This window comes from Coptis chinensis, chromosome 2 (genome assembly GCF_015680905.1).
Source record: "Coptis chinensis isolate HL-2020 chromosome 2, ASM1568090v1, whole genome shotgun sequence".
NCBI lineage: Eukaryota > Viridiplantae > Streptophyta > Magnoliopsida > Ranunculales > Ranunculaceae > Coptis > Coptis chinensis.
Genome location: NC_141457.1, coordinates 46,504,542 through 46,615,909, shown reverse-complemented (window position 1 = coordinate 46,615,909; position 111,368 = coordinate 46,504,542). Strand labels below are relative to the sequence as shown.

At 37.7% G+C, this 111,368-nt stretch overlaps 5 protein-coding genes and 2 long non-coding RNA genes across 8 annotated transcripts; 1 reads left to right on the top strand and 6 right to left on the bottom strand.

Annotated features, from left to right (window-relative positions):
• Nucleotides 1-24,669: 24,669 nt before the first annotated feature.
• Nucleotides 24,670-25,977, bottom strand: LOC147516273 (uncharacterized). The gene is made up of 4 exons (XM_086594566.1): nucleotides 25,686-25,977; nucleotides 25,093-25,468; nucleotides 24,820-24,869; nucleotides 24,670-24,696 (listed from the first exon to the last, which is right to left on the bottom strand). The coding sequence occupies exons 1-2, from the start codon at nucleotides 25,968-25,970 to the stop codon at nucleotides 25,415-25,417; spliced, it is 339 nt and encodes a 112-aa protein (XP_086450692.1). The 5' UTR covers nucleotides 25,971-25,977; the 3' UTR covers nucleotides 24,670-24,696; nucleotides 24,820-24,869; nucleotides 25,093-25,414.
• Nucleotides 24,824-25,333, bottom strand: LOC147516274 (uncharacterized). Its single transcript, XM_086593202.1, has one exon. The coding sequence runs from the start codon at nucleotides 25,331-25,333 to the stop codon at nucleotides 24,824-24,826; it is 510 nt and encodes a 169-aa protein (XP_086449328.1).
• A 25,147-nt stretch (nucleotides 25,978-51,124) lies between the features above and the next one.
• Nucleotides 51,125-59,449, bottom strand: LOC147516272 (uncharacterized). The gene is made up of 11 exons (XM_086588938.1): nucleotides 59,327-59,449; nucleotides 59,077-59,229; nucleotides 58,735-58,818; nucleotides 58,427-58,621; nucleotides 57,485-57,574; nucleotides 56,729-56,791; nucleotides 56,031-56,105; nucleotides 55,856-55,906; nucleotides 54,452-54,559; nucleotides 53,624-53,689; nucleotides 51,125-52,182 (listed from the first exon to the last, which is right to left on the bottom strand). The coding sequence occupies exons 2-11, from the start codon at nucleotides 59,155-59,157 to the stop codon at nucleotides 52,078-52,080; spliced, it is 918 nt and encodes a 305-aa protein (XP_086445064.1). The 5' UTR covers nucleotides 59,158-59,229; nucleotides 59,327-59,449; the 3' UTR covers nucleotides 51,125-52,077.
• A 6-nt stretch (nucleotides 59,450-59,455) lies between these two features.
• On the bottom strand, nucleotides 59,456-62,545 carry LOC147516271 (uncharacterized). 2 transcript variants are annotated; one of them, XR_015210990.1, is made up of 6 exons: nucleotides 62,167-62,545; nucleotides 61,835-62,035; nucleotides 60,743-60,773; nucleotides 60,583-60,644; nucleotides 60,179-60,300; nucleotides 59,456-59,748 (listed from the first exon to the last, which is right to left on the bottom strand). It is a non-coding gene; the product is annotated as an uncharacterized LOC147516271 (long non-coding RNA). The 2 variants fall into 2 exon arrangements; XR_015210991.1 differs by lacking the exon at nucleotides 60,583-60,644 and having other exon boundaries at nucleotides 60,179-60,272; nucleotides 60,743-61,048.
• A 5,356-nt stretch (nucleotides 62,546-67,901) lies between these two features.
• On the top strand, nucleotides 67,902-69,328 carry LOC147516270 (uncharacterized). The gene is made up of 2 exons (XR_015210992.1): nucleotides 67,902-68,042; nucleotides 68,884-69,328. It is a non-coding gene; the product is annotated as an uncharacterized LOC147516270 (long non-coding RNA).
• Nucleotides 69,329-71,848: 2,520 nt separating this feature from the next.
• Nucleotides 71,849-90,212, bottom strand: LOC147516269 (Chaperone DnaJ-domain superfamily protein). The gene is made up of 10 exons (XM_086588937.1): nucleotides 90,088-90,212; nucleotides 87,950-88,895; nucleotides 86,608-86,737; nucleotides 86,070-86,515; nucleotides 84,893-84,973; nucleotides 84,701-84,799; nucleotides 82,311-82,460; nucleotides 82,146-82,232; nucleotides 75,106-75,177; nucleotides 71,849-72,494 (listed from the first exon to the last, which is right to left on the bottom strand). Exons 2-10 carry the CDS (start codon nucleotides 88,784-88,786, stop codon nucleotides 72,192-72,194), a joined length of 2,205 nt encoding a protein of 734 aa, XP_086445063.1. The 5' UTR covers nucleotides 88,787-88,895; nucleotides 90,088-90,212; the 3' UTR covers nucleotides 71,849-72,191.
• Nucleotides 90,213-96,786: 6,574 nt separating this feature from the next.
• Nucleotides 96,787-97,443, bottom strand: LOC147516268 (protein MAINTENANCE OF MERISTEMS-like). The gene has a single exon (XM_086593201.1). It carries the CDS (start codon nucleotides 97,441-97,443, stop codon nucleotides 96,787-96,789), a length of 657 nt encoding a protein of 218 aa, XP_086449327.1.
• Between the last annotated feature and the right edge of the window lie 13,925 nt (nucleotides 97,444-111,368).

The window sequence follows — 111,368 nt, the reverse complement described above, 5'->3', positions numbered from 1 at the left end:
CGGAAAAAATTTGGTACAGAATAATTCAAGAATTATTTGGTGATTCAAAAAAATGGTACGGTCAAATATTCGGTAAAAAATTTGCAATATGGCAATTATGTGGTGTTTAATTAATACACGTTTTAAATGTTTGGTTGTAAAAATTCGGAAGTAAAAAATTTATGATATTATGTTAATAAATATTAATAATAGTTGTCATTCTTTACAACATAACAAACATATCTAAACAATTTAGCTATAAAAATATTGAAACCAATTGAATGGTCTACATAGGTACCTTCATTTATTTGTTCTTGGATTGAAATTACCGTTCAAATTTCAAAATACACACACTTTGACATGACAATTTAAATAATGTCCAAAAAGTATAAAAGCAAAGTTTTTGGATTAATTTATCACTAAAAATGTAAGAGTGAGAGATTTGAAGTAAGAGTGAGGACATAAAGTATATAAAAAATAATTAAAGTGCAACCGAATTTGTATTCATTTTTTTTTAGCCGAATTTTTGAGCGGGCAAAATCCGTATTATTCATTTCAAGGCAAAAAATCGCGGATTATTACGAATCTTTTAAAAACATTCGGAAGTACTATACGTTTTGTCATTCAAAAATTTGATTCGCAAATTATTCGCGAATTGCTAATAAGTCACCCAAGTACCCAACATGTCATAAAGTAAAAAAGTTACAAAGGAAAGAAGGGGTAAACTTCAAAGTTACTGGCTGAATATTGACCAGACGTACTTAAATCAGTAAATCTATCTAACAAAACAAAGCTGTTTCCTGACTCGCGGCTAGGATTGAGTTTCAGGGGGTATAAATCGAGGGTCCACAATGCGCCATGTGGATTAGGAATTAATTAGAGTTTTAATTCTAAAATTGAATAAATAAATAAATAAAAACCCTTCGGTTAAGTTCTCCAAAGCTTGAACCCTTCATTCTCCAAAGCTCACAAAAACCCTTCGTTCTCCGTTCTCCAAATCCCTCGAAGTTCTCAACGAAGGCAAAAAAAAAAAAAAAAAAAGAGCACGTTTTTTTCTAAACACCAATCTCCAGCAAAAGTCTCTTCACTTCTTATGCTATGCGAACTTCTATCTCCTATCTCTAAAGTTCTTGATGGTAAGCATAAGATATGGTTTTAAGATTTCTACCAGGTACCTCACTTACTTATACTTCTTCTTTCCAATAATTGCTTCCTTCGGTATTTCTCTAATTTGATTCTGTCATTTTCTCCTTTCTCAAGCTAAGAAGGAAAGGTCACGGTTTTGAATGCTCTATTTCGCCCCCTCCATCTCAGGTATATCGCAAATCATCTCAGGTATCTCCGGTAATTCTCGACTTTTCTCTGTTAATTTTGAAAAGTGAAAACAGTATTTAGTTTATTTGTTTTCTATGCAAATAAAACCATCCTACGTAAGCTATATATATCTATCTAATTTCCTTTTCTTCTCCAATAGATTGATGTTTAAATACTCTTATAAGCTTTTGTGATTATGATGGAAGTTAATGAAGGTTGAGGGAATGGATCCCAGAGCAATAGTCCTTGAAAACTGAAGTGAAGTAGCAAGTAGCAGGGTAGTTGGCCATAGGCATCATTTAGTGGAACCAGTTATACTATTTCCACATTACCGTTCAAATATTTGCCGGGATGCTTTAGCTATGTGTTGGGTCAAATTTTATCATTAAACCCTTCACTGAAGAGCAATATAATATCAAGAAATCCTTCTAGGCACCCTCCAAGCCCATGCAAATCATGTATCTTTCTACGTGTTTTATGGACTGCTTTAGGATATACTTTGTAAATGTCACATGCAAACGTTTATGTCAATGCTTTACTCAGAGAAAAACAAACTGGCATTAGCAAAAACAACCTTACTTTGTTGTTGTTAGTGAGAAGTAGAACTGTTTAAAAGTCCTTTACTTTGCATTCAAGTCTAGGCACCCTCCAAGCCCATGCAAATCGTGTATCTTTCTGCGTGTTTTATGAACTGCTTTAGGATATACTTTGTAAATGTCACATGCAAAGGTTTATGTTAAATATTTTTACTTTGAATTGCAATGCTTTACTCAGAGAAAAACAAACTGACATTAGCAAAAACAAACTGAGAAGTAGAAATGTTTAAAAACCCTTTACTTTGCATTCAAGTCCAAATTATATCAAAATTGTCGCTTGCTTACTATATGCGGGGATCGATCAGTATGGACCTTGGCCAATTATGAATAGCTGCTAGCTTATTTTCATTCCTACAACTCTTTAATGACCCATGAGTCCTTTACTTTGCATTCAAGTTCAGCCATATCAAAATTGTCGCTTGCTTACTATATGCGGGGATCGATCATTATGGACCTTGGCCAATTATGAATAGCTGCTAGCTTATTTTCTTTCCTACAACTCTTTAATGACCCATGAGTCGTGAAAATATATGTGTGTGTGTGTGTGTGTGCTAGATTTCTCTTATATTTTTTTTTATGCATGAGGTTACAAATTATATCTAAATTATTTACGTATTGAAATTTGATTTCTCTGTAGTATTTTGGTTCACACAATTGTGCATAGGACGTATCAAAGTTAGTGTCAAGTTCATCATATTTAAACCATCGTACTTTTCATTAGTTGAATTACATTAATGTGATGTGAATTAATTGTGTGGTGTTTTATTTTTCTATTTTTTCTCCCCTATACAAGTCGCTAGATCGTAATTTATAATCGAATGATTGAGGATAGTGGTTATTTAATTCACGTTAATAAACACTCAAATCAGATTATAATGTCCTAGGTCGCATTGCCAAATTCACTTGAATTTCATTGAGTTCGGTCTACTTATCAGGTCAAAGTTTAATTGAGGTGGATTCTATGCTCATGATCTCTAAATTTTCCTTTCCAATAGGTCTACAACATCGCCAACTACAAAGGAATGGCATTTGCAACGACGCCACCTAATTAAGAATGTCTCAAGAACTAGAGCAAATTGTGAGGTTGGATAACAAGGTAGAAGAATCAAATATACTATAACCTTCTTAAAAGTAGCATAGTGATGAAAGAGTATATGATTTAGGGGGCTATATAGTCTTTTATACACGTGTTTAGGGTGTCATTTATTTCAATCATTTTTTAGCCATAAATTTAAAAGAGTGCGTGCCTAAGGCTTATATGTCTCCTGCATGCAATCTAAAAGGGGTGGCTTTAGGATTTATTTCATCTACTTAACAAAACAGCTCGATTTCTGACTCGTGGCTGGGTTTCAATTTGAGGGGGTATAAATCGAGGGTCAAAACCCAAGGCACGTGTAAAATTAGAAAAGAATTAATGAGTAATTAATTAGCACAAATAATTCGGCTCCAATAAACCTACATTTCTTTATTCCAATAAACCCTTCGGGTTCTCCAAGTTACTTTTTATCTCTATACGTGTTTACCTTCTTCAACAAAATATCAATGCGCCACAATGTGAGCCGAAAATTAGCCCTGACAATTAATTAATTAAATTCTGAAATGTGAAATAAACGGCAAACCCAATCGATTACGCCTCTCCCCTCACATTATATTAACAGCAGTAAAAAGTAAACCTTACGCTTCAAACTCTTTACAAAGACAATGGTTGTCTCCCCGATCGGTTCTCCTTTAGCTCAAAAAATTATGTACCTTGCTTGGTGATTCATTTCTATTACAGCCAATTACCAAACGCCTATAGCTCAATCAAATATTAGGCGCTTACAATCGGCTCCTCTTCTCCCATATTTTGGTTTCCTTCCATTACTTCTATTTGGTACGTCAAGTATCTCTTTCAGTTATTTATTTTTAAACTCGGATGTGCTTAGTTGTGAAAACCTCCGACGTTTTGGTTATTTACTTAAGTTAGTCCCTGCTATTTTGCTTACTTGATTGTCGTTATGGAAGATCAGTTGATATCTCGCTCAATTGATCAATTATCAGTTGATTGTTGAAAGGGATATCGGTTGTTATCTTCTAACTTCTAACAAAGGAATGTGAACCCTCCAACATTTTTCCTCTGATTTTGCAATTATATTACTAAAATAATTTTGGATAGTGAAATTCGTTTATCATAATTGTTACACAAGTTCGTTCCTACTATGTCACTTACTTGATTGTCGGAAAGGAAGGTCGATTGATGTCTTGGTCTTTTGTTTTTGAAAAATAAAGAAATGAAAGTAAAATTTACGAATTTGGATTCTCAATTATTTCAAGCATTGATAGCTTGCGGCAACTTAAGCTGTTCAGTGTGCTTATGTTATTGTGTGTGTGGTGATAACACCAGATTGGGTCAACTGTTAAAGACTCATTTATTTCGGGTTTGATTTCTCTTTTAACTTATTTGTCAGCCCCTCCTACATTTTTTTTAGAAGGAATGTGAAAGCTTCTCAGACAAGTATGCCGAAGCAAGTTCGAGCAAACAAGGTGACTCGCAAATGAGGTAATCATATAATTTTTTTTTTTTATCAAAGTATGTATATTTCTGGACAAATGTTAACTGAGGTTCAAGTATGCATCATCCCTACTAATTCACTTCTTCTTCCTTGAATTCATGTTTAAAAGAAAAAGACCCAAACTTATAAAAGGAACATGTAGCACCTATAACGGTGTTGGTATGCTTCCAACACCCAATGCGCTGAATGAGATTAGGAGTTATTTGTGTCTAAATTATTGAAACCGAACAGACACTCTAATTGTAATTTCGTCACAATACTCTCGAGCTTCATAGTCAAAGTAATTCTGATTTTGACGAAACATTGACTCTGGAAAAGAGACGTCCCCTAAATTCTCAAGGGTTATTATCCTCATTCCGTTTTTTTTTTTGGATTTCTCTCATAACTCAATTTCTTCCTATTTCATTTTTATATTTTTCTCAATTTATTTTGTGAAATGGAACTCCTTTCAAGTACACATAGTAGGTAATACAACTGTCATCTTCACCGAGTTATTTTGAACTTGCTCACCCAATTTAATCAATTATTTTCAACTTGGGGCTTCCCCAGTTTAAGTTTTTGTTTTTTTCCTTTTTTATGCAATTTTTATTATTTTCATTCCAAAAGTTCGCATAAGCTCATTGAGTTTGAATTGTTACCTGATACTAAATATTCATCAGATAATCATTGATTATTCATACGAAAAAATATGCAGTTCCTCACTAATATTTGTTTTTTGTCGTTTCCAGTGAATTAGGTTCAAAAGCACATTACAGATCTTTCCCAAATTGTTTTCATCTCTTGAAGTAAAAATTTATCTCTTTCCAATTTGGGATTGTCGGTGAGTCGGCTTCGCTTTTTCACTTGCTATTATCTTGCTTGAATTTTATATTATATGGATGAATTTGGTCGATTAGAATGTCAATTAAAATGACTCGAATGTAATCTATTCAAATAAAAATTAAAACTATCTGAAGGAGTGCATGTGTTTGCTTACTAATCCTAAGAAGCCACTAACTTTGTGAGTGCCCAAACACGGAGGGGATTTAAAAGGTTTGGCCTGTGTGGGGATTATTATTTTATAGCCAACGGTTGGGATTTGATCTAACGGTGGATAAATCAAGGGTTACAATGCAACCAAATAGGATTAGAAATTAATTTGAGTTTTAATTGTGAAAATGAATAGTTCTCCAAAGCTCACAAAAGCCCTTCAGTGCTCAAAGTTCTCAACGAAGAAAAAAAGCGATCTTACTTCTCCACGTTAAAATGGCGCATGATACAATGATCGATTTTGCAAGTCAATTTCTAATTTCTCTAAAAGGTTTCATCAATTGAGGTCCTTTTTATTTTCAATTTCCAATCAATTGTTTATATCTTCGTTCTTATTTTTCTCTGAAGTTTATGTAATGGTCGTGTGAATAGTACGTTTTGGCCAGCAATTCCAATTGTTTTTTCTTTATAGAAGTGTGATGATATTCTACCTTTAGTAACAATATGATGGCGTTGAGATTTGGTATTTGCGAGTTTGGCCTAATGATTTCTTAGCTTCAATACTACCTGTTTATTTTCTTATCGTGCAACTGATTTACAGTCTATAATCTTGGGGAGCAGCTTCTTAACATGGGTATAAACGCATTTACGCCAATTTAAGGGGATCATAGTGTTTCAATTAAGATTCTGCATTTAGTTCAGAAAGTCCATAGCCTTCTACAAGTATGAGTTTGTGGATTGAGATATGGCTTTATAGTTGAATCTTAACATTATTCCTTTTGCCATTTTCCTGTAGGCTACTTTAATGTTTTCCTTCTCTTTCTTTTTGGAAGAATTGTTAGATAAGCAGCCCCCACCACCTCATTTTCGTGTAGGACTATATGACGTGATTTATTCAAATTGCTCAAAGTTTTACTACCCACCCTATCATGAACTCTCTATTATATTTGAAATAATAAGTTTTTGATAGGTTGTTTTTGGTCTGTTTACTCTAAATGGAATTATAAATTTACTCATACTAAAAATGGCCTTTTATTTAAGCATTATGCATCTTCTACTACTAATGATCACAAGGGGCAAAGACTGAACTAGCTTAGATCATGTACTCCTTACTTGAAAAGGGGTTGGGCATAAAATTGAGGATACATGAGATTACGTATCAAATAATCATGATACTTAAAGGACCTCATATTATGTCGTAATGTATATACCATTCTCATTATTCTTAGATGCCTTGGGATTTAGTTATGAGAAAAAATCCAAACAAGAAAAGTATTCACAAGTTTAGAGTAAATTTTAACTTCATAACATATGTCAAATGATGAATACTTTAAAGATAATCCAGGGGTAGCATGCTGGGGGTGTATTACTCAGAAGTCAGAACAGTTTCTTTTACTGAGGGACTTGGTGTAGACAGTAGCTATGTAACTCAATATGCGGCCCTTATCGAAGGGACTGGTGAAGCCAAATGAATTGGAATGGAATTTTATTGTGTTGAGTCTAATTCTGCCGAAGCAGAAAAAAGGCATTCCAAGCAAACAAGGTGAACTAGAAGGTTAGATCATAATGGATGTATGTAAAGCCAAAGCTAAAGGAACATCCATCGCTAAAGGAACTGCACATTGGTGGGAAGGTAAGCCTGGATTCCTACATAGGTGGACTCACTTATTCTAGATTTTTTAATATTATAAAAGAGTTAAAACTAACAAAGCTTTCTTTTAAAAGTCCTTGGAACTTAGTATAGATTAACACTATGTAACTTGCTACCTTTTGGCTACTAATACAAGCTTCCTTTTTTTTAGTTCGGGCAGGGCTGATAATGTAGAGTAGCATTAAGCTTCGAGCTTCCTAACAGGTGGAGAACTCAAAAATGAAGGCATTAGATGGAGTTTTAAAACCAGTTAATAAAAGACCACCCAGACAAGACCAGAGATAAGGTGACTGTTGAAATATCTTTTATTATTGAGTTATTTGCTTTAGGATGAATCTCACACGTATCTAGGTCTCATTTCTTAATTTATCTTCCTAGGCAATTTATGGATTCCAGTTATAACCGTGAGGCCTGATCTTATACTGTCGCTGACTTTTATCAAGTAAAACTATCATTCGATATCAATTTCAGTTTTATGGTCGAATTGATTCGAAATTGAGTCGTTTTGTCGTATAAACAGTTAACATAACATATATGGGCCATATTCTGTAAAACTTCGTTTAGTTGAAATTATCCGTGATACAACTTTTTTATCAATAGAACCCTATCCTATTTCGCATATGTGTACATCACCATGCTACAACAGAACGCAACAGAAATGCATTGGGGAAGGATGCTAGAGCAGATTTGCACATGGGTGGCTTAGGAATGTACCTGATGTATGTTAATACTCGATCCTTAATTTTTTTTTCTCTAGATATAGATTTTTCTTTAGCTCAATTCATCAGTTAAGTATTTTATGGTTTTTGATGGATGAGTGTGGGAATGCCAACTTTAATTAATTATCAATGCCTCGGCATTGGAATTTCGTTATGACCTTAGGATATACTGCTAATCTACACCGTTTACATTCTAAGTGTGTGAAAGGCACAACATCTTGTTGCCAAATGTACATTCAATGTAAACAATTTATGAGGCTCTGGGTGCAAGCCAAACGGTGTGCATACCTGATACCTAGACCAATATGTAGTTTTAACTATTTTTTGACAGATATCTTACTTTTATACAAAAAAAAGATTGATGAAAATGTACACACGCAAAATGTCAACTAGGGGTCATTAAGTGGTTAAGGTAATACATTATTACTTTTTTGACATTATGTCAGAAAAATTGATAACTCAGTTCAGGTTTTTTTTTTTTTGCTTCAAAATCATGGAGAGTTGTACTAAAGCCTGTCCACCTTGCTGTTGTAATGAAGTCTGCAATCTTATGGATACCTTTTAAAACGTGCATAGAGAGTCTACAAGTGACCCTTATACTCACCAGTGACCATATGGATTAGGTGTTCTAAGACCTAATTGGAGTTCTCTTATGTTGAAACGTGTTTCCGCCTCACTTTCCCATATAATTAGTTGCCCCTGACTTTAACATGTCTTCTATGACAATATCTCCCGCAATTTTCTACTTTCTTTGGTGAGCTGATGGACATCGCAATGGCTTGGTTGTTGGCGCTAAAGAAAAAATCAAGTTGATGCAATATTAGTATTTCATAATTATAATTCTCTATAAACAATTTTTTTTTTTGGGTGACCCACTTTGTGGTTTCATTAATTTAAACACTGGCTTTTACCAGTTACGGATCAGCCTTCAATAGATGATATATCTCTCATATAACTTTACACACTAATTGACTTTAGCAGCAAGCAACTGTGTTCAATGCATTGGTCTGTTTATTTGGTGGAAACTCCTCTCAATATCAGTTATCACAGATAGTTTAGACGGTCATTAGACTTCACGAATACATTAATTTATCAAATTTTCTTTTCCATTATTACAATAAATGCATGTGAAATTTTAAATCACACTCGGTAAAATATTTCTTTATAAAATCCGTGCCGAAAGCACGGGCATTAACTAGTCCATATATAACAAATTAGTAAATCTACAATGCGCATACCTTTAAATGCATCCCAATGAGCACAGATCTAGACCACACATCTGTCATCTTCTAGCATAAAGATGAGAAAATGTACTAAGGGTGAAACCGGCATAAAACTGGATGAAATTTTGTTTAGGTTTCCCATTATTCTGTAACAAGAAACTCGTGCCCAGACTCCTCTCCCCAGTCTCTATTTTCGATAACTCTCTCCTCCGTCTCTCTTTACTCATTGACAAATAGGTTTTGCTTGCATTTTCCTTTTCTTGGTACTATCCAATCTAACGAAGATAATATTGAACTTATAACCTAAATACAAATACACACAAAGACACAAAGCTTATCTTTGAGGCCTTCAGCACGCTAGCTTTAGATTTCTGTGGATGGAAGGATTATGACATCCTATGGCAAAAAATGTACGAACTGCTCTTCCTCATGATGCAAGGAGGTATATCATTTACTTGAACCCTGGTTGAAATAATAGTTGAGACTTATATTATCAAGTGTTGCAAGTTATTATTTTTCTCTTGTATGATGTTAATTAATATCAGAAAATTATTACTTGCCCTTTGTAAGAGGTTTAACAATATGTTTGCCATGTTACAGAAAATTATCACGATTCATGGATACTAAGTGACACAATGTGTTTAACTTTTTGATGTTTTTAATTTACAGATGTATGTAGGAAAATTATTCACCTCTTTAGCATTGATTCTAATTGTTTTTTAAGGATGGATTGACGTCGCTATTGCCAAAAGTAGTTGATCTCATTGCTGGTCAAGATATACCCATCATTGCTGCAGGTGGTATTGTGGATGGGCGTGGTTATGTTGCTGCTTTGGCCCTTGGGGCTTAGGGCATCGAACTTGTCACTAGGTGAGCGGTATAATGGTTCTTTTCACGAAGCTAAGGTAACAAACATCAGAATGAAAGTTGTTCTATCTGTGAAGGAGATGTTTATAGTAAAAGTTAGAGTGAAAAGTCCTCGTTCGAAACTATGTATAGAACGCCACTTAGGTTTCATAGCCGTGTTCTGATTTCATTTTTTATTTACACACTTATCATTTAAACTACTTCAGTTTTTTGCTTTTAAAAGCTATCGTCGCGACCGGTGTCGAGGTTTCAACATAGACATGCAGTTTTAAATTGGTGTGCCGAAAAAGATATGATCTTACCTTAGAATTTGTTCCGTTATTTACAGATTTGTGAATGGCGAGGAAAGCTATGCCCATCCAACATCCAAGAGGAAGTTGGTTGAACTAGATAAAAATGAATATACCAATATATTTGGCCGTGTAAGGTGGCCTGATGTTCCACAGAGGGTCCTTCAGACCCCTTTCTTAACTAACTTGAGGCTTCTTCCAGATCATGAAAATGAGGCAAACCAACCAATCATTGGCCATACTATGATACATAGAAGGGTTGGCTTCTCCTAACCTTGTGTACCGTTCTAATGAAATATTTAATATTTTCAACAAGTTGTTATATTTTGGCTTGCATATGTTTTTTTTTTATGTAACGTCACTTTATTACACAGAGATGCAACACATATGATTGCAAGTACTATTCTATTATGTTATATATGCAGCAAGCCAGTAGTCATGATGAAAAATTGATGTTTGATATGCTTGATTCAATTATTCCATCCCCTTTCTGCATAATAGTTTAATAGCATCTCAGCTTGCATATTTTGACCTGCCGTGTGCTGAATAACCCCAAATTCTCTACTATCTCTGAACGAAAATGCTTTAAGGCAGGGTAGTCCTGTTCAAAAGTTCAAGGAAGCGATGCCTCTTTCTACATTTTAGCATGTTATTTTCCCACATTCAGTTTTTTAGAGCACAATACAAAGAACTGCCTGTGTGTCAAGTTATTTCATACTGATTTGGTGGGAACATAACAGTGTTCCTTCAGGACTTTGAATTGCATTACTTACTTCGAAATAAAGCTCGGATAAACTAAACCTCTTGGAATACATGAGCAATCTAATTACCTGAGCAGTGAGCGCATACAAGCATACCTTGATGAAGTCTATTTTCACTTGCTGCAATGTTATAACTTATATCTATCTTGAACCTTTTTAAAGTGAATCTCCTACCTTTTCCCTCATCAAATCACCCTTAAATTGATTTTCTTGTACCCTTTGTATGTATCACAGGTGTGGTGATTTGGAGATGGCTTGGAGAACTCACTTCTTGATTTTTATCACAGGTGTGGTGATTTGGAGATGGCTTGGAGAACTTTCGACAAGATGCCTAAGAAAAGTGTGGTATCATGGAATACCATGATCTCAGGTCTGGCTTATAATGGACAGGGCAAGCTTGGGTTAGAAATGTTTGAGAGGATGAGTGTGGATCCTAATGATGCAACATTTGCAGGTGCTCTTGCGTGTTGTGCCCACACAGGAATGGTGCCAAAGGTCCTAGAATTGTTATTTTTTATGACAGAGAAGTACAAAATCAAACCCAGACTCGAGTACTATGGATGCATGGTTGATCTTCTTGGTCGCCTTGGGTGTGTAAAAAGGAGGCTGGAGTTAATTAAAGGAATGCCAATGATGCAAAATGCTGCTATATGGGGTGCACCGCTTTCGGTGCTTGCCGAAAGTACATGGACATCTAGAACTTGCGAACAACACGCAAAAAACTAATACATCTCGAGCCGTGGAATTCTGGCAACTATGTATTACTATCCAATATTTATGCAGAACAAGGTAAATGGGATCAAGTGGAAAAGGCAAGAGTGATAATGAGGAAAAAATGTATCTTAAAAGTGCCTGGACAGAGCACAATCCAATGAGTAGTGCTACAATGGAGCTCTTAAAGTTGGAGTGTTTCATTTTAGTATGGTACTTGAACAAAGAAGTGTAGGCTTGAACACTGTAATTGAAAGAGAGATCTTTCTACTCGAACTTCATAAAAATTCCTACATGAGCTGTTCACAATTCTTTTTCTCCAGATATCTTTTCAAGGATCGGTAAAGAATTCCTGCGAGAAGTTTTCAGCAGGATCATAGATGGTGTGCTTATATTCAACAATTTGTTCCAAAGCAAGCATAAAAAATTTCAGAGGCTCAATTTGGAGAGAAACTTGTTCAATGTTAAAAAACAAGTCTGGGTAAAAATACACAGAAGCAATTACACTTGTACATCTGTCTAGATATTCTTAATTACAATGCTGAAAATAAGAAGTATCAACATATGAGTCAGCACATAACAGAGCTCCAAGAGTAGGAATCGAATCTAAATTTCCAATCTCAATCTGCTGTAGTAGTTAGCTTCTCTTCATCTAATTCAAAAGCCTTCCTTGCTTGCTTTAGCTCCTCGAGGAAATTACCAAAAGCCACTCCTACAGCAATTAACACTTGTGCTCATCCTAGGAAAGTAAAAGACATAGTTGGTTATGAACTTGTTTCTATATTCGGTCAAAAAGGAAACCATATTCTTCTTAAAAATAAGAATAACTACCAACAATGATAATAGGACATACCTTGCTTTCGTTTGCAATGGATCAAAAGCAGGGTGATTTCGACATCCTAAGATACCAAAAGACAAGTAAGGGAGTTAGATAAATGGAAATAATGAAAAACGAGATAAAATTTGCTCACGTGGCAACTTGTTTTAACAAGTCGATTACCAAGTAAGACTTTCGAGCCTCCAAGATAGTGTCCTTGGGGACAGTAACAAAAGGCTCATGCACATGGAAATAGTTGCAACAAATTGGTATCATTACTTAAGACCGGATCCTATCGCAATTCTTATCGGCCTCAATAAAGCATACAATCTTGGACAACGTAATATAGAAAAACATTATCCAAGTTCGTTTGTATTCCCTCCCATGAATAATCTATTTACCTACATTTTTAACTTAAAAAATCAAGCAAGTTCCAAAACAAAAAGTGAAAAAACGAGTTCATCAAACTCATTCCAAAAGTGCAAACACATGAGCAACACCCTCAACCTCAATTACATGGAAGTTAACACATGAGCAACACACTCAATTATATGGAAGTTGTATTTGTATAAACCACCTAGTACAAATCCAACGATGAAACCAATGAAAATTGAAAGCTCAACATAACTCAACAACCCCAACACAATGCGCCACTTAGTCTGGGCTTGTTTTTTGAGACAGGAGTCGTTAAGTAACAAACACCTATCCTATTCATTATAGCTGTTACAGAGGTAGGCACCTGATATTCAATTTTCCTACTTTTGTTGTTGATAAGAGCCCAAAACTGTAGTTTTAACCCTGTAACAGTCATACTTTTAGACCAATTATGTGAGTAATAATTAAGAGTTAATACTGATTACGTGTTTTTATGCATTTCAGGCTTCAAGTCCATTATGTGCAGAAATGTGCCACTTTAGCGAGATAAAGGAGCAAAGGTTGGTTGCTAAGGAGTTCTGTGATTAAAGGCCAAGATTCAAGAAGACAAAGCCTTTCTAAAGCCCGGTCAAAAGCTGAAAAGTCGGCGCTGGGCGTAAAACAAACACAAAGTCGTGAGAACTTCGAAGGCGTATCTTTGGACTCAGACCTCAGAATTGAGCCTACCTTATGTCAAAACGACCGGCTCGGAAAAAGCTTTCCAATGGTCTAAGCCTTGACCCAATTAGAGGAGCAAAAGTTGACGAAAAGTCTGTTGAAGCCAACTGCAGCTGAAGAGGCCTTTTTGGACTGAAAGAATTGGGTTTTGGGCCTGATTCTCTGGCCCAAAACATGGCTCCAAGCCCATGCACGATTTTTGGATCTGAACATATAAAAACCAAAGCTTAGCTCTTTGTTAATGGTAGATAGTTAGACCTAGATTAGTTAGCCTCCATTAATTAGTTTGAGAATTTCAATTAGTTAGTTAATTAGTTTTTCATATCTTGTTTTAGATCTAGTTCATATTTAATTACTTTAGAACAAGTAGATTATTAATTTAGTATTTGAATAATTGTTTTATTATTCATTAGATTAATAAAGTAGTATTCTTGGTAATCTAGTTCATTGTCCATTTACTTATTTAGTTCAATTCTTAGATTCAACTGTTTGTCATTATTAGTTAAATTCAATTATTGCATGAGTAGTTTTGAATTTAGTTTAAACAAGCAAAGTTTTAATCTTTATATCATGTCTTGTTTGAATTCCATTGGGAATGATTGCGTAATGATTCTCGGCTAAACCTCCATTAGAGGGGGTTGAGAAGCCTTGATGAAAGCTTGATTCCGATTATCGTAGAAGTCGCCGTTATTAATTTCCTTTCCACTCTAGAAATGATTAGTTCACCATGAGAATGGGTGTAATCGTTCACATGCTAGTTATGAATTGGTAGAAATGCCATGTGTAATTAGGGATTAGGAGTAACTAGATTGTTCTACGAAGCAGTTCAATTCGGATTATGACGATTCGTCGTTAGTAGGATTTAGTCGAGTTAAGGTGGAATCAAACCACCCCTCTAACTCCTTATCATAGAATCGACGTAGCATTCTCATAGTTGTTCTAATAGTCGACTAGTTGCATCTTGTGGGTAGTTGCATCGTAGTCTAGTTGTCATTTCGTAAATCTCTCATTAGACTTTAGTTAAGATTACTTATACGTAGAGAACCACGAAGACTTGGAAGGACTAGGAGTGGAACGAATCATCTACTCCACTATATCTCATAGGATTGAGAGTAGAAAACTTTGATAAATATAGGTACGTAAATAAGTTTAGTTTACTTGCGTTTTGAGTTTCATCGTTCATTTCGTAGGTAAACTTTATCTTTTTACGATTTAATCAAATGGCGCCGCTGCCATCTTAGTTTCACTTTCGCATTGTTTTCGTAGTATAAGTACTCTTCTTAAAGTCTCATTTCACCCACCCACCCTTGTTCGATTCTAACTGTGGTTGTCTTTTTCAGCATTAAACTTCCTCAAACAAAATAAAAAAAAAATTTTTGCCGCGGGCCTTTTGCACCCCCAAAGAAGGACCACGACTCTCAAATTCTTTACGAAAGTTTGAGCGACCCAACCCGAAGCGCGACCAGCTAAAACAACTGTAACTTGAATTTACACCGGCGCCCCAAGCCCAAAGTGGCGACCAGCCACATACGAGCTAAATTTTGCCCGATTTCCACAGGTTTGATTCGAACCTCGATTTTTCAAGTTTTTCAGTGTTCTAACTTGTTATTTACAACAACACGCGTAAACAAGACGCTATTCATAAGCAAAGCAAGGGCGTATCGGTATTCCTTTCTTCCACACCTCGCATCTCCTCGTTAAAGGTTTATACTAGTATATCGAATTGTTTGGAGTGTTGATGTGTTTAGCTATGGTCTTAGCCTTGTATGAGATTAAAGGTCCAGTCGAACAAAACACCAAACGTAATTACACAACAACGTCAACAAACAATTCTATCTAGTATACCACCCACTACACCTCTAGCTACTATTTCACACACACCACCGATATAATGCACGAAGAAGGAGAGACTCCTCTCTCTCGACTTCTACAAAGCCTTGGCGATAGCCCCAAATCTTGCATCGTTCTAGCGGACCCGATTGGGGATTTCGAATCCCCAAATATTTTAATTTGTTACCCGTTTTTCATGGTTTAGACCATGAAAAACCTTATCGGCTACATACGTAGGATTGAACAAGTCATAACAACATTCCACCATCCTACGGTTGGTGCGAACAAATTAAACCGAGGGGTATTCCCTTTCACCTTAGCCGATAAAGGCGTCTTGATTAAACTGCCCAAAACGCCTAATTACGTGGACTCGTGGGCTAAACTTGTTCAGCTGTTTATGGAACATTTTTACCCACCCCTAAAGACGGATGAGATGCTTTCCAAGATTCATTTCTTTCGACAAAATCCTCATGAATCATTTTCAGAGGCTTGGAATCGTTTCACCGATCTCCTTATAGAGTGTCCACATCATAACTTAGCAAAAGACACGTTAGTTCGTGCCTTTTTCAAAGGACTTCTACACCACCATAAAGAAGTCCTTGACATAATGAATGGGGTAGTTTCTTAAGTAAAGGAGCCTCGGAGGCTTATAAATTTATAGAGGATCAAACTAAGCGAAATAACAACTGGGGGTAGTGACGATATCCACCGCTCCGCTAGTTCTTCTAATACAGTTAAGGCCGCCGGTATGTTTGAAATTAAACACGATCCGGAGCTTAAAACTCTAATCGAATCACTCACTAAAAAGGTAGAGGCCATTTCTGTTCAACAAAAGCCTATCCCCATCATGAATGTAAATTCAAATCCATGTAGTTTCTGTTGGAGCCCTGAGCATCCCGACTTCCACTGTCCTATAGCCTATGAACAGGCTTGTTCCATTAATAGTGAACCTAACGCCCCTTGGAGACAAAATCCCAACTTCGGTTGGAGAAATAACCAACACGTCACATCTCCATGGTACAATAATTAATATGTTAGGCCAACGCACAGTTTTATCCAAGCTCCACCACGACAAGGACGGGGACAGGGTAATTTTAATAATTATAACAACCAAGTGCAACCTCGACAAGGTCAAGCACAAGGTCAAGGTAGTTATAATAATTATAATGCTAATAGAGGTATCGTTCCGGTAAATAATAACTATCAAAATCCGCCCATAGTTAATTCACGCGAGATAGTTCCAGTCACACCACCCGTGACTACTACACCCACACAACCGGATCGTCTTGACACCTTCATACAAGTGAGCCAAAAACTTTTCCAAACCATGGCTCAATCTAACCAACAGCTTCTACAATCCGTTAATAATTTAAGCCAACAGTTGGCCCAAGATAAAGCCCAACCCAAAGGTGTGTTTCCAGGTCACGCACTACCTAATCTTAATACAACAAACACAGCCTTTGAGGTAACCGATAATACTAGTAATGAATATGCAAAGGTAGGTGAGCTAAATGCCATCACCACTCTCCGTTCTGGCAGAGTGGTTGATAACAAAGTAACTATGCCTATAGTTACCCCACCAGTAGCCCCTACACCTGCTATTTTACTAGATACCGAAATAGAAACTGAAAAGCCTACCACTGTAGAGGTACCAGTTACAACACAACCTAAGAAACAGAAAGCCAAGGTTAAACATCCAGGTGATACCATTGCTAAATATAAAGAGAAACCACCATTTCCACAAAAATTAGCGATGTTAACTAGGGATACAAATTATGAGGAGATTAGGGACATTTTCAAGAATCTAACTATAAACCTTCCCTTCCTCGAAGCTATTAAAAAGCTACCACACCATGCTAAGTTTCTTAAGGAGTTGTGTACTACTAAGCGTAAGACCAATATACCACCAAAAGACGCTTTTTAACAAAACAATTCCCAACTCTATCGAACATAATGGAATTGTTAAGTACAAGGACCACGGTCGATCCATCTTGCATAATGCACCTTAAGAGATTCCTATCTGACGACCGGCGTTATTAGACACGGGGGCTAGTGTTAACTTACTCCCATTTTATTTGTATAGACAAATAGGTCTAGACGAGATGCAACCCACTAAAATGGCGTTGCAATTAGGCGATCGGTCTATTAAGTATCCTAAGGGTGTGGTCGAAAATGTCTTTGGTAAAAATTCAGGATTTCTACTATCCGCTGATTTTGTCATCCTCGATCACAGAAGTCGCTAATGACTCTGTCCCGATCATCTTAGAGGCGTCCTTTCCTAGCAACCGCCAATCGCTCATTAATTGCTTTGCGATGGTTTGATGTCCATGTCTTTTTGGCCATCTTCTTTGTTGAAGTCAATGTTTTTAAAACAAAGACACATTTACCCGATTATTGCCTCTATGGATGGAGAGGTTAGCATGATCGAGAGCTTAAACCGAGATTATTTCAACAACACGTTCCCTCGATAATCATATGCCCAAATTTCTTTCCTTTGGAAGTTCAGACTCCAACATTTTCATCCCTACACTAGTCGATACACATATTATGGATGAGGGCCGAGATAGATGACTTTCTCAAAGATATAAATGACTACCATAGTAATGTGTATATGACCAATCTAGATGAGGAATTCGATGAGTTTCTTAGAAGCGGTGATGATTCACCCTATCAAAACTACTTTGCACAACATCTACCTCGACTCCCCTCCTTCCACCCTTCCAAAGGAATCTCGAGTTTTGCACTCGATCCTTTTTTGTTTCTCCCCAGCTTCATAATTTTTAAATCCACCTAGTAAACAAATACTTGGAAGGACAAACCATTTGACACCTTCATTTTCGGACTTGAGGCAGTCCCTACCTACACCATGAATGAGTTTTGTGCTAAACCCACATCCTCATTGTTTACATGCTTTCCTTCTACAACTTATCCATATCCACCATATCTTCCACAACCATTCACTTTTCCACACTTATTCACTAGGACACCCTCTCGTTCAAAGATGAAAAAGAAGGTGCATGCTAGGTTACGTTATAGGTCTATCCGACTTCGCTTTCAGTTCATTAGGTTACGTCATAGGAAATCTTGGTGCTTGATTGTGTTTGGATATGTTTTATGTGATATTTATTTATGGAATGATCCCCAACTATTTCGGTTGTTGATATATGATAAACTGCATGTTCATACATATGTTTAGATAAAGTCTCGAGTATCTGACTATAAATGACTCATTTTTTTTGTGTTTGGTGCATTTCCTTTTATTTCCATATATTGGTGAGTGCACCATTAAGGTAACCGGGCCCTCCCTATGGAGTGTGTGGCTGTAGGTATCGGATCCTAAGTCCACATTTAACATAATTCACGTTTTCCACTCTTGCATGTTTTCTCTGATTTTTTAGTCATGTTTCTCTATGGGGTGAATTATGTCCTTATTCATTATTGTTTTTCCTTATAAAAGTAAATATATATATATATATATATATATATATATATATATATATATATTAAAGAATAAACATAGTAATCTAGGAAGTCTTGGAAATCTGACTTTAAAAGACCCACTTATAAAACAAATTTTCTAAACTTTGTTGTAAAAAATTTGTTTGGGGGTGGGGTGTTCGTGTTTCCATCCTAGAATGTTTTATGTCCCATTAGAGTTGCTTAGGCCGTTTAATTGTATTTCGATTCGGGTTGACATATTCTATGAATTTAGAGTTCATTCGTTCGCATAACGTATAGCATGCACGCACTTTGAGGCGTTTTCCACTATCTTATATGTCATCCACGGTCGGAATAGAGTGTTTTATGGATCATTGGATTGGAAATTCTCTCTTGATCATTTCCATATCTCATTCGCAAAAATCGGATCGGTAACGAAGCGGCAATATTAGTTTGAAGTGGCGCGAAAAATCGAAAAATTAGAAAATTTCGAATTGGGCTTGGGCCCAACTCGCGCGCACCTGCAGCGCACCCGCGCCCTTGCTCCACACCAACAGTCGTGCCTTCATCTTCTCAAACCGCCATTATCAAACAAAAACCAAAAATTCAAAACCTAAAACCAAAAATTAAAAAAGAAACTTAGGTTAATATGTAGGTAATAATCTTTACATCTATCTATAAATATATTACATGAGTATCTATGATTGTTTGGCAGTGAGTTTCTGAACTCTAGGCTAGAGTACTTATTCTACAAATCCTGTGAGAATATAGCCTAAAAAGCCTTATATGAGTGAAACATTTGAGAAATGACACAAGGGAGAAGTAAAATCCGGATAGAAAATCACACGTCCCACTTGCTTGATCACTAAACCATATCCTAAGCGAAATTTAGGCCCTCTTTGGATCGATATAGCCGGAAATTCAAACCTATGAATTATTTTCCGCTAGTCGCCCCTCTGAGCCTTTCTTTAGCCTTTTATAAACCACAAATCCTTTACCCTGTTACAAAAACAAAACATAATAAAAAAATAAAAAAATCAACCTACCCAATCTAGAATAAGTCTGAGAATAGAATGAGGAAGAAAGAAGAAGAGAAAAACCTGTGTAAACAAAAGTTAGTTAATTGCTTCAGAAAATAAAGAAAAGAAGTTTCCATCCAAAGAAAATAGAAATAAAATAAAAACTCCAAAAAAAAAAAAAGAATAAAAGGAGTCAAAAGCCAAAGAAAAAGAAATATATATGGCTAAGGATGGCAACAAAGTGTAGAAGCAAAAGTAAATAACAAGGTTTTCTCTAGTTACATAATATGAAGACTCTATTATCTCAGACTTGTCCCTTTTGAATATCCATTTCCTTCCTTCTTAAACCATCTCCAAATCCCCGCAACACCTAATAAAGACCTCTAGCTCAATTAGGAATAGGTTAGTGTGATAGTAAGTGGCAGATGTGTTTGATCGACTCGACTTCCTTGTTGTCATTGAGATTGTAAGGTAAAGTGTGCCCACTTACTTAATCGGAGTAAATAAACTTGAGTGGAAAATTCAGAGTGTTGTATCTTGACTATTATTGTGAGAACCTACTTAGGGGACGCTATTCGAGTTTTAAAAACTTAACCTGCTAGGCATTTCATAGTATTACTCATTGTATATATATTTATTGTAGATGATTGATTATTATGCATATATTAGCTTAGGTTTCGACTTGATTACTCTATATGCATTGCTAGTGAGAGGTATAGTTAATTTAAAAGCATGAATAAAGGAAACAATAGTTTTATTTCTTAGTCGTTGTAGTATAGATGAAGTTTGTGAGTACCTTCACTGGAAAACTCTCATGAGGCTATAACTTCGTCCCACTAGGGAATTCCTAGTGGTTTAAGGCCTTGTTGCATATGGTCAATGCAATCGCACTCAAATAAACGCGAGTAGATAGAACTCCATTTTGGTCATTTATTCTAATTTCTCATCTTTGCTTGAGGACAAGCAAAATGTTGTTTGGGGGTGGTTTGATAAGAGCCCAAAACTGTAGTTTTAACCCCGTAAATAGTCATACTTTTAGACCAATTATGTGAGTAATAATTAAGAGTTAATCTTCGATTCACGTGTTTTATGCATTTCAGGCTTCAAGTCCATTATGTGCAGAAATGTGCCACTTTAGCGAGATAAAGGAGCAAAGGTCGGTTGCTAAGGAGTTCTGTGATTAAAGGCCAAGATTCAAGAAGACAAAGCCTTTCTAAAGCCCGGTCAAAAGCTGAAAAGTCGACGCGGGCAGAAACAGCACACAAAGTCAGTAGAACTTCCGAAGGCCGTATCTTTGGACTCAAACCTCAGAATTGGGCCTACCTTATGTCAAAACGACCAGCTCGAAAAGAGCTTTCCAATGGTCTAAGCCATGACCCAATCAGAGGAGCAAAAGTTGACAAAAAGTCTGTTGAAGCCAACTGCAGCTGAAGAGGCCTTTTTAGACTGAAAGAATTGGGTTTTGGGCCTGATTCTCTGGCCCAAAACATGGCTCCAAGCCCATGCACAATTTTTGGATTTGAACATATAAAAACCAAAGCTTAGCTCTTTGTTAATGGTAGATAGTTAGACCTAGATTAGTTAGCCTCCATTAATTAGTTTGAGAATTTCAATTAGTTAGTTAATTAGTTTTTCATATCTTGTTTTAGATCTAGTTCATATTTAATTACTTTAGAACAAGTAGATTATTAATTTAGTATTTGAATAATTGTTTTATTATTCATTAGATTAATAAAGTAGTGTTCTTGGTAATCTAGTTCATTGTCCATTTACTTATTTAGTTCAATTCTTAGATTCAATTGTTTGTCATTATTAGTTAAATTCAATTATTGCATGAGTAGTTTTGAATTGAGTTTAAACAAGCAAAGTTTCAATCTTTATATCATGTCTTGTTTGAATTCCATTGGGAATAATTGCGTAATGATTCTCGGCTAAACCTCCATTAGAGGGGGTTGAGAAGCCTTGATGAAAGCTTGATTCCGATTATCATAGAGTCGTCGTAATTTCCTTTCCACTCTAGAAACGATTAGTTCACCATGAGAATGGGTGTAATCGTTCACATGCTAGTTATGAATTGGTAGAAATGCCATGTGTAATTAGGGATTAGGAGTAACCAGATTGTTCTGCGAAGCAGTTCAATTCGGATTACAACGATTCGTCATTAGTAGGATTTAGTCGAGTTAAGGTGGAATCAAACCACCCCTCTAACTCCTTATCATAGAATCGACGTAGCATTCCCATAGTTGTTCTAATAGTCGACTAGTTGCATCTTGTGGGTAGTTGCATCGTAGTCTAGTTGCCATTTCGTAAATCTCTCATTAGACTTTAGTTAAGATTACTTATACGTAGAGAACACAGCATGCGAAAGGACTAGGAGTGGAACGAATCATCTACTCCACTATATCTCATAGGATTGAGAGTAGAAAACTTTGATAAATATAGGCACGTAAATAAGTTTAGTTTACTTGCGTTTTGAGTTTCATCGTTCATTTCGTAGGTAAACTTTATCTTTTTACGATTTAATCAGTTGTACTCGTAGGTTTTCTCGAATCTCGACCTACTTTTGTTGTAACAACCACCTATCCTATTCGTTTTAAATCATATAAGGTTTTTTTTTACTGGAATTATTCACTTTACGGATTGAAAAAAAAAAAAAAACAAAACAAACAAACAAACAAACAAACAAACAAACAAACAAACAAACAAACAAACAAAAGGTTCAACCTAGGGCGAGTCATAACCATCTTATGGAAACTTATTTGTTTCCAAAAAGGAGCAATAAGTTTTTTGTTAAGGGAAGGGGTCAATCCCTTCCAAAAACATAAAAGTATGCAATGATCTCCGTACCAAACAGACAATGTTGAACAACTCAGCCATTGTACTCAATTATCAGCTCCAGTTCACTTTCTATAATGTGTCTAAAATTCCCCTGAAAGTAGCGAGTGAACGAGGTTAGGAGATATTTAACAGTTCAAGAAGTAAGATATTTGTGGATTGTGAACAAGGAAGGTAATAATGGCAATACACATTCCCCCTCTAGTTTACGGTCTTGTGAATGAAATATGTTCAGGTTGAGGTAGCTGAAAATTGAAAAGCATGTATTCAATTCTGTTATATAAGCATTCTAGGGGTGGCCAAATTCATTGCAGCACTGATCATAGTCGGGATTTTTTATTCAGATCAAGCTCCAGATGAATATTATTTCAAGCAGTGATAAATGTGATAAAATAGAGTCATAGATGTAGTGATGTACCAATATTAGACTTCTTGCTGTCAATGTCAACACCAATGATACGTGAAGCACCAGCTGCTTTTGCACCTTCTGCAACCTATTGGATTAAAAACAAACAAAGAAATAAAGAATAAATAACACTAACTATGATTAGAAGGTAATATGAAACAGTGTTTTGACTTACTGCAAGACCAACGGTGCCAAGACCAAATACAGCCACAATGGAACCTGCTTCAACCTTTGCTTTGTTCCATATAGCCCCAAGACCTAAATATAAAAACGCCAAATTTGAATATTGATTTTGATTCCATGAATAGGAAGAGAAAGACATGTGATCTGAGCAAATCGAGTTCGAGACATTAACATTGAAATACGAGGGGCATAAAACAAAATAAAGAAAAATAAAATTTATTACTCGGTATTCTCGAGAAAACACCGGTTTCACACTTGGCAACATTTTAAGAAAGTGTGTGCGGGTAGAAAGTCTCGCCAATGGGAACACCATAACCAAGTTCTTTGCTAGCACTCCAAGTGCTCACGCATAGCTATTCACAGAAATAGTTGCACACCATTTTTGTTTTGTTAATGACCGGGGAGAGATTCATAAAAGAGAAAAGAAACCTTGATGCAACGGTGATAAACTACATCCCCTAACATCATTATTGGAAAGAAGCGACTAACCTTGTGCTTGAGGATTCAACGATGTACACCAACGCTTAGTATGACCTGGTTGACTGCAGATTCCACACTTGAACCTAATTCACACAAATAACATTTTCCTTACTAAGAAACAAAATTTATACCAGTGCAACACATTTACAAATATTAACTCTTCAACAATATGGTTACTTGTATCGGAAAAATTTATGCGATAGTAAATGTAACCACTTACCCCCAGCTTCTGGATGTAAATCTGGGTATGTGGGCTTTGTATGCTCTGGCTGATTGCAGATTCCACACTTGTCGTCACCATATCACTAATAGGAACGTGATGAGCAAGATAGTAATATCAATGATGTTCTTTTTTGAAACAGCTCAGAGCCCAATGTAACATCACTACAAGATTACAAGACTACAAAGTAACATCAGCATAACCATATACAAAGACCAGACTAAATCAACAGCATATGCAACAAGAGATCATTTAAATGACCAAATTGAGTTGAAGGAAAACACTTGCCGCAGAATAGCAATGGAAACACAAAAATGAATAAAGAAAGAAACTTATCTCGCACCCAATGTAAAACACACGTTATGACAAACTTGGAGCACTAGCACCGTCGTCCGCATTACCATATCCTTCCCTCATTATCAAATACCATTATTTGACCACCATCAATTTAGAACTTGATAGGATATCAACTTAGGCATAAGAAATAATAAAATTTTAACTTAAGTACATCACAATAACAACCGGATAGAAAATTCAATGTTGTTGCACTAACTGACAACATCAACAAGAGAATGTTTGTCAATAGTCTAATCCGTAAAACAAAAGCATACACTTCTACTCAATAACGAAAAATATTTTCTTAATACTAACTGAAAATATCAATAAGAGAATGCTTGTCACGTCATTTGGGATGACGAACCATCCTTTCTACGAGATGGCCTAAATAATATATGAAATGTCTTCCTGCAGGTTTACACAAAACCATATTAGTTCAAAATAAGTGTAAAGAAGTCATAAAGTTAGATCTTAAAAAAGTAGAATGAAAAAAGAAAATTTTAAATATCGCACAATGTAGGAGCCTCCTACCAAGTCAGTCTGAATCACTCAGAATCACATGGTCGCCCAAATGATCATCTCTGCAAGAGACAAGTGGAAATGCATCAAAGCGAGACATGAAATATGATTTCCACTCATTTGCGATTTCACGATGATGTTTTTCCCAAAACGTCGCGATCTTTGGCATTGGACAATTTGCTTCCAAATTCAACTTTAAAAAGTGGTTTGGAACACGCCCAATACCAATGACTTTATAGTCATTCTCATTGAATGCTGACTTTAACGGCATAAAAGTGTGACAACCTGCCATTGAGAAATACACAATCGCAACGCTATACTTTGATGCTGCAAGATACCCATGTTCAGGTAGCAACATCCATTTCTCTTCAGGAGCATCACCCTTAAAGTGTAATAGACTTCCCTCACAACGAGTCACATTTTCATGATCGAACATTCGTATGTACTCTTCCTTACTTGCGCGCAACTCTGAAATCAGATTAACTCGTACTTGGACCCAACCCTCCTCGTCATACCCCAATGCCATGGCCAAGGCCCTAAATCCACAGTTGTCGTCACCCTTTGGATCTTCAATATCCAAAATTAAAGGTTGTAGAATGTCTGGGAACTAATCCAGATAGCGATAGAAGGAGCAATCACCAATATCCTTACCAAACTCAACCTAAAACAATAACAAATGATTATCTTCGTACTTGTAACAAGTAAAATGAGTATTATGTGAATGCACCTTTTTCGTTGTTACAATGGGGGTATTGTCTAAAGAATCTCTAGCACACACCATTTCAAGGGTACAACAACATCTCACTATGCAACTATTTTTCTTTTCATTAATATAGTTTCTACTTAATCATAAAATCCTTAGCATAACATGATTTTACCTTCCGTTTTGCTTTCATTGTCTCCTTCATCAGCTCAGGAGTGATAGGTAAAGCATCTTTATATCTAATAATTGGCGCAAGAGTATTCTCTAGTTCCACTAAAGTTGCTTCGAAACGTCTCATCTCAGGATCATTCTCCCATTTCTTTGCTGATATTTCCAACTTAACTCTATCCTCAATTTGGTTGGCATGAGACTCTAAACCTTTAAAACTCTCATCAAGATACGATTTCATTGCACTTAAATCTAGCTTCACGCCAACCACCTCCTTATGCAGTTTTTCCATTGGTATCTGAAAATCAAAACTAAATAAATAAGCATTAATATTTGAGGCTTCAACGACATGTTGATAACTCTATTCGAGCATAACAATTGACCTTTAAACGTTCATTTTGACTCGCAAACGAGACGGTGCAGTATATGAATATATGAGAACTAACATAGAAAAATTTAGAAAACAATCGAACTTCTATTACTTCTCAGGAAGAAGGTACGAGTATTATCTGAACAAAAACAATAATTACTACCTGGGAGACATAATGAAACTAAGTAACAAAACCAAGGAACAAAATGAAAAATAAAATGACAAACTAAAAACTTCTAAGCAACGGGAAATGGGTCTATACCTCGGAAATGTGAAGTCCACTGATATCCTTTAATGAACCAATGCTAATAAAAGTGTCACATCTAAGGGTAATGAGCGTTGTAGAGGAAACAATTTAAGAAAACTACTAGAGACGTGGGGTTTGAACGAACCTTGTTGTTGGGGTGGTTTGGGAGTTCCAAAATAACCTCAGCAGTTTCTTTTTTTTTTAAGATTGATTACCTTGTCAACCCTGTTTAGATTCGGTTTACCTTGTCAACCGCCGAATCTAATGCTAACTGATTAGATTCGGTTTAGCTCATCAGTTACCTTGTTTACCTCTTAGAGTCCATTTGAGTATTCCTGATTTCTCAAAACAAAAATAACAAAATCACTCTTCATTCTCATCCTCAATCGCAGGCACGAGTTCTTTGATAGGTACTCTTTCTCTCTCAGCATTCACTTCGATTTCTTCCGGTTTTTCATCGTTTAACTAAGATTTGATTCTATTTACAATTCAAGGTTTTCGATTTAAATGAGATTGATCATCATAGAAAGATATATTTGTTTTGATAAGATAGATTAGCTTGTGATTTTTTTCGTTAAGTTTGGTTGTGTTTGAGGTGGTTCATGTGTCTGCATGTTTATAGTTAATATACAAACTCTGACTATTATAGTTTATAGTTTGCATGTTCATATATATGAGTTATATAGTTACCAAATATCATTGAGGATAATTATGGCCTATTAATGCAAAGACATAATCTGATTAGGTTTTAAACTCACTTATTACATTACATCTGACAATGAGTATCATAGATTAAATCTGCGGAATGGTTTTTTGTCTGACAATGAGTATCAGAGATTAAATCTGAGGAATGGTTTTTTGCTTTTTCCCTTCGGACTTAAAATTTTATTTTTGCACTTTTTAACTCAATGCAAAAAAGTTGTTGACATGGATTTTATTTTTTTGTCTAATTGGGAACACCCCGTGGTCTAATTGAAGTCATGATGCATAAGAACCGATTGCAAGAGTATGCTCAGAAATCCAAACTGCCACTTCCAACCTATACTACTGAATGCTTTGGAACTGTGCCACAATTTAGATCTTCTGTTTCTGTTGATGGGGGAAATTATATGTCAGTTGAGACATTTCTACATAAGAAAGAGGCAGAACATAATGCTGCTAAAGTTGCTCTGGAATCTATATTGAAGAAGGTCAAAGACAAAGGATGTCCAATAATAGATGAGGTGTGTTGCATGTATGCGTGTGTTTGTGTGTGTTATTTTACTATTATGTTAAACTTTGTTCTACTTTTTCCTCTTAGGTTATATATTTTTATTTGTTTTTGTCACTCTTGTAGGATATGACCTATTGCAAATCCATCCTTAATGAATTTGCTGTGAAGATTGGTTTGAAAATGCCTATTTATACAACTACCCAGTCAAATTGTCTTATTCCAGTATTCATCTCAACTTTGGATTTTCATGGTAAAACATATACCGGTACTCCCGCTAGAAGCAAAAAGGCAGCAGAACAAATGGGTGCACGTTCTCTTATCAAATTAATTTTAGGTAGTTCTTTATGTTTTGATTCATGTTAATTAGATTTGTGGTTATGGATTTTACTTTAACTACCTCTTAGATTATATTATCATGCAATTAGACCTGTTTGTTAGAGTGCTTTGAGTTAAACTTATTGAAGTAATTTGTAGGTACCTTGGTAGGGATCACTTCTATCTCAAATCATCAAATCCAAAAGGAATGGTTTTGATGCATTGCCCAAAGTCGATGAAGAACGCAATGTTGCCAATGGTTCTGTGTTCAAAAAATCTGCACAAATTAGAGATGCCCTGTAAATGCATTTGGATGTCCAACCATCAAAAAGAGTAAAGTTGGAACATTTGTGTGGATGTAGTACGGGTGGTTATCGGTGTATTGGCAAAGCAAGCTAAAGATCAATTTATGTAAGCCTTTATGCGAGGTATCTCCGATCATGGAATTAAATTGTAGTTTGTCGAAATTTTTTGATTATCCACACTTGTTTGAATAAAATAGGGCAATCTAGTCTAGTTGTATTCCTCGACAAGATAAAGCTTTTCTAGTAACCTGTGTTTATCTATGTTAGTTGTTGCAATGGTATGAGGCTCATCAAGTTTTGTGCCAAATCAGCACTTTAGCACCTACTTTTAGCATTGTTAAATAGCAGATTTTGGCCCTGTTTAATGTAACTGAAAAATGAATTGAAAATTCTGAAATTCAATCGCCCTCATGGAAGAAAAAGCAACTCTTAAGGACAGAAATCAGATTACGATATATTCTTCTCCTCAATCAATATACTTGATTTACTTGTTGAACTCAACATTCAAGAATACAATCACTATTTTTGCTTTCAATTTCTATACATGAACATCAAATAGGCCAATATTTCTAAACCTCAATGGTGGAACTGCTATTACATGAGACGTCGGCAATCTCAAGGACCTTCCTTGCGGTTGCTGCGAATCTTCACTCCCCCAAACTTTCTAGGCTTGGTTAAATCTGAGGTGGGGGTGGGAGGGGCGAGATCGCTTCTCCAAATCGAAGTTTCTTCATTTGCGGTCTTGGGCTTACGATCCCGAGCTTCTTCCTAAGCTTACCATGTTTTCTCTTGGCAACCGTGGAAGACCTTCTTTGGACTGTTTGTTGATCTTAGGTTCCCGGTACTTTCGCTTTTCCTATCGATGGAATTAAGAGGGAGCTTGGCGTGCTCTTTGGGATTTAGCTTATAAGGCAAGTCCTTAGCCATTCGATTGTTAACCGAGCTCTTCTTGTTTTCAATCATATTTCCTCTGAAGTTTTTCGAAGATCTGATATACCTTCAATAGGTATAACAGAGGAAGCGAGGATGCCGGACTTTTAACGAAGTCCGGCTGGTTTCATTATCACAATTGGAGACTTCGAATGTCCTTGGTGAACTATTTCTCTTGGCGGTGGTAGAAACAGGATATCTACTTACCGGACTTTGTCGTGCCGATCTTTCATTCCGATCAAGGATATTCTGCTTTAGATTGTCATAGTTTCGTCATAAACAAAACGTTGATCTTCTTGCTTTTGGTTTCCAAATGACCCTTTGGCATGCATTGCGTCCAAGATCCGCTTAAGAGCTCTAAGATCTTTGTCCGATTGCTTGAACTCAAGCTCCTTCAACCTTTTCTCAATCTCGGCATACCACGTAAAGATGAGCCACTAGTTCCCTAGGAGGGCTATCATGACTCCTGAAGACAGGTTTCTAGATAGTATGACTACTATCCATCTGCCTCGACAGGGAACCGTGAATTTGGCAATGGTTTCGTGATAGCATCGGGATTTCTTAATCATGGTGAAACAGACTCCTTAAGGTAATTTCTGGGGGAGATTGAATTTTTCTTGCAATCACTTGTTGTTCTTGATGACTTTGACAAAGAATCATGATTACCACCTGGGTAGATAGAGGTCCTAGTCGGCCTCGTTGAGCCTTCATTGGATGCTAACGATTTGGGGATAGCTTCCAAGCCCATCAATTTCGCCACAACACTGTGATTGTGCTTGTGACTTTCCAACCCTTGATGTGTATTTGAGGTTCTATTCGAATTGCCACCACCGCTTTGGAAATCCCCAAAATGAGTTTGATTTGGAGTCCGATTGAACCTCTCATATAACTTTGCCTCGCTATCCAAAGAAAGCCTTGGCAGCTCTCGAGTTTTGTGTTGGATTTGAAGGTGTCTCGAGAATCAAAAAGAAGAGCGAGGTATTTCACGTCCCATCATAAGAGAGCCGAGGGGTGTCCTTTGGTAATCTGAAAAGGAAGTTCTCATGCGGAACTTCATACGGTGATGATCTTGGCGGTTCTCTTGTATCATGAAAATACCGAGGCCTCTTGAAGTTTAGTGAGGCCATTCAGAGGATCAACAGACACCTTATACTTCCCATTGATTCCCCTCTCAATAGATTCATCTACAGATCTGTTACACTCAACCGAGGAGAATGAAGATGAACAAGAGGAAGATGAGAAAGAGGCCCTTGTCACTCCATAGAAACTCTATGATTCTCAATCACGTTCTTGCTTTCGAATTTTTTGTCCTACAATTGCAAGTCGAACTATATTATATATCCCTCACATAATATTATACAGATTCCAAATACACCAAAGTGAAGCCGCTTAATAGCCGAGTTAAGTTTTTACTTTAGCTGTATGCAGGTCACTATGATACTCATCTCCATGGTTGCTATTCTTTGAAGTGAGAATGGACTGTTAAGAGAGAGATGCATGGCTTAGAATATGAGAAAAAAAATTAAAATGTTAACATACTTGAACTTGGTAATACAACAAACGAAATGGGAAATAAAAAGAAATCACAAGTCCATTAACCCTTCTTGAACAAGCAATTTGGCCTACTGATCCAGAAATGTATATAGGATAGCTTACCAGTAAAGAGGACATCACCGATTAAAAATAAAATTATGTATCCATAAAGTGATTTTGTAGCAAATCAAACATTTCTGGACTGTAGGAACAAAAAGCGTTGCAACATGAAAAGCTAAAAACTTCTAAGCAACGGGAAATGGACGAAAAGCTAAAAACTTCTAAGCAACGGGAAATGGATACGTGTATACCTCGGAAATGTTAAGTCGCGAAACAAATGAAGAAACGACTAGAGACGTGGGGGGTTTGAACCTTGAACGTGGGGGTTGGGAGTTCCGAAAAACCTCCAAAATAACCTCAGGAGTTTCTTTTCAGCTAGCGTCTGTTTACATTGAGTTCGTTTAACTCGTCAACGTTTTCAATATATGGATTCGCAGGCTTTTCTCTTTCGGGCTTTTTTTTTTTTTTTTTTTTATCTTTTGGGCTTTTTTGTGGACTTAAATTTGAGTACTGCTACATGGACCTACTTTTTAGATCTACTATTGAACTCACTATTTGTATGAAGTTGGTTTGCATTGCAATACACACACATACATATCTCTATGTAAATCAATGATTAGGACTTTTGACACATCAGTAGGTTCAAATAGTAGGTCAAATAAGTGGGTCGATGTAGCATTACTGTTTAATTTTTTTTTTTTTTTTTTAACAAACAAACAAAACCTGCAGACCTTGAGTATTACCAAACAGCAGTTAACTTTATTACACAATGATTTTTTTTATTTATCAGATACACATTGAAATTACTTTAGTCAAATCAAGCCAAGCCAAGGCAATATATTCTAAAAACAATAAATTAGCCGCAGGCCACAAGTTCGTTTCAAAACAACTCTAGAGGATATGATTTTTTTTATAATCACTCACAAACAATGAGCTATGAGTACGAACAATGAGCTATACATCAACATGAGCAATGAGTACGAACAATGATTATTCATATCTATAATGATTGTTCATACCTATTTGGGGGGGTTCATACCTCAACCTGAGCTATGAACAATTATTGTTTATATGAATACTCATTGTTCATAGCTATTTAGGTCATTGTTCATACTCATTCATACCTCAATATGAGTATAAACAATCACTGTTTATACCTTAACATGAGTTATAAGTAATCACTATTCATAATGTATAAGTTCATATCTTAACATAATGTATACTCAGTAAGAACACATATTGAAGTATAAATAATCATTGTTCATAAGTTCATATCTTAACATAAAGTATAATCAGTAAGAACACATATTGGAGTATGAACAATCATTGTTCGTACGTATTTGGGGAATGAATATACATCAACATAGTGTATGAAGCATAGTACAAAATATCGCGATATATCGTGATATATGGCGATATATATTGAGATTTCAGCAAAGGATAAGTAAATATCGCGATATGCTTATAGATATTTACAACTACAAAAAATCAGCGATATTTTTTTGATATTTTGAGATATATTATGATATTTAAGGATATTTGGCGATATTTTGTGTATGTAATAATTTTATTTAATATTTACCATTATATTTCAAATAAATATAAATTATATATCATGATATATCAAGAAATTTCCATAATATAATAGATACTTGTCAATATTTTAGATATATCCACGATATTTGCATATGAAACAATGTCAAATATCTATTAAGAAGGGGATATATCCACGATATATATACATAAATCGAGAATCGATATTTGCCTCATCCTGATATTTTGTACTATGGTATGAAGTATGTTAACCTATTTGGGTATGAACAATCACTATTCATATATCACATAAGGTATGAGCAATGACCAAAACGACATAAAATGCAAAATCGGAAAAAATTAATTTCAAATCCGGGATATTTGTCATTACACGTCTTAAAGTAGGTATTTTTTCTAGGACTATTTAATGAGTTCATTCTTTTTCTTTATTCTAATGCATGTAATGACATACGGTCTTTTGATTAATATCGGTTTGAGATCATTCTACAAGTATTGCTAACAAGCAATTAGATGCTTCAATTAGATTTGTGGGCCTTTCGGTCTCATTCCCTAAGTTCATGTTCATATTCATTGATCTTATGTTTGTATCCTTTCAAATTGAATGTTGTGTATCATATAACATTCAATTAATAGGTTTACATCACTTTTCTATCCTTTGTTGTTTTTTTTCATTATATTTGAGTTATCTATATTACCCAAAAAAATAAAACCAAGTTATTCATATAGTGCCTTTGAGATGGTTTTTTTTTTTTTCTTTGGGTAAACAAATTATTCAACATTTCAACATAAAAAGTAAGAAGACTGTAGTTCAACTATTCAAGGCCTTCAAGGTATCAAGGTAATGGGCCTGAGCTCACTGCACGTACTATCTCAAGTTAATTCATATTATACATTGAAGATATGGTCGAATAAATTGTGGGATTATAAGATGAGATTTCCATCGATGACCATGGTTAGAGAAGTTCACTATAGGTTGGGCAATGAAGCTATATACGTATATTGACAAAGGCCACACTAATAAAGCAAGTTTTCTTTTTCATTTTTCTTTTCTTTTATGAAAGATGACTAAATATGGTATACATTAGCTTATGCAATTTCAGTTTGAAACTTGATTAAGGTATATTTGATTTTCATTTCAAAAACAAAATCGTTTATAATTAAGGTATATATGTTTTCCTTTTGACTGAATTTGCCTAATTAGATCAAGGATTTCAACTCACCTTTTCTCCATCACTGGTGTTCAACGTCCAAAGTACATATCAAGGAATATAATCATGGATTCATGGTATTTCTAAAGTTGCTCCTAGAAGCATGCTCATATATAAGGAATCGTGTAACTTGCATATTCTCTATTAAGTGGTTTCTCAGTGCCAATGCATGAACGCCAATATCAAAACACATTGAAGTAGTACCACAATTGAACTTATTAGAAGATCAATGTTTTCAAAGTGGCATCCACGCTATGAATGAGGAATTGGAACAAGTCTATGTACACTCCGCTTCTGGATGAACAAATTGTTCTCAATACATATTCTCGGGCAGGAAGATTTTCTAAGGCATATTCAATTAAGGGTATCACAATGACACTAACAAGTTCAATTTAAATGTCAAAGAAAAAAAAAAGGGTAATTCTGTTCTAAAAATTAAATTTACATGTATTCATTTAATTATGACTCGAGTGGCGTAGCCACGAGTTAAATTTTAGTTTAAGGACGAAATGAGCTGTGAACACTCATTGTTCATACTATACATTAACATAAGCTATGAGTATGAACAATGACTCTTCCTACCTATAATGATTGTTAATACCTATTTGGGGGAGGGGGGGGGGAGGGTCATACCTCAACCTGAGCTATGAACAGTCATTATTTATATGAAGACTCATTGTTTATACCTATTTTAGGTATGAATAATGAGTGTTCATACCTCAATATGAGTATGAACAATCACTGCTCATACCTTAACATAAGTTATGAGCAATCACTATTCATATTCACAATCATTATTTATATCTATTTGGGGTTATTGAGCAAACACATAAGCTGATTTTACTTTCCTCCTAAACCAAAAATTGTCAAATAAAAATGTTATTGAACCCCTAACTTAGTTATTTTTCTCTTCAACCAAGGTCGAAAATATCGTCCGATATATCAATATATCGAAATATGGGTACATGATATGGAAATAATGTATATCGATTGACTTGGATCGATATATATTAGCAATATATATGATATATTTGATATATATCGATTGACTTGTTGACTGTTTGACCGATTATATTTACTGTTGATAGATAATTCTGACATATGTCGTTATATATCAGCGATATATCAGATATATAATGATATATATTAAAATTTTAACTATTTCAAAAAAGCTAGAATCTCTGAAATATCGATATAGACCGTTATATTTCGGTTTTGGGTGTGTGTGGAGCTATGTTGCACCGACGCGGACGCGGACATTGACGCGAACGCGGACACAGACGCGGCGACTCGGTTATATCTCAAAAATGTAGGACGCGGATGCAACAAAGGACGCGGAAATTAATTAATATTAATAATTTTATTTTATATAAATTGAACATTAAAAACTAAATTAAATGTATCAACATTTATAAATTCAAAACTATTAAAGATAAATAGCCACAAAATTAAGTTTAATATTTCCTAATCAAACTTTAAAAACATGTCAGAAGTCTTAATAAAACAAGAAATGAAAAATTTTAGTTTTTTAATATTATTTTGATTTATTTTTTATTTGTTTGGGTCAAAATCCGCGTCTTGACCATGTTGACTCGCGTCTAGACTGCGTTTTGACCCGCGTCCAGTTTAGTTGACCGCGTCCGACGGGCGTCCATGTCCGCGTCCGCGTCCATCGCGTGTCCGACTTGGACACAGCCCATGGGTTAGTGCGTCCGTGCTTTAGAGATCGACAGATATGGAAAAATTGGGCCATGTGGATTTGCCCCGTTACCCACATTTCGGATGAAGTGCAATTTTCAATTTTGTTTCAGTTTATCGGAATTTTCAAAATTTCAAAACTTCAAAAAAATTAGATAATTTATTTTCGCGGCTTCCCCCACACACACCACGTCCAAACCCACGATCCGCACACACCACGTCCAAACCCCACGATCACCATGTTCCCCCTCCACTTTTGAATGGATCTCTACTGCACATTCTCTATTTCCGCTCCATTTATTACCTCCCCTCCCAATTAGAGACATCAACCATCAACAGTCAACAGTTGTTCTCTATTTCTTTTTCAGCTCGCGTGTCAACACTAAAAGGTAATATTTTATATGTTCTATATGTTTTATGCTTTAGTTCTTCATGTTTAGTTAATGAACACCTGTTATAAATTATTCTCTGCAATTATTCTGATATTCATGCATGTAAGACCATAGCATATTACCCAAAAATGTAATCTAGTTCTGTAAGTGGTTTTTTTAGTTTGTTGTCTATGTTATAGTGACCAATTTGACAAGAGACGTTGACCATGGTAATTGGTTCATATGCTTTTGAGTTGAGTTTTATATGTTGTAGTCTCTAGTCCGAACCCGATCTTATGTCAATGAACCCTTGGGAATTCACTGCCCTGTACAGTAATGATGTTATGCTGAATCTTGTTCCTTTCAGTTATTGATTTGAGAGAATGTGAGTAGGACTCTTGTAATTTGTTTAAAGAGAGCCTTTATTTATGTTTACATACTGTCTCACTTTTAAACGTTATTGAATTTATATTTGGATGGAAGGTTGTTTTCAGTAAGCATGATTTGAGACTAGAAAACCTGACCAGAAATCAAGCAACTCAGTGCGGTGTATGTTCGTCCCTGACATAACTAATATATTCTAAGAGTGAAAGATAGACTATACTTAGCTCACTATTCCCGTGAAAATTTCAATAAGTTATGAAAATAGAGTAACTAGTTAACTATTTTACAGTGCTAAAAATTCGCTAGATAGTATATGCAATGTTGATATTGTCCTAGGTCTAAATGCTTCTTTATTTATTTTTTCTCTTAGATTTCCAAGTTCCAATGGATCGACTAGAGGAGGAGGTGGCTGGTCTGAAGATGAATTTGTATGCAATAAAAGAGTACCTTGATGAGGCTTTTATTGGCATAGTGTCTCATATCAACAATATTGAGAAAAGAATTCAATTGATTAAAGAAAAACAGAAATTTGCAAATGATGCAAATATTACAGATCAAGGTGCTAGCGATGCTTCACCCGTCACTCTTGGACTAATGAAGGAGGCAATGAAAAGAAAAGAGAAGGTAAATTCGTGTAAAGGTTTTTATGATTAAGTAGGAATTAATAAAATAAAAAATTGTTGAATAGTGAGATGTTTTTTGTAGGTAGAGTATCTCGGGGATGTTGAAATACCTTCCTATACTCATTGCTACTTTCACTATATGGATAAAGTTCCAGAAGTTGTGAGGCCATTCACTTTGGATATTAAAGAATCAATGGGAGATGGAACTGGTGGTTTTATAGCCTTGGCTTTAGCATTGGGTTATTGTAAAGAGAATTGGATAAAAATACAAGCAGATCTGTTGGTAGAGTTGAGTTGCTTTAAGCAAGAGTATGTAAAGATGTTCAGTGTTCATGGGTTTAAAAATTGTGTGGAGAACCTTTCAAAATCTGGTACGGATGAATTTGTGAAGATGCCTGAAGCTGGTTATCTTGCAGCTTCGAAGTATCATATTGCTGTTGTCTTTTTTTCAAAGGCAAAGTCCGTCACATTTCTCCCACTGAGATTAGCTATCCCTAAAAATGGCCCTAATGTTATAAGTATTGGGCTTGTCGAGAACAAAATGTTAAAGCTCAAGCTCAAAACAAACTACCCGATGCCAGAAATTGCAAAGCTCTGGTTTGACTATCATTATCCTACTAACGGTGATTGGGAAACGTATTTTCAACCACACTTTGATGCATACAAGAAGGTTGTTGGTACAATTCCTGAATCCCGAGGGAAAAAGCGTGGTAGTGGTGGAGTTTGATGGACTGGATAGGAGTAGTTTTACTTCCTTGTTTTGGTTTCTTAAGACTTATTTCGTTGGTGTAGAGAAGTTTCTAGTTTATGTTGTCTTTATTTCAGTTAGGTGTTTGGACAGATAGTCCTCTTTAGTGGTCTTTCATTAGTGTCAATAAGTACAATATTATAATTTTTGAATTTGAGTTATTTTGTTTGTTTCTAGTCTTTCTTTAGTGTTGATGTATTAGAACATTGTTTTCCTTGTTACTATATTTTCTACAGGTTGTTGCCTGCTATCATTCCTCCTGTTTCTACAGGTCCATTGTAATAGAGCCACCATTACTCGCTAGCACTGCAGCATAGGAGTCTACCTCCAATCAAATCCTAATCCAATTGCATTCCACAGCTTTCTCAACGCATGTATAAGGCTAAGACCTGACTGGCCGGAGGCGTACTATAGGAAAGGAGTTGCATGGGCTACACTAAAAGTGAGTGAATTTTCTTAATCTTTCCATCATCCTTGAAAATATGTGCTCATATCTCAACTGGGGATTTGCTAATCTATACTGCGGAAGTGCAGAAATTCAACTTGGCACCAAATGCATTCTCTGAGGGTTTGAGGCGGGATCCTGAAGACAAAGAACTCCAAATTGCTTTGAGGTTTAAGTTATATCTGTACTAACACTTACACCCCTCATTCTTGATATTGCTAGCAGGGATTTGACCTAGGAGTGCCCTGTACTTCACTGGACCTTTAGAAAAACGTGAGATGTACCATTTGTGTTAAAAAAAAAATCTATGCAATACTTATATTTATTAAATTAATAATAATATTCTTAAAATTTATTGATTAAGCTAAAGGACTTCAGCAACTAAGCAGCTATGCTAGTAGTTGTTGGACAGTTCCACTGCAGGTTTCCAGGTTAAATAAACTCTAATGTTATAATTTCCTTGAGAAATATTTTGTTTGTTAATATGTTATTTTGACAAACCTACAGTATGCGATTAGCAGACAACACAGTACAACTAACACCTACAACTAACACAGTACAAATTTCTTCTTTCCAAATTTTGAGGGTAAGTACCTTAGTGTGGATTTAATTTTTAAAGGAATAATGGTCTTCAAGCAGCTGCTGTAACCCTTTCAGAATTAGGAGAATATGGCCAAGCTGCTTCTCTACTTGAGAAATTGTCCAAGGTTTGCTCCGCTCTTGTTCTCAATTATCAGTGCGTAGAACCAAAGTAGAATTTGCTATATATATCCAGTTGTTTGGACAGTTCTGGAGGTTACTTTCCAAAAAAATTACTTTTGTATTTTAGGAAAAGCCAAGTGATCCTGATGTTTATCGTTTACTTGGCGAAGTTAAATATGAGCTCAAGGATTATGAAGGGAGTGCTGCTGCCTATAGGAGTTCTGCATCTGTCAGTGGTTTATGAAATTTGAGATTAAGTTTACAAATCTTGCTTTCGCTTAAATCAAAAGTATTGGCTTACTTCTGAATTCTGACCAGATCCCACAAATGTATTCTCACTTGTGCTAGGTGTGTGAATCTATTAACTTTGAAGTACTGCATGGTCTCACAAATGTGCTTCTTGCAGCTAACAAACCAGATAAGGTTTGTTACTAGATTGCTACGTTTTTTTGTTTTTTTTTTTTTTTACCTAGTTTTTGCAGTGGCATATCCACTTCTTTGCTTCCGCCTCCTCATGTATGAAATAAGCTAGTGTCTTAAAACAAATATGAAATAAGCTAGAACATCTCTTGGAAGCTGACTCCATTGATCTTGGTTCTCACCTTCTTCATTGACTAATACTAAAATGTAGATGGTTCTTGTTTTCTAAACCAATCAGTACGTCAGGAAGAACGTTAACATAACTCGATCTAGGTCTTACACACAGAACATTTTCTTTCAATCTACTTTATTGTATGTGACCCTTTTGCATACATCACTTGGAATCCTTACTAACTAATTATATAAGTCTAGGATCACAGTATGGATTCTGTTCCTTCTTTCCAATCTGTACATATTATGCCCATCCAGGCAGTACTTATGTCAGAAAACACAGATTACGGACCTCGTCATTCATGTTGAATTTTTTAACCTTCTGGTTAACCTTGATTCAGGGAACCAGAAATACGATTTCCTGGATGTGCGGCAGAAGTTCAGAGAAGGGGCTTCTGTAAAAGAAGATTTAAAAGTTGGTGAAAGTATACCAGACGACAGCCAGGCCGATTCCAAAGGTGGGGTCAAAGTGGACGAAAGTGTACCAGATAACAATCAGCCGTCCTCAAAAGAGGAAGTCAAAGTGGTAGAAAGTGTGCCAGAGGACAGCAGCCACAAGGATAGCAAAGAAGAGGCAGAACATAAGGATAATGAGGTAGAGCGTCAACCTAAATCTCCAATTTACAGTTTTACATAGTGGTCATGTTGAATGGACAATGTCCTACTCTGTACATACTTTCTTCTTGAATTTTACAATATATCCGAGATGATTTAGTTGCAAGTTGTGACCCACTGTTGGCTGTTTACTTCCTGTTTCTAATTCTTCATTCTGTACTAGAGAAATTGAGAAAGTATGTTGTTGACCTTATTTTGTGTTGTTGTTTATAGTTTTTCTTTAGTGTTGATGCATTAGAACCCTGTTTTCCTTGTTACTATATTTTCTACAGGTTGTTGCCTGCTATCAGAACATGAGTCAGGTATCATGGACGAGTTCCAAAGTGACAACTCCTTCACAGTGGAGGTACTAAATTTATGGCTTCAGTTACATACATTATTTTCTTTAAAGTAGAAACAAACTTTAGAGTATTGCGGATTTGGTGTAGATTTCAGTTTTTTGAATTTTTAGTGAACTGCAAGAACTTACAAATCTTGGTCGGAATGCATAAGATAAACAAGCCCTCTAGAGATGAACACATTAGCAGCTACTGGTTTAAAGGTTTTGTTCCTTTGAGTTGGGCCATTATTACCACTTAAAGAATGTGTTTGAGATTTTAACTGTGCATTTGCTATGTATTTTTGTACAGTAGGATTAGAATTCACAGATTTTATTTCTCGGAACATTTTATCTTTTGTATTGTCGCGAGTAGTATACTTACAGGCATTAAGTCTCTGAGTTAAGATTACCAAAAGAAAAAAGTGTCTGAGCTTAGGAGTAGGAGGAATGTTCACCTTCATGCCCAAAAATTTAGGGAGATGAGGATGAAGACAAAAGCGGCCTCGTCGATGCTCATAGTAAATCAAAGCGTGGTCGAAAGCGTTGCAGAGGAGAAACTATTGTAGGGCTGACTGTAAATAAAGATGTGTCTCATGAGGATGTTGGATTGAAAGTAGCCACGTTAGCTCCAAAAGAGATGCCGATGATAAAAAAAAATAGCCCTGTTCTGCAGGTAGCTTCTCATCCTCGGAAGAGTTAATTAAGATTCTTTAGTTAAACAATATATATCAGTAATTTAATTTTTGTTTTTTTTTTTTTGGATGCAGATCAAACTCGCTGCTAAACCAATACATAATGAAGATAAATATGATGCGGACAACATGAATGAATCAGGGGAGCCAGAATAAGAGGGCATGGAGCTAAAACCATTTGCAACAACTGAAGATATAGAGAGAGGAAAGTTGCCTCCCGAAGAAATCTTATCACTACCAATGTTTAAGGTATCGAAAACTGAAAGAATATGATTTGAACGTGCTAAAAATTAATCAGTGTATAATCGAAGAAAATAACGGAGTTCTGTGTAACTCCAATTTTGGGATGGCGGTGGGCACCCTTAAAAATATCTATGCCTGCATATCAGTCATAGTAGAGACCCATGTCAATTTCATGCTAAGGCATCATTAGTATAATCCTTAAAGATTAAGGAGAAATTCAGAACATTTCAAAATGCAGTGGAGTCTAGATCTAAGTACCATTTGCATGAAAAATATTTACTGAGTTGCGCATTCTTCCTTGCATTTATGCAGAACTATTCAGCCGGGAGTTCTGCTACAGTTTTATACATCAAGAATTTAGCGAAAAGACGTGATTACTGATGACTTCTACTTCATATTTGGTATGCTGTTACAACTTTAAAAGCAAGTTCAATTTGTCTCACACGGATCTGATGTTGTAACCTTTTGTCATACAAATTTCGGTAGTTTATCATGTACATGATTTATGATCATAGTTAGAGGGATAGAACTAATGGAAATAGTGCTCGTTTTCTATGCTTTTTTTTTGCTTCAGGGGAAGGGGTGAGGGTGTGTTTCTGCTTCGTTTTCTGACACATCATATGCCGCAGGTTCACTCTTTGGAACTCTTGAGGCAGCTAAATCGGGTCTGAGTATTAAGTTGATGCAGGTGAGATCACTATATGATGCATTTTGATTTCTCTTGAATGTTATCCGCTTTAAGATCCAAAATCTTTCTTTGCTAGTTTTAATAGAATTTCATTATTGTACTTCTGTTCTCAAGTGAGAAAATCATGTTCTCCATTGAATGGTTTTCAATTTGTATGGTTAAAACTTTCAATTTCTTGTAATCTATTTGAAGAAACTTATTGCATATCTACTAGAAAAGACTGTATTTTCGTTTGATCTTTGGTCTCAGGTTGTTGGGTTACATGTAGTTGCTGAGGGAAGAAATACATATCTTTGTAGACTAATGTGATTTGTGCTGTTATATCAGAACTATCTGTATGGTGAAGCGGCTTCATAAATACTTTTATTAGCCAAATATCAAGTTCTGTATTTAACGTGTTGAGTAGTGACTTCGACTTTTGAATGGCTGCGTTCATATCACAAGACTTCAGCTTGATGGTTTAAACAAAATTTACCATATAACAGTTGTTTCATTACAGAACTGAGTTTCCATGTTAGATTTGCAAGTATAATGATGTTACACCATCGAGCTCTATAAGAAATGAGTACTTAAACACGTTAAACATTATAAAAGAAGAATTGAGGAAAATACCAACTCCTTTCTTCGTCAGAAACAACACTATACCATTTCTTGCAGCTTCTTGTATAAGATTAAGCGTATTCAAGTATTGCGCCTGTGTGATTGAATCCGCAAGATACTTCCAACGCTTTGACATTCTTCCCGAATTCTACCATCATTGGTTCGTAATAGTCGATATCATCTCTGTAATAGCATGAGATGCATCTCTTGGACCAAGTCCGCGGTGCAGCTGATAGGAAGCAACCTACGCAAGGACGAGGAGCAGCGGATCAAAGCCGCGGAACCCTAGTCCACGGTGGCAAGTGTACAGTCGACTTCGGTCGTAGGGATGACAGGGCAGATGGACGGTCCCGAAGAAAGGAAGGGGGATATAAAAAGGAGAAGATGTGGAGAAAAAGAGGGGCCAAGAAAAAGAGAGAGAAGAGGAGTAGGAAGAGAGAAAAAAGAGAGGAGAGGAAAGAAGAGAGAAGGAGATAGTTTGGCGTTTAGGGAACAGTGATTTAGAGGTCTATACATTTGGCGCCGTCTGTGGGGACCGAGAAGAGCAACTCAGAAATGGCACAAAAGAGAGCAAATGGAAGGCCAAAGAAAGTTAGGGATCGAGTCGACACCGGAAGCTATGATAGAGGAGGGGAAGAACTGAAGAAGGGCGAAGCGGAAGAGGCGCCAGCGTCGATCGTGAAAGAGATCGAAAGGCTAAGAAAGGAAAACGATGAGTGCGGAGAGAGAGAGAGAGAAAGAGGAGGAGGAGGCGGGGAAGAGAGCGCGAGTGAGGAATTTGGAGACGAGGAGGAGACCGGACCAAACTTAGTGGAAAACCCGTGGCGGGATTAATAATAGAGCAAGTCCAAGAAATGATAGACAATGATAGGGGAAGCCAACCGGCGCGCACGAAAGAGTGGGGGGAGCGACCCGGCCAGTGGTGGTCGGGTTGAACCGTAACCCGCTAGCAGATGACATATGAGCATCGGAGGTTCCCAGCGGTCGCCCGGCCGAGGTTTGAGAGATAATGACGGCAAAGGAGACCCAATGAGACCACATCCATCATTTTAGGCATGCGAGATGCCGCTATGGCGGAGGCTCGGTTTGATGGTTCATGGTGCATGATGTTCCCTGCTAGTCTAAAAGGAGGCGCGTCAGATTGGTACTACAAATTGCCGTCTGGGAGCATTAAGAACTTTCAAGAGTTGGAGCAGGCGTTCGTGGATCATTTCATACATCATAAAAAGAGGGTGGTGGATATCGCGGCGCTGTTCAATGTACGACAACGATCCGCGGAGTCAATCAGAGAGTTCCTATGTCGGTTCAAGGCGGAGACACTGAAGGTGGAGAATCTGGATGAGAGGACAGCGGTGATAGCGTTTGAAAGGGGATTGCACCCGGAAACTGCCAATCCGTAGCAAAAAATGAGATAGCAACGTTGCATGAGCTGTATCCACGAGTGGAAAAGTATATAAGGTATGAAGACTCTGTGCAAAAGGATTCTAAGAGGGCAGGGAAGGCTGTGTTGTCTTTGGATAAGGAACAGGAACGACGTAGGTCAGGGGCGACGGAAAAAGAAAGAGGTCAATACCGCGGAGGCGGAGCACGAACGGAGAGAAGTCGGGAAGGGATTCGGAGGGAGTATAGAGAGAGGAAGCCATACCGCGAAGTGGAACAAACCCCATTGAACAAACCGCTCAGTGAGATTTTGCCTTTAATAAAGGGGCTGCCGGGGTATGAAAGACCGCGAAGTATGCCAGCGGAAAAACCCGGGAAGCCACTTTGTGCATATCATCAGATAAGAAATCATGAGACGGATGGATGATCGCGCCTCAAGTGGTTGAGTACGAGGATGGTGGAGAAGCGGGAGGATGGGAGAATTTGTGAGAGACGGACGAACGAAGAGCGAAAGTGCCGCAGCAAGGAAGAATACCGGGAACCATCAATGTGATTTACTGATGGGGAAGTGATGAGTCATAATGCTCATAGAGACAAGATAATGGCGGACGGCGAGCATCCAACAAATTAATGAGAAACGAATAGGCCACGGCAAAGAAGTCACAAAATGCCGGTCGAGAAAGATAAAATTGTCTTTAGCAATGCGGACCTACGGGCGGTGGATTCGCCACACGAGGACGACTAGTCATTACGATGGCAATGGGAAACTACATGGTGAAGAGGGTGTTGATCGATCGCGGAAGTCGCGGTAGACTGTTGTTCGAGGAGCCTTGGAAGAAATGGGAGTAGATCCTAGATCGCGTTCACCAGCACTAACTTGTATGGATTTAATGGGAGTATGATGGCGAGCCCACGGGGAACTTTTATTGCCCGTGGACGGGCGGGACCGGTGACCGTCTTCACCCGCTTCATGGTAGTGGATCGCGGCTTCACAATATAATCGCGATCTTGGGAAGGCGGTGGATTCATGAGATGAAGGCGGTCCCCTCGTATTACCGGTGATACGGTTCCCCACGCCACCGCACGTATGAGGGTCTACGGGGATCGAACAAATGAAGAATAGTCCGCGAGGGACCGTGAAACGTTTGATCGGGCGGGTCGGAAGGAGAAACTTTCAACCCTAGAAGAGGCCGCATAGCGATTCTGATCACCCTCGGGGGAGGTGGGTGAAGAGGCGTCGGCGGACCACAAGACGCTTGACGAGATAGAGGAAGTGAATATTGGGATAGGGGAAGAGGAGAAGATCACATCGATAGGGTCAAGTTTGCCAGCGGAATGGAGGACTAAGTTGATACAATTATTGTCAGATAACGGAGACGTCTTTGCATGGACGATAGGGGATGTTACAGGGTTGGACCCAGAGTTCGCATGTCACCGCTTGCATATGAGAGAGGATGCCAAACCGGTGAGACAAAAATTGAGGAGTCTCAGGCCGAAGTACGCGGAGGGGGTTCGAGAAGAGGTTGCCCGATTGAAGGGGGTAGGGATAATCCGAGAGGTGGAGTTCACGGACTGGTTGTCGAACATAGTCGCGGTACCAAAAAAGAATGGGAAAGTACGTATGTGTGTGGACTTCACTGACGTCAACCTGGAGTGCCCGAAGGACAGCTATCCCATGCCACGCGTAGACGAGTTGGTGGACAGGATGGCTGGGTTCGAAATATTTTCTTTCATGGACGTCTCGATGGGGTATAATCAGGTTGTGATGTATAAGCCAGACCAAGAGAAGACATCATTTGTGGTGGAGGGCGGTACATACTGCTACGCGAGAATGCCGTTTGGTTTGAAAAATGCGGGGGCTACCTTCCAGCGATTGGGAGAAAAAATGTTCGCGAGCAAGGTCCGGAGGGGAATCGAGATTTATATAGATGACATGGTGGAGAAGAGCATGACGGAGGAGGAGCATATAGAGGGTTCTGAACGTTCGATATACTACGTAAGCACAATTTGAAACCGAATCCGGGAGAAGTGTACTTTCGGGTGACTACGGGGAAGTTTTGGGCTATATTGTTACCCATAGGGGAATCGAGGCTAATCCCGAAAGCGGATAAGATCCCCGGTAGAGATGCCGTCTCCATGAGTGTGAAAGAAATCTGGCCGTTAGCGGGAAGGGTAGCCGCGACCGAATAGATTCATTTCAAAGTCATCCGATAAATCGCATCACCAGATCGATTATTAAGGAGCACCACAGGGACTTCATATGGACCCGAGTGTGAGGAAGCATTCGAAACTTGAAGAAATACTTGGGCAAAGCACCTTTGCTATCGCGCCCCGAGATTGGGAAAAGCTGTATTTGTACACAGGGGCCACACGGAGTATGCGGTTAGTTCCGTTCTAGTGCGGTGGTGGACAAAATAGAGAAGCCGGTGTATTTTCAGAGTAAGACACCGCTAGAAAGGCGAGATGAGGTACGATAGGATTTGAAAGGTATGCCTTGGCCGGTTTCTCCACCCTCAAACCGAAAACCCTACTTTGAAGCACATGTGGTAGTGGTAGTAACGAATCGCCTCCTCGAGATAGGCGAAGACGTAAAATTCGGGTAGGATGTTGAAGTGGGGCGGTGATAATCGAGTTCTATGAGATACAATATCGGATAAGGGACCGTGGAAAAGGCGGCGATGGTTGAGTTTCTTGCGAGTTTCCTGACGGAGGATCCCACCCGGGAGAGGAAAAATTATGGAACCCGAACGAAGAGGGGGAGCGGATATCCTAGACCGCTTGGGATAAGAGGAATGGGTGGAGGGTATTCAGCCGACGGATCAAATAAATGATACCGCGGCATAGGGGTGGTTTTGGTTACGCCCGACAATAGCAGAATAGAACAAACCATGAAATTGGGCTTCGCGGCGTCAAGTAATGAGGCAGAGTACAAAGCAGTGATTGCAGGACTAAGAATGGCTGAAGATCTGGGAGTTCAGGAGCTGATAGTATATTCTGATTCAAATTTAGTGGTGTGCCAAGCGAATGGAGGGTTCGTAGCTAGATGCCCCCGGATGACCAGATATTTGGAAGTGGTGCGTAAAAGAGCCGCGAAGTTCACAAAGCTCCGTTTCCTTCATTTGGGCCGGGGAGAGAATAGGCATGCTGATGCCCTAGCATATGTAGCAGCTGCCATCCCGAGGTCAGAGGAAAGAACTATACGCGTGGGAAGGCTGGAGAGGCCGAGCACTGAGGAGGTGATAGAGATTTGTCGGTGTGGCGGAAGAGGAGGGAGTTGGATGGGTCCAATTAAGGGCTTTTGGCGGGGCGACAGAGGTGGCGGATAAAAAAAAAAAGAAGGAGACTAAAGCAAACTTCTGAGATACGTTCTAATTGGAAGGAGAGCTATATCGGAAAAACTTCAATGGACCACCGTTAAAATGTTTGGGTCATGGTATCTCCCATGAAGTGTTGGCGAGAATTACATGAGGGGATTCGGGAGTCACTCAAATGGGGAGAACGACGGCCCATCGCCATCTTGGCCAGGGGGTATTTCGGCCCCATATGAAGAGATCTTTGTGGAATTTGCAAAGAAATGTGGCAAATGCCGAGATTTGCCCACCGATATTATTCCCGAGGAGCCCTTCATAATAACGTCTCAAGTCCATGGCCGTTTGTCATGTGGGCAATGGATATAGTGGGGCCGCTACTCATGGCCAGCGGCAAAAGGAGATTCATGCTCGCGACAACGGATTATTTCACTAAATGGATCGAAGCCGTATCCCTGCAACAGGTGAAGGAGGCACAAATCATAAAGTTTCTATGGGAGAATATCATCTGCCGGTTTGGGTTGCCATATGTAATCATCGTGGATAATGGTACTCAGTTCACGGGAGCGAAGGTGGCCAAGTTTCTGCAAGCCTATAAAGTGAAACAGGGGTTCTCGGCCCGTTACAATCCCGAGGGCAACGGACAGGCAGAGGCATCCAACAAGATCATCATGAACAACCTTAAGAGAAAATTGGAGGACAAGAAAGGGGCATGGGCCGATGAGCTGAATCATGTGCTATAGGCCTACCGGACCACCCCTCGATACTCCACCCGAGAGACTCCTTTTTCCTTGGCCTACGGGATGGAGGCCGTGATCCCCTCGGAGATGGTTGCAGCTACAATGCGGACGAAGTCCATGGAAGAGAGATCAAACTGGAGAATATTGGCAACGGACCTGAATTTAGCAGAAGAGAGAAGAGACACTGCATGCATAAAACTGGAGGAGTATCACCGGAGATTGCAAAGACAGTACAACCGTAGGGTCAAGCTAAAGCGATTACGGTTTGGGCGACTGGTGTGCTCCGCCGAAAGTGGCGCCTAGTACCGGGGAGGAGAAAGATGGGAAGTTTGGCCCAAACCGGGAAGGACCATATACGGTGGTGGATATCGGAGGGCGGGCACATCTGATTCTGGACCGCGGGAAGGCAAGTTTTAGAGAAAACCGTGGAACGTGAGGATGTTAAAAAAATTCCACGCTTGAGCGTGAGGGAAATGTAATGCATGAGTTTGTGTCTGTATGTAAAAATATAATACACCAGCACTTTTGAAAAGAACTCGCCATTTGTGAAAAATAGGAGACTTAAACTAAACCAAACATGAACCCAGCGCCTCCCGAAAGCTGCGAATCCCGCGGATCGGGGCGAGAGACACGAGATGCACCTGGGGCATAGAACCTGGGGAGGGGGAGAGACAGCGGAGGAGATGGGGGCAAGAGGAGCGTCCCCAGGAGACATGCCGAGGATACCGAGGCCGCGAAGTGGGATGAGCCCTCCGCGGGGAGCAAATCACACATGGGGCATTAGAACCCCGTGGGGAGAGAGACAGCGGGGGGAAAGAGCCTTCGCTGACAGGTAGTTAGAGGGAGTCAAGGGCAGGAGGAGCTGCCTCATACGACTCCACGTGGTTAAATTATCTACGGAGTGGGAGGAGCCCTTCGCGGATTACAGAGACTAATGACCAATGGGAGAGGAGGCCAAACATAAAGAGAAATACTGTGGAGGCGGAGTACCTCACAGAGGGGTACTCGTCCTACTGAACTAGCATTTCTGGTAACATGAGCCCTTATTAACCAAGGGCAGGAGACACAGGATTGGTTGGGCACATAGACAAATCAGACGAGATAAAGATGGCAAACGGGTTGAGCAAAATCGAACTTCATAAGAAAGAGAGCAGTGTGCAAGCATAAACGTAAACATAAACACAAAAGGAAATGATCAAACTAATGTAAGGCCGTAACTGGCTCAGAGTGAACAACGTGACTTATTACAAAAGACAGTATTCCTATGGCTTTTCGAGGGGGGAGTCAGCGGCAGTACGGACAACCGACACATCTTCAGAGGGTTCGGTAAGGAGGGCCGCAGCAGCTTGCTCCGAGCTTCCAGCGTGAGTCTCTTCGGTGGCCTCGGCTGCCGGAGAGTTTTCTTCATGCACGGGGAGGGTCGGCGCGGCCGGGGTGAAGGCTTGTCGGCGAAGCCGCCGCTTCACAGGTGAGTCGGGCAAGCTCCTCTTGAATCTTCTTGGCTATCCTTTTCTCAGCCAGGGTCTGGAAGCGTTCGCGGAGAATAGTCATATCATCTTGATGTTCTTTGGAGCGAGAAGCGGTAGCGACCTCATGTTCTTGGCGGAGTAAAGTGATCGGCGGCTTGGTCTTTGTTGTGGGACAGTCGATAGGTGTAATTGATGGTGTTCAAGGAGCCGTCCCGACCTGGCCGAGACGATCATTCACGAATCCATGTAGGATTGATAAGACGACTACGTGGAGTGCGGTTCATCCCGGCCTTAAGTTTGGCCAGGTTAAGCGGCGGCTCAACTCGGCGTATCGGCATGGGCGACGCGCACGAAGGGCCGTTGACCTCTTTCTCCAAAGGCGACAAGTTTGTTCTTGGTCCGAAGAAGGCCGCGGATCATGAAAAGAAATGTCCAAGCTCACTTTGAAGACGAAACATAGAGATTTAAAAAAAAAAAAAAAAACCGTTCCGCTCCCAATTGGTGTAAAAGGAGGTGCGGTGGGTGTCAAACGAACCCCGCCGGCATATCACGATGTCCCCCGGCGGATGGGAGTTGTAGAATAAGGAAGAAGCTAGAAGCGGCATTATCTAGAGCGAGTCGGCCGTGGATACTTCGGCGATTCTCGCACATTGAAGACGGGGCGTCTTCTTGGCCAGAGCCATGTCCAAAAACATGGAGGAGGCCGGTGGAATTGGTTCTTTACCGGGCCCGACGGGCTAGGGAAGAGACCGTGGATGGAAGAGGGGGTTCGGGATGGAAGGTGTGTTCGCAATCACGACCATGGGCGATAGGGACGGACCGCCCGGAAGTTGAGGTCCGTACCTCTTGGATGGGGGCATTTCGGTGGGTGCCACCACCTCGACGGGAGACTTCGTCACCTCATCCTCCCGGAGTCACCGTCGAAAAGTTTACGCTTGTGTACATCCATGTCGCCGGTAGGGAGAGCGGGAGAGGTATACCGGTCGTCCCAGTTGAAATGGATCGGTAAGATGGGATGTCTTCCGCCGAGAGTCGGCAGGAGAGTCACAAGATCGGGAGCGTTGAGTGGAGGTGCGAGGACGACGGCGGTGGGAGGAGGAGACGCGAGATCTTTTTCGGATAGGGGGAGATGCTCTCGGTTTCCGTTCTTTGGGAGGAGGGGGGCGGTAGAAGGGATAAGAGAAACCACGGAAAGTGTGCGACCGGGGATTTGTAGCAGAGGGGTAGCGGTGGTTGGATGGATGCCTAAGTGGCTGGCTTGAGCGGGTCCGAGATCGCGGAGTCTTTGAAAAATGGGACAAGACACGCCGAAGTAAGTCCGGGATTTGGAATCGCCGCCAACCCGCTCAACAGAAAAATCGAGCATTAGAAACCTGGCGTCACGCCAATAATGCAATAAGAGAGAAGGGAAGTACAAAGATACTCACCACGGGGGATGAAGGCGCGGTGGTTAAGAGTTAAATCGGAAGGAAGGTCCGCGACGTAAATTGTCCCGACACGCATGAGGGGGTAGTGGTGCCATACTTTGTCGGAAGAGGTAATCTGAACAAGAGGGCAACTTCGAGGGGCGCTTACAAAAAGGATTGGTAGCCCACACCGGCGTCTTTAGTGCTTTTCTTAAGAAAGTAGTGGGAGAAAATATCGCTGGCCGGTTATTTTGGGCTCGCCGGTTCTATTGTAAGCGTTCGCGGCATACATAGTTCTCGAAAATTCCTATACCTTGGCATGGGGAATGTTGAAATGATTGCACACCGACATCCAAGAGAGTGAGGAGGGCAGCGGCCCGGGCTATAATTTGCCCCACCGCGTGATCACAAGGTGCCCGGTCGGCGGGGAACCAGATGAGGGTAATGGGTGGTGGATGGCACATGTTCTAGGGTTATGTTGGCCGGAATGCCGTACGCAGCCCTAATCGAACCTAGGTCAGGGCGGCGGCATCGTGAGGGGGGAGGTAGCAAAGAGGCTGGGTGCCCGAGGTGGAAGAAGGGGCTCAGCAATGGGTAGGAGGAGGCGGGGAGGCCATCCGAGGTGAACGGGAAGGGGAGAGTCGTCCGGAGTTAGAACCCGGCATCGGAAAAAATGGAGGGGCAGGTGCAAACTATGGAAAAAACGCAATATCTAATTGAACAAAAGTAGTATAGGCCTAGAAAACGTACCAAGGGGTTCAAGGAGAGTAGATACACCGTAGTTGAAGTCCGAAAGGGGGAGAGAATCGCCAGGAAACCAGCGGTGAGCTTGCAGACCGGAGGGCGAGTGGAGGAGGGTGAAGGGCAGTGGAAAAACAAAAAGAGGAAAAGTGAAGTGAGGAAGGGGGAGAGGGAAGGGCAAAAGGATAATTTCAGGGGTCGTGGAGCAGCCCAGCCAGCATGAGACACGTGGACGCACAAAGATCGAGAGACGGCTGAAAGTGCGCGTGATGAGTGCAATAAAGCACACACGCAAACCAAGGAAAGGGAAAGGGCGTTGGAGAGAGAATAGCGAAGAGTGTTCTCGACCCCGGATCCGTTAACAGGACCGCGGAGTCGAGAAGGGGTATTTGTAATAGCATGAGATGCATCTCTTGGACCAAGTCCGCGGTGCAGCTGATAGGAAGCAACCTACGCAAGGACGAGGAGGAGCATCGGATCAAAGCCGCGGAACCCTAGTCCACGGTGGCTAGTGTACGGTCGACTTCGGGTCGTAGGATGACAGGGCAGATGGACGGTCCTGAAGAAAGGAAGGGGGATATAAAAAGGAGAAGATGTGGAGAAAAAGAGGGGGCCAAGAAAAAGAGAGAGAAGAGGAGTAGGAAGAGAGAAAAAAGAGAGAAGAGGAGTAGGAAGAGAGAAAAAAGAGAGGAGAGGAAAGCAAAGAGAAGGAGATAGTTTGGCGTTTAGGGAACAGTGATTTAGAGGTCTATACAATCTCCATGTCCCCACTGACCACCAGGGGAATGTCCATCTACAGAAAATGTTCCATGTGATCCTCCCCAACCCCATGTGAAAACCTTACCACCAGAAACTGCAGCCGTATGCTTCCAACCACAAGATACCTTAAACACAGAAAATTTCAAGAATGGACCTTCAACTCGTTCTGGTTCATAGATGGCCTCCGTGCAACCGACTCCAAGGCATCCATTCTCATTTGATCCCCATGTATATAGTTCTCCTCCACCTGTATGCATAAAAAACATAAAAACACGATGAACTGAAGTTCCAACCTGCAAATTAATCAGCAAACGAGTTATTTTTTTCTCAGATCATCACATGAATTTTACACAAGGAATGCAAAATTGAACTGAATACATCCATGACATCATACTGTTAGGTAACGTAAAGCCACAAATGAAATAGATCCTGTCTAATAGGCTTAAGTGCTCTTGAATGCCCAAGAACTGGTCAGGACTCATCAGTAGGTAAGAAGAATGGCAATCTGATGTAATATATATGCAGTAGTAACTAAACTATGGTAGTACGTTTTATCAGCCCAGAAATTTTTGACACCTACTTTCAGTACAGATCATATACAACTGATATATATAGTTAATAATTAGAATATAATTTGAGAAGGGGAGTAGTGGAGTACATACAAACTGGTAATCTATGCATAAAAGAGAGGTGTGGGGGTGGGGTGGAACACTTTGGATTGGTTCCTAATGAGGTGAATTGAACACCAGCACAAAAAGCAGACAACATCAAAAAGCAGGAGTCAGTAGTGCATTACTGGCTAGTATCAAAGCCTCTGTACTATGTATATATATTTTCATTTTGAGTTCCTCGCTATCTATACAAAGAGATCACTAATCCCTGTTCATTTATTATTTTGCAGCATGGGCATTGAAGAGATTGATGGAATGGGGGGAGATTGGTTAAATATAAACAATAATTCCATAATCTCATTAAAAAATATATATGAGATTAATGTATGTATATCGTACAACACTTAGTTCCCTTTCACCTACAAGGCTACAATACAACCGCAAAGTTTTCTTTGCAACTAGCAAAACCAAATTCATCGTAAGAACTTGGACTTACTAAACTCCTTCACAGTGAACAAGAGGAATGAAGGAAAACTTGGGGAAACAAACTTCTCTGTGTCCCCTAACTGGGGATCAATAATTCATAAATAACTTGTCTAAATTACAGAGCTTGCGCTCTAGGTACTTCGCCCATAACTTATCCAGTAACCTTTACATGGTGACGCTAATCCTTTTGATAGAAGGATAGAACAAGATCCGTATGTACAGAAAAGAGCTGTGTGTCTACAAAATGCTGTTCAACATAAAAAGAAATTAGTAACAATACCAACTTTTATGTTGTTTTCAACTATACAATGACTTGTCGGATTTTTTGTATGTCCAGAGTCTTTACTTTTTATTATTACACCGCTACAGGTAAGGAACTAAGTGAAGGGTCAGGACTCTGTAAGAGATCTCAAAGTAATGTCTATTTCTAGCATGGTTACATCAAGATTTTTGGACATTTTGCAGTATAAATATACAAACTGGTATGAAGTGCGATAGTAAATTTCAAAGAACCGACTATTTAAGCAGACGCTTAAGTACAATTTATATCATTTAAAAAGACCTGTAAAACTAGTTGTTTAAGATGCTTACCCTCATAAAAGACCTGTCTCTGTTTGGAAATGAATCAATGAAACTCTCCTTCAAGAGTAAAGACACCTGATAGTGGAAAGAAATGCAGGCGTAAGTGTGTATAGTGTCTGTTAATTCTGTCAATGGAGAAGCAAATAATCATTTTTTTTTCTTTTGTACAAGAACAAAGAGAGGAAAAACACAAAGCCAAAAGTGACAAAAAAAATCTGCTCCTAAAACTAATCTACCACATGCGACACACCCAGTACAAAACGGAACAGCTCCCCTAAAGACAAAAATATCTGAGAGAAAGACCACAGCTCCTTAATCACCTAGGCTCCTAATGACTAGCTGCACACAACCACCAAGACCAAGCAGCAAAAAGGAACCACAACTTCAGAGGCACTTTCTCACTTGGAGAGTGAGACCCATGTACCAACGCCCCGCTAGCATGACACAAGCCATACTGGACATCTACCAAAGTACTATTACAAAAAAATGTGCTAAGACAAAGGCCACCTCAGAATGTTCTTGCTGACACAGGGCCAGCCACACAAAGAACAAAACTTAATAACGGTCATGTTTCTCTTCCAAAGATCATTAATGCTTCGAAGGAGAATGTCCTGTTGGATGAGACTATGGAATATCAAGTTTTTCACCACTCACTCATTAACTTTATGAATAGACTATGGGCAATCACACCACATGACCTGAATAATTCTCCAATAGAAAGAACGTGAACAGATGGTGGCCCAAGAAAATACAAAGAAATTTTAAAGTCGAGGAAGGAATCATATTGCCCTTCAACTGAGACACATTTTCTGCTACTGGTATTGGGGGGGTACCAACCTTGTCATCATTAGATTGCACATTAGTAATTGTATGAGACCGGAGATTTGAGCAAAGAGAATCCAGGTAAGACCTTAGAACAGCTAAGAAGCCCTTCGGAGCCTCAATCTGCACATAGAAAAAATTGGTATATAAGCGACCAAACAAATTTTCAAGTCGCTAAATGTGAGAACAAATTCGGACACAGTTCAGATTGTTCCGTCCTGATTTCTACATGTGTTGCACCTGTGTTTCTATCCCCAGGCCTCCTCTTCATAAAAATTAACAAATTGTGGGACCGAATAACGAGCAGCAAGCAATTGAGAGAGTTATTAGCATTTCACAGTCAATAACGTCTATGCACTTTGTATTGTGTTAAGAGCCAACCTGAACATCTGTACACTCGAAGACAGGTCGTCTTCTTCCTAAATAGCTTTCTCCAACAAGCTTTGCATGGTATGGACTCAACGACTTAAACAACTCTTTGTTCTGGGGCAATTGAGGTAAAGTGGGAGACCGCACCTGATTTTTACAAGTATAATTTTTTTTTGTTAATTAAAATTTTATTTATTATGAAAGTTCTACTATGTGACGAAACTAAATACCTGGTTCTTGTTAAGCGTCGACCAGAATGACATTTCCTATCTTGATTGTACTTCACCAGTTTTGTTCTTTACACCAACCTACAAGGAGCTCTAAACATTTCTCATTCATATACAATAATGCTAGAAACCGAAGGCAATACAAAACAAATTTATTATAAGATTCTGAATTCAGTGATTCTATTAGGTAGTCTACACATAGGAATTCTCACTTGAAAAAAGATCTTTATTAATTTGCTTCTGGAAAACACGGTATCTACTACGTTGTCTGTATAGATCTTAGAATACCTACCATGATGCTTGCACCAATGCACCTGCTAGAATGGTTAGTGCTGATGAGTACTAAATTAAACAGTCAGACCTATTTGCACAGCAAGGAATCCACTTGCCCTTACGAATTTTGACTTCCAGCTAGTCATCTCTTAGATGTTAAAGAGGGAGTTGAAACAATTGATGATTGATGAAAGCAATACTCAAAATGTCTATATATTCTCCTCTTTCAATATCATATTCTCCTAAAGATTGTCTCTACTGAAAGTGTTAGGTGCTACATCTAAGTTTAAAACTAGATGAATTTTATATAATATCTTCAAAATTCTTTAGACGCACTTCAGAAAATTCTATAATTGTCAGTGCCAGAAAAAGACCCATCAGCATAGCTTAAAACTGTCAAGATTGGCAGTAAAGTTGCCTTGAGAGTATTGAAACACAAAAAGTGAACTCCACAAATCCACAAGGTAAAATAAGAAACAATGCAGGATTCTGCGGGTAACATATTACATACAAGATGTTTAAGAAAAAGGAGGAAGTTAGAAAATCTTACTATATATGGGACCGGTGCATCCAAAAAATCATGCATGTCATTTGGCAAAACCTGAAAGTTCATACAAGATGCTATAGACTATCAGGATATACTGACACCTGAATCTCCACATTACAATTACAACGAATTGTTCAAGAAATTTTTTACACGAATCATAAAGAAGAAGGTACCATACTGGCATTAGAAGGCTCTGCCACTGGTAGGGCCGGATTAAAGAAATAACGGAGAGAACTGAAGCAGACAAGATTCCCTGAAAAAACAATATATCCATAAGTTTTATCTAAAAGCACCTAATATGCAAGGGCAGTAGATACACTCAAAACTATATCAGCACAACCAACAATAAAATCACAAGGTTTTGGATGAATCACGCCTCAGATCAAATCTCACTCTTTTCAATGAAGTGATGGGTTTGAATTTAGAATTCAATTCATGTATAAAATTTTGACAGTGACGGCAGAACAAAACAGAGCGAGGAAAAAAGCAGGCACACATGCTAGGAGGATGTGCATGTGGTGGAGATAAAATTATTGGTTTGCTGCACTGAATTTCTAAAAATGTAGTGGCTGATAGGTACTGACACACTTCACGCATAGATAAAGCTCATAGCACTACTGACTGCTTTTTAAGGCGGCGTCTATTGGTTAGATACATAGATATTACGGGTGAAGGCTGGACTCAATGAGCCCCAAGTCAATCAGCCATAAAACTCAAGTCATTACAATCTTCCACCTCTGGCCAAGAAACAATTCCTACACGCTCAAGTAACAGAGTAACTCCTTATTCCACATTTGTTTACAGTGGACAGGCTTTCTACAAAACCATAAGTACATGGAGGATTCACATGAAGTCAATGTCATAACTCAACCATACCAAGTTAGAGCAGACAACGACAATTTGCTTCTCCAAAAGTGCCCCTGCTAACATTGTCAATACCTGAAACATGCAAACACAATCATAGGATGTAAACGGGCACGCTTACAGAATCAGATTTAAAAAGGTTTCTTGTTACCAATTTTCTTTTGGTCTTAACATAATTTATCATTTTCTATGGAACTGAAGAATTCAAAAGCAAAAATCAGCCATTTGAAAACTTATTAGATTTGACATGAAACGGAAAAAAGGCGTGTGCAATGAACAAATGTTTCAGATAATCCAGCAAAATTAGACATTGGTCCTTAACTTCTACAGTTACTTAATTTCAAATTAACCTACTCCACGACTTTTTTCCCTTCTTCCTAAGCATACAATATGAATTTAAACAAAAAAGTTCAGTGAAAGTTTTAAAGCAAGAATAGGTACAAATGATTTCAACTTCAATCCAATTACTCTACATATAGTATCAAAAATTACATGTATACTGTATACACTTAAATTGGGAGATGCATAATCACTTGAAGATAAACCTGAAGAATTATACCATTATAAATAAGAAGCTATAACAAAGCTGATAAAAAATGTATATGGATCACCTGATCCGAGGAGTGAACACCACAAGAATTACCCTCAATAATGACATCATACAGACATACTTTCTGGTTTTCATAAGAAGGCTGACAATTATAACTATTTCCCTAGGATCAGATGATAGGGCATGGTTTTGTCAATCGAGATAGAGCAGATAATTACATGTTCAAGGCGCAACAAGCCACATAAGCATGCAACTGTCCACACAGATAGAGCAGTTGCCTCCTCCTCTGCTAATACTTCATTGCGTGCCTGATAATATCATAGAGAAGTGAAATCAGAAATACATACATAAATGTACATACAATGCCCCCTCCCACACCCCACAAGATGAATCGAAGGCTGAATTATTTTTAAGTATGATACTCCATGGAAATCATCACCCCAAAAATCAGTTCCTTTGCACATTTTTTGACATTGCCAGAAAGATGGATGCAATATCTTCTTTACTGGACCGTTAAAAAATTCGTAAGTTGAGAACAATTTCAAAAAGAGGTTAGCTATTTGTAAATGAGCTGATATTATATAGACATGATCTCCATGGTGGTGAAATCAAGAAATTATCCCTTAAATCACCTTGTTAGGGGGCATTGTATGAAGTGCTGCATAAAAAGTTTGTAAACAGAACCTACTCCATAAACATATAATACAATAAATGAAAACCAACAGCATTTACATACACGCTTTGGACATATGACTCTTGTGGAGTAGGTTCCATTAATTTTTACTTCTCTTGTATAGGATCATTACTGAAAAACATTTATCATCTATTGTGCTTTCCCTGATCTCCAATTAATATGTTTTTTCACTGAAAATATGCCAATAGTAGATATGTGATGAGCTTATCAAAATCTTTTTAATAACATCATATCTCTGCGTTGTTGGTATTATGAAATAAAAATATTACTTTTAGCTCCAAAATATTTTGAGCATAATATTACTTTTCATACCCAATGCTCTACCACAGATTCACAAGTCACAACCAACACATGCACCTCTGTTCATTGGGAAAATATCAGAACTTAGGGGTGAATCCATTTGTCTTACAACTGACTAAATTGTTATTTTTGGCATTGGTACACTCATTTAAATATAGGAATTTACCTCTACAAACTCCAGACTGCTGCAGGATTTCAAATCAATGATTAATCCCGCAACATGTAGCACTGTTTCACTAGGTCTGTGGAATTCCAAAGGATGCAGGTGCTCCAGAGGACAGAATGCAAGTGTTGTTCCTCTGGTAGGACAACATAAACGATAATACTCACATATAATTTGCAAGGATCCATGATTGTTTGCCTGAAAACACAAAATTGCATTAGAATTAAATGGCGAAATATGGCTTCCAGAGCACCCAGGTGTTCCACCTGAAAGCATGTCAATTAATGACAAAGTACAATAGAGCATCAAACCTTAGCCCATTCAAGAATGTTGTGATCATTGTCAAATGCACATCTCGTCTCTTCATATACAAGAATGAACAGTCCTACAAACAGCTAAGTGAACAGGAGATATAAATTACTTTCAGAATGAATCAGACTTCTATAAGTTCTATATTAAATGAACTCTTGATCTAACGAAGAGTCTATTGGTTTTCACACTCAATTTTTAACTAACAGTCGGAAAATATCAGTAGAAATGCTTCTCATCCAATGCCTTTATAAAATTTCACAGAGATGGTTAACTCAGTACTGTTAAGTACCTAAGCAATTATGTGAAATAAAAAATAACAAAAGAAATTGTGTGAGAGTTACTGTTCGAGTGCTGTACGCCCAGGAATTCTGCCAGACCATAGCCTTCTCTCTCATCTCATTCTCGAAGGTTATCTCAAACATATTGGCAAAATTCTGACCGAGGCAATGGGATGTTGCACCTTGTATGCCATGACCAGTATTTGGAATAAATGCCTGCCAAAATATAATCAGAACAGAGATGAAGAAAGCTCATAGTTTATAGTAATCACTGAAACAAGTAGATGAGTTGCACAAAACTATCATGAGTCACCTCAACAGTTGTTGTATAAAACCCACCAGGAAACTTTTCAAGCTCGCTTGCCTTCCCTTTTACAACTGGGATTGCTAGATACTCCTCATATATCCTTCTATAGAGCTCCAATATTTCACGAACCTGATAAATATTATCACAAAGGAAAATAGAATGACCACGTATCCAAAAATATAGAATATCTTCTGGTTGTCAGATAAGAGATAACAGCATCTGCACTAGAGTCTAAGACACATAGCCGCAACTACAAAAGCTAATCCTGAATATGCCATCATCTGGAATCCAATACTTCATAGAGTTGCCAATGTATAAAAATCCAAACTACTGCAATAGATCAACGAAATCAAGGGTAGAGCTAGTGGCTGTGACCAAAGTTTGCAAGATCTGGAAGAAACCTGGGCATTTAACAAAGCCAGCACGACCTGAGCATAACTTGCCAGGATTAAAACAAATACAATTACCGATCACCAAAAAAAGAGATGAAAGGAGAGAGTCAACAATCCAAATGCACAGATCAAACGAAAACCAACTGGAATGATTTTTATTTACCAAAGGATCTAAAGGTAATATGCTTATACGGAGGACAGGAACGAGGCTGAGGAGGAGGTGGGGGGAGTGGACTATGCTAAGTATTACAAACTTTTGGTAATCTAATATCATGAAAGTGGCATACTGATAAATACTCAAAGTATCCTCTGCTTTAAAGCTCTATTGACTAAAAAGTGATCAATTGTTTCTGTCACTGAAATAGAGAAGTGAATTCTAAAGGAAAAATATCTGCCCACATTCAGGTTATCCTCAATTTCAAATTCCACAAAAGGCCGCGAATTATTATTCACGATATTCACTTACGCCTTTTCTTTAGGCACCCAATATGAGATTTGGCCAGACCTTCTTTCCCAAAGCACGAACACATTTGGACTCCAATATTTAAGGAAAGCATCGACTGCAGCAGGAGTATCAAGAGGTGCAAACTGCCATTTAAACAAAATGATCATAAAAAGTAAAAGACAGAAAAAGTCAAGAAAGATTAGTTTTCCGATTAAGTTCGCTATGAAGGCTTCCTGAAAATTTACGAAAGTATTGAATATAGAGAAGAAAAATTCAATCAATGAAACATCAAAATACCTAACCAGAATAGATATAAGACTTCCTAAGGACTACAGAGAAACTAGTTACACTTGCTGAGCACCAATAAACTACTAGTAGGCCTTAAATACTACTACCATATCTTTATACTACAGGAAGCTACAAACCACTAAAGCAGCTATCCTCTTCAAATAAGAGATCCCTGTTAAATTCTGAGATTTCCTCATTCCTTGGAAAACAGGTATACTGGTCTAGTTAAAGCTGTGGTAACGGTAACCTCTAATCAAGGGGTCCAATCAAAGAAAAATCTAGTTAAAAGTGTTTTACCTGTTCCAGGAGGACCAGAGAGAAGAACACCCTGTCAGACACCAAAGAGCTACATCAAAATCTACCAATAGAAACTAAGCTTATTCCAAAAAGAATAAGATATTGCTGATTAAAAATAGTACGTAATAAATAACAGAATTAGAAAAAATTATCCGAACAAACTGCACTTATCTCTCGTAGTACTGCATAAGGTTTCCCATATAAATCATTAACTCGTCAAGAAGATCCCAAACATCACCGCTTAAAACTACTTCTTTATACATGGATTTTGTTTCACCAGCATCTCCAACAGGCTGTGTCTACAGCCTGATTTTTTATATATATATAATTTACAGAGAGACAAAAGATTAATTCTATATTCTGAGATCAATTAATAGCTCGCCAAGGTGTTATGAACTTATGGCAAAGGCATGATAATTGCAAAGCATTTGATAAATTAAATCTGCCATAGCAATGTCTATTTTTGTTACAAGAAGTCCCACAACCAGCAGAGGACATGAGTTCTAAGCTCCTTATTCATAACTGGAAGCTTGATAAAATGCCATGTGCAAAACCGTTCCCTAAGTCGATACATCAGATAAGAGATGACCATAACCAAGTTCAATACGATGAAGACTCTACGTATTTAAATTAAAGTTGTGTGATTCACTCTGCAAAAGGTAACGAAGTTTGGCATGTTAGGAGTTTGGTTTGGGGAAAACAAATGTGCTTGGAATTTTATTAACCAGACCCCTGCCTGACCACTTAAAATTTTATTTGTATTATACTTTCTTCACATTTTTCGGTGAGTAAATTTCATCCATGAAGGAAGCATAGAACACTGCATAAGGATGGCAGAATCAGGTTAAAACTCTTCCAAATAGAGTATACAGGCCAAATAGCGTATGAAACATATTTTCAAACAAGTATATTAATACTAGCTAATAATCTGCTAGTTGTTATAATAGCTTCTTATCTGAAAAGGATGAAAAATAAAATAGAATTTTACAGTACAAATTGCATATGATTTGACAAGAAAAAAAGAAAAAAAATTAGGAGTTGACATATAAAAGCATTTTCTGAATTATTTAACAGTAATATGCAAATAATTACCTTTCCACAGTCTACAAAATCAATTAGTTCTTCGTCCATAGTCTCTTTAGCAGAAATTTGCAAGATTTTCTCTCTTTCTCTTTGAGTTGGCTGTTGAAGATGAAATACTCTATCATCCGACCAATCCTTTGTAGGGCCTGATCTATTTGCTTCAGATTTCTGGTTGTAGCCATCAAAACAACTCCATCTTGCTTTTCAAACCTGTACAAAAATAACATTGCACTTGAGGGAAAGAACCAACAGATGAAGAAGGGTTAAATATCTACACATAACTAAGACTTAAAACAAAACATTCCAATGAAGCCACCACCACCACCACCGCCAACAATAACCTGAAAGACAGCAGAAGGAGTGACAAGAGAAAAGGAAGAAGAAACACCACCAGATGAGTCAGCAGAAAGAGCAGCTTGAACAAGTTTCCTCTGCAACTCAAAAGTTGATGAAGCTGATGCTTCTAAATCTCCTGAATACTGCTTTCCACTCCATACTTTCTCAGAACTCTTGCAGACAAAAGTGAACACTCCCATTCTTTCTTCTTCTTCTAAAAACAGAATTGTTATTATGACATGATGGTGAAATTCTCAAACCTCTTTTGTCTCAAATCTCAAGAGTTTACAAACAAATTTAGTGCAATAAGATTACTACTACTACACTTAAATTTCTGAACAGGCCAAGTTCATCAATAAAACAAGTGTTTCTTATCTAACATGCTTTTGCCGCCAACAGAGCAGGGGGTTAGGGCATTGCCAAGACATCAGGTCTAGTAGCAATGACCAAGAACTGGGACAATGTCTTTCTTCACAATTGAGTACTTCTTCACTTCTATAGCTGGTAGACTGATGATTCACTTTCCTCGTCCCACTAACTCAATACAAGGCCTATTAGCTGGAACTGCCAACTTTGACAAACAACTGATCAACTTACGGTCATGAGACTGCAGCTAATATCCACTACTGATCACCCTGCAAAAACCTTCCCAACAGCATCTAATCTCACTCTTGATCACCACCCTGCAAAAAACTAATACAACACAGTTAACATATTCCTCGAGTTTACATTCGTTTTAGTAAATATGGTCGATTGGTGGGAAAATATATCCTAGAAGATAAATGTAATTACCCGAAGGTGGAGGAGTTGTTGGAACCTTAGAAGAAGAAGCTGTTTGAAAAGAATTCAAGCAATAAATTCAATAATTAAATACTAAGATTTTGAAAATACTAATATTAAATAAGTATATACATAGTTCGGGATATTGTAACCTTCCAAATATAACTACTCAATATGTAGTACCTACCTTGTGATTGAGGTTTAGGCCATGTACACGTAGTCTTCATATGCCCGTTTCATTGCAATTTCCACACTTGCGATTCGAGATATTCCTTTATTTTTATCGAAATTCTCCGTAGCAACAAAACCACACACACCTATATTATAACAAAAATTGAGAATTATATTGAGCTTTGGAAACCAAAATTGAGCAAATGGCGGTTACCTACCACTTTCGTTAGAATGTATCTCCTCTTCTTCGCTCAAATCGGCCGATCGAGCACATTTTCTCACACGTTTTGAGTTTGTACTTGGCCCTATTACACACACACATAGCATTGTAGTTATTAAAAAATAGAAGTACTAGCAACGAACATGTTTAAAAATTATAGTTCTTCAATAATATAGATACTTGTATTGGAAAAACTAAAGCGGTGAACATAACTAGTTACCCCCAATTTCTCGATGTAATTAAGGCACGTGGGTTTTGTATGCCCAACAACACCACATTAAGCCACAACTTTTCTTCCTTGTCTTATTGTGTCCTTTAAGTCTTTTTGGTCGACCCTTAGGTGCTACCTGGGGTGGATCACGTATCAGTTCTAAGTGGGCTGCATCTCCGTGAGTATCTGATGGCTCCTCAACGGGAACTTGAGGATTTTCTTCAGCAGTTGATGGGATCTCTTTTGACATAAGATAAGAATGTAGGAAATCTTTGAACTCTTCACTAGCTTCTTTAGTTTTGGAGGCCTTCAAACAAATATTCTTGCAAATCCCCATAAGCTCACTATAACAAATAGCAGAAGTTGCTTCATTATGAACATTAACTGAAGTAACAGTAGGAATGACCGTTTTCACATGTCGTGTCCACCTCAATAAAATGCAACTAGAGGGTATTTCAAATGCGTCTTTCATTTTTAAGGCGGAAATGATGTGTCGGCATGGAAAACCAAATGACTCAAATAGACCACAAGAACACTTCACTTTTTATCAACAATATTGTATTCCCACAATAGACTTGCGATTACTTATACAAATGACGATGCAAAGTGTAGTAACGAATATTGTCACCTTGATGATCCTTCATTGAATCAACAATGTACAATGCCTCTTGCTGCAATTGCATCTTAAACACATTAAAAGCCGCCCGTGTATAGATGGAGTTCGCCTGATTTTCATACTCAGTCAGGTGGGTCACAATTACCAGCTTGGTTGTCAGAGTAATAACTTCTTCTTCATGCTCACGGTGTCGGATCTTCTCAAGTGCTAGCTCCATTTTTCCATAGAGCTCAACCATTTTTAAACCAGGTTTTACATGAAGCCATATAACAGAGTTCATGCTTTCACAACGTTGGTTGGTTCTACAACCACCAAAGAATGCGCCTTGAAGATATGCCTCTACCTACCTCATCCTCTTTTTGTATATCTTCTTCACCCACTCATGGTCATGGACCTGGACCTGGTGTGCTTCTAATAAATGTTCCCACATTTGGTCAAACTCTTCTTCTGAACATTTCATAAACATGAGTGAACAAAAGTCCCTTTGAAACCCAGAGACACGGACATTGTCAATACAATTTTTCAGAACATGCCAAAAGCACATGCGATGTCTAGCACTAGGTAAGGTAGCTTTAATAGCCTTGCAATTGCATGATCACCATCTGTTATGACCGACTTAGGTGCCTTACCATCCCATCGGAAAAAAACGCTCTAACGCCCAAATGTAAAACTGCTCTGACTCACTAGTCATAACTGCAAAACCAAATACAATAGTTTGTATATGATTGTTCACTCCATCAAATACGACAATTGGCATTTTGTATTGATTTGTCCGGTATGTTGAATCAAACAATAACACGTCACCAAAACAGCTATAATTTGCACGAGACGTCGAATCAGCCCAGAACAATCTGACCAATTAGCTAAGTTCATTCAGCTCGTATGAGTAGTAAAATTCTGGATCAATCTTCGACTTGTTTTTCATGCAGGAAACAAGTGTGCTAGCATCTCCATTCATATAATACATTTTTCTCATCCTGGTCATATAATTATACAAATCCTTTCTTATGTAACCAACTTTACAAAATTGGCCAGCCCTATAAACAAGGAAATCCATCACTTGACATTGTCTAATGCCCACATCAATTAGACTCTTTGCCAAAGCCGCATCTTCACTGCCCATCTTTCTATGTGAGTGACTAAATATCGAACTAGGATAAGGCACAAATGGATGAGTGTGTTCAGCAACAAACTTATTAACAACCCACATATTGCATTTAATATCAAAAATCACTTCAAAAATCACAAGACACTTGCATCTAGACAACTCACGTTGTTTCCTTTTGTGTTCCATATTCAAATATTTCACCTCTCTCACCTTGGCATGAGCACACAAAATTTCTTTTAACCGGGATATCTTTATGAAATCGGTAAACACCCTTGCGTACACTAAACCCAACAACCTTGGCATACTCGTTGTAGAACTCAAATGCCTGGATTCTTTGGTTTTAAAACGCATTGAAAACATGATTGCATTTTCATCTAGATCTTCCCTTCCCAACTTACCACTGAATAGATCGAAATCATTCTCATTAGTTTGTTCACTTCTTGCATCTGCTTCATTTGACTGTCCTTCAAAACCTTCAATTTCACTAACACTATGGTCATCTGATTCATCTTTGTCTTCCAAACTCACATTGGTTGAACCTTCCACAATATTTATTTCGGTGTCTAAAGAATCACTTTCCTCATACGGACATGCGTCATTACACATATTTGTAGCCCAATCTCTGTCTTCATTAGAGATATCCACCATCACTTGATCACTATAATATGGTAATAATATAAATATGCATTCATTACTTCTTGCACTATAAGTGCAAAATAAAATAAACAACAAATAAAGAATATACACGTGAAGCAACATTAATTTGAAGTTAAAATTTTATTTTAAAATAAAAAATAAAACAGACAATAGCATTTTAGGTTCACAAATAAATAATTAAAAGATTCACCTTTGTGTCATGAAGGGACAAAAGGTGAAGGTGAGTAACGCGTAACGATAATTTAAGCAACGGAAACAAGTAAAAAGAAACTAGCAGTAAAATTAAACTCTCCTTATTATGTGACATAAGAAGATAAGCAAGTTCAATATGTGATTAAACTCCCCATATGGAGCTCAATATTTACATGTCTTGAATCCTATAATTGAAAATATGATCAATTTCAATTTTCAAGGAGTAGAATACCTTCATAATTGGCAATCCGGCCAGGCCAGGAATCTACTTATAATTTATAAACTATCACTACTTCTCTCGTTATTATGTTGTATAGTACTATAGTTCTTTCAATATGTCATTCCATAACTATAAAAGAGGTAATACTATTCCAACATCATTTTTTTTTTACATTTATGCTAGAAAAAAGTGACAATTTAGTTTCTCTGGTCTCAAGGATTGTTTATGCTCTTGCATGTGTCATACTGTCATGTGTGCCACTAAAATTATAGGATCGACTAACAATGCCAGCAGTGATATCAGGATGAAAGTAAATCAGTTTAACTGGTACACTTTTAACTGTTTAACTGGTCCACCCTCCCCCTCCTGTGTATGCCTATGCGAATCACATTTCTAACTAATAATTCTTTTTTTTTCTCAGCCACTTGCTCATTTATTTCCTCGCATTTTTGGCCACGAAGCATCAGGGTTCGTATCTCTCAACTCTTTTTCACTTGATCACATTATTACTGTACACACTTTAGCACAATCATATAAATATTCTAGATTATAATCTGGTACCTACTTTAACTCAATTTTGCAATCCCGCCATTTGTCTACTGCACATCTCAAGAGTTTACAAACAAATTTAGTGCAATAAGATAACTACTACTACACTTAAATTTATGAACAGGCCAAGTTCATCAATAAAATAAGTGTTTCTTATCTAACATGCTTTTGCTGGCCAACAGAGCCGGGTTAGGGCATTGCCAAGACATCAGGTCTACTAGCGATCATTGCTGTTAGCCTTAGTAGATAGTACTATCGCCTAGCACATTTAATTGCGGATTCTGATGGCATCAGTGCATTTATATAGAGGAAGCCATGATATATGTGTGAAAGTCATAAACAAGCAAGAAAAGCAAACCATTGAACCAAAATATATATGTAAAAAACTTGTGTTTGCCATTGAAGACCAAGCACCACCATATGTAAATAACAGATATTTTGAAACTAGATATTAATTCACTAATTAATCCATAGAAAAATTTCTTAAACTAAGCCTAAATTACTAAATACTCATATCCAAACCTGAAGGAAGACTGAAGGAGTATTTGAGAAATGCCCAATCCAGAGTTTGAAATGCAGAGGATTTCTCTTAGAAGATAGTGAAAAAGGGAAACAATGGAGATGAACTCAGTTTAGTGGAGATGAACCCGAAAAGAGTATGAGAGTTTGGCGCCAACTGTTTTCCTTTTTTATTCGAACCAGCCCGAAGTAAATAGCGATGTATTTATTTGACTTTCCAATTTCCACGATGGTTATTAGGTTGGATTAGTTTTTGAGTAAATTTGGTATTTTATATATATATTTTTTTCCAAACCAATTTATCCAGTTAACAAGTCTGTACTGGATCATGGATTTCCCAATGCACATTGGAATGCATTGGAATGCCTGTGCATGGAAGCAAACCTCATAACAAATTGAGGTTTCGGGCTTAAGTTAATGTCTATAGTCCAAATCCCGAAAGTTAACAGATTACTGCGATTTCACAAGACTTCATTAATTTTGCGGCATTTCCTTTATTGCGGCATTTGGCTTATAAATCCCACACTATAAAACCCAAAAGAGAGTGGTGCAGGATTGCAGCGAGGTATTCTATTAGGTCTTTTCTTCTATGGACCATATTGAAAAATATGGCGGCGACAATATATCATGGACAACAGGTGATAGCTACCCTCTCCTCTTTCACTATTTTATTCCTAAAATACAATTCAACTGCAAAAGCTACTGTGTTGCAAGATATAGTCCTATTCCTCTGTGTTTTCTTTGTAAAAAATTATGATTTATTCGGAATATTACCAGCCCAAATAAGAGAAACAACTTGAGCAATTGTTACTCTTATGTAGGTCTGGGTGAATTTGTGTTTTGAAATTTGTTATAATTATCTGCTGTCATGTCTAGTATTCTATTAAAGTGATACTATATGGATGATAAACTTTGAACATGGAGTATATATATTGCATATAGACATTGACAGTCTTTGCAAGGAAAATATTTGCCCTGCAGAGATGGTGGAAAGAATCCATGAGTTTATCCAAGAAAATGTTCACTGTTTTTCACATGTGAACGCGTGAACTATTCAAGATGATGCTTATGAGGGTTGAGAGCCTATCGAGTCATGTAAAATGGGTTGATGGAGGATTATTGTTTGCAAGTTCGAATACAGGTCCTAGAAAACAGTTTGGGAGGTCAGGATACCAATATTGCTAAGTGTTACATTTTCAGCGATGTCAGTCGTGTTTATTCATTATTGCAAGGCTAGTTGAGTGGATGAAACACTAACATTTTTACAAGTATGTGATGCAAGATTTGCCGCCAAATTTACTATTTATATCAATCAAGGTATATCTTGCAAAGCTGGGAAAGTTTTGACTGCATAAAGGCTTCAAAAACATGACTGGGATCGAAAACAATGAATTCATGGCAGTAGTTTAAGTTACTACATCCTCAGTTTATTTGGGCTGCCCGTAGATGTATCTCTTCACTCGTGCATACTCATCTCAGATTGCAACAGTAAGCTGGAAAACAATGGTTCTGCAAAGGGTATCGCCATTGCTCTGCTGCTACCTTTGAAGGCGCTGAACTGGGAGTGGTTAAACCTATGAATGGAAGCATCTTCTGCTGCTGCAATAAATGTCAAGAATGGGTTTGCTGTCCATTTGGAGGGAGGCCATTTTGCTGCACCATGATTACAGAATTGTAGATCCCGGATGTTTGGTATTACAGATTTCACCGATTAGCAGTTTAGCACTGTATGACAGAGTGAAAATAAGTTGGTCTCCTTAGCTTTCTTAAATTTTGACTTTTAATAGTCGTTTTCTTTATTAGGCTGATAAAAATGCAAAAAGGAAGGGAAAGTAAAGAATCTTGAATTCCTATACCTAGCTTCATTACTTTTATGACCCTTTATTTCTCTATGTTTTTTGTTTTAAATGTTCATGTTTCCTTATTATGTTCTTATTTCTTCCATTTTTTAGCGGGTTGAAGTTTGCAGGGATAATAGAAAGGCATAATAGAAGAAGAAATGTAAGAGCTAAATAGGAATGCCTTCAAATGTAAATGAGGAGCTACACTGGTCCTTAAGAACAGAGTTTCCTCAAATTCAGTCTGGACTTTCTAACTTTGCTGCTCAAGTGTAAATTGTAGTAATTATTTCAACTAAGATTGATCATAGTAGTGCTGCTCCGTAGGATTGATCATAGCGCATCAGTTGAGAATAGTGTCTTTACCAAAGAAAAAAAGTAATGAATAGTGAACTTAACAGTTACTGCTCAAGTCAGAATTCAGGAGTCAGAGCAGCAATGAGCAGCACGCTGCTAAGGTACAAGATATCGTATGCCAGGCAATAGAAGAGACCAAGCCATCTTACTTCATCACTTTATGGCTGATTATATTGGCCGGGTGATGGTTTAAAAAATGGTCAGTACTCATTAGTCGCCTTTGTAGAGACTGACTGGAGTCGTAAAAAACCAATAAGAAACGGAAAGGACGCACGTAACATAATGACTGGAATTCCTAGCTAAATGAATTATACAATCAAAGCTGATAGGAGTTAATTGCAATTGGCAACCAGTCCGTGGCAACACGAGCCATACTAAAAGTTCAATCATTCTATGTGTAACTCACGATAAGGAAGTTCGGACCAACCCATGGTGTCCCATTTCAGAGGTGAACTGTGGAGTTCTGATTTTTCGACCAACCTTTTCTCTTGGTTTAATAAAATTCTTCAACTCGCAACCGAGACATGGACTTAACTCGCATTTATACTCATACTTCTGGGTCTACTTACAGGAATCTTTTGTGCATACAAATATGTCTAACATTTGCCAATAACAAAAGAAGACTTGCAATCCAAGCTTCCAATATAGTCTCACTTTTTCTTTCCGAGACGCTGCTGCTTTCCTATAGATGATGTTGTTGGCTTTTGTTTTAATTTTCTGAACTACTAATAAGTAGTAATAACAAGGTTTTTTTTTGCAGGTCTATTAAGAGGTGGAGCTACGCTTGCTGAAGAATGTTGCTTTGAAGGCCAATAGAGGTCATAAAGTCGTATTGAGTTGTCTCTCTCATTACTGGTGTCTGCTGATAAACCGTCAAGTTTTTGGTGCTTACGGGTTCCATTAAGAGTGTTTTTGTCCTCAGTTACAAGCTTTTAAGTGTTCTATTCTTCCATCCACCGCCATCGTTACGGAATACGTTGCTGAAATTGTCAGGAATTACTAAGCCTGTATGCAGTTCCAAAAAGAAATACTAGCCGATTTACTGAAACTTTTATTAAGTTTGGAATTACTAGTCGCTGCAGTTGTGTAAAAACCAGGTAGGGCGTATACGTTATCCAAGCGATTGGTGAAGGTATTTATGGGCAATTGTAAGGATTCACTACAATCTGGAATTCTGGATACGCCATGTTTATTGCATAATCTAGAATAGAACAACAGCTTGAGGTATTATTGACCATCCATTTTGGAACTGCAACTTTTCAAGCTTTCGTTCCACCGAAGGACTTTTGATTGGTACAACCTGAACTTCTGATTTGGATCGTTCCCAGAAAACGATCGTTCATGTCAGTAGACTATAGACTCATCGGAAAAATATAATAAAAATAATGTCAGTACAATTTCCCTACTTTTGTTCGTATCTTGGGAGAATTATGGGATGGCGAGGAGGCCGAGGACTAGGGCTGTCAATGGATCGGTTTGGGTCGGAAAAATCCGAACCCGAACCGATAAAAAAGTTAGGAACTCAAAACCGAACCGAACCGATAAAAAAATTGAGAACTCAAAACCAAACCAAACCGATAAGAAATATTGTAAACCAAATCCAAACCAACCCGAACCGAAAACTATAAAATCAATTAAATCAATTAATTTTAACCACACAATTGATAAACATATACAAAATTAATCATAAATATTACTAAAATGTCATATTATCGGTTTGGTGGAGGGCAAACCCAAAACCAAACCAATATCTTATCGATTCGGTTCGGTTTCGGATCAGTAGAAAATAAATTAAATTATCAAAATCCAAACCATTTTTTATCAGTTTGGTTCAAGTCGGTTATCGAAACCCATTGACAGCCCTAGCGAGACTGATGCCGTCTTGTCTTGTCGATAAACAAACAAACTTGCCGATGCTATGGCTGCAAATATTCCTTTAGCAAGTTATATTCTCATTCCATCTTGCTCATTCTCAGAGGATGTATGGAAAATTGTGAACGATGATGCCGCAGGCAAAATCAATGTTAGAATGTAATCAATGTAACCAAGTTACTTTTTATTTTAATAAAATAGGGGTAAAATAGGGAGAAGGGACCTCTCAAAAACCAAAAATCCTGCTTGCCTTTCAAAATAAATAAATAAATGCCGTCTTGTGCTTTGTATGTACGAGTGTATGGCTGCTTCCTCACATCACTTTGCAAATTATTGTTCTAAAGTTCAAAATTAGGAAAAGAAAAGGCACATAAGAATTGTATACATGGAAATTGTGGGATACTGAATTGTGAAGTATGCCCAATCTTATCTTGATCAATATATGCCTCTGGTGTAAAGTGAGATTAGATGTAGTGGCCAAATGAGACGGCCACTAGAAAAATAAGATGTTCATTACACTTTAAACTGTTCGGTGTACCTGTAGAAAAGGAGGGGGCGATGCGGAATGCCTATACAATCTCTCTCTATAATGCAGGCTTCTCTATTATATATTTCGCCAACAACTAAACAACCTTTTTTATGGCTGTCAAATTTGTAAACCAACCTTTGGAAAGGTCATGAAGGATGAGTGCCTGTGTGCTGGTGAAACATATTTCTGTCTTACCACTGCTTCTTGCCTTTCTTCTTCTTTTTGCTGCTACTACTGCTGCCACCACTCTTGGTGAAGTTTCCAGTTCTGGAGGAAGGGGCATCTGCTGTGGGGCTGCCTGAATTAGCTTCAAAAACACCAGACTGCATTGCTCTCTGCAACCATTCCAAGAATTCTTCCTCTGTCATAGTCTCTTCCATGTCAATGCCTGCTCCTCTCTGTCCTGAACTACTTCCCTTTGCACCATGCTTTGAAGTTACACTGGTATTGACATGAAAGCTGGGTTTGTGAGTATTAGCTGGACATCTCATTCCCTGTAAGTAAATTCCGATGAATATGCATGCAGTTAGCATTTTCCCTCACCAAAAAACATCATTCAAAAGCATATGACCAGACAACTGATAGGGGGCAGAGCAACCAAATGCAGAAACAATGGATTTTTTTTGCATTTGGTTGCTTAATTGGTGCTTAATTACCCATATAAAAAAAAAATCCATATAAACTAGAGAATGCAATAAATTTTTAATGCAACTGCCCACATCACTTATTGATAATTAAGCCATAAACCTTGAGTTCATCTTGCCCAACTAATTAACTAATTAAGCACCAATTTTGTTTGAAATCATTAAAAGTAACACTTTAATATGGGTAAAGTGATGATGGGTGTTCAAGAAAGATGATGGGTGTTCAAAAATTTAAAAGGTTACAAGTAATAAACGTGAATAATGACTAATAAGAATGTGTATTAGTGTTTCTTAAGCTTGGAAGACATTAATGGAGATTATTCAATTGTAATGGCGATTTGGGGGGGGAGGGGTGGCATGCCTAATTTATAATTTTAGATTTATTTTCTAATTGTCTTTTCTTGCTACCAATACCCCTCTTGTCGACACTTGTCCAATGTATTAAGCGCTTGTGACCGTTAGAATAGATAGGACGAGATGTCGACACGTGTCTCTTTCTTTCTCAAACATGTAAATAGGTCTTGAATTGGGAAGTCAAGGGTTATTTTGGTAGTTTACAACGACAATGATATTCAAAGACGACCATGGAGATAACGGTCAAGATGCGTTGACTGAGACGGCGAGTTGGTCTAGGGGGCCAAGTCTAATTTCCCTGAATTTGGGGGTGTGGTTTCAAATGAGGGTGCAGGTAAAAAAAACCCTATAATTAATATAGAAGCAATCAAAGTAGGATGAGCTGTCCTACTAGTACAAGGATCTAAAGCTCGAGAAAATCAAGCCAAACAAAGAAAATAAACCTATAACATCTACAAACGAGAGCATCCGCTCAATATATAAGACTCCCATCTACAAACAAAAAGCTCGACTGGTATATCTTAAGTTTCCTCCTCAAACAACAATGGATTTGAAGTGTCACGTGCTCATTGATGGTTTAATCTTTCATCATTATTTTCGGACTGCTTCTGAATCAAGTGTAATGAATCAATTTGGGAAACGCCCAAGCAGACTGAACAATCAGGCAGAATCAAGTCTCATACTCTCATATGATGAGACCTTTTCATGGTGCATACCTTGGTCCAATGTATTGGTACTTTTCTGGAGTATATGATCAACATATAAATTTTATTAATTGTTTTCTTACCGGAACAATAAGATTTCATTGATACGAAACAAAAGAGATCCAACCTCCGAGTATTGCAATTGTCTGTACCAATTTTAAAGTCCTTTTTATAATAAAGTTGCTAATTAAAAATTGGGACGAACTGATCGTCAAAGGATGACTAGTGTAAAGAAAGTAAGAGTTTCGTCCATCGTCTGTTAACAGGATGCTGAGATGGTAAACATTATGCTGAGGTTGCACTTCCAAGTCAAAGCAGTATGCTGAACATGAAAAAAAAGTACAAACCGCAGCATGTTGGTGGAGATGGAGGTGTTGCTGGTGCTGAATAGGGATGAGGTGGGAGGGTGGTCATAGTGAAGATGGGGATGGCGGACTACGGTGGCAGAAATGGTGAAGGAGGAAATGGAGGTGGTGGTGGTTTCACATTCAAACAAATTCGGTTGACTTGGAAGTGCAGCATAGGAAAAACATTTGCCACTTCAACATTTAACAGCATGCTAACAGATGACTAAAGTGTAAAGAAAGTAAACATTCAAGGATTTCAAGTAGGGAAAAAGTTCATGGACCAAATTGCATAAAAGTGAACAAGTAGTACGGTTATGGTACTTGAATCTTTATTTTCCATCAACTGCAGTAATAAATGGAAGTAAACTTGTGTTTTGGGTCTTATCTAGTTATACTTATTTGTATCTATTAGACCATTCTTATCAGGAAATTCCTGCCACAATAGTTAGAGTAGGACAATGATTCAATAAGACCAAACCACTGGAAATAGAAGGCACGTTTATATATTATATATGGAGCGGCTGGAAACGCTTTTAGTGCAAGCGGGATACATCAACTGTTTAATCAGTCATATCCAATGGACAGATGATATTTTCCTACAGAGATCATCTCAAATAGTCTAATAATGTCATACTCTAGTCAAAGACATCAACTGAGGGTCCCGTTTACGGGCATGAGTGTCATATGTACCATTATACAGTTGGTAGACCGGTAACTACCATTCAAATTAAAAGTAGAATATCTCTACTACTTATAAGGGGCGTGGGTGAGCTAGCCGAAGGAGCTTTCTGTCGGTTCTAACAAGTCCTAAATTTTGGGCACGTGCATGACTTGGCCATTTGAGCTACAAAAAACTCAACAAAAACAAAATACTCTCCAGTAGGGCCCGAGCCACAAAAAACAAGTCAATAAAAAATGAAAACAAAAGTCAATAAGAGAGAGAGAGAGACCATACCTATGTGGGAACCAGGTGCTTAAGGCTAGTAATTATAATGGACTACAGGCATCTTGAAATAAAGTATCCAAGCGCATGTAATCAGAAGTTTAATGTAATACCTGACAGATAAACCATTCAGTTGCGTCATATATCCTACTTTCTGCACAAATAAAGGCGCATGGTGCTTCCACCTGCACAAGTAAAATTTGTTGCCAATGGTATAAAAAACCATACTGGTGAAATTTACTTCTCAGTACACTTGCAAAGTAGATTATTCTTTGGAACAGTACATCTGCGAGAGAATGAATAATTTATTTATTTACATGGGAACTGCAAATATCCACGGTCATTTTTGAAGGTTTCCTGAAATTGCATTGCACTTTCCATACATGCCCTTTGGCTTTTCATAGCAAGCCATCTTCTCTAATGTGTCCCACATGACTCTAACATTAATAAAAAAAATGTGATGACTGCTTTATTCCTATGTAACATGGACACGCCATATTTCAAAAAAATATCCGTGTCGGATACGCATCCACGTGTCTGTGTCAGACACATTTTGTATGTGATATCCTCAATTTTTTATATTTCACCGTGTCAGACACTTCGTATCTGTGTCAGATATGGACACACCTATCTGTGTCAATATAACTAAGCTTTATTCCATTCGCCTTTGACACTTTTGGTCTTTTGGCATCGCAATTTGTTGAGTTACTTAAACGATTGCAGAAGGTTACGGACAACAATGTGATGACGGTTGACAGTTTGTACTCAGAAGGGTAGGTTTTGCTAGTCCAACGGGACTAGTGGTGCAACTTATAGCGCGTCTGTCGCCTCTCCCAATGTAATTTGTTCATATATCAATAAAATATTAATTATTATAAAAAATGAAAGAAAAGAAAGAAAATAATAATAATAATAATAATAAAGAAAGCTCTACTTCTTGTTCCTCTATTTCTTAAATTTCCATGGATTCACAGCTGCAAGCTTCATCATAATACAGTTTGAATTGTAAAAGCTAATTTAGTTCTTCAATTTCAACTTTTCACTAACAAAACCTCCACTATAGGTAGACTCTGAACCTAGAGAAGTAAGTTGATATTAAATGGGGTTGGTAGATTTTCTTTAACAAAGAAATCAGAAGATGTAATCTAGTTGTGGTGAGTGGAACTGATCCACTTGATGTTGGAGAATGCAGAAGGATGATCTTTACCACTGGAACTGAAAAATCAACAACCTTTAAAGTTTTGAGGTTAAAACACTTCAAATGTCCTGGATTTGATGAACACAAGATCACCTACATCAAATGAACATATCCGTGTTTCCCCACTATTATTTCCATGTATTTCCCCAAAGAGTTTTTCAAGGCCCCTTCTTCCCAAACCAGATGATATCCCCATTTGCCTGCTAATGGCACGACCATGTATTTGATCCAATCGCGAGAATCATCCGTGTTTCTGCAATTGTATATTCTTTTTGCAATTGCACCCACATTATCTTCATTATGATTTTCATGCTGCACCCTCAAAGGGCGATCATTCAACATGTTATTGTCATTTGAACCAGCCTCTGCCCCTGCTTTACCGCTACTGAAGAGCTCAGCAACATCCCCTCGTGATGCGTCCCATGAACGACACCACCCCGTGGCTCAGTCTTATTCACTCCTATAGTAGCCACCTCACCACCTTCCTCAATACCAGTACAGACCTCGCAATATCTACCCCAACCCCATCCTCAGTGGTGTTCCTCTCCAGATCCACAGCCCCAAAACCTTGTTTACTTTGAATTGTAGTCCCTTCTGCAAAGCCTTTAAGCAATGTAGCAAATTTCTCCATCCCTCGCCATTTTCGACTTCCGGTACGCAAAGGTAGACCAAGCGACCTTTATTAGAGCTGGGATTGATAGAAATATGCATGTACCTTCCATTGATGTTGGATCTGATACATAGATTCAACAGCTTGAGAATCCCTTTTCCAGTTTGCACGAACATCATCTGTGTCCTTGTTTGCAACAAAGGACCAGAGTCTGTTAGCAACCCATATCGATGTCTCCTTCGTAACAAACCCTTTGCTTCTAAATCCTTCTCGCTTCTCCATTAATCCTATCAAACTTAGACCTCTAACTCCTGTCCATGCTATCGCGAAACTCTTTCTCTCAATGAAGATCACCATGTTCTCAAACTCTCTCTCTCAAGGTTGCTACAAGACCTCAAAGTAATGAATGACATTGAAACATTAACACTAACAAGGTAATCTAGTAGTTTCATGAAGCTGAATCTACAAGCTTCAGAGTTTGCAGGCCTTTTCCTCCTGGAACCCATGGTTATGGACCCAAATCCATTAGTATGGAACATTTTCTTTTCCAAGTGAAATTCCCTAGTATATGAGATGTTCGCTAGAGCTAGCAGAATTAGAGTTTCAGTAACTGGCGCCTGAGCTCCATTAGCTCCCCAGCAGCTTTTCGATCTTTCATGCTTAAAATTGACTCCATTAATTCTTCAACATGGTTTGTTCTGTATGGCTTACCTGACATGCTCCAGTTGATGTAGTGCGATGTTTCAGTCGATGCTTGTGTTTAAAGTAGCAAAATTTTGCATTGTACTACATTTCTGAGAGTCACAATGCTGCATCACCACCACATGACCACCGTATCAGTCAACCACTGAGCAGCTCCCACTACTTTCTTCAGCATCACCATAATCATCATGATCACCATCATCTCCAACCAAGTTTCCGGAATTGTGACCCACTGCAGTATCATCTGTTGGAGTATGCACAACATGATCAATATCCATATCACTGGTAAATAAACCCCAACCAAGTGTATTTCTGACTGATGGCTGCTGTGAAGATTGAACAGATATTAGGCTTCCTTCCTCACCACCGTGGTTCCAATTATATGTTGGCAAACCCTTTTTCCATTATTCTCAACTACTTTAGTACCCACCTTTTGGTTACATGACCTCAAAAGCCTTGCGTGATTTGTTTTTTCCTTGTTTTCAAGCATCTTCTTCGATTCAATTGCCTCCTCCAACTCTCCCACAAGTCTAACTTGTCTTCATAAGTCCATTCTTGGTCACCAAATGTTCTATTGATTAGCTATTATCTGCTTCAGTAAACTGCTTACTCATGGTGTTTTTTATTAGAGATCGATATAGTTGGGGTTGGTAATGTGAGAGGGAGTTTCATACTTTAGAGACGGTCCAAGCATGTTTGAATACTGGTGATACTCTGAATATGGTAGGTTAGTTCATCAGTTAGTTGTCTTTCAGTCATGTTTTCACTATAGCACTTGAGAAGAAAGAGTTGAAGATTACGTAAGTAACAGCCATCCGACTTAAAAAAATAGTAGCTACAAAACAAGAAGAGCAAGAAAACAAACAAACAAAGGCAATGTCTTTCAACACCAATAATTATTCTTAGCCACCTCTTCCAACACCAATAGTAGCTTTGACTTGCTTTATTGATCTTGATGAACTGCTTTTGGCCCACCATCTTGTCATGCATTTAGTCCTACGCTACTTGATTCAAGCCTACCACTCAGTCCTACAACTTCTCCACTTGCATTTCCTATAGGTCCTTATTTTCTACCGAGCCCTTCCTCAACCCATTGATTTGAGATGTGTATGTGAGAGATGTATAATGTGTGTGTTAGACGTGAGAAGTATAGTATGGTGTTTGTGTTGCTTTTATAGCAAAAGATGTGGGAAGTAACATCTTCAATGCATTCAAGGCATTATATAGTGGGAAGTTACATTTATGACACAAACTAAAGATTGAGACCATTATTATTTTTTTGGTCGGCAAGCAGGGTTTTTAACGAGGTCCCCTACCCCTTTATTAAAATATTAAGTCTTAGAGTCAATTACATCTCATATATTGTTTTCCACTAGCATCCTCATGTACAATTTTCCTAATATCTTATGAGAATGAGCTAGGGATCAGTTCAATAAAACTAACATTAGGTACATTTGCAGCTATTGCATCAGCTAGTTTATTACTCTCCCGATACACATGTATTATTTCGAACTTTTCTAACTCTTGTGTAATATGCTTGACTTCCTTGATGATGTGTTTCACCTGCCACAGGTGTGATCCCTTAAGAAAAGAGAGTACATTTGTCGAATCTGTTTGCGCGCACAATCTGTTTATGTTTCTTCTCCTCGCCATCTTTAAGCCTTGGTGCAGTCCCTGAAGTTCAATCAAAGCAATTGACTGAAATAGCGACTTTCCATGAGCAGCCGCAACTACTTCTCCTGTTTCACTTCTGATCACAGCAGCCCACCCTCCTAGTTGTCATTGTAGCATACCATCAGTATTCAAGTTGAACGTTCCTGCTTCCCCTCTTTCCCACACACATGTCTGTCTTTTCTCGCTCACTATCCTTGTGTTTACATTCCATGTTTCCATGAATCTTTGTCTCTCGGGTCCTTTCATTTTGTCATTCTTAGGTTTCATCTCTCTTGCAAGGTTTTTTCCCTCTCAAAGAATGAAAGCATTTCCATGAATACAATTAATCTAAGCTTAACCCTAAGTCCCTTAAAACTTACCGCTACATAGACACTTTCGATGTCATACTATACATAATGTTTCATTAGGCAAACCTGTCTCCTGAAAACATATAGTCTGTTCGGTGTTGCAGACCCCAACAGTAATATTGCTCCATGTATGTCACAAAAAATGTCATAATTGGATACATTCTTGTGTGCATACTTCTGCTATGCTCTTGGGCCATGGTGAGGGACAACCGCCAAAAGCCTGGCCCATGTGTTGAGAAAGCCCTCACTTCCCACATTCTAATTGCTTCCCTATCAGCTGTCAATTTTTTTTCCTCACTGCCCACTTTTGTACTCACATTTCCAATCATCATCCTAGTCTGTTCTCGAAGACCGTCACTGTTTCCCTTCGTAAGTTATTTTCGCCTCTCATCAATTTAACTTGGAGGTTGTCAGTTTGTAGACCCAATTTGGCTTTGATTCCCCTAATTTGCTTGAATTAGGGTTTTAAAATTGGTGATTTTTACTTGATCTTAAAATTTGACCTAACTTAACTCTAATAACTTAAATTGTAACGTTTTTGAGTGAAACTTGTTTATTTAACTTGAATTCAAACTGGGTTTAGCTGCCTCCTATTATCTCCAATGTTTTCTAAACAATGTTTGCTCCTTTAGCTACAAGCATATATCTAACTATTTAAATATCCTACAAATTTTCGGTGAATCAATGTTTAGAAAAACCTTGCGAGATAAAACCTAAGAATGACAATAATAATCGATGAACTTGGTTGCCATGTTGGTCTCAAACCTTAGTTTGTGTCATAAATGTAACTTCTAACCCACTATATAATGCCTTAAATGCATTGAAGATGTTAGTTCCCACATCTTTTGCTATAAAAGCAACACAGACACCATATTACACTTCTCACGTCTAACACACATTATACCTCTCTCAGGCACAAATCTCAAATCAATGGGTAAAGGAAGGGCTCAGTAGAAAATAAGGACTTATAGGAAATGCAACTGGAGAAGTTGTAGGACTGAGTGGTAGGCCTGAATCAAGTAGCGTAGGACCAAATGCATGACAAGATGGTGGACCAAAAGCAGTTCATCAAGATCAATAAAGCAAGTCAAAGCTATTATTAGTGTTGGAAAGGGTGGCTGAGAGTGTAATTATTGGTGTTGAAAGACATTGTTTTTATTTGTTTGTTTTCTTGCTCCTCTTGTTTTGTAGCTACTAGTTTTTTAGGCCGGATGTTGTTACTTACGTAATCTTCAACTCTTTCTTCTCAAGTGTTGTAGTGAAAATGTGACTGAAAGACAACTAACTGATGAACCAACCTACCATATTCAGAGTAACACCAATTCACCAGTATTCAAACATGCTTGGACCATCTCAAAAGTATGAAACTCTCAGCTTTATTCCCCATGTTGGGTCGCACTTTCCCATGCATGCTCATCTTCCAAGCACATCCCCACCCCCCAACCCACTCCACACACACACAAAGTGTTATAAAAAACAGACCCCATTACCATTAGATTCACCTATCACATTACCAACCCCAACTATATCAATCTCTAATAAAAAACACCATAAGTAAGCAGTTTACTGAAGGAGATGAACGTGATCAAGATGATTATGGTGATGCTGAAGAAAGTAGTGGAAGCTGCTCAGTGGTTGACTGATACGGTGGTCATGTGGTGGTGATGCAGCATTGTACTCTCATTTCAGATATTCATATAAGCCAAACACAAAATCTCATTGAAGATTTTGCATCGTACTACGTTTCAGTCGGTGAGGTTTCTGTGTGACTCTCATTGCAGTCCGTAAAGCTCTTTTCAGAGAGAATTTAACTGAAACCAACCATCTTGCTATGTTCAATCAAAAGTTCAAACCATTCTCTCACTCTCTCTGAATTAGCTTTGGTTTTAGCAAAGCATGTCTCTAACAAAGAGCCAAAAAGACTAAATTTTTTTCTTTTTTTCCAATTTACCAAACTAACCCAGTATTCTATCTCCCTCACTATAATAAAGTTTCAATATCTTCTTCAACCTCCAACTCCATTGCTCCAATTTCATGAAATTCACAATTGTCTTACTAGATGAGAAATTCTAGTGCCACCACTAATATTGTTCCCGCTAGCAATGATCTCCATAACAATCAGGACACTGAAACTGTTAAACAGGTCATGATTAACACAACAAAGTTGGTTTATGTGATAATGTCTTAGATACTTCACCCACCAAAGTACTGCAGAAAACTTTCTATAAAGTTGTGTCAATGTATCCCATGGTTATATCTTACTCTGGAACTGATCATATGAACATCAGATGAGAGAATCATCAATCTGTAGAGCCTTTTTCACGTTCCGAAGTGTTCCAAACAAACACGTGCAAATGCATAAACACAAAGAAATACTGGGCACAATGGAAGATATGTATACTGACACGGGTGATAACTTAGAGACCAAATGTTGGTGTATCGTGTTCATATATGAACTGCTAGCTACGAGAATTTCATCTAGAAAAGCCAGATGATAAGGTCTCTGTTATTTTGTATTATTATTACTGGGCACTCCCATTTATTACTTTTCTCTTTAAAAGGATGTTCTTGCAAAAAATTATCTTACCTAACAAATATAGAGACTTGCAAATAATTAAATACCTTTTGCAACAATCCAAAGAAAAAGGGATGAGAAGACTGCTCAACCCATCCATCACCATCTTTAGCTTGATGAAAATCATTACAATCCTTCAATAGCACAGGGGGAAACATAAGTACTGCACCCAAATAGAAATGTCATTGACTATGTATCATGTGAGAAGAAACCTGGCACCATCTTGCTTTAGATTTGGATCTGCTAGTATGAATCCAAATGTGAAAACTCCCACACTTCTTGCAGGCTATTCGTCTTGAATCTCCTTGTAAATCTTCAGTTGAATGACTAAATCCAGAAGCAAAGAGACCAGTCTTTCCATTCTGAAAGAGTTAACCACATGGTAAGCTCAATAACTACAAAGTAAAAAATATACCCAGATGAATGAGCTTGACATGAAAGAAAAAAAAAATCACAAGCATTCCTTGTATGATGAGAAATCAGGTGCAAATTTGGGAAAAGGCAAGAATTCGGCAAGGAGTTTCCTGATAATGATACTTAATTCAGAAACGCAAAGTAAAATGAAGCAGAGCTTGGCCATACCTATTTCATCTTTTTTTCTTTCTTTTGTTAGCTAACCATTTTAAATGTTGTGGAGTTGTTTTGACAAAATAAAACAAATAACTTCTTCAGTCTTTCATATTAGTTTGATACCATTCAATTGATCTTTAATCATTATCTTTTTCTTTTTGTTTGGTAGAAAGAAGTACCACTATAGACCGAGAAGGCCACTATTGCTCATGGGATTACATGGACCATAGCTAGTAAATTCGTGGACGGCAAAAGTTCGATACGTCAATTATTCGCCTAAGATTCGAAATTTTCAACAATAATACTTTTAAATATTCGGTCCAATAAAACGCTAACGGTAAAAATACGATATCATAATGTTTTAAACGGGTATAATATCTGAATATATTTCTTTAAAATTGGCTATATATTTTACATTTAAAATTTTGATATATAAGTATATAACGTTTTTTATTTTTATTTTTACAATTTTATTCATGAAAAAATAATACAAATGTCATTTTATTAAGCCAAACCTTATAATTAAGTGAATAATTCGCGAATAATTCGCAATTATAAGCCCGACCCAACCAATTCGCGAATTAAACCGTATCATTCAAAAATTCGCCGAATTATTCGTTTTATTCGCCAAACCTTATAATTCGCGAATAATTCGTGAATAATTCGGCGAATTACTAGCTATGACATGGACTATTTGGCTGGAAAGAAATCAAAGGATCTTTGATGATAGGTTTTGTGATTTAAATAGCCTGATTTGTAATTGCAAATATATCATTTGGGGTTGGGCTTCTCATCTTCCTACTGTTAGGAATTTGAATTTTGAGTCAATTGTAACTGATTGGGAAGCTATAGTGCAACTTTGATGTAACTATTATAAGGGTAGTGTGAACCTCTCACACTGTTATTCTAATACAATACTGTTTTATCGACCAAAAAAAAAAAGACCGAGAAGGCCTTCACAAATACACATGCAAGAAAAACAAAGAATGGGCCAACCCATAGCTCTTATGGGTGTGGCACCCCTTTGTTTTTGAGAGGATTAGCTATAATTTTGGGAGTGGGGATAGAATTCACTTCCGGGATGATCAGTGGTTAGGCTCGGGTCTTTTGCTTTGGCTTTCCAGTTTCCGTTTGACCAATCCGAGCATAAAGGCAAACCCATTTTGGATTAAATTGTTAGAACCGAGGAGACATCATGTAATCTTGGTTTGAGCAGGGCAGACATCGATGTTCTGGCATCCCTTATTAAAAGACTTGAAGAATTTCTCTCCTGTCAAATACTGTGTATCAAAAAGCCATTTCATTTATGCAGTCATCGATTCTCCCGAGAGGCCACAATTACCACGAGCAAACATATTAAATGGACCTTTACTGACTGGGAAAAAAGAAATAAAAGTAAAAGGAGAGACTGTGTGGGCTACGCCTTGTTTGGATACATGAGACGCTTCAATGATGTAATGAGGTAGGACAAATTGTATTTGGTGGTGGGATGTACAAAATTCAAAGAGACCAACTAACTGTTTTACTTTCTTTGGCAGGAATTCACTGTCAAAATGAAGTTTTCGATGACCTTAGCTACGGGCTCAACTCCAGAACCAGGTTAAGTTTCTTATGTATACACTAATACACCTATAAGGAGCTAAAAGTGATCACCATTCACCAAGCTTTTTACTGGGTATCTGGAGACTTTGCTCAAATCCATTTACATATGCTGCCAGGAAACGTGTTGATTAGCTTTACTACAACCTTTCCAAAACAACTCTGATGTCTGATTAAAAACAGACTACAAGCCCCCAATCATCTCCCCAAAACGACAGAAGACAAGAGTACGAGCACTCAAATAAATCTTTATTGTGAAAATCACAGTAGCAAGTGTGAGGTCGGATCTAATTTGTTGTGAAACTCAAAGTAGTAAGTGTGGTGTCAAATCAATTTTTGTAGTAATATTGAATGGGAGTGCAGTACTCTAAAAATAACATAACAATCCAGTTGTAGCAATAGCACAGTGAAAAAGTTTGATAGAATATCAAACCTGCAAAGAAATGTTCTGAGACCTACGGAACCAATTCAAAAGTTCCTCTCTTCTCAATTCATCATCATACGCTTTTCGTTTTAAAGAATCAAGTAAAACCTGGAAAAAGAAACTACTGTCATATGACATAAAGTGCTACACATGAAAATTCCTGGTGTTCTTTACTTAAAGAATGAGAGAACCAGAAGTTACCTCATATGCGTTTTGAAGCTTCTTGAAGGCTTCTGCAGCCTTCTCATTACCCATATTTTTGTCAGGATGGACTAGCATAGCCTGAATAACAAAACACAGAAGTGCAAAAGCATAAGTCTTTCTTGTACTTTTCTGTGGATCTCACTATGTAAGAATGACATGGACATGGATGCCCAAACTCAAAATGGATCAGTCACGCTGAAACCTGAAAACCTGATGCACAATCTATAAGCGTGTTTCTGTATGCCCGATACAAGGGTTACAAAGAAGTATCTTAAGACACGAAGTTATTAGCAGTTTAACTTTTTTTGTTACATATGAATCTATTGCATGAATCAAATTATTCTTAGTTAGAATGCAAACATTAGAATAATGGAATAGGACAAGGAAATCCTATAAAACGTTGCCAGTGTCTCGGTGAGTGGCTCAAGGACATCATAATTAAAGAACTGTAGAATAAGCACAAAGGGACTTTCCGTTGATTCCACAAGTTAGCCATAAGGTAGCGTAGCTTGCTTCTAGAAGACTCTATAGTGATCCACTGGAATTGGCCTTGAGTGAGGCCTCCCTACAGGATTTTCCACTCTTCCAGATGCCAGGATGCCCAAGATGCCACAAAGCATAATCATCAAGGAACGTAGGAGAACTGAATGTGCCTCTTGCAGAAAGTTCCTATCAACTGAAGTGTCATTACTTGAAATTATAGGAATCAAACTTTGTAGCAACTTCTCTTAACCTAGCGGCAAGCAAACACTGGAGTTGAACCTTGTGCAAGAGAAGGAGCCAAGCTAGATGCGGGTAGTACTATGTGGTGGATTATCAGGCCTGATTTCTTACAAAGAATTGAATTCCTAGATGACACTTCTGATAGATTTTTAAATTTCTGAACTTTTAAAATTGTAAAGGATGACTGCTCACAGCAAGTTCCCCTAATCTCAAGGTTTTTTTTTTTTTGGTAACTTGTAAATCTTTGTCTAGCAATATACTTACCATTTGAAAAAAGGAAATGTAGGAATGATACTACTCGTAATTATGAGAGGCAGACATGAGAATCAAGGAATAGATTAAGGAATCCCTCCAATAAACATTGTCTATGAGTGGTTCAATGACAACATAAATAGATAAGAGGAAATGCAACAGGTGGCCATAAATAAATTACAAGAGACACAGTTAATACCTTTCTCCTGTACTCACGCTTGAGTAAAGAAAGATCTACAGTTTCATAACGCAGAAGGCCCAATGCTGCATAGTGATCGGTAGAGTTCAATAGCCGGACTATTTCATCCCCAGAAGTCAGCTCCGCATCATCCCCACCGGTTGAAGGTACTCCTGAATCACGATCGACTGATCTTCCAAAAGTTTCAGAAGAAGCATGCATTGGGTCACTGGAGAAGGAACCTGGTTGGTTCTTCCAACCTGCAGTTTCTTCATGGGGTCTACTGGATCTACTATGATCATTCATGTTACGTTGAAGGAAATGTATCAGAATATCACTTGAGATGAAAGATAAATTCAATCCCAAAAATAAACCAAGCCATCCAACATATGTTTTTGCACAGTATATGGAATATATTGTGGTGGAAAGGAGTGCAAAGCGCTCGTAGTGCATTTTGAATCCCAATCCTGTATTTAAACATATTCTAGATCTCAGTAAACTTGAGGAAATAATTATACATAGTAAAGATCAATTTGAAAAAGAGGCAAAATAAACAGACCTCCTAAAAGGGTGACAAGTCCTGTGGTCCAAAAGCTCCCATACATCCACAAAAACACAGTAGCAAGGATGGCAACCACCAATGCTGCAAGCATTAAGCCAACAAAGAATGCTACAAGAGTTGCTACACCCTGAGACCAAAAAAATAAAATCACATAAAAGGATAACAGCAAAAAAAAATGTGAAGCCACATAAATTAGAAAATAAGGATTAAGGAATGATACATCATTATCAAAGATAATGATCCACAATCCCGATGTTTACAGATATTACAGTATCACTCTTTACTGTGGACTGGCAATCATGTCTAACTCTTGCCAATTTTTGAATAGGTTGCTACTCTCTAGGAACCCTCCATGCTAACACTCACCAAAGCAGCTAGTCCAGTATCCATCTTTCTCAAAAGAGAGGCTAAGTAAGCTGATCCCCATGTCAGGAGATGTAATAGTGTAGATGGCTAAATTACTATGAATCAAGTTCTCCAATGGTTTTCAGAGGTTTGCTTTCACGTTTTATATTCTTTTAATGCTAGTAAAAATCAACTTGTAAACTCTTACAAATCAAGGCATCCAACTCAAAACCAATTGGTGATGAGTGGAGAGGCCCATAAACACGTAAACTACATTGCAAGGCTTTAAACATCCAAGTGGGACTAAGCTAAATCTCAACACACACCCTCACGTTTGGCATTACTTGAGCCTAACACATGGACCACATACTTGGGTTATGTGGAGTAAATGGGCCCTTTGGGCCAAACACAATACCCTGTTCTGATACCATCTTAAACATCAGGGCATCCAACTCAAAACCAATTGGTGATGAGTGGAGAGGCTCATAAACATTTAAACTATATTGCACGGCTCTAAACTTAGAATGTGAGACTAAACTAAACATCTCAACATAAACAACGGGAAATCTGATTGATTCGACAAACTTCTTGGATAATTTACTTTCTATTTTATTTCATTATAAAGGTAATTTTCGTGCATAAAATATCAGTTTGATGGTAAAGCTCATAAATCTCCTTAGAGAAAGTAAAACATAAACTAAACCATATGTATACCTCAGTGACCAAGAAAGAGATAAGCAACTAAGCGAGAAAAATATTGTTAACCATTAGATTAAGTTTGATTAAGCTTGTAGGTTGGTTAGGTCATATTTGTTTGTAAAACAGAGATTAATTTAATTTTTGAGGAATAGTAGGGTTTCCGAAAACAAGCTTGTGACAAAATAAAAATAAAAAAACACCTTCAGCTATCACATAACTTGAAAACAATTTATTCCCATTTGTAATATGTGAAAGAAAGTAATAAGCCAAAGAACGTAGCAGAGTCAGAGCTAACCATGATTAAAAGAAACTTTGAAATCCCAACCATTGCTATCAATGAGAGAATACCACACCAAAAGACTACAAAGAAGGATGTGGTCCCCAGGCGCATAAAAGAGACGAAGCCCCTAAGGCTACAGTCCAACCAAACCATGGATATAAGCAGTATCAGATTTCCAAAGTGCCCGAGCCACTTCCAGATAATAGGGTATGCTTGCTCACTCTTGAGGCGTATATAATCACCAACACCAAACAAGATTGCAGTTAAGGTGGTAAACAATGGTTTTTTACTTTCTAGCCATCCACAGGCTGCCTTCAAAATGGACAAAGCAGATGCTCCTAAATATTTACTAACCATGGTGTCGAAAGGCCCTGAACCTTCCATCACATCTTCAGTAGATAAACCATTTTGTGAGCAACCCAGGCCATCTTTCGAGCCCACGGAACCTTGGTCACTCCCCAGTGATGTTCTGTCACTTCCTCTTAGCTGGGAAACATCAAATGCAGATGGATCTTGTACATCTTCTCTTGGTCTTAGATTACCAGACTCTGTTACTGATTGCTCCGAATCGGGTACTTTATCTGGGACTGGCTGCTCTTTAACTGGTGCTTTCCTAGATTTTTTGTTGCTTTTCTTTTCGTTGTTTAGAACTTTTTTCTTATTTGTTCTGTCCACAGCAGGATTATCTATTTTGTTCCCAATTGGTACTCCCACTCCATTAACTTCTACACCTCTGTTTATGTTTTCTGTTTCTTCTGCTAAAGGTCCTCCACAGGAGTCTGAAATTTGAACTTTTTGATTGGATGAATGGCGATCCAAGCTGTTCCTCTGTTGATTTCCTTTTCGAGCCATAAAGAGAAACCACTACTGTCTGCCTCCAACGGGGACTTGAATTAATTCATTCCCAATTCCATCCACAAAGCCATTGATTGAAAATTTAATTTCACCAAAAACATCTTACCTGTTAACAAAGAGTTCAAGAAAATATGTGAGCTCGTAGGGTCATATTGAATGAGCAAAGAGAACCCAGAAATGTACACCACAAACCATGACAGAGCAAAAGCGACATTAGTAACTGTAATAGTCAGAACTAGGGTTCAAAATATATGAAAATATTGCCATATATATTTTTCAATCTTTTCGACCTTGGTTCCATATATATCAATTTTTCAAGAACCTGATGGGTTTTTCCCATATACACTAGCATCCATGGGGAGAATGAATATAAACCATTCTTCCCATACAGAAATGAAAGAAACACCCAGAGCAAATTGAAAACATGAAAGTAAATTTAGCTCACTAATCTATAAGATACTCATCTAAGATAATTTTAATCCAAAATAAATGACTGGACGATTTGGGTCAATAAGGTATCCAATCTAGTGACATTTTTCCCAGTTCAAGAGTGGACTGAGTTGGAAAATCTAAATCAGGTAAAGGTTCAGCTAGAGTACATAAATCCGTGCCTGTAAGCAAATCTAAAGGCCCCTTACAAACTAATCGAAATTGCAGCAACTTACGGTTTGTCAGGTTCTTCTCTTCTCCTCGAGGCCTTAATGGTGAACTCTCTCAAGAAACAGAAGAAGATTCGGGTGGAACCAAAGAGGAAACAATTTGAAGGACGGGTGAGATATATTGTTTTCCTTTTTCCTAAGACGAGATAAAGATGGTGGGAGAGTTTTTAAATTCTTCCTAGGTATACAATTCCATTGTAAGACGTGATCTATTTGACTTCCAGTTTTACATCCATAGTGTCTTATAACTTCATCAATATATTACAACAATCTATACCATCGGCACTATCCTCGCGACCAACAGAACCTAAACACTATGCAAGCAAAATCTACCGTTAACAGTATACAAAGTCCGTAGCAATAGCTCAAACACAGTCTAGAATGTCAAATTAATCTAGCAAAGAAAATTTACTACTGCCCATGAATGTACATTATATAATTTAACTTTCCAAAATCAATAAACAACTAGAAAGCAAATTCATCAGCACAAAACCCACCTTTAACTAAAATTTGACAAATTTAACACAAGCCCATCATAAAAACTAAAAAACAAACATACCCAAATAAGTAATTAATCAAAAGTATACAAAAACGGAATAAAATAAAATAAAAAATGGAATAGATTGGTAATGAAAGTACCTTTATACCCCAAATAGAGATAGGATGGAGAAAAGAGTAGCAGTCTTGCCAAGAAGCTCTCTTTCTTTCTTTCTTTCTTTCCAGAAAGGAGGATGTATCTGTTTTCAAGTCAATCATTTTTCATGTTATTATCGCACTTCTTGTTATGTGTCTTTGCCGCGATATTTCGATAATTTCTGTCGGTGTCAGTCACGATATGTTTTGGTTTTTAATAGTATGTGTTGAAATTTGAAATATTGGTATTTACGTTTGGACTTTGGATTAAGAAACAAGATAAAAATCGTTGTCTGGTGGTCACTAAGGCTAAGTCCAATAGTGCGGCAAAACACCAAATTTAACGTAAAATGTGATCCAATGGTACGTTAAAACGTTATACCGCCAACGCTATCTTTATAAATTTCTCTATTTTTTGCAGTCAATTTTAACGTTATAACAGATGCTCATGACGCCATTGCCAATGGCGGGCAATCAAAAAATCCAAATTAGTCTTGCACCCGTGGCCAGGCGATTGGTAGGTATGTGAATTAATTAAAATAATAACTTACACGCCACTCACAATGGCGTGCAGAATTCAATTATGATTTTCCACCCGCCACTCCCAATGGCGGTTAGAATTGATTCTTTTTTTTTAGTTTTTTTAATAACTTAATTTATGCAATTACCATTCTATCCTACCCTTTTAAATTTTTTTGATTTAGTTGTATTTCTTTGTTATAATTTCAATTTTAAGATTAAATTTATTCCGATTTGCAACAACTTAATTAATTATTTAAATAAAACATTTATTGAAAATAAAAAAAACAACAAATTAAAAGGAAATACATTAAAAATACATCAAATTCGTACGAAACGTTTAAAATTCTTAATCAAATTAATCAATTGCTTTCTCCGTATTCTTCAAAGTGCAAATTTCTTGAAGGAGTCCGTGAATTGCGAAGAGTTTGATCTTTCAAAATTTGTTTCTTTGCGTTTTTGTACCATTCTTTTCCTTAAGGTGTCATAGTCGATGTATTTGTGCTCATGATCTCCTTTTCCATGCCAATGTCTCACGGAATTCTTTTTTTTCTGCAAGTTTAATCCTTGAAGGATTAAACGCTTCACTTTCATAGAATTTTTCCCACGGTCGATTCTTTGCCTCAATGGCCTCCATCGCCCGCTGAGATTGTCGCTTAATTCTTTGAGAGAAGTTTCATTTTGACTATCAACTTTTTTTTTTTTTTTTGTCTCTTCCACAATCCGGTCTTTTTTATGAACCGTGTCTTTGCATTTTAGAATCGGTGTTCCCCCATGCCATCTTGTTCGCTTAATGGAGCCGGAGACCCGCTATGAAAATTAGTTTGAGAGAAACCCAGGTGTAGTTGGAATTGAATGGCGCTACCATTTTTCAGTAGTCTTTCAAAAATAAACCACGCATGATCAAATTTGAAGGGTTTATTATCTGAAGACCTGGTGACATACAACTTCTTTGCTTGCTCCATCTGTAAAAGAAAAAAAAAAGTTTGAGTTTAATCAATTATATTCTAGTCCATTTCGTTAGTTCCTGATCTGTTCATATCCTCGGCTTGATTCAAACATCCACGAAATAAAGTAATTGCTTTATTTATAAGTTGCCAACGACTTGTAACACTTCTCATAGTTCGTGCCTCTGTAAAACCCCGTATCATCCTCTGATTCTCAAATTGTTCTTTAATTTTATCCCACAATATGTTGCCTGATTGATTTGTTCCGGTAATTGGATCAATTGAATTATCCAACCATGCTTGGCATAATACTGTGTCTTCATCAATGCTAAATGATGATCCTCTGCTTGACATTGTTACTGAAAGAGTGAAAGAGAGAGAGATAAAGACAGTATTATTGATAATACAAAAATAAAATATTACTGATGTTTGCGGGAATGTGACTTTCATAGAGGAAAAGACATTCTTTTTATAGGGTCAGATTGAATTATTGAATTTTACTTTATTGTGGTCTGTACGCTATTGATTAGGGTCATTGGGTTGTGGACAAAATTGTAATGAATTATGTAAGAAATTATTGGGGTGTGTGCAAGATAAAGAATTGTGGGCAAGATTGAAAATTATTGGGGTGTTCAATTATGAATCATGCATGGAATCTATTTATTGGGGTGTGTGCAAGATAAAAAATTATGTAAGAAATGCATGTAATCTACCTAGAGTACTAGAGTACGCATGTTGCATGTGTACTATCCTGGCCCTCCACCAGCATATATAACATAACTCTTCGCAAGAAATTAAACCAATTTGCTATCTCACACAATTTTTAATATTTTCAATTTTTATTCCATAATTTATTTACTAGCAAAATGAATTCTGATAGTGATAATGATTATGATTCTGATTTCCAGAGAAGACGACGTATTGAAAGACACTTCATGCATGAACAAGAAGTGTTGATAGCAGCTGCACTCGCAATTCAAATGAATCTTGTTACAGCAGCTCATATCATTGAAAACTCTAATCAACCAACTCTCCGTATTGGGTCTGTCCCAAGACGCACTTATAGGAATCGTAATAGGCAACGGAAATGCTCTCTTAAAGGCCGATTATTTCGTGTCAATCCCACATATGATGAAGTTTTATTTCGAAGCGCAAATGTAATGAGCAAATACCTATTCTTGAGGATTAGGAGTGGTCTTAAGGAAACACGATGATTTCGGATGAAGAAATATGATGCAGCCAAATAAACCCGGTTTGTCGTCACACGGCAAAATAATGTGTGCATTGCAAATGCTAGCAAACGGATGCCCAAATTGATTCAATGGATCGGTATTTTTAAGATTGCATTACCAACAACACTCTCCTTTGTTAAAATGTTTTGCAAACATGTGGTGGAGAGATTTGGTGCACAATATCCGAGATCTCCAAATGAAGAAGACATTGCCGATTGCTCCGTGTTCTTGAAGTTAAGAGGTTTTCCCCGGCATGCTTGGCGTCTAGATCGATGCATTGGACATGGCAAGCATGTCCAATGGAATGGGCAGACAAGATATCTTGATCGACATGGATCGGCAACTCTTGTACTTTCGAGGCGCTTGCTTCTTTCGACATGTGGATATGGCATGCTTACTTTGGTTTACCGGTACACTAATAATGATGTTAATGTTTTGTGGCTCTAATCTTTTTCACAAACTAACATTAGGTTTAACCCTCCGGCAAACTATTCTCTCATGGGTAAGGACTATACTTGTCGGTTATTACTTGGTCGACGGTATATATCCTCGATTGTCTACACTAGTGAAGGCTTAAAAGGAATCCTAAATCAAGAAGAGATAAATTTTTACGCGATGCAAGAATCTTATAGAAAAGACGTTGACGAGCATTTGGGGTTCTTCAATCTCGCTTTTGCAATTGTTAGAGGCAAAGCTCGCCAGGGACAAAGATGTGCTCCATGATGTTATGTCGGCGTGCATTATTTTGCATAACATGATTGTTGAGGAAGAACGACATAACTATTTGAACGCTTACGTTTATGGAGACTCAACCTATTATTAACCATGATTACTTTGAAAATCTTAATATAGCGAAGTTGTTCCCCGACCGAAACCCCAATTCAAATGAATTTCGTAGAGTCTTGCAACGCGTGGCATATGTGCATAATAGGCACGAGCATGTGGAATTAGAGCAGCGTCTGATTAACCATTTATGGGAATGGCGTGATCGGAATTAAGATGTGTTTATGTCGTGCATTTCTTATATGTTTCCAGTATACGTTTACTCGTGCGTTTACTCGAAAAGAAATTTTACCGAACTACTTAGTTCCCTTAGTTTCCCAGCAAGCTTATATCTAGTATCTTTTCGTGGCTCTCAACAAAGGATGTCAACTTCAAGGAACGCCAATTTGATGTAATGAGTTGGAGCCATTGCAAAAAGAGGGAGTATCATCCCCATTCAAAGCTTTCACCTGATGAATCCTTCTTAGAAAGTGGTTTTGCAATTTTCGGAAGGAACCAGTTTGTTTTAGAGGAGAATCTATGTCTCTTAATTTTATTGGTCTGGGATGGTATAGCAACATGGTGAAAACAAATTTAGTGAAGCATTTTGTGTACTAAGTGTACTACCCAGTATTTTTGTTTACTTCTAAGGGAGTGGCTTATCTTCTGCTGAGTCCGACTCTAAAATTTTGAGTTTAGAACCTTGGATTAAACTTCATTAAAGTGAAACAACCATGAAAATTTTGAGAACCTCTTGTAAGACTGTATGAAGTAACAATTACAGAGTTGTTTTGAAGATTACACATAATTATCATTTTTCCCAACCGAACACATTTGTATCCTTGCAAAACATGTATGTTGTTAATAACGTACTTCTTCAGTTCTTCCTTTTGATTGTAAATTTTCAAGTCCATCACGGTAAGTCCACAACATTCTTATTGACATAAAAACTAACTATTTCAAGCTTCTGCGTAACAGCCAAACTATTTCAACTTTGTTCCATAAATGTTTGCACTGTTCCATAAATGTTTGTAGAGAGAGAATGAACAAAAAATTAATGCAAAAGACTTTTTCCAAAAGTTATATCAAAAATATGATTTCGGTTGTAACTTTTACCAAAGGAAAGCAGTTTAGATATGTATAGTACTCTTAAATCTGGTGATAAAATGGATAGGGGGCTGGGTCATACCACCATTGCCATTCACACGGAGTCTTCAACTCCTTATCCCAGCCTAACAGATTGAAAAATCCTTCTACTAGATCATCATCATCTGTTAGTAGATTATTCATTAGAGGAAAACCTGCGGCAACTAAAGGATACGTGACAAATGAAATTAGTTCCTATATTGAAGGTTCATGTTTATAACTAGACCCCGGCCACCTTTCATCGGCGTTGCTATCAAAAACAAAGACAGAAAATATGTGCCCCCTAGATTGTAGTATTAACTATTTGCTCTCAAATATGTATAGAGCGGTGAATACAAAAACTTGCATTTATTTGATTAATAATGGACAATGTAAAACTTCAATAGAATAAAAAGTGTCTTACCAAGGACACTGCATGTATACTACAAAAAGTAAATTATGTATTTGCTTTTCGGATTATCGGCAGTGTAAACCATATAACGATTTCTTCGAGACAATCAAGCACTTGCAAAAAGTCATGACTCGCTTTGTAAATGTGAAATTCCCCCACGATCTGGCTGTAAATTATCTTCCTCTTCTTCATCTTCTGTTTCCCACAGGAAACTAGCATAAGCCGCATGAACATGACTGCAAACAGGAAACTTTGGTTAGTGACTTTGTCAAGTAACGACCATATATTACCTTCTACGAAAGATGAAATGATTTTGAGAATCTACACACCTATCCTGAGGGGCAACTTGAACAGCCCTCTAAATGAACATTTTGATTTCAGTTAGACTTGATCACATCAGTGCACCACTCAATTTCATAATGCAACAATCACACAACATAATCAATATGATTTTAAACATATTCAACCAATACAAAAACATATATAAATTAAGTTACTCACAATGAAATACTAATAGAAACCATAACTGCTACTTCCTTCTCCCTGTGAGCTCGAGTAACGCATGGATGGATCAGTTGATTCACCCGCAAAATGAGGGACATATACATCCTCCCTTGAGATAGATGGCCGAGTCTGAACTTGTGGGGGGGTCATCTGAGGCGCAACTACTTCAGGGTATTCAGAATATGAAATGTCATGACTATTCAATTCTTGACGAAATTTATTCCAATATATCATCCTTACTAGAGTGCAACCCACTATTCATTTTGCAAATAAAACTAGCCATAGAAGCCGTGGCATGCATATAGTCCTCTAACATCGTCTTCAACTGTGCCTAAATTTATACCATAATTAAATAAATTAAATGTTGATACAAAAATAAAATAAAATAAACTATTTAATTTACTTCATCGGTGTCAAGTTGGCATCAATAGGGAGATGTGGCACTAAATCTTTGTCAATTGGTGGAACACGAATTAAAAATTTCACCATTATGACAAGTAATAGGGATAACCCAATTGGCTTCGGGGAGTAACAACCGCCTCAACTTGTGACAATGGAGGATATGATGAGCGATTAAGGGTTGCCCCCATCGGGTCGTGAGATACCTACATCCTCTTTAAGACCGGATGCACCAACAAAGTCCACATTCACACCTCTATAAGTTGGGGGTATAAGCATCCCCACGAGACACGAGCCCAATAGTCGCTGTATTGCTGCTTCACTAACCTGCCTAATCAAGGCATCAACGAAATGCCGCCATTGTTGTACCATTGAGCAATATATCACCGCGGCATTCGTTAAGATTCATATCGCGGGGGGGATCACAAGGAACTGAAGGAACGCCAGTGACTTGGCGACGACAACGCTCTCCTAAATACCAGACATTTACTAACGGTCCAAACAAGATGCATCGCCGACTAGTCAACTCTAATGCTTTCCGAACATATGGATGATTTATGCGTATGCATGTGGAATCTACCCATGGTAGCCATACAATAGAACTCCGAGTACGAGACTCTATCTGTCGTCGCTAGACTTAGATTACAATGGGCTTCACCCGCAATCTTATGACGGTAAGTTGGACCCCAATTATTTATAGCAGGAAATTGGTCGGGCTCTTCAAGTATCCGAACGTGCATGCCATTTCGAAAATAGGAATAATACCAAGATCTTGAACAAAACAAATATATTAGCACATAACTAACTAATCAAATCCATTTAAAAAATAAATAACTTTAACTACCTCAATGACTTGCCACATCCCCACCACAGCTTTACTACCATTGCCAATGCCAAAACGACATACCAAGTCCAAAGACATAATCAAATGCGTATATGCAGCTCCTCCCCAGTCATAACTACCGATCTCATCTATCTGAATGAGACTAGCTAGATATCCCAAACGAACCTTGCTATGAGAATTTGCTAACAATACATTTCCAATAACATATAACATGAAAGCACGAAACCCTATTTCTCTTTCATTAATATCATCTTGCACTGCATAAGCTGTATACATCTCTAAATGACTCAGTTTGATGCTGCCACTATAAATCTCATCCTCCGTTAAAAAAGGTAAATATTTGACAACCTCATCAAATAACTCATATTTTGAATCAAAAGCTACAATCTTTCCTTCTCCAACACGCAACCCCATAAGCATTGAGAAATCAAGGGGAGTAAAGCCTATCTCGCCACATGGAAAATGAAATGTGTGGGTAGAGTCCCACCATCTCTCTACAATTGCTTCAACTAACTGTCTATCGGACTTTTCAATATCAATTTGAGCAAAGACGTCAAAACCAACATTCTGAAGCATCAATTGAAATTCTCCAAAGTTCACTTGGCTCAACCATTCCATAACAAAATAAAAGTCCCTTTCTTACCGACTTTTTCCTTCGCTCCACCACCTTCACGAAAGAGTAAAGGATATGTGTGTACTTTCCTCTACAACAACACGTTGATAAGAACTAGGATCAAACTCAGAATAAGAAGTCCCTACACGTACATCTTCTGGATTTGGGGCATTTGGTGTCCCTGACTTTTTTGACTTTGTACCCTTACCTCTGAATTTGTGTAAAATGCCGGACATTGTAACTGGTGAGAAATAAATTAACACTAAAATTAAACATAATTTATAATATGAAACTAAATAAATTGGTCTTGCATTACGACAAATAAAATTAAGTGCAAGTTATAATATGACACAAAACTAGATGATATGGCATTACGACAAATAAAATTAAGTGTCACATTTTCTTTCTACTGATGGTATGACACAAAACTAGACCACACTATAGTATTCTACGTATATCAACACACAATCGTATTGCTGAGACTTAGACAATGTGTTTCTAACCTTGGCTTCAATGAAGGAGCAACTCGCTAATATGTATTGAGAATCCAAGTCAAACCGCTTGAAGAACCGGGCTTGCGGGGGAAGTTATTAGTGACTAAATTGTCCCACAAAAACTTGTAGCACATCAATTGAAACCTGCCATGGTTTTATAACACATCATTATAAATTAACGAAAATCTAACCAAATTATAAAAGCATAATTGTGTACGATAAGAAAGTGAAATTATAAAAGCAGAATTGAGAGAACAACATCAAAGTGAAATATTGATAAATAACAATTGAAGCTCTTAGAGATTGAACATTTCGGCTATCACATAAAGATGACTGATTGTACATACTATAGCACTTAGATTCCTATAAGATTGTACTGAATACCTTCGCAAAGCCAATACTATTAACTAACAATAAAAATATCACAAACTAATAAAGTCTTGCAACAAAAAACATTCCCCAGAACCACTGTCTGTCAACAGTACATTGTGACTAGCGTGCATTTGGAATTATATTGCATAAAAAATTTACTGCATTTTCATAACATAGGGTATAAAATCGAGATTTATACTGCAAAGAATAACAAAGTTTCACCACTATAACACATCACATAGAATCATTTTTTGCCAACACTTGATTATGAATGGTTAAGTACAATGTGACTAGCTCGAATCATCCCAGTAGTAAAATAGGTATACATATGATATTATACCCTACCACTTGAGACCCATTTTATTTGCAAGCTGGTGGACTCTCAACCAAAAGATTAGTGTGACTCACATTTGATCACACTTGAACACTTGATCTTGCCAAACTATTTTATTTTGATGACAAACATCCATACACTCAGTATCACATATTATCAAAGAAGCAAAAACCGTTTAGCCAATACTGTTTTGTCATTAGTACTACATTTTAGTAGGGAAACTTACCTTGCCGAACCAAAACGGTGAATAAAAAATTAAAACGTTAAGTAAGCTATTACTGCCTACCCTTTACAGTGTGAAACCAAACACCATCAACAGAGATACAAAAATGAGTACTTACCATTTCTCTCATTAGGAGGTTCAGCAAGCAAGAGAGAGACGCAAAGAGTTTTGAGAGGCCAGGACTCCTGCAAGTCTGCAACTGAATTCAATGCAAATACTTTGGCTATGTTTCAACTGCATTGAAGAAAGTCCTTACAATTAACCATGTTACTTGAAAAGATTGAACCGCGAACCCATTCTTTTAAATTTTACTGGGCAGAAAAACGGTTGAACCGCGAACCCAAACCCGTTTATCTTTTATCCAAGTTTCAGACTATAGCAAAAACGCCCATGGTTCAGTTTTGATTATGGTCTCAGAAAGATTGGATTAAGCGGTGGGTGGAGGGGGTTTGCTATTGCTCATGAGTTGGTTGAGGGTGATGCCCTGGTCTTTCAGTTAGTCGAGGCTACCAAATTCCAGGTTTATTTTGAAAAGTTATTTGTGAAACCTTATGCTTGAATTGGTAACTTGACGTTTCTGAAGAGTGAAATTGTTTTTTAACTTGGAGAATTAAAACAACTATAAATCAAAAAAACAAAGGGATTTCAAGCACAAGAATACTATAAACAAGCTTGTAGAATTACCTGCTGCAATTTTTTTGCCTCCCTCTTTTTCAAGCCATTTTTGTGGGAAGTGTTGAACGGTGAGAGTGAGAGTGCCCGCGGTAGTGTTGAACGGTGAGAGTGAGAGCGATTTTTTTTTTGAGAGAGAGAGTTTTTTTTTTCTTTTTTGTGTTCTGGGGGGTTTTTTTTTTTGGGAGATAAATAACTACACGCCACTGGTGATGGCGTACAAAAACTTGGTTTTTTTTTTTTTTTTTTTTTTTTTTTTTTTTTTTTTTGTTGTGGGGGGTTTTTTTTAAGGGTAATATTGGAAGATAAATAACTACACGCCACTGGTGATGGCGTACAAAAAAGTTTGGTTTTTTTTTTTTTTTTTTTTTATTTCTTGCCCGCCACTGGTGATGGTGTACAAAAAAGCTTGGTTTTTTTTTTAACCGATATTTAATATTTTGTGTTGGACGCCATTGTCACTGGCGGCTGGAAAAATAAACCATTGGATTTGATTTCGCTATCCCACTAACTGTATCTACTGTGCTATTGTGGTTTGGTGTTTTGGTGCACCAAACCATTGGAGTTAGCCTAAAGCTTGGATATTGGAACCACTTGGGTGAAACCATTTTATCCATGGTCATAGTAGTCGAAGAGAGTTATTGAAATTAACTTTAAACCAACTGAGCATAAGATTTTCAGTTGGTGCGCTCTTCCAATTAACCTATGTTACTCTATTTATTCATTGTATATGTAGGCCGAGAAACCGAAAAAGGTGTAGTATGATACAGAGTGTGTTCTGGTTTTCTTTAAAATTTATTGACAGGTGAAAATGTTAGGTTTGCTGCTTGCGGTCCTTGGTGTATTTGCAATCATAGTATCAGTGAGCAAGAAGGCCTTTGACCCTAATAGACGACAGCTCTCTGTTGGATATTTGAGCATGACTTCTCTTGTGTCCATGTTTGCGTCCCCATTGCTTATAATTGCAAGTTCACTATTATTATTTGGGTTTTATAGATTTGCACCCCCTATTTTGAAACGAAATTAGACTCCCCTCCAAATTCAATGAAATTAGACTTGTCTCCCCTTTCCCCCAACCCAAACTCACACAACGTGAAATGTCTTTGTTATCTCGAGGTCAAATGTCCTAAATACCCTTACATGTGTAAAATTACCTAAATGTCCCCTTTACTTCAGAATACCAAGTTTTTTTTTTAAAAAAAAAGAGCATACGTGTTAGCATCTTATTCATTCTAATCAACGGTCACGATTGCAAGACCAAAAATCTTTTATACACACAATGCAAGTACAACTAGAATAACTACACCTGAATTACACTACTTACTAACTTTTTATTTTGACTTGCACCCCGAATATAAACCTATAATTAGATAAACACCCCCAACATTACTATTTTATTTAGACTTGCCCCCCTAATACAAACCTAGAACAAGAGAAACACCCCCATTCTAAGATAACCAAGAAAGGGTAATTAAGACATTTCACCACGAGATAACAGAGGCATTTCACAGTGTGTGAGTTTGAGGGGGGGGGGGGGGGGCAAGTCTAATTTCGTTTCAAAATAGGGGTGTAGATCTATAAAACCCTTATTATTTTGCTTTACGAAATGGCAACTTGCTACAAAAGAGATTAATCAACAGGGAGATTATATACCAGAACTTCTCTGCTTATGAATTTGTGATGATCCATGAAGCTAACTATTTTACTTAGGGCATCTCCAATAGGGGTGTCAAGGTGTAAACCACATAGAGTGTAAAGTTTACACTCCAAGTGTCAAAAAAATATTTTCAATGGGAGTGGTATACCACTATTAGTTGATAGAGGAGGTGGGGAATTCCCCATCTCGCTATTAGTTGATAAATAGCTCAGGCGACACTTTAACCAACGTCCGAACAAAAAAAAAATTGGACGTCACTTTAAATCACGTCCCTTTATAGTTATAAAGTCATAAATTGTAATTTTTTAACTCGGACGTCACTTGATGATGTCCCTGTTTAAATTAAAGAGAGACGTCACTTCAAATTAAAGAGAGACGTCACTTCAAATGCCAAATCCAACAAACTGCATACTGACATGGTAATATGCCAGAGATTACATGACATAGATAACACGTTACACACCATATGGACAAACTCCTATCTCTCTCATAGTATCTTTACAAATTTGAGAATCCAACACAAATATTTCTTCACAACAAATGGAACATATGCATACAAAAGCTTACCAACTGCTGGTAAGTACTATAAACAACTATGTACTGATATGCTTATAGTAACACTTAACTATCACTAGTATAAGTGCACGTGCTTCGCACGCTGAAAGCAAAAGAAGAGGTAAGAGTTTTTAACTTGCCAAAATATAAGTGTTATCAACATGTGTTGTCCATTGAATGAGGTGTTGTTTAAAAAGGTTGAAATGTTGATGTTATATGTCTTGTCTGGAAGAAGTATTAGATGTAGTTATGGTTTATATGGAAGAGTGTTCTACACTTGTTAGTTTGATGCAATCATTAATATAATATATAAGTGTTAACCACTGACCCAGAATATTGATATCGAATTCAATGTGTAAGCAAGTATGTATTAATAAAGCAAAATTATTATTAAGGGGCTCAAAGGTGAGGGCTTACTTAAGTAAGGTACATAGGTGATTACGCATTGAGTCAGGTGGTTCGAACATGGCCGTGTCGCTAACTATAATTTGAAGTTCATATTTGTTGTTTATAGGTATGTAGTATCTTGACTACAGTTTGTTAAAAAAGTTGAGCACAAATTATGATTGGTATATATGTTAAAAAGGAGTAAGTTGATTATGTCTCAGAAAATGTTGACGATGTAAAGGGACTGATAAAAAATATATATAATAGTAAACATAATATTTAATAATTAACCAAATTAAGCGAAAATGAACATATTATAGCCCAAATAGTAGAGACAAAAGCAGCTTAACACACTATATTAACAGTACACATTGAATTTTTTGTAACTATCCTGGCTGAGATCCTATTTGCTTGATGAAGCTCTTGTAAGAGGACATATTTTTGTAACAGTTAAGAAACTATTTTTGTGTTGCCTGTTGAACTCATCTATTTTTAGATAAAAGATAGGTTTATATCCAATCAGATTTTGAAAGAGCTCCAGTAGTATTTAAGTACCATTGTCATGTACACAATTCTAGTAAACATCAAGTTAATATAAATGTAAAAATGCTGAAATTTGGAGAAGCAATTGTAGCTTTGTACCTGTGATTTAATTATATGTAGTTATATGTAGTTCATTTTCAGTTTTATGTAGAAGTGTAACAGCTTCACGGAATGCCACAACTCGTGCTTTTGAAGTTTCGTCGATAATTTCCATTCTCAAACGGTACCATACACGAGCATTTGATAATGTTTAGTATGTATAAGTGATCAAATATCTAATGTTAACTGTGTATAACTATATTACTTTTTTTCTGTTTCAGTTGCTCCGTGTGTTGGGCATTCGTAAACATTGGCAGTCTTAGTAACTGATTTGGGGCAACTTATACATCCAACATAAAACCATCTATCCATCATCGCAAAGTATAGTAGAGATGGCTGCTTCACATTTGAATTGAGTAACCTAAATAGGATATTGTTAGCAATGTACAAAAACCGTAATATAGACAAAAAATATATTTTTGATTACTTGTAACGGAATATCATTTAGTGACGATTCAAGAATATCAGATAGAGTACGTAGTGAATTCCTGCGATGATGTACATTCAGTTGATTGTGATAGTGATTGAGGAGGTTGTACTTCCAATTGTTGAGGTTATTTTTAATTGGACTATATAACAACAGACAATTTTGTCATTAAAATGTTAAGTTGTAAACATTTGTCTAACTTAAATCTAATTTTGCTTTAGCAATGATACCTATTTTTAATAATCGCAATTTCTGAAATGTCTAAATTAAGATATAACTTTGTTGTTGATATGATGTAGATGATAGAACATATTCACCTGTCGTACATAAAAGATGATATTATTTTTAAAAGATTGTATAAAATATATTATGATATTTAAAGTAGATATATAAAATAATAATAATTTGATTATACATGACAATACCATTATCATATTTAAGAGTTGTAGAAGCAACAATGAGAATCGATTTATTTGAATTTTTTCAAATTTTGTCGCGATCGAGTTGTTTGGTTGCACTGCCCCAAAGAGTAACTTTTAACAGATAACCCCTATATGTAGAAACTTTGTTAGTATATGAATTTAGAAAACGCAAGTGGAAATTTGTTAATAATATTATTATTATTAGTTAACTTCATCTTCATTTAGGAGCTCAATTTCTTTGATTAGGGTATCACGCCCGTTATTTTTCTTGATCGATCGTGCTTGATTCCAGGTGTATATTCGTCCAACTATATCTGTCAAAAAAACATAAAAGTATTTAGATTATATTTTGATGTATAAAAAAAATCTAAAAACTTGACTGAAATCAATTATATATTTGAGGACCTATCAGATGTCTGGTATTGAACTTGTTTGGTATCTCAGAGAAAGTGATGAATGATAAAACATATTCTGGAAATGGAAGATCATTTGTATTTTGAGCTTTAATTTTTTTAGTTCATTTGAAATATATAATTTATTCTCCAGCTATTAAATTACGGAAATTAACTGCTTTGTACGGAGTGAACCTTTCGATATAGTAACTGTGATTTTCTTCGATTTGATGTTTGAACTTTGTTTCAACGGTCAACAAGATTTTTGCGTGTATTCTGTGTCCCTAATATTGGTAAGAAAAACAACAAATGGATTAGAATTAGATATTGATGTTAATCATAATTAAGTTGTTTAATAGGTTTAATGTAAATAAATAACATAACGAATTATATACGTACATGTTCATCAAATAGTAGCATGTCTAAACTTTTGAATTGATATGTTGTATAGTCTGTTGTTTTCCAAATTCTAGCAATGCATACAACTATTTTCCAGTTGCCATTACCAATAATATCATTAACACAGTGATGGTGAGGAATTGACATTTTGTTAATAATGAGAAAGATTGAAAAGTGAGGAATTTGGGATGAAGATTTAACTTTGATTTTATTTAGAGTGAGTTATACCGTTATGTTTGATATTGTATGGTATTGTTGAAATTGATTGAAAGTATACGTAGATATATATAGTATTGACATGGTCAAAGTAAGGTTTATCACCCATGCGATAATGTTTGTAGATGATGATTCATTGAATGTGTTTGCATGTGAAATGTTCATGTACAAAATCTCAAGCCATGTGATGAGGAGTGGAGCTAAATATGTTTCGAAAGAAAACGATAAATTGAGTCGCTCTATTGGAATTGCAAAAAGTCTGTAAATAAGGCAAATAGGTTAGTGGGTAGGATATGGATCAGGTGGATGAATGTGGTTTTATTGTGATGTGTAGATTTATGAGGGTAAATGGGTAAGGGATAAACTATAGATGAGGTGATATACTAGTATATGGTGGAGTGGGTACGCATGAAATTTGGGGAGATGAAAAAGAGATAAAGTTAATAGAATGTTACGTGGGAGGAGGGAGGGAAAGAGTAGAAAAGATATATGGTTATTGATGTGAACCAACATGATTTGTATCATATAGGTAGACAATGTGGGAATGAAATAAAGTGGCGTGTGGAGCAAGAAGGAGACCTAAGCGTGTAACAATGTGGTGTATTTATTTGACACGCATTGTGTACATTTATGTGGGTTTGGATGTTATGATTTATAGAATAATTTGTTTGTATCGTAGCTTTGAATAGTTAGGAGAGTTAACTAAGGAAGGTTTCAACTAACGTTTTAAACTTCTGGGTATATATATGAATGGCTATATATAGACATACGATATTAGATGCAAAAAAATAATATAAGTTTATTTATATTGTTACATATTTTTGTGTCCCGAGTTTAATAGCATCTATTTTCAACATAAAAGAGTAGTATATAAAAGTTAAAACTATTTAATTAACATGTTTATAGCCTGTTATAGTTTTATTATATATTTCGAATAAAAATTTATTGTTATAATGATTTATCCTCTCATATAATTTGTATCTTGATGATGTAATTGATTTGTGGTGAATTTAATACCAAGTATTACTTTTAAGTATTACAATACAGGTTGCTTCAATTTCACCAAAGTATCAACTTCATCGAATTGTCAAGTGCTTTAGTTTGGGGCATATCTGTTCAAAATATCTTGATAAAAGGGGACAGACACTAACAAAGTTGGTTCGAGCATTGAGAAGTTAAAATGTAGCAAAACAAGACACATGAACAGGAGATGGTTTTATTAAGACAATCAAGATGGATTGAAAAGGTATGAAAGTATATATAATATTACAGTTAGTGCTTTTAGAATGAGAAAAATACAGTATTGAGAAACCAAAATTTGCTTTTGTTGAAGAGGTATGTGTTGTTAACTTGCTTTTAAGTATTTAATTATTAAAATGGGTTAGGTTAAGACATGGTTGATTATGTATTAAGTTTGAAGTTGTAAGGGGAGGACGTAGACTTTATCAATGTTGTCTTGATTTTGTGGTGTGGCAATTAGTTATGGAAGCTCTGTAGTTATTGTTTTGATTTTTTTTAAGTAACTGAGATGAAGTTTGGTATGTAGAGTTTGATTAACTATTCAGTGATTGTTTTAGTTGGTAGGTTTACCGTTATAAATGAAGGTAGCATTCGACCTTAACAATCTGTGACTAACTCACGCAGAAGTAAGAGATGGGAGGAAACCACAATTTCCTTTGTAGTTGAGAAACGATAGACTCTTCATTTCTTTGGTATGAATTTTCTCCAAAGGATTTTAAATATTAAATGTGAAACCGTGGTTACTAATAGAGAATTTAAAGAATTTAAACGTTCATTTTTTAGATAGGTTTCATGAACTTAACCTGCTTTGATGCCTCGTCGAAGCTATGATGTTGGCATCATCACACATGCACCAGAAACGAAGGCTATTATTAAAATCTAAAAAACCTACGTGACCAAAAACATGTTTCAAAGTTAATTTTACGTAAATTTGAACAACATGTCTCGAAGTCTCTAAAGCTGAATAAATTGCGCATAAGGAAACGTATTCTTGACATTCTAATATCTTGGATGTCGTCTTAAGCATGTGAAGACAAAATAGGGGAAGTCAATCCAACTGAAGTTATACTAAAGTAACAAAAGTTAAGTGAAAACAATATTGATGCATTACCTATTAGTTCCCTTCTGAAGTTGAAATACTGTAAGTACCCTCCGTTTTCAGAAGTTCACTACAGCACACGTGTCCACACACCAGGTCGTATCTTCACAGCTCGTACATCACCAGGTCGTACCACGCCACCAGGACGTAACCACGACTCAAACTCAGGTCGTCCCAAATATCAAATACAGCCATACATGGAAACAAATGATCTACCGCGATCATGAAGCTCAGTCAACACACCAATCAAGGAGACATTTATTTTGTAACAGCAGGAGTAATGACGAATTATGAAGAGAGCACAAAATATAGATCTACACTTGACAACGGCCTGAAGCAAATAAGGAAAGTCAGCTCAAATATCTATAAGTAGAGATAGATGAACTACGTAAGGCTTGATTCAAGTTCACCCAAGAAATTTGATACGTAGGCAACTCTTATCCCAAGAAAGAGCACAACCATTCCCTACTAACCACAACATCAGGTCATATATACAAATCCACACCTCTACATTGGCGTCATCTGTCAGTTCATTTCCTTGAGAAAAACACCCACACTATTTTCTCAAGCCCACGAAATTGGTTAAAAAACCACCATGGAAAAACAACTAAAAGCTCTAGTAGGTCAAGTAAGGTTTCTCCACGAATAATTTATCACACTCCAACAAGAGAACCAAGTTATGCATGAACAAACCACCTCCAACACCAACAACCTAACTACAGACGCAATTGACAACAACGTAGTCACAACCCTCACTAACCACCAATCAACGACTAGAGGACTTCGCCCAACGGTTGGAGAAGTCAAGTGAAAAAGCCAGCGCAACCCAGATCGTACAGAAGATGCTCCAGTCATACAAAGCGTCACCATTCACCACAGAAGTCAGGGACAAACAGCCTCCCACTGATTTTATCCAGCCAAAGTTCCCGTTGTATGACAGTAGCTCATGTCCAGGCCAACACATAGCTCGTTTTAGCCAAATCCTGGTGCTCTACAGTGCTCCAGACTTTGACTACCTCAAATGCAAACTCTTTCCAGCTAGCTTGAGGGACAGAGCATTAGACTAGTTCTACACGCTAACTCTTGACTCAATCCACAACTTCGACAAGCTGGCCGAGACATTCGCAGTAGAGTTTGTCCACAACAGGAAGAAACAAGCCGACCTAGACTCGTTGTTCCAGCTGAAGCAAGCACACGGTGAGACTATTCACAATTTCCTAGGGGGTTTCAAAAAGGAATTGCTATCAATGGAGCCAGGCCTCAAGGACAGCTTTGCAACCTCGGCATTCACCAATGCCCTCCTAGACGACTCCAAACTAGCAGGGTCTCTCATGCGCAACAAGCCGGAACACCTAGACGATCTGTACCACAGAGTCGACAAGTATATAAAGTACGAAGAATGGATGGCCCAGCGTAAAGGCAAATAAGTCCTTGCAGTAAGCGACAAACGGGGACCCAAAGAAAGCAATCAATACTCAGTCAACAACAAGGGCAACAACTCCCAGAAGCCATCATACACCAAAAGGGAATTCTCCAACTTCTCCAGGATGCCAAGCCATATCCTGAAGAAGATATATATAACACCTTACTTCAAACCAAACATCAACAAGGTGATAACAATACCAGGACGTCCATACTGCCACTTCCACAAACTTCATCACCATGACACAGATGAATGTTGGAGCCTCAAGCACTACCTACAAGACTTAGTCGAAGAGGGAAAGCTGAAAGAGTTCCTACTAGAAAGCGAGCTCAGGCATAAACTGAATGCCAACCGCAACATAAGTAGGAGCCGTAGTCATGAACGACCTGCTCGCAGAAGGAGTAGAAGTAGAACAACTCGACGATCTAAGTCTCCAGGTCAGTTGAGGCACAACAGAAGATAGCACTCCTCCGATAACGACGAGAAAAAGATAATCCACATGATTACATACACCTCCAGTAACGAGACCTCCGATCGTGAGAAGCGCAGGCGTGTAAGAGCACTGCAAGAAATCTATCACCTATCCCACAAAGCTGAAGTGATCACTCCTGCCAGCTCTCAAACTACAACCGCAATATCATTCACCGAGGAAGATCTCGACAAGGTGTGCCTACCCCATAATAATGCTCTGGTAGTGCACGTCAAGATTAACGGATGGACAATCAAGCGGGTCCTAATCGATTCAGGCAACTCTTGCGACATCCTTTTCTACCAAACATATAAGGATATGCACCTGTCAAACTCAGTGATGATAGAGTCAAATGCGCCACTCTACGGGTTTAATGGAGACTACACAGATGCCATTGGAGATGTCATCCTACCAGTCTCTATTGGAGAAAAATAGGACATGGTTAAGACCTCAACACGCTTCACTGTGATTGATGTCAAGTCATCATACACTACCATCTTAGGACGCAAGTGAATTCACAAGATCCAAGCAGTTCCATCAACCTTACACCAAGTCATGTGGTTCCCCGGACCCTGAGGTATCATGGAGCTCAGAAGCAACCAACTAGAAGCTCATCAATACAATCAAGTAAACGCAACAACCAAGGCCAAAACTCAGGTCGTCCAAACAAAAGACATCCCAAAGCTGCAAGATCCTCAAGCTTCCAGCCCTCTAGCATCAGCAACAGACAAGCTCAAGGAAAAATAAGCACAAGTCGAATATGGAGAGAAAGTCAATTTGGGCACAAATGATGACCCAAAATTTGTTTATGTAGGGGCTGATTTAGACCCCAAGCTCAAGGAGTAACTTGTCAATTTTTTATCTCTTAATAAAGATATTTTTGCTTGGTCGTACATCGATATGCCAGGAATCGACCCTCAGGTCGCTTGCCACAAATTAAATGTAGATCCAACTATAAAGCCTACTAAACAATGACCTAGAAAACTAGCACTCAAATTTTAAAAAGCCATCAATGAAGAGATAGAAAAGCTCAAAAAGGTTGGATTCATCAGAGAGGTTGAGTACCTGACCTAGTTAGCTAATATTGTAGCCATTCCTAAGAAAAATGGCCAGGTACGACTCTGCATAGACTTCACCAACATCAACAAGCATTGCTCGAAGGACAGCTTCCCCTACCCCGGATTGACATATTGGTAGATCAAACTTGCGGAAATGAACTTCTATAATTTATGGACGCATATAACGGATACAATTAGATACCGCTTGCAGAAGAAGACTAGGAAAAGACGTCCTTCATAACCGAACAAGAAACATTCTGCTACAACGTCCTACCATTCGGCTTGAAGAACGCCGGTGCGACCTACCAGAGACTTGTCACAAAAATGTTCAAAGACTTGCTGGGTGACACTATGGAAGTCTACATAGACGACATGGTAGTCAAAAGCACAAAGGCTGGCGACCACATTTCTCACCTGCAAGAAGCCTTTGGAAGATTGTGCCAAAACAAGATGAAGTTCAACCCATCAAAGTGTGTATTTGGGGTAGCCTCAGGGAAATTCTTAGGATACCTCATTTCACAAAGACGCATTGAAGCAAACCTAACAAATACGAGCTCTAATTGAAATGCCAGAACCAACTTCCAAACAACAGATTTACAAGCTGGCATGGTTTCAGCCCTCAACAGATTCATCTCACGTGCATCTAACAAATGCAGACCGTTCCTGCAAATACTAAAGAAGGGCACAACATTCACATGGATAGAGGAATGCCATAAAGCTTTCAACGACCTGAAGGCTTACCTATCAACTCTGCCTGTCCTGTCTAAACCAAATGAAGGAGAAACACTGGGGCTTTACCTTGCGACTACCAATTTTGCCATCAGCTCGGTCCTCTTTCCCAAAAGCAAGGGAATCAAAAAACCAGTCTATTTCACCAGCAAGACATTGGCAGATTCAGAAAAGCATTACTCTCCAATTAAGAAAACAATGTTATCTTTGTTATACTATGCTCGCAAGTTTCGACCATACTTCCAAGCTCACGACATCAAGGTCTTAACAGATGTACCCATCAAATAGGTCTTGAATTCCACCAACAAAACAGCCCGCATGGCCAAATAGGCTGAAGAACTCGGAGGACATCACATCAAATTTTTTCCTATAACATCTCGTAAAGGTCAAGTCGTTGCTGACTTCCTTGCTGACTTCCCTGTCGAAGATATCAACTGGGAACCCGAGCCTATTACTTCACTCCATCAACCAACCACCCCAGACATATGACACCTCTACGTAGAGCTTACAACAACAGCGGTAGTGGACTGGGGGCTGTGTTAACTTCACTAGAAAGAACCCAGCTACAAAAGTCAATCAAGATCGATTTCGCAACATCCAACAATGAAGCGGAATATGAAGCGTTAATCACAGGCCTCCGCATGGCACAACAATTACAAGTCCGAAAGCTCAAAGCTTACAGTGACTCGTAACTAATCGTCAAACAGATCACCAAAGAGTATGTGACAAATAAAGCAAACTTAGCCAAGTACGCTCAGGTTGTCAATGATATCATCAGCTCGTTCACAACGTTCTCCTTGGAACACATTCCACGAGAGGATAATAGACATGCAGACAGCCTGACTTTCTTAGCCTAAAAAACCAAAGATGCATGTCCTAGCACAGTTTACATTGACATCCTAGAGAGGCCTACCTACCAACATGAAAGTGTCAACAGCCT

What these genes read in the sequence shown, in the direction of transcription:
- LOC147516268 (XM_086593201.1), bottom strand. Translation starts at nt 97,443, where the DNA reads ATGGAATGGTTGAGCCAAGTGAACTTTGGAGAATTTCAATTGATGCTT.
- LOC147516274 (XM_086593202.1), bottom strand. Translation starts at nt 25,333, where the DNA reads ATGGCATTGGGGTATGACGAGGAGGGTTGGGTCCAAGTACGAGTTAAT.
- LOC147516269 (XM_086588937.1), bottom strand. Translation starts at nt 88,786, where the DNA reads ATGGCTCGAAAAGGAAATCAACAGAGGAACAGCTTGGATCGCCATTCA. An exon ending in AGCGTGAGTACAGGAGAAAG is followed by an intron (nt 84,974 to 86,069) that starts GTATTAACTGTG and finishes TTTGTTATTCAG; the next exon opens with GCTATGCTAGTCCATCCTGA. An exon ending in CTGAATGGTTTATCTGTCAG is followed by an intron (nt 72,495 to 75,105) that starts GTATTACATTAA and finishes ATTTACTTACAG; the next exon opens with GGAATGAGATGTCCAGCTAA.
- LOC147516273 (XM_086594566.1), bottom strand. Translation starts at nt 25,970, where the DNA reads ATGGAAAAACTGCATAAGGAGGTGGTTGGCGTGAAGCTAGATTTAAGT. An exon ending in CAATGAAAGCAAAACGGAAG is followed by an intron (nt 25,469 to 25,685) that starts GTAAAATCATGT and finishes TTATTGTTTTAG; the next exon opens with GTTGAGTTTGGTAAGGATAT.
- LOC147516272 (XM_086588938.1), bottom strand. Translation starts at nt 59,157, where the DNA reads ATGTTTGAGATAACCTTCGAGAATGAGATGAGAGAGAAGGCTATGGTC. An exon ending in ACATTCTTGAATGGGCTAAG is followed by an intron (nt 58,622 to 58,734) that starts GTTTGATGCTCT and finishes TTGTGTTTTCAG; the next exon opens with GCAAACAATCATGGATCCTT. An exon ending in GAGACAGGTCTTTTATGAGG is followed by an intron (nt 52,183 to 53,623) that starts GTAAGCATCTTA and finishes TTATGCATACAG; the next exon opens with GTGGAGGAGAACTATATACA.